Genomic DNA, 144,179 nt, shown 5'->3' on the forward strand with positions numbered 1-144,179 from the left:
GGCGGGGCAAGGCTTTATAAGCCTTGCCCCGCCCTGCGGAGCTCAGTCTGCGCGGAGCCCTCCATGGGTGAAGATGGATTATTTTTTTGTGCGCTCGGGTTTTTTCTTTTTCGTCGGGTTTTTTTTTTTTGCGCTCGGGTTTTTTATTTTATTTTTAGTTCGACGGCTATGATGGTTTTTTATTTGGCCTTTTTTGGGGCTGAAAAATGAAGATTTTAGAAAAAAGAAGACGTCGAATGGTAAGTTTAATTTTACTTTACAGGTTAGCAATTTTATTCCCCCCTCACTATTTTTTAGGGTGAGGGGGGTAGGTAGGGGCATTTTTTATTTGGGTGGGGGGTGGGTGACTAGGGGCTTGGGCACCCCTAGTCACCTTGATGGGGGGGGGGGATTTACTTAGTGCCCCCACCCGCCGCCCAGGGGTGGGGGCCGGGGGGGGGAGGACAGTAGGTCCTCCCCCCCCCTATTACTATTATGGCCCCCACCCGCCGGCCAGGGGTGGGGGCCGGGGGGGAGGACAGTAGGTCCCCCCCCCTACTACTATTATGGCCCCCACCCGCCGCCCAGGGGTGGGGGCCGGGGGGGGGAGGACAGTAGGTCCCCCCCCCTCATTATCTTTATGGCCCCCACCCACCGCTCAGGGGTGGGGGCCGGGGGGGGGGGACAATAGGTCTCCCTCCCTTATTTTACTTAACGGCCCCCACCCGTCATTTAGGGGTGGGGGGCAATATTTTTTTTTTTTTTTCTACAGTGAGCAGCCACAGGCTGCTCACTGCTTACTAGACATGCCCCTACTCGCGGTATAGCGAGTAGGGGCATATTATTTACTAATACCAAGTCATTTTTACTTGGTGTTAGTAAATTTGGCTGAAAGACCAATTCAGGTCTTTCAGCCTTTTAGTAGATAGCTCCCTGATACCGTGGGAATTAGGGAGTTATCTACTAAGCGGCTGCAAGATGCAGCCACAGCAATGAATAGGATCGGAGTTTCATTCATTTGAATGAAATTCCGATCCGAACAAAGTACCGAATTGCATCCTAACACCAATGGAGAAACTCTTCTCATTCTGTTAGGATGCAATTCGGCAGTTTTGCCGGCGTTCTGTCTAAGTGACAGGACGTTCGGCAATACTGACAGGAAGCATTGTGGGAACTGGTAGGAAAGCTAGGGATCATGGGAAAATTGCTCTGACCAGCGGAAATGAAGCACACTTTGCTCCTCCGCTGGTCAGAGCTGGTCAAGCGGAGGAATCCTCCATAAGACAGAGTCCCTACTTTGTCTTATGGTTTTAAAGAAAACTAAAGAAGAATGGAAGAAAAGAATAACAGATCCCGAGAGAGGGTGAGAAGAGGAAGAGATTGAGGAAAGGTAAGTTCGGCATGACAGTGCCGCTTTAAAGAACTTCCAGCTCTATGTTGGCTGTAGTGGGGGCTTTAACCCCTTAAGGACCGGACTGTTTTTGCGATGTTGTACATTTGCGACCAGGCCTCTTTTTACACTTTTGTGGTGTTTGTGTTTAGCTGTAATTTTCCGCTCTCTTATTTACTGTTCCTATACAAATTATATGTTGTTTTTTTCAGGACAAAAAAGGCTTTCTTTACATACCATTATTTATATAATCTCATGTAATTTAATTTAAAAAAAATAACAAAATATGATGAAAAAAATACATGTTTTTTTACTTTTACTTGAAAAATCTTTTACTCATCTACAAAAGCGAATAAAAAAAACTGCTAACTAGATTCAAAATTTTGTCCTGAGTTTTAAAATATCCAGTGTTTACATGCTTTTTTCCTTTTTTTTGCAAGTTATAGGGCTATAGGTACAAGTAGGATATTGTGGTTTCAAAACATACATTTTTTCAAATTTATCAATAGTGACATTGTAACACTATTATCTGTCAAAATTCTCTGAATAACACCCCACATGTACATATTTTTTTTTTTAAAGTAGACAACCCAGGGTATTCAATATGGGGTATGTCTAGTCTTTTTTAGTAGCCACCTAGTCACAAACACTGGCCAAAGTTAGCGTTCATATTTGTTTGTGTGTGAAAAAGTAAAAAACTAAATTGAACGCTAATTTTGGCCAGTGTTTGTGACTAAGTGGCTACTAAAAAAGACTGGACATACCCCATTTGCAATACCTTGGGTTGTCTTCTTTTGCAAATGGTATGCCATCATGGGCGTAATTCTCATTCCTGGGCTACCATACGCTCTCAAAGGCAATGTAACCAACCTGGCCATTTTCAATGTAAAGATATTTGACCCAGATATTTGACCCTGAAACTTTCAAAAACGCTATAAAATCTGTACATGGGGGTACTGTTAAACTCGGGAGCAAATTAAATTCTCTGCAATTTCGGCCTGGGTTGGCAGGCAGGTCCCTCAAATTGCAATTAATAAAATTATAAACATAAAAATATTACATAAATACGCACGTAGAATTTAAATATATATGCACATTTATATATTTGAAGTCTACGTGTATATTTATATAATTATTTATGTAATTTTGTATTTAAACAAATGTATATTTCGTATTATTTTTTATTTATTTATATATACATAGATATATATACAATTTCATTCTAAGTGTATTTTGATATAAATGTATATATTTTAATATCAAAATACAGTTAGAATAAAATTTCATATAGATATATAAATTTTTTACATTTTTTATTATTTTAAAAAATGTAATTTAATTTTATTTACTTATTTGTATTTTATAATATATATATATATATATACAATATATATAGTTATATATATTATATATATATATATATATATACACGTGTAATTTAATTATAAGTGTATTTTTATATTAACATATGTACATATAGATATAATATATGTCAATATATCATATATATATATACACATATATAATTATAAAAATTTTTTTATTAACATTAACCTTTATTTTTTTTTTAATGATTTTACAGTTGCAGGGAGACTGCCTGTCAGCACAGACAGTCCTCCTGCAGGCAGACACATGGACACCTATTGTGACCATGTGGTCGCCCTGTTGAGCGATCACATGGCCACAGGGGTTCTAATTCGCCATGGGGAGACTGTCTGGGCTGCAGGCAGTCTCCCCACACCGGGACCAACGCCGATCGCCGCCGGGGGAACGACGGCGATCGGGTAAGTACATCTTAAAGTTAGGACGGTTCAGGACAGTCATCGGTCGGCAGCGCAAAAATGCCGTTGACGGTCCTGAACCGTCCTAAGTCCTTAAGGGGTTAAACAACAGATTGTTATGAAAGCATAGACTACTGGTCCTTATAGGGTTAAAATCCACTAACATGTCCCACATCACTGTACAATGGAAAGACACAACAGTGGCAAATGAAAACCCAAAATAGCACTACTCTTAAAATGTTGATTTTATCGTAATCAGTATCAACCCCTTTTCTCACCGTATCAATCCATCCTCTTCTATTTAGATCATATCAGCCCTCTGTCCTATATCCTCAACATTACTCGGGTTCTATCTACATATCAGCATACTATAAATATACACATGGCCTCTATCCTGCTTTCCTAACAAACATCCTTCTACATATGAGGTTACCTGATGATGAGGATGATATAAAACATTTTATCATACAACCTTTAAAGGGACACTATAGTCACCTGAACAACTTTAGCTAGAACATACCCCTGCAGCCTTACTGCTCAATCCTCTGCCATTTAGGAGTTAAATCCCTTTGTTTATGAACCCTAGTCACACCTCCCTGCATGTGACTTGCACAGCCTTCCATAAACACTTCCTGTAAAGAGAGCCCTATTTAGGCTTTCTTTATTGCAAGTTCTGTTTAATTAAGATTTTCTTATCCCCTGCTCTGTTAATAGCTTGCTAGACCCTGCAAGAGCCTCCTGTATGTGATTAAAGTTCAATTTAGAGATTGAGATACAATTATTTAAGGTAAATTACATCTGTTTGAAAGTGAAACCAGTTTTTTTTTTTCATGCAGGCTCTGTCAATCATAGCCAGGGGAGGTGCGGCTAGGGCTACATAAACAGAAACAAAGTGATTTAACTCCTAAATGACAGTGAATTGAGCAGTGAAATTGCAGGGGAATGATCTATACATGAAAACCGCTTTATTTAGCTAAAGTAATTTAGGTGACTATAGTGTTCCTTTAATATAGCTTTCAGCACTCATGGTTACCATCTGCCTAAGCGCCAGTATAGTCTCCCTTGCCATAGGTCTGGCATTGCTGCTTTAATCAATCCATAACTCTGTTCTTTATATATAGGACTTTATCATCTAGAAATCATAGCCTGGTGCCCAACAGCAATATTTAATGCCTTTATGTGGAGTTTTGTAAAATCCTGGACATTTTACAACATACACAGTGGTGTAACTGCAGATATAATGTAAAGTAAGTTATTAGTATTTTAACCCCTTAAGGACCAAACTTCTGGAATAAAAGGGAATCATGACATGTCACACACGTCATGTGTCCTTAAGGGGTTAATTCACAGAACAAAAAATCACAATGAAGAGGTCCTGGTGCCATGTGCCCCTCCTCCCCTTTTAACACTGTGGCTTCAAATACTGCCATACTGCAGGAAGAGCAATGCTTTGATTGCAGGATTAACCTGCCTCTAATAGCGGTCAGTATGTCTGCCACTAGCAGCACTTCCATGAAATTGAGTAAAACCCTATTTCAGTCAGGCACAGAGCGGCATTTTCCCCACACATGTGCACTAGCCTCACAATAAAAACTGCTCTTAAAGGAGCACTATAGTGCCAGGAAAACAAACATATTTCCCTGGCACTATAGGGATATTAGGTCCCCCCCTCCCGCTGGGCTTAAGAGGTTAAAACCCCTTCAGCCACTAACCTTCATCCAGCGCCGGGCTCCCTTGGCGCTGGTGACCTCTCCTCCCCCTGGCGATGTCAGCTCCCGAGTGGAGCAGAATTCGCATGTGCGACCTATGGGGATCTGAACTCACACTCAATGAGATTTTCACACTGAGAATCGCGGAAGCGGCCTTCAGGGAGACCGCCACTAGAGGCGGGATTAACCCTGCAATGTAAAAATAGCCGTTTCTCTGAAACGGCTATGTTTACAGCTGCAGGGTTTAAACTAGCTCATTGAGCTGAAGTGGTCTGGGTGCCTATAGTGGTCCTTTAATGGAAAGGATTAGATTGGCTGAGATCGTCAACATTGGTGATCTTAGCTAAAGAGATAGTCTTGTAAGAGAGCTTCACCGCAAAAGGTAAATAAAATCCTTTTTTTTTTTTTTTTTTTTTAAAACCTTTGGCAGTGCTGGCCCAGTCAATCTAAATAGTGACTATGGCACTATAGCGTTAGAAATACATATTTGTATTCCTTATGCTATAGTGTTCATTTAAGTTATTGTTATGGCATTTAGGTTTCCATATTTTAATCCCGGTTTCACTCTTTTATTCACGCTAGTTACCTCCAGGGATCTACAACAGCATTTAAATCATCTGAGCTTATCACTCTTTTGAAATGTTCCACCTATGCAATGAGGGATTCAATAACATAAACAGTCATATAAAATGTTTCCTAATTGATAAATAGATCAGAACACAAGATGGCTACTTACACAGCACCAATAACACAATGTTCTCACTGAATTCATTTGTATGTCTTGTAAACCCAGTGTACAGTGCCGCTTAAATAATCCTGATGCTGCCTCCCCCCACCCCTGGTTTAATGTCAAAATGTTTAGGAAAAAATTGACATGAGCAGCAGTCTTCCTAATCCCAGAACTCTCAATTACCACCATAAAGAAAAACAAATCAGTTACTGATGATATGGAAATGTTAATTTCACATAAACAATGTGGCGAATTTGGTGATGGCCTCTAGGTGCCATAGAGATCTCCAATTTATGTCAAACTATTTCTAAAAGATTTGACATTGAGAACTGGGGACAGCTCCCAGAGACTCTAAGCAAGCCGTAGAGTGGTTTAGTTGCATAGAGTACCCTTTCGGGATAGTTAATATTTGGGAAAATATATATATATATATAGACCTATATAAAATAAAAAGGTATTATCCAGATCAACTTTTTTGAAATTCCCTAGTCAGTTCTCCACAATTCACACAGGAACAAAATAACTAGTGTTAAATCATTTGAGATTCATCACATTGTCTCGAATTATTTAACTGTGTCACAAGATGTACAGAATCTTCAACACATACCCAGTTATACCAAAAAACAGAAACAAAAAAACCCTCTTGTTGAACATAAAATATTAGTGTTTATTAAAGCACAAGCAAGCTTGTAATACAATAAGCAAATGATCATACTAAGCGACATCCAGCAAAACTATTTCCGGATGTCGTCATACTTAAAGTTCTGAAAGTACTACACAACAAAACCATTTACATACAATGCAGATTTCTACATAAAATATATAAAAAAAAAAAAAATGTCTAACTTGTCACTGCTAAAAGCAAGATGTTTAACTTATGAAGCTAATTTTTGTTTTTTATATATATACTTATGGCTGATGAATAATGGTCATATGTCCAACAATATTACAGTGAAATGTTAATTGACAATATTTGTGTATGCTTGTGGAAAGTAGATTTTATTAAAATTTGAATATCAAGGAATTAGTATACTGTTGAAAACAGGAGTTTTAGTATAACCAATACCATGCTTTTAGTATAAAGAGAATCCACCACATAAGTAGTTACTTTTATACATTTTTCAGTGTAAGATTAGGTACTTCAGTGCTATAGGAAATAGATATCCTTTTCAAAAGTTTAATTGTGTTGGTTTCCCAGTCGGAAATAATTGTCAGTCAAATGTACGTACCTCCCCCTCTGTACAATCTATCCATCGAAAAACCACAAAGATGTAATGGACATGTAGGTTGTGTTACATTAACATCACGCTAAATATGGGTTAAAAAATAAATAAAAATAATCTATACATACATACATACATATACACACACACACACACACAAAAGATGATGGCTATCGAAAGGAAATGTATTTTCTAAATGTAAGAAAGGTAACCTTATCATTAGGGTGCCTCTATCATTTAACACATAACCTAGTGTTCAACTAAAACACACTTAAAATGTTAGAAAACTAAAACATCAAGGATTAAACAATACCTTTAAAAGTAGTTTAATCTAGTAATGGGCACACAAAGGGCAGCAAGGGTGATTATTAAATTAAGATACATTTTGAAAAAATAGCTCTAAATTTTCCTTTATTAGTATACTATCGAAAAAATAGCAATTTTAGAATTACGTGTCTCTGGGAAGGCACATTCAATAAGACATTTTACAGATTAAAAAATAAATGACAGTTCCCCTTTAAAGTAGAACTGATACTTCTTGAAAAGTGACGATTGGTAAATCTCTCATCCAAGTGTATGATGGCGAGGAATTTACTGGAGCGAGTAAAGCTCTGGAGGCAAGTAAAATTTACTCCACAGCAACGTCATCACACACAAGGGACATGCACACCTGCAGAGACATGCAGTACAGGTGATACTCGAAAAATTAGAATATCGTGCAAAGGTTAATTTATTTCAGTAATGCGACGTAAAAGAGGAAACCAATATAGGAGATAGGCGCATTACATGCAAAGCAATATAGTTTAAGCCATGATCTGTCATAAGTGCGATGATTATGGCTTACAGCTCATGAAAAACCCAAATCCACAATATCAGTAAATTAGAATATTGTGAAAAAGTGCAATATTCTAGGCTCACAGTGTCTAATCAGCTAAGTAAGCCATAACACCTGCAAATGGTTTCTGAGCCTTTAAATGGTCTCTCAGTCTGGTTCAGTAGGAATCACAATCATAGGGAAGACTGCTGACCTGACAGTTGTGCATAAAACCATCCTTGACACCCTCCATAAGAAGGGAAAGCCTCAAAAGGTAATTGCGAAGGAAGTTGGATGTTCCCAAAGTGCTGTATCAAAGCACATTCATAGAAAGTTATGTGGAAGGGAAAAGTGTGGAAGAAAAAGTTGCACAAGCAGCAGGGATGACCACAGCCTGGAGAGGATTGTCAGGAAAAGGCCATTCAAATGTGTTGGGGACTTTCACGAGGATTGGACTGAGGCTGGAGTCAGTGCATCAAGAGCCACCACACACAGACGGATCCTGGACATGGGCTTCAGATGTCGTATTCCTCTTGTCATTCCACTCCCGAACAACAAACAACGTCAGAAGCGTCTTACCTGGGCTAAAGAAAAACAGACCTGGTCTGTTGCTCAGTGGTCCAAAGTCCTCTTTTCCAATGAGAGCAACTTTTGCATCTCATTTGGAAACCAAGGACCCAGAGTCTGGAGGAAGAATGGAGAGGCACACACTGCAAGATGCTTGAAGTCCAGTGTGAAGATTCCACAGTCTGTATTGATTTGGGGAGCCATGTCATCTGTTGGTGTTGGTTCACTGTGCTTCATTAAGTCCAGGGTCAACGCAGCCGCCTGCCAGGAGATTTTGGAGCACTTCATGCTTCCTTCCGCAGACGAGCTTTATGGGGATGCTGACTTCATTTTCCAGCAGGACTTGGCACCTGCCCACACTGCCAAAAGCACCAAAGCCTGGTTCAATGACTGTGGGATTACTGTGCTTGATTGACCAGCAAACTCGCCTGACCTGAACCCCATAGAGAATCTATGGGGCATTGCCAAGAGAAAGAAGAGAGACATGAGACCGAACAATGCAGAAGAGAAGAAGGCCGCTATTGAAGCATCCTGGTCTTCCATAACACCTCAGCAGTGCCACAGGCTGATAGCTTCCATGCCATGCCGCATTGAGGCAGTAATTGCTGCAAAAGGGGCCCACAACAAGTACTGAGTCTATATGCATGCTTACACTTTTCAGAGGTCCGATATTGTTCTATGTACACTCCATGTTTTATTGATTGCAAATAATATTCAAATTTACTGAGATTGTGGATTTGGGGTTTTCATGAGCTGTAAGCCATAATCATCGCACTTATGACAAATCACGGCTTGAACTATCTTGCTTTGCATGTAATGCGTCTATCTCATATATTAGTTTCCCCATTTAGGTTGCATTACTGAAATAAATTAACTTTTGCACGATATTCAAATTTTTCGAGTATCACCTGTATGTGCTCATTTGAGTTCTGGGTGTTAAATCTGCTTATACATTATTCTCTGGATTATTCTCTGGATGTGTCAAGACATCCGGATATGGTTAATTACACATTGAAACCACTTTAGAGTATTTTTGTTTGTTTCTTTAAAAAAAAATGTGCAGCTATTGGGTTGTGCAAAAACTTGTATGCGACCGTAAGATATGCCTAAATTTTACCCAATGCCATGTTGGTATACCCAATACAGCCACTCCGCCACAGCCCGAGATCATCGCTGGCCAAAAAAAGAAAAGCACGGAGGGGGAGGGAGTGAGGGGAGCTAAGGGGGCGCCACTAGCGGCGTCCTTATGAACAAACGAAGCGTTTACATTGCTGCGACTGCAGGGAGAGTCTCTTTGCACCTTAAACTGTAGTGGTTATGGTGCTTAGGGTGTCCCCCTTTAAATGGGACACTTAAGCTATAGCAGTCTTGATTTTATTTTCCTAGTTATTTTAAGGAACACAGGCAACAACACAACTTGATTATTTATTGTTAACAGATTTTAGCTCCCTTTCTGTTCCTCTCTCCTAACCTACACTACTGCAATTAGAAAGCATAGCACAGGTTTCAGGGGCTGGTAATTAGTAGAAAAAAAAAAAAAAGTATAATAAAAAGAAAGCCAATCCCTCTATTGTAGGCACCTGAAACCCATGCTAATCAGCCTTAACACTTTCAACACTCGCAGTGCTGTGTTAAGTATGCCTAGCAGGCAGCATTCCATAGGTCAGAATGAAGAACTCCTAACTAGCAAAGATCAAGGCTGGTAGTGTAATGTGTGAGTTTGCACACAAACAATAAATCCTTTATTTTGCATTTTTGTATAGATTACATGTAAAGTATTAAAGGGACACTCCAGGCACCCAGACCACTTCTGCTCATTGGAGTGGTCTGGGTGCCAACTCCCACTACTCCTAACCCTGCAAGTGTAATTATTGCAGTTTTTTTTATAAACTGCAATAATTACCTTGCAGGGTTAACTCCACCTCTAGTGGCTGTCTACTAGACAGCCATTAGAGGTCACTTCCTGATTTATAGCAAGGATTTTTTGTGAGGACCTCCAGCGTCGCTCATTTCCCCATAGGAAAGCATTGAAAATCTTTTTCAATGCTTTCCTATGGGGAGACGTAATGCGCATGCGCGGCATTGCCGCGCATGCGCATTAGGCCTCCTCGGCCGGTGGGCGGGATCAGTCTCGCCCACTGGCCGACGGAATCACAGGGAGGAACGGCGCGGAGGAGGAGGCAGCGACGAGGGACATCGCCACTGCCTCAGGTAAGTGACTGAAGGGGTTTTCACCCCTTCAGTAACTGGGGGTTGGGGGGTGGGAGGGAGAGGGACCCTCCAGTGCCAGGAAAACAGGTTGTTTTCCTGGCACTGGAGTTTCCCTTTAAACAATTTTCTAATTGCATTATATGTGATCTACAAACTGTCCAGCATTTTACAAAGCACTGTGTGTTATATGAAAAGGTTTGAATACTGTATTATATATTAGAATACAAATCTAATGCAGTAGAAAAAGTATCCCTCAATGATTCCACTAAAGAGTAACTTAAAGGGCATATACGGTCTGTTAGACATATCAAAACCCAACTTAATAACAACAATTAAGACTATATCGATAACAAACATTGGATTGGGAATGGAATGAGGGGACCTCTGAACAGGCAAATCTCAAGTGCAGTTATGAGGGAGAGGCACAAAACATACGCTAAGATTCTGTGGATACTTTTCTGGTACTTAACAGTTAATTTGATGTAAAAAAAAAAAAGTCAATTCAAAAAGTGTAAGGAGAAAATTCTAATAAAATACTTGCTTTAATTATAAACATGGCAGTAAAAGCAAAACAAAAGAAAACAAAAATAAAACATGGACACAGACTTAAATGTGTATTTGATAACATATAATTTTAGAAATGTTTCCAGTTAGCCGTTATTTTACTTTCTGAAATATGCACAAAATTTCATTGTAAGCCGCTATTAAAGTATGTATGTATATATGTAGCCTATTGAGAGAATTATTTTATATTCGCTAAATGAGGAGACGTGTTTATGTGGTATTTTGTCAACAAAAATTCTTAACACAACAAACAAAAATAAGCACTGGCAAAACAAAACTCTACTGATCCTAGCACTTTATATACTGTAATACAAATACTTTAAGGCAAGTTTCTAAACCCAGGGGAGCCCTATGTACCTGGCATCTGCCAGTAGGGGGCAGTAACACAATTAAAAACAATATGTTCAAACACTAAACTATATAGGGAGAAAACATCGTATGCAACAAATAGCTTTTAATTATTACAGTAATGAGTTACAGTTGTAATTTCAGGTTATGCAACCATTAACGCGAAGGTAAGCAAAATGTAAGAACTGGTATAATAATTTATTCTAAGCATTATAATTCAAATTAAATATTAATGATGCAATTGCGTGCCTGTAATAGTTCATATTTTTGCATATTAGAATTTCTAGAATCTGCTTAGGGACTATAAACAATGGCTATACATTGCATTTACATCACTTATTAGCTGCTGTAGAAATTTGTTATTTTAACATTTAATTTGTACATAAACGTGGTAATTTGTCAGACTAAAAAAATCTCTTGTATACTAAACATAATACATCATCACTCATTCAGTGACTGATGATAATATGCCTCGCTGCTACTAAAAAAAATATGCAAAGGATTAAAATAGATCTTCACATGCCTAATTGGAAAATATATTTTGTTCTTATGTTTCCATGGAGCAAAAATCATATTTTAATTTTATCAAATGTATTATTATTATGGGGCGGAGCTAAGCGGCCATGCCGAGCGGTCGCACTGAATATGGGCTCCGTGCATAATCGCACTCGAACACCCAAAATCAGGGCAAAATTTACCAAAAGTGACGGTTGGGCGACCTGGAGAAAGGGGACCCGACAGGGTTGAACCAAGAGCCAAGCATCCCGACAGCAATCGGAGGCTCCTACCCGGGGATAGACCTGAGGCCTACCAGAGGCCTACCCAGACAACGCGAGGGACTGCAGCCACTCACCTGGAAGTCTCCCCAGTATACTTCCTCCCCCCCCCTGCCAGAGAGGGATATCCCGGCACCTAAAGCAACGACTGCAACACAGAGGTGACTGTCCTACTGAGCCAGCACGGCACCAATAATCACCGGGTCACAGGGAAGTTGCTAAGATGGCCGCCCAGCGAAGGCCCCACCAGCGAAGTACAGAGGCCCAATCAACCATGAACCCCCTGGGGGACTTCGATCGACTATGTGTAAGCTTCTGGTCTATGCTGAGAGACCGCGGAATGGCGTACCATCTGGCGGTGAAATTAGTGGCCACATGGATCCGTCCAGTAACCAGACGGCGCCATTACAGGCACCCACTACAAGCACCCAGAAAGGCAACCAGACCCCGCAAACACCATCAAGCCCAAGGGCGGGAAACAACGCCATACTGCATGGGCGACTACAATGGCCCCTACACCCGGGAGAACGAGACCGATAAGCTGGCTTCCCACATGAGCTACACACCAGCTACGAGTGCCAGTATCCAGCGTGGCTCGCACCCATCCCTTCACATCACAGCTGCGGACCGGAGAACAGCACAGGCGAACACCCTGCCGACAGCTGCTGGAGAAGAGCCCCAGTGCCGGGACACCTTCGGGGAGCCCACCGCTGAAAGCAGGAGACGAGCCCATGCGCTGGGCATTGGCTGAGGGACCTGCCTCTGTGCCTCCCGGGTGAATAGCCCACATATACTTCGGGAAGGCACAATCACAGCTGGCAACAGCCGTCGACATATAGACTGCCTACGTCATGTAAATATAAATGTCAATACAGAGACTGAGTGTTTTAAGTGAATGATGATGGCCATACACTAAGCCTATATTAACCTTATCTCAACTATACTTCTTTAACTGATGCCGCGCTGATAGAATGCACCCAGGGGTTCCCAAACCTTGATCTCTACCAATGTATTGCACTGTAAGCTAACCCCATGGCAGTCACTACCACTACTCTTTGCCTCCTCGTATCTTGATAACTAGCAGGTACAGCACCTACTCAGCCACAGCGCAGATAGCTTGCTACTCACTAATCTCATGAAGACATACCAGCTAGTCGAACGACCACTGGTTTATTAATCGTTTAGTGTAAACACGCGAACCACACCGGCAAGTTTCAAGCCACACACTAGCATACCCACTCGTATTAAGCAACTTTGTCAGATCAGTGACCCCTGCTTTACTTTAATTAAGAAGACTCCCGTGGCTAGCGTCTCGGATAATAGTCAGCTCTAATTAGCCTGTCCATGGTTTCCAGCCACCTATTACTATGTTGAAAGCATGTTTATTTTTTACTCTTGTTCTTTTGTCGCATATTCTGACTAGGCATACCTCATGCATCTAAACGAAATGACCCAACTAATGTACGACTTCATGTAAACCGACATACTCAACACCAGCATGTGAACCATTTAAAACTGAAAAATGCTTAGCCTAACTTGTTTATCTTATATATAAAATGTGCAGTCTTGTTTCAAACAGCCATGAAAATCTATAATGTATATTCTTGTTCGTGCTATCGTGGCACACCATGCATGATTGTAATTCCCTGCACGCTATAAATAAAGAATAAAAAAAAAAAAAAAAAAAAATGTATTATTATTATTATATATATTTGGGGTGCAGAGGTTATTTTGACAGGAAAACACACCAATATGGTAAATTGTTACATAATATGAAATAATTTAAAGTGGCACACAATACATTTAGACTGTGCTCTTAATATCATATAATAGTAATTGAAGTATCTAGTGTCAGAATGGTTTTATTCAACAGACTAATAGTGTTTCAAACTCTGAACATTAGTTAACTCATCCTTTATTTCAGCGGCAACATTGTCAGTGGTGTTGCATTCCCGTAGTTTACCCAATCTTGTTCTGACAATAGGAAATAAAGTGTCCAATGCTTCACAAGGTGCTGTATAATCTTTATGAAATGCTCATTTATTGACCGTGGCGGGATTTCACTGAAATTTCAACCCAGTCAAGAGATTTACTGAGACACAGTAATTTCCACTGTTTGACTTTCTCAGACTCTGAGCGAAACTACAGTGCCAATCCCGACAGCCATCACCAGTGACGGCTGCAGGGAATTGGCTCTGTCTATGATGCAAGACTGTACAGCACTGATGTCGGGTCCTGGCGATTACATTTCTACATTTATCTGCTTCCCCCCTTAGCCCCCAGCGGCCATGCCACCATCGAATGTCTGCTAATTCTGTAAAATCTCCAGATGGTGACATCGCTGTTTTAAAAAAAATATATATTTATATATATTTTGACTTCCACACGGGTGGTTTTGATCTTGAAAAAGCATATTTCATACGAAAGGTGAATTTTCTCGATTGTGGAATTTTTATGGAGCTATTGAGAGTCTGTTTTTTTTTTTTTTTTTAAATTGAAGTATGCTTTTAAGTTGAAATAAATGATTTGCTTTTTAAAAAACAGCAATTGTGAAGCATTGGACACTTTCTTGTAACTGTGTATTGCTATGTAGTGCAGTGAAGTGCCATCCATTAACGGGTTACATCTCAATTTGCAGTAAAACCTGCAAAAATGTAAAAATAGGGTTTACTTACCTGGAGTCCAGGTAAAGCGGAGGAAGGTGGGAGGGAATGAAGAGTGGGTGGAAGGGGAGAGCTAGCTCTGACCGCAAGGGAAAATGTTCACACCTTTCCTCAACGTGCAGTACGCGCTAATGACAGGTGTATTTTATGTGCAGAATTAACAATGCCAGCTCAGAAAAGAGCAACTAGCCCCCAGCACAATTAACAATATCTCTGAAATCATTGAAGTGGTCATAAAGGTTGGAAAACTAAGTCCTGCAGGAGACATTGTTTCAACTACGCTGTTCGTGTGAATGTCACAGCCTTGCAAGAATATTAGAGGTAAAATCTGCATTAAACAGGCTGCTTTATTTTTTGTCCATTTAATCTCTTCCTGTTGGTGCACACTCAGTGCCTGCAGATACAGTCTATGAAGTACTCGAAGTGTCTACTAAGACAATGATAGTTCTCTTTTCTCTAATCATTAATCACATTTACTGAAGCAAAATATATGTAACATTTAAGCTTACTTATTTTATTATTTATGATCCAAGCATTTTTAAAAAGCATGGTTAAAAGGATTCCAAAAGATCAGCTTTTTGCAAGCATGGATGTACTGTTACTTCTTTACAACAATATTTTGAGGATTATTTTTTTTTATTAATTTTTTTTTGTACAAGAGCAATAGCATTCTTTACCATATAATAGCCACTTTATTCTAAAAGGCATTAGCATTGTCAATGTAGCCTCAAATATATATATATATATAATGTGAAAGGTAAAAATGATTGTGTTTCTGTTAGTAGGAAATATAATTGGGGAACTAGACACATGTGATCACTAATCACATTCATATTTGTAGCTGACTGTTTAATCTAGATAATGAAAAACTAAGGTATATTAAATTATTTTAAATAACCTGCAGTATAAGGCATTGTGAGCAGATTTGCTTTTGTCGAGGAAGCTTTGAAATCCCAAGCTTGCTTTTTCCAGTACAATTTACTTATGCAAGGCTAAAATTCAAAGCATAAAGTTTATGTTAGTGTTATCAAAAAATAGAAATACAGCATTTGTACATTAAACCTGAATACTCAAACCTCACAGCAAGTATTTGCTTGTAGATGGTTTGGCACAGATATCTATATAATAGTGAAGAAAAGAAAAAAAAAATCTTACTGGTATCAGCAAGGCAAACTATAATCCGAGATTTGAATTGTTTTGTTATTTTACTCAAATGTTGCTATAGTAATTTATTGTATTTAGCATTTACTTATTTTGTAGCGTAGACTACTATGTCTCTTTAACAACAATAAAAATATTAATTGACAAACAAATTCTTTGCTATGAGGTAACTGGGCTTTACAGCAGTTAGCTAGAACACAAAGCTTTCCGACCGAGAACTTAATCTAGTTATTTGTACTGGAGCGGTATATGACAAGAAAGAAAATTGTTTTGTAAATACTAATGCCACTCTTCTCTAACAATTAATAAAACATTGCTATATTGTATAAGCTGCATGCAGCCTGGGAATGGTACTATGGTCTAAGGCCTGCCTAAGACCATATCATTGTATTCTTTTCAATCCCTAATGGATAATACTATATTGAAAGCCTAAACAAAACAAAGCCCACTCAAAAACATACAGAAACCTAAAATAGCACTGAACTAGAGTCATTTCTCATTTTGAATATTGTTGGCATATTCAGCAAAAATGCATTGTTGTAGGATATGAGGAGATGGAGGGGAGAATGCAAGTTAACATGAGAGAAGATATATTCATGACAAAATGAAAACGCTATGATTTGATGATAACAAATTTACAAGTGGCGTCTCTGTTGCCATTTATAATATTTGCACTTCTTCCTTGGTGATTTCAACAAGTAAACCAAACCCCCCCTCTTTCCCCCCCCCAAAAAGTAGTGTTGAAAAGGAAAGGAAGGAGAATTCACTGGGGACCAGCTCAGGATGTGACATGTTTACATTCACTGTCAATATTATAGAATGCAGTTATCTCATGAAATATCAAGTTAGCTTCTTTTTTTCTCTCTTTGGGACTCAACATCTCAGTTTCGTTATATGAAGGTTTTCTCTCTCCTAACAAGACATACTGTATCTGAAAATGAATAAAAGAAATTCCATTACTCGTTTTTATAAGGATTCCAGAAGCTAACGCAATGATAATCAACTCCAGTCCGCAGGGCATGCAAAAAAAGTTCTTGATTTATAATTAGGCCTGCTTGAGCAGAGATAGATTAAGTAACAATACTGAACAACTCTTTAATCTGAGCCCGGTTAATTTGTTTGCAGAGATTGGTTTAAAGGGAACACTTCTTATTTACAAAAAATCAAACAGAATTTAAACATTTGACATTTTCAAATCACCAAAATAAGGCATTCGGTAGGCTACCTTTCCTCAGCTATCAAGAAAAATATCATAATGAAAGGGATACCGCCCCAACTAAACAACACTTTCCAAGCAATTTCAGAAGACTAAGGCAGTGGATTTTTGCTTGAAAATAAATAACTGCACGCACACTATAATCTCACAAACATTATTTTGGTGATAGCTTTAAAAGGGATTATTCAGAATGTGAGATGGCACATTTCTCCAAGGTAAACCCGAGGCATTCTTGTCGCTTTTGTTTTACTCAAATCACAGTCACAGAATGTGCCCCAATTACAGTAACAGTTTGGAAAGCTATATACAGAAAAGCAACATAATATATTAAACAATTTTTGAGTCTAGTACAATAAAATTCTTCGTTCTATGGCCTTCCGACAAATGGGGCATTCACTCATTCGATCTCCACAAAGCTGACATGTTCCATGGCCGCACATGAAGATCATGTTCTTCAGACGATCCAAACAAACAGGACACATAGTCTGTAAGAAAAAGAATAGTTACACCAATTATTGATTAATTTAATACAAAGCATGGCATGAAACAAAGTGAATAATTGTTTGAATCTGAGTGAGATGAAAAACTATGGTGTTGACAGGCTTACTTATAATACTAGATTTTTGTTTTTAATAAATTAAAATTGTCTCTAAAATTAGCTTTGCTTTCAGTTTGGTTAAAATTCACTTTGAAATTACCTTGAATTCTCACTTTAATTTAAGAGTTATTGGGGGCGGGCCTGACCAGCATGGAAGACAGACGTGCTACTGCAGAACTCCCCAGACAACAAGGCAAATAAAGCTATTCCTGGTCCTAAATAACTCAAAATTGGCAACCCAAACAGACCTACCTGACCCACAAAAGGGCACAAAAACAACACTGGGGGCTGCGACTCGTCTGGGGCCAGCTGGCCAACCAACTTGTGACATGAGGCCTGGGGCCCGTCGAGCGGGAGAGGCGGCCGATCTCCCGGTCCGGCGCCACGGGATGCCGACATCACAAGCGGGAGCCCCGTTACTCCCCCCCCCTTGGACCGTCGGGGGTGATCGTGGTCCATAACAGGGAGGCGAACCTGGTACAAAGAGAGTGCAAGGGGGAACAGTGCCGACATGCATGCTACACGACGCGACACCCAACATGGCGGATGCCTCATGTCTCCCCGAGCCTACAGACCCACAACAAGGGGTCCTACAGAGGCTGGAAGCAATCTTTGCCAACTTCTGGCGCAAAACTGGAGGCCAGAACGCAACCGCTCATCTCCACACAGGCAAGCAGCCTCCCTGCGAAGACACTGCCTCCAACCAGAAAGAAGGCTCAGAAGGGCATAATTGCAGGACAGTCCTCACTAACACGGCAGGCAAAGCTACAACGACCCCAGCGCAAGAGGGCTAAAACAGACAGGAGACACCACGACAGACGCAGGGCACCGCGGAGAGTCAAAACCCGCCAGGCCCGTTCAACCTGCCCGACAACGCCGAGGTACAGATCACTGCAGAATTCAGCCCCAAGGCAGACACGAGCCCGAGAAGCAAACAGGTCACCTCATCTGACACTCGGGCACAGAAGCCCACACCGCCCCGCCGAGACGCAGAAAAGCAGGATACTCAGGAGAGCTCTCAAGGACTGCGTCTGGCACCCAGAGGGGATTGGATAAGCACGGGCAGCGGAATAGGGTCTGCCGAGGATAGCTCGTTACAGCCGGACCTCCCCACCGTGTCTCTTTACACATCCTGCTAACCTACTAAACTTAAAGTACCAATCTTTGAGCTAATACCATGTCACCCCTTGCTAAACCTTTAACGTGATTGCCTGCATGTATTTACCTAAACCGCAATGTGTTGCTAGCTAACCCTATCTAAATCTAAGCCCAACTAGCACTGTTTTATGCATATACAGCCTAGCATGATTTATTAGGAGCAGGGATACTAACGGCTACCTGCGAACTGACTTACCTACTCGCTCATCCCAGTCAGTAATTTGCATGTCTAAAATATATTGCCTGTAAACCTACAGCATTGCTTTGCCTCACCACAGCATTGCTTTACCACAAATGCAATGCTTTCCCGCTGTGTCTCTCCTCTGAGTTTTCCTACCTGTCAGGCTCATGTTGATTCTTAACTAAAACAAGAATTTACGCAGTTATAATTCTGGCATAAGTATACATGTTTGACAGTCTCAGAAATGCAATGCCATATATTTAACATAATTTTTAAACGTAACAAAACTAATCATAAGCCTGTCTAGCTTAGCAAGTTTAAAACAATCTGCTGATGTTATACAGCCAGATGCCTTCATGTTTTTTGTTTTTTTTCTAAAAATGTGCTGTTTAACCTACCACACACTACTCTTACTCGTCTTTAACCTTTAAAAAAAAAAAGTGCACAGTCTCTCATGCCATGCAACTGTAATTCTATGTGTCTGAAAACTATGGTAATCGCTGTTGTGGCATTACTAGACTAAATGTTAACTATATCTATGCACGAAAAATAAAGAATTTAAAAAAAATAATAATTCAAGAGTTATTTACTAAACTGCCTGTGTTTTTATTCTTTTCTTTTATCGGCTTTGTTAAAATCTTTTTGAAGAAGCCTTTTAAATGATTTGATATTTATTCTATTATACATTTTTAAAATGTGTTTTTTCCCCTTCAAATTATTAGATTTCAAAAATATATTGCTATATCACAAAACATCAAAATACTAAATAATTTTTATTCAAAAATAGAGGCCATAATTAATGATTTAATGCATGTTTACCTGTTCTTTTATATCCTGTAGCTGCTGCTGCAACTTCTGCACATCGGCGTTGACATTAGTATTGTCCTTGTCCTTTTGTAAAGCTGGAATGTTCCCACCTGCTAATGAACAGAACTTTGGGGTTAAGACTTGTTTAAATAGGACTTTCAAGACAATTCAAGAGCAGCTTGAGGAATCAGTTATACGGACAGAAAGCACTATTAAACCACATGATTTTAAATCTTAGCATAGGATAGTTTTGGTTTTTTTTTTGGCTCACTCAGTCGGTTTGAAACTCAAGAGTTCAAAATGGAGCCCTAACAAAAGATACTTGTTTCTCCCAAGAGTGAATAGCCTTCCCAGAGGAAGGTATGGTTGTAGGTCTTTTTTTATTTTTTTTAAACGCAGTGCATAAAAAATGTACAATATTTGACAGTATTGCCAACTTAGTGGATGTTGATTTTACAGACCCATGCAACAATAACATTTGCTAAAGGAAATACTTAATGCTTGTAATACTTTTAGGGTAGGGGAATCTGTACAGCGCTCGGTTCCCTAATAGGCCAACATCTATAGACTCAATTTAAGATAATCTAGATATAAAATAGGGTAAAACACCACACACATCGACTGGGAATACACGCATAAATAGAGCAAAATCTTCAATTACACTCCTCTATCAACATGTGTGAGATACAGAGAATTTAACCTACTCTAACATGGAAAAAGTGGCAGGCCCCAATTGCGAACTTTAAAGGTAAACCATGATCAAGAACGACCCATCTTTTATAATGTAAGAATATACCAAAATTCAAAGATCCCAAAATGTCAGAGCTTACTAATACTTTAGGTAGCCCCTCCTTCACCAGAAATAATTTCTATCAGTTAGGAGACTTTTTCCTTGTGGTCTCTGGAGTCTGATGTTATCCCATACATTTCTGTCCAGTAGGAGTTTATCAGATAAATAATTTATCCCAAAACAGCACTTCCACTTATCTCACAGGATGACGGGAACTACTCTGTAAACTGACAGAAGCCATAACGCGCCTGCTATCAGTTTAAACACAGCTTGTGTCTCAGTTTTCCGAGCCGCGTTTATGTACAGCAATTGGCAGGTCTGTAGAGAGTTTGTGAAGAGCGATCACTCCACATGCGCAACTTGGGCAAAACAGGCACAGGCAGCAGAGAAGATAATATTCTGACTGCCTGATAGGTTAGATTATTTAAAAGTGTGTGCAGGGTAGTCTCAGGACTAAAGTTTTCAACACAAGCTTTCCTAATATTAATTAAAAAGAAAAACAAACTATTTTAATGTAATGGTATCTGACACACGTAAAGCTATAGGCAATGTCTGACATTCTCTTCAACACCTGCTTTTATAGGCTCCATACCAACCCACTTATACAGATATTTTTTTGAAACACCTTGTACAACAGATACAGACAAATGAGTTCAGCTATAGTATAAATATATATTTTATTAGTAACATTTACCTAAAAAGTTTGAAATGAACAATAAAAACAATGACCTTGAAGAAGGCTTCTATATCTTTAAAGGTCATAAGTAATGTAACATACCAATATCATCTGTGACATCTTCTGTTCCCTTTCCAGTACAGCACATGACGAAAGGCACTCTGCGCTCAACCACAGCACGACACTGAACACATTTCTTCATCAGACTTGCACAATCTGCAAACCAAATCAAAATGTTTACCAAAATTTTCACAGCAAGACTATATAAAACATGCAATTAGTCACCAGGAAAAGAAAATTATTGTGAAAATGTGTGCAGCATTGGTATTAAAAAGATGGATAACACTGGTGGAATAGATTTTCTAGACAGGTGCAGACAGAAAGAATTGCGATCATTGTTACCTACAAATAACACTATAAAGCATGTGGCTCAAGGCTCTGTGAACTCCCATCACAGGAATTTCAAAACAAACAGAGGACCTGTCATCCCACAAACATGATTACTTAATAGAAGAAAGAAGTTGTACCTATATATTGTGCAAGCCACATAAGGAGGGAAAATGTTTCACACAGGTAGAAGACTAATGAGCAACTCATCGAAAAGTATATTAATAGATAATCATGATTGCCAGCCCAAACGTGGGAAAGGAAAAATTCCTCAGTTGGTATGAATATAATTAAAATCAGAAGCGATGGAAGCTTATGGGTTTTGCGTTGTTAAGGCACTTGCTCATAGTTTCTTTTTCTCAGAGGATGTGCCTGTATGTTAGGAAAAGTGCATTAGGAGTATTTACAAAAGTGAAAATTCTAAGTGACCACAGTATCCTAACAAAGCATCGCTGACAGAGAATTTCTCCAGTTGGCCAATTTTGATTTAGGTTTGAAATTCACTTTGAACTCTCACTAATTCAAGGGGTTTTCCTTCCTACACGGGGGCTGACTATTGTGATTATCCATTGCTTTACAGGTGGAGAACCTGGTATTGCCTTTCAGACATATCTGGAGACCCAGAGCATTGCTGCTACTCCAAATCTATAGAGTACGGCAAAATAAGATGTCTGAATCTTATTGTACAAAGTATATTAATATTTCATCAGCTGGTACAATGTTATTCATTATAGGATTCAAAATCTTTAAGTGTTTCATGGCGGCCATTGTGCAAGGACCCTGTATGTGCAGCGTTTGAATGTGAAACACTGCATATAGAGAGATATTTATTGTTGCTGCCATGGGTGTTTTCATTAGCCAGTTCAAAGCTAGGCTAAAACATGTTCATTATGTGTATATTCTATGTACAGGTGTTCATTCATTGGATGAGAGAAATCAGCTGGAGCTCTCAGCCAATGAATGCACAGCAGTATCGACAACTAGCTACTCCAGCTCAGCAAAAAACGGATACAGCTCAGCTGCCATTCTTGGAGGCTCTGCACCCAGAGGGACCAAACAAAATTGGCAAACAGTTGCAAAATCCTTTAATGAAAATATTGATCACACTTGCTCCGAGGAGTGATTAATCAGAAGCACGCTGACACACAAAAACAGGGAAACATGGCTCAAAGTTTCTAGCAAAAAAAGTCAATAAGGTTTTGTAATAAAATATTTTGCGTTAGTGTGTGCCGATTTCGGAGATAGACAGATTCTATATTTTACTTGCAGTCCCACGCACAAACATGCAATATACCCTTTCATATTTCTAAAATGGTTAATTAAAATGTTGATAGACGAATCAGATCACAGAATCATGTTATTCTGTAACGGATTGTTAACTAGGCTTATTGTTGGCCTGACACTCACAAAAATACCAAGTGCAGCATCTTAAGAATGTTACAGCGCAAATAAAAGGACTTACTTTCACAAGCACACATGTGGCCACACGGCTGAAAAAGAACAGCAGCTTTCTTGTCTGAGCAGACAACACATTCCTCAATCTGTATTGTAATAAAATAATAAAAATCAAAGATACTGTAACAGAGAATATTTGTTTAGAATTGAAAAAAATGTTCATTATAAACGTAAACAGGACAAGTAGACAAATGCAAATTCTTGGGATATTTAGAAAGAGCACTGATTGCCTAGCGCAACATGCTTTAAATCTCTCACATGTGAATGGACACACATGGCGAATTAACCATCAGTAACACATTTATGTAATTCATTTTAAAAAAAGCTTTTAGCTTCTCACTGACATTCCCTGTGTTACTAGTTTCCCAGTAATCTGCACTGCATTATTCTTCATCTTTACACATGAACTAGCTCTGTTACTCCAGCCCATTCATTGTTCATCCCTGATGTTTGAGGATTTGTAAGAATGTGTGTGTATAACATTACACGCTCACCAAGTTTTACCCAAAGGCAACAATGAAACAAAACATGCACTCTGACAACAGACCTACAGTGTATTTTCTATTTAATTGATACCATGGATTAACTAACACACAAATGTCACACCAATACTTCATTCATAAAGAGTGACTTTAGACACAACAGCAGGCCTATCTGGCCTGTGCACATTACTCCATAGCTTTATTAACCCAAAGCACTTGTTTTCTGGAAAATCATACAACTATTTGAATACTTTCTAGCTTGTCTCTCTTTATTATGGTAGAAGGAGCCAGGAAGGGCATTTTTGTGCTGCAAATATTTTCTGTAGGTTGTACCATAGATATGCGATCATGATAAAACACAAAAAAATATACAAAAAAAGTAAAAAAAAATAGAGTGCTTGCTTAAATAAACAAACAAAAAATTACGCATGCAATTCACAAATATATAAATACACAGCAGAAAAAAACAAATAGACTTACACCTAGCTACATTTTAGAAAATTACCTACATCACAAATTTACTATTGTGAAAAACAAAATATACTGGAGATAAAATAATGAATAATTACCTTGGTCCTAGACTGTACTTGCTCTTTACATACGAGACATTTTTTCACACGTGGAGAACACAGAGAACAGGTTGCAACATGTCCACATGGACCAAAGAGAGTATCTCTCTTCAAATCAGAACAGACCATGCACTCTTCCAGAGTCTCAGAATCATTGTTGATCATTGATGGACTATGGGATCCCACTTGACCGCTGAAATAGAATCAAATTGGGGGGGGGGGGAGAGTTACACATCCAGTGTGATTAGCATATGCCCCTACAGTGGAAAAAGTATGATATTTACAAAAAAAGGGTAAAAGATGTAAAGCAGCTCTGTCATTTTGTATTAGTCTTGTTTGATATGTGACCCGTGGCAGTCATTAAAAAAATTAAATAAAATTCTGATAACTTTTTTTTAAAGATTATACATAAACAGGAAATACTTTTCCTTATGTATAACCTGCAGTTTGACAAAATGTTGAGCTTCATTTAAACTCCACGTCCTTTGTCATTGATTGTTAACTTTATACTCACCTCCTTCCAGCGTAGATTGACTTCCAGGAGCGTTGCGTCATCAGTTCTGTGTGTGGAGTCAACAAAGGTCCTCCTTGCACTTCTCAGCTATTACATGCTAATATGGCAGTGCCATAACTGAAGACATGGCAGGACTAGCCATATATCATTGAGGAGCCATTTGAAGGCTGGGAGATTAGTAGACAATTTAGTGACACTGCAACATTAAGCTACCTGGCATGAATTCTCATTTTCTGCAGTAAAAAAATAATGTGCAGTGTCATTGGCATGGTAAAATAAGAAAGGGAAGAAAACAAAACAACAAATTGAAGATATTAAAAAAGAAACAAACAAACAAAAAAAAACAGATGAAAGATAAATATTGGGCATGCTGGGAATGGAAATGTAAGATTCCCCTTACAGGTGCAATCCTAACAGGATAGAAGCTCATTATTTCTGCAATTATGACAAAAGACATAATATTTGCACAAAATTAGCATTAAACAGCAGAGCTGTCCAAGTCATGTGTGCTGGGTTTACAACTAGCATGGCATAAAACTGAAAATATCGCTAGATGTGCAGTTTTGCAAGCAGAGATGCAGAAGTGATTACGGAAGTTAATCTCTTTGGATGCTGCATGCTGTTACTTTACCACTTACATGCGACTCCTTAAAATAAAAATGGATCAATAGATCAGATCTGTACAGAGTGCAGAATTGCTTGGCCTTTTATCGCCACTTCTAAGATCCTCAGCAGCATTTTATACCTTCAGGCCACAGACCAAATATTATTTGCGAATACATGTTTTGCAAATAAGATTTTAAAATAAATCTAATTTTTTTACATGTAAAAATACAACTCACCTTGGGGGCAAAATTAATGAGAAACAATGTACTAAAAATTATCATCATATATGCAGGATGCTGAACAGGATACAATGTGAATGTGATGAAATATTATATGTACAGGTTTGTGCTACGGAACATTTTTACAGTCTTTAGAGCAAAATGTTAGGTAAAAATAAAATCCTTTCAAGATTCCATTATATGGAATGAATACACTTAAATAACCTCTGCTCTATATTCTTAATAATGATGACATATACCACTGAAGTCATGCATAATATATACCTTGATTTTTCCTTATGGCACTTAGACAATGCTTTGCACAGGCTGGGGTCAGGGCAGAGATCCAGTGGAGACTGTCCTTTTTTGTTACGAATAGTGAGATCGGCTCCATTTGCAGCAAGGAAGCAGGCTATGGAAGCCGCACTTTTCTTCTCTGCTCCCTGGGTTCCAAGACCCATAATCAACTGTAAAATATAAACCGCAATAGTCATTGGGTGGTTAGTTAAATTCTCAGATAACACCACACATATTTTAATAGGTCGTTTGTTCTTTGCTTTTTTTTTTTCTAATCACTGGCCAAGATATCTCCATCTGGAGAACACAGGTCCTTGAAAGGAAATTACGTCTTTGTAGTGTTTATAGTGCTCCTAGGTTGCAGTGGCCAATCCCTTGGTTCTGGGTCAAACCGTTTCCAGGCTGAGAAACTATATATTATATATATATATATATATATATATATATATATATATATATATATATATATATATATATATTTTTTTTTTTTTTTTTTTCTCCTTTCTTCAAAACATCAAATTAAGTATGGTGCATTTAAAAAAAATTGCTGTGATCAAATAGCACTGAACCCAACAGCATGGCATCATGACACTGAACATCAAGATGTTCGAAAATTTATGTTTTTAAGGACAGTCTGTCTGACAGTTAGGAAAAAAGTATACAATGCCTTTCCCATAAATGCCTGTGTTTTACATTGAGAGCATCTATGCACCATAACAACAAATACATGTAGTGGTTTTGCTGCTTATATTGAGCCTTTAAAGGGACACTCCAGTCACGTATAGGGGTTAATAGCCTCAGTTTCTTTGAACTGCAATTCAGAGCAGAAGTCAGTGTGGCTCAGGCAATGCTTGGGTTCTCTATCCATCTATATACATACATATGTATCTATATAGACAAAATGACAGCACTCGAAGGGCCTTAACACAAAAAAATAAATAAATGTAAGTCTTAAGACTGTGGTTGTTCTTCCTATATTCACACAGCGTGGGTAAGCACCAAGGCTGATTTTTGTGATATTAAGTGAAGAGTTCTGGAGACTATTATCAATCACAGAGATAGCATTGATAAGAGAAGACTTGGAAACAGATCTCCAATCCAAAGCTTCCCAAAGAGAAAGAGATGGGTGCTTTTATCTAGGTGTCATTTGGATTCACATAAAAAAAATAAAAAAATATGTATACATATATTTTTTTAATATGAATCCATAAATCTAAATAAAACCACCCATCTCTTGCTCTTTGGGAAGCTTTGGACTGGATATCTGAAATCTGTCCTCAATGCTATCTCTATGATAGATAGAAGAAGCATTTTACTGGAGAATGTACAGCACAAAGTAAGTGCTATACAATATTTGGGAGGATTGTCATTAGCTAAAGAGGTCAATTCCAGAGTTCAATTTGAGGGCTTGGGGAATGTATTTTTTTTTGCAACAATTACATATATGCATTCAGATAATACATGTATTTTGGACACATCGTTTCTCTTTAATAAAAAAAGAAAATGGAGTACAAAAGTGCAACAATTAAAAAACATACTTTAAAATGGTTTGTGGGCTTCCAAAACCATGTTACCATGCTAAAACTGTGCAAGCCATTTGCTTTGTTGTTAATAAACAAGATACACTTTACTATGCTATGTATGTATTAAACAAAGGGAAGATATAATGGAAATTCCAATGCTCACAGTGTTCTTTGACGGCTCCCAATTGGTGTCTACCTTCCCAACGTCCTGCATATCCTGGAGCTGGCGCAGTTGGGATAATGTATGATGTCTAAGGGCTTCATGTAGAGGAGTGTCACCATCTTTATCTTGGATATCCAATTTAGCTTCTGCTCGTACTAGCAGCTGAAAAAACAAATGTAGCATTGAGAGTTATTTGTCTACAGCAGCTGACACCAGAATGCAGAATATGACACTTCCCAAAATCAAGTGGAAGAACACGTGGGTGGAGATCTCAACAGTCGTCAAGGTAAGCCAAAGTCAGGAACTAAAGAAACCTGTCAAATGTTCATGCAAAGGCAGGATACACCACAGGTACATCCATTTATCGATTACATTAAGGCATTGAGGATATTAATCTAACACCGTTTACAGATATTCTGAAAGATCCAGACATGATCCCAATCTGTAAAATCTCAAGAGAAGGGTTCTCTCCTTCCAGTTTCAGGATACATTTTAAAGGTATTCACTTGGGAAAAGCATATCATTGATGATTACTTCAAATGAAATATTAGGGTTCATAATAAATCACGATACCCTGCTGAAATGGTTATGTTCACGCAGCTTTGGCCATTAATGTGACTGGAATGATTCTACCACATAAGAAAGCATACCATATAATGTTTTTTTTTCTTAAAGGGAAACTAAAGTGCCAGGAAAACAAAGTAGTTTTTTTTTTTTAATGGCACTATAGCTTCCTATAGTGTCCACCCCTTCTGTCACTTACCTGGGTCCCCTTCCTCTCCTCCCCTGCTGACGTCAGCTGTCAGGGGAGATTTAATGTGCATGTGCGACAATGGCTGCACTCGTATTAGGGTTTCTCTATAGGAAAGCATCATACAATGCTTTCCTATGGGGATTCTGGTGAAGCCTAACAGCCTGGAAGTCCCTCTAGTGGCTGTCTGGTACAGAGCCACTAAGGGTGGAGTTACTCGAGAAAGCCAATTATTGCCGTTTAGAAAAAAACTGCAGTAATTAGCTTTGCAGGGATAACCTAGACCACTTCAATGAGCTGATGTGGTCTGGGTGCCTATAGAGTCCCTTTAAAAAAAATTGAGAAAAACTGATAACTTGTGCTTGCAGTTTCCATCATATGGTCAAATTGTCTACATCTCTTTAGGAAATGTAAAGTAGTTGGATGGTATAAAATATCTGCATATATAAGATTAAACATATTCTTGCAAAACAGAAAACCAGCTTCCCTACATAGGGGTGTAACAAGGTCCCGAAGTGCCTGAGGGCAAGACCTTTATCTGCTTCCCCTAACAGTAGATCCTATAATGAACCATGCAAGTATGATGTATAGTCATATTGGAGGGAAAAAAAAAATCTTTTAAAATTAAGAATTCTCCAACATGGATAAGAAAACACAGAAAACTTCAGGCTATAGAAAAATAACAGCTTTATTTGAAAAACATTTGAGCAACAGGATAGAGTATATATTACAGGCCCATTACGATTGACTGTATACTGTTCCACAACTGCATTAAATAAAGAAGTTATTTTGTTTAGCTTGATATATCAGTGTATCAGGGTATGGTAGGGCAATAAAGAATGCAAAGTATTTATGGGAATGTTTTTGGTAAGGGGTAAGTCCCGTCGGGCACTGAGTCTCCGATAAGGCCAGCTGAATGGCATCTGGCTTCAACAGAGCTACAGAATTCAGGTGCCAAACCTGCCATTCATTCATTAATTTGCAGTCAGACGAGTGCTCTCAGCCAATGAATGAACATCTGTGCATGGGATATATTTACAATTAACATTAGCCATCAATGCTTGTTCCAGGCTGGCTATTGTAAGCTGCCGTTGCCACAGTTAGAACTATGGCACCAACATGAACTATTTAAATATGTCCAGCATTTCATACTATAACACTGCACATACAGGGTCCTTACACCATGACCGCTTCTAAATACTAAAGTAGTCATGGTGCTTGGAGTAACTTATATTTAATGAGGCAGGTACTCATAAGACTATTATAGGGCTAGAGTAAATAGAAGGAATTGAAGGTAATTAATTATGTCCTAAATCTTGTATACAAAGGTCTAGAATGCTAAATGTTGGCTAAAATAACCACGGCGTGGATTTAGTTGACATTGAAGATTTTTCCTAATCAGCCATTTTGGTCTAAATAATGTCTTTTGAATTTTCATTTGCTTCAATTTGGTGCTCAATGAATAACCATTTGTGGAGTATGAAGCTCATGCAACAGGCATGTGTATTATAGAAATGTTTGTGTACATACTATAAACATAATGATATATAGAAAGCGATGCTTGTAATACATACACATATAATTATTAATACAAATACAACGCATGCAACATATTCATTTGAATACTACTCTAAGAAATCCTATTTATTTTGAATAAGTAAATAGAAATATATTTTTGTGATAAAGTCATATTATAAAAACACTTCAAGCATCATAACCGCTACCTAAGCAGGACGTTCTGTTTGCTCTCTGTCGCTAAGCCCTGCAGTGCAGTGGTGCAGCTCAGACAGAAAGCTTCTGAATAAGTGGAGGTGGGGAGTGGAACTCGGTAGACAGCAGGTAAGAATTTAAACCATTCTAAAACTGTTTGACTACTTACAATCGAGGGGTGCCTGGTAATTCTGTGCTGTAGTGGTTATGGTGCTAAGAGTATTTCTTTGTGAGTAGTTTGAGTAGCCAGTTTGTTATATTAACCACTGATCCATGATAATGCATCATGTTGGACTGATGGCAATTAAAATGCCTTCTTACCCGGACAATTTGTGTATGCTGACGTTCAACAGCCAAGTGAAGTGCCGTCTGCTGGTTTACATTCTGAATGTCCAAGTTTGCACTTCCCTGAACAGAAGAGTTGAAACACAATTTAATACAGTACGATTCTGTAACCTGCCTAAGACTTGTAATTATTTTATGATCACACTAATTATGCAACATTAATACACTTGTAGTCATTTGTAAAACCTTACTTTGTGTTAAACTTTTTTTTTTTTTTTTTTACTGTGAAAAACAGTGTCTTTCTGTATTACAAAGGAATTGGCATAACTGCTCAATAGGCCATTTTGATTTTATATAAAGGAGAAAGAAATACCAGTATCTTTATATACATTTAAACCACATTACTATATTGTCACACATGACATTAAGATTTAAAAAGTTCCCATTAAGAATTCATTGATGTGTTTATGAATAAGCACTATATTTGTTATGTACCAACAAAGTATGTGTTTCTGTGTGGGTTGAAATAAAATGTGCAAACAAAACAGCAGGATTTGCCTTACAAATAGCACTGCAAGCATAGGGATTCTAAATAATTAAAATAAAAAATCAGCTGGAAGGAGATGACATTTAGGCAGAAGAAGAAGAAAAAATAAAAAGTCTAATGTTTTGCTATTACAAAAGGTGTTGCCCAAGCCTGATATAAAGGAATGACTCTGTAAGGTGTAAGCTGAGCTTAATGTAAAAGAAAGACACTTTAATATCAACAATTTGGTCTCAATGGTTTCTGAAGTCTCTTGTTAAAGTCAGCACTATCTTACCATTTCCCCTTGGTTTTAAAATATTTCTTTTTTTTTTTTATTCAACATTTGTTGTGTTTTATTTATCCATAAGAAAAAGTAGGAACTACTTTTCCTATAGGGGATGTAATTTTTGGAATGGGCAGAACTTGAGCAGAGATTCATTTCAGTTGCTAAACTAATTTACCCACAATCCATCAGTCAAAAAAATCCCACAGAGGAACACAAAATGGCTCCATTCAGATATTGGATCCAGTGCAAAGGAAGAAAAGATAATAAATACAAACAAAAGGCATGCGGTATGATGTATGTTTGCAACAAAAACAGAGACTAGGAGAACTCTGAGAATGGGAAAAGCTTAGAGAAACCCAGTAGACTGCCCATCAGTTAGTTCCTGCTCAGGTTTAAAAAAAAAAATCAAAGAGAACCTATACCATTTGCATGTCAGACTGATCTACCCACGAGGGCAGTCCAGAACCAAAATACTGTCAAGGTCTCTGTCTGCACGTGAAATAAAGCAACCTGGACGATCGACTCGGCCTTCTTCGGCCCTTGTCAGCAAGGTGAGGCATGTTTATCAGTGGTAGCACACCCCACTGTGTCGCCCATTTCTTCCCCTCAGTGTGCCCTCTCTGACATCCAAGGAAGAGGGACATCAGAGGAGGAGGATTGGGCTGATATACAACTTGGCCTCACAAAGATTGGTGGTGAGTTTAAGCTCCCTCCCCTGTTTTTTTTAGGGAAGGAACCAGGATAGCAAGGGTTACTTTAACAAAAAAACATTGGTTTATGGTTGAAGTAGCCCTTTAAAGTAAATAAAAGCATGTCTTTTTAAACTGCACTTTCGTACTAAATGACATGGTGGAATTTTATATATACAGACAATATAATTCCAACCATCATTCTATTAGCAAGTAAACAGATAGAAAAAAATGTTGTTTCATACTAAGGATTCTAGCCAATACTTAATTTTTTGGCAGTATGAAATTATAACAATCATGACAATCTGCAAGATGTGAAAGAGGTGCAGATTTCAACATTTCATTTTATTTTTCATATTCCATAAAAAGAGGTCCTACCTGGTGAACCAGCAATTCAGCTACTTCAACGTGATTATTGAGAGCTGCCAAGTGCAAGGCGGTGTATCCATCATCTTTCTTCTCATCTACAATCCACGGTCGAGGCAGCTTGGAGAGCAGGACACGCATGGCACTGGAAATATGTTAAATATAATATGAGAAGGTTTACAATATCAGGTCCAGGGTGAACATTCTGAAAATTATCTCCAGTAAATTTCACTCTTCAATAAAATGCCAAATGGTATCCACTGACCAATTCATACAATGGAATCAAGCTCCGACATTACAGCATACTCAGTTGGTCGAAGAGAGGTACATATAATGCTGGGACATTTATCAGTAAATAAAAATTAATACATAGAATAAATAGTGTACACAATCTAAAAAGTGAAATACAAAGCAAAATTATCTCAAGTGATATAGAAACCTAGCTTTCCACATGGGATTTTCCTCCAAAATAAACTCTAGACAGGTTTGGAAATGTCTGCATGTCAAGCTAAAAAAAATATATGTACCATAAAGTTATAAACCACAGGTAGTCACAGAGACCACACACAATGGTATAACTGTAATACATAAATCGGACTATAAATGATACTCAGCATTGACTGATCTAGGAATATGCACCAACTGAACCCAGGAATATAATTTAGCAGCTAGGAAACTGTGAGCCGTTATGTGCAGCTGGATGTTGCTGCAAAACGGAAGAGATAGATCCAATTCTGATTCGACAGAGATCAAGGCTGAAAGCACATGGTTCTTGTGACAAACTCCCCTTTTCAAGTGAGATTGCCACGAGTTCCTGGAGGAGCCTGCTTGCCAGCCTCCTGCTTACATACTATGGACCCTGTAAACTGTAATATAAAAGTCTCCATTCGTGTAATTAGACTATATGGTTCGGGAACCGAACAGCCGCACGAACCGGAGACTATCCTGGAGCTTGTTAAGCCTAATTGCTACTTTGTAGCAATTTCCACCAAAGTGTTCTAAGTGTTGGTCTGGGTGGCCGCAATTCCTACGGACGACCACGAGGTGGCGGCCATCTTGTTCGCATGAACGCAGGCAGAGGTGAATGGTCGTCGAGTTCATGGAACTATTTTCGGATACTGAAACTCACGAACACCGCTGGACTTCCATGATCGCCTGTGTTCGGTTTTATAACACCGAGGAAATCATTTGTCTGAATAAGGTGAACAAGCTCCAGGGTAGAACTATGAATTCCGTTCGGTAGTTTATTCATTTTTTAACTACCGAACTAGATCGACCACAAGCTCTGATTCTATGGAACTGTTTTGGGCATGGGACCATTCATGCGGTTGGTCAAATAAATGACTTCCATGAAATTCCTGAACCCCTGAACTGACCTGTGTGATTTTTGGATGTTGGTCACCCAGATCAGGGCTATCAGGGAATGTAACTTTTGTGGGGGTTTTATGTATTTTTAGGGTACTTTTGGGTTAGATTAGTACAGTTCCTGATCCAATTATCTCCCAGGCACAGAGGAGGGATTATCTGATTTTGTATGGGAGTGTCCTGGACCTGAGAGCCAATTGTGTAATTGTGTATTTGTTTTTACTGTGGCTTACTCTCAGGTCCAGGGGGGAGTGCCCCTTGCATGGGGACATGCATATAAGGCCAGTTGTGGCTGCCATTAAAGTATTCCAGCTTGTACTCCCAGAACAGTGTCGTCTGGCTACTGGGAGGGGAAAGGGCTACCCTTTAATCACTGTTCCAGTGTGGAGGATTCAAAGGGGGAAAGTCCTTGTAAGGACTAGAACTCCCAGGACTGAGTGTCGTCCTGTGCCTGGGGGTGTCTAGACCGAATTCCCCATTTGACTCCAGGAGGTAGCGGATCCAGGACCCCAGTCAAGCCACAGTGACTGAGGGCAGAAGTGCTGCGGTTTGTCCCCTGTTCCAGCTAGGAAGCGGTCCTTGGCGGAGGTACCCAGCCAGGGTACAGGGAGTTCTGCTACAGTTCTCAAGCAAGATTGGCATTAATTTAGTAAATAAATGAGTCTTCCATAGGATGAAAGAAATCAGAAACATCTAATGCGGATGCGGACATCACACGTCTTTCATATAGCTTGCCATTTACTATGGCTATTCATACATGCTGGAACTTGATTTCCGAGATATTTAGAAAGTAAATTTCTGGAGGACATTCTTATAAATATCCAAAATGATAATTTACATGTCCTTAATTTACTGTCTGGGACTCCAGACAAAGGTAGCTCCACCATTTATCAAGTGTAGAAACAAATATGACAAAATAGTCACTGCTCTGTCGTACAGCATTTGAATTTTATGAATATTCAAACACAGCCAATGTGAGTATTTAATTCATATATTTTTTATAAAATACTCACTTGGGGGAAGGGTGACAATGGCACTTCAAGATAAAGTGTTCTTATTAAAGGACCACTAAAAGGCACACAAACTACTTCAACTTAATAGAGTGGTCTGGGTGCAGCAGACCTGTAGTTTTAACCCTGGAATGTTAAACATTGAAATGTTACACACCTGTATTGTGTCGATGCATGCGCATAAGTCCCCAATGCTCCTCTATGAGGAACATTGGATTGGACCTTTGGCTAAAGAGCTCGTTGATGTTGCAAGATAGCATTAGGTATACAGATTTGCATTCCTGACGCTACACTGCTCCTTTAAGTTTAAAGGAACACTATAATATCCCAGACCACTTAATCTCCTTGATGTAGTCTGGGTGAAAACGTCCTGTCACTTTAACCGTGCAATGTAAAACATAGTTTTGCTTTGTTTATTTTAAAGAGAACTGCAATGTTTATATTGCAGGGTTAAATTCACCTCTAATGGCTGTCTCCCTAAAGAAACTAGAGGGGCTTCCTCCTGCAGACTGGGTAAAGCTTGGTCTGGGAATCAAATGCTGCTGATAGCATTTGATTGTAGGAGTGCTGCATTTGGCTAGGCATGCACATCTCCAATCCCTAGCTTTTCTATGAGACGCAGTTGATTGGAGGGATTCGTAGTGGGTGATGTCCGATAGGATGATGACATCACCGGAGGCGGAGCTGGAGGCTGCAGCAGAGGAGTCCTGGTACTGGGAAGGAGGCGAGTAATCACTAATGGACAGTAGAAAACCCACAGTCCCAAAATAATGATTGGTTTATTTGGTACAGTAACTTCTTTTAATCCCTATTTCTGTCAGTCAACATTGGTTTCCCAACTAAGTACAGTTGTCCAGGCTTTTTAACTCTCAAATGTCCCAAGCCTCTCTGATCCCCTTTTCTATTACCTTATGGTGCCAGAAGATCAGTGCAGTCCAGGTTTTATCAAACCGTTACCTACTGACAAAAAAAAGCAGATGTCTCATTGGCACCCAAGGTCCACCAGCACTGCAGTATCCATCCACACCAAATCTTTAAATACTTCAACATCACCAAGTTTCCGTTGACACAGGCCTACACTATTTTATTTTATTTTTAAGCATATTTGGCAATAAGAAATCACCATTTTGTGAATAAGCCCTCTTAATAATATAGAGTACAGTGAGGCCATCTATAGTCTTTGCTGGACGAGCTCCAGTGAATAGCAGTCTTAGCACAGATCACATTCAGAATGTGATTTCATAGATGACTGGCTAGCAAGCAATGCAAATTTAAGGTGTAAGCAGAAATCAAATATCTTGTTCCAGCAATAATGAAGGACAATGCAGATCTTAAAGGGAGGATTGTGATGACTCAGTATTGAATGGTAATTTAGCTATGGACAGTCACGTAGAGGTTTTCAAAGACATAGCTCTGGAATAACTCCACTCCGGCCACCATTGGAAGGATCTGTTCACATTATCCATCTTGTAACTGTATACCCAATTCTATGAGACACACTACCAGCAGAAAGCATAGAAAATGACAGATGCACAGAAGGATAACTAGTAATAGCCTTCTAGACTGTGCACGGTTAGTGTCGTGAAAAATAGGTGCTGTATGTGCTTTCTATTTATAGAATACGGTCACCAGCAGCCCAGCATGAACAAAGCTCTCATATGACACTGGGCACGGAGAGGAGAACATAAGCCATGTAAATAGGCGTATTTTAACCTATTCACGCTCAAAAGCAATCAGTGCATTAAAACTCAGTATTACGTGTGTAAACAAAAATTAATTTTAAACAAAGAAGAAAAAATAAAAAGAAATAAAGTACTACTGGCCATGCAGCAGCTTTTAATATCCTTATCTGGTGGGCAAAACTCTGTTAGCAAGCCAATGCATGCATCAAATCTGATTTAATTTTTTTTAACAGACTATCAATAACATCACACACCGACTTGAATTTCGTATATCACTGGAAACAAAATGTCACACTGGTTTTAATTGCTATGTGCAACTTGGTAAACCATGTGCAGAAAGAGTGAGAATTAAAAAGCATTTCATCGTGTTTACCCGCTAAACAGTTAACCACAATGTTCTTTTTTTATTATTATTATTATTTTAACCGTTACATTTAAATATAAAAAAAAAAAAAAAAAAAAAAAGTTTAAACTTTAAATTTTCACCATGTGCCAATGTGGTGTCATTTTTGGAATGCTCTTTAATTCATGACAATTGTTTACCAACTAAATCTCCTGGTGCCTGTGAAACAGCAAATGCCAGTTTAACAGCCAGTGTACTTTTGGTTGGTACATGCTTTAGCAAGTTAGATTCAAAGGTTGCCAGGTGTGTCTGTTAACCAGGAATACTTGCAAACAAAAAAGTAAACTATTAATGCAGAACTCTTTTTTAAAAAAAATCAAAAATAAAACAATTTTTAAAAAAACGACGTTCTGAATGATACACTTTTTAAGACTATGTATACAATTATATGGGGTAGTCTAGTGACAATAAATATCCAATGTACTAATAAAATAAACAAGTTCCTGCAAAGCGTTCCTCAGCTGCTTGTTGAGACGGAAACGCTCCAATCAGGAGAGTGTCATTCAGGTCTGTGTGGACTTAAACTATAAACTCCTGTACAGCTGGGATTTATTTGATGAATAGTTCCCATCATCAGATAGGATGATTGCCAATGTATTATAAACTGATAGCAGCCATATTGCAACTGGTAACAGTTTATAAAGATTCCATGTCCCTTACTAGGGTCCACCAAACATTGGAAAAAGGTACAGCACGAGTTTACCAGGCATGCATGGCAGGCTGACAGACACCCTGTGTGGCTAGTCCCGTTTCAGAGCAGCCCAAGCATAGAGAGCAGTCACAGTGTTCTGAGTTTACATCTAACGACACACTCGCATTGCACTGGTTGAGGACATTTCTGTGATGTCTCAGATGTAGGGAAGCCATGTTAAACCTATAACATTTGGGGTGTATATGGATTAGTAAAGCGTGCTATTTTTTTTTTTTTTTTGGTGAATAAAAGTTATATTGGATTTTATAGCAATGTTATGCAGGAAAAAAAAGTGTGCTATGTGTTTGCTGTTGGCAAATCGTGTGCCACACATGCAACTGTGCTATCTTCCATGATGTGCGTTCTGTCTGCCTAATTGTCAGTCCAGGGTGCCAAGTGATTATAGTGCTTATACTGTCTCCCCCCCCCCCCCCCCAAGGAGGAATCACGTCACACTACTTTACAATAGGTTTGCGCAAATGGGTCATGTCTCTAAATATGGCATCTTTCTACCAACTCTGCAAAAAAAATAAAAAAATCTGAATCTGTAGATAAACAAAAAAGAAATTGTAAGGACGCTGAGAACAAGAAAAAACTAAGCAGCTTGCCCTTTAGTTCGTCTTCTCTCGTGTCTAATGTTTCAGCTCACTTGAGCCCTTTAAGAAGAAACCTATACCATTTTAATATCAGACTAATCCCACCACCGGCACATTGCAAAACCAAAATGTCGGCAGGATCCCTATGCATAAGTTATAAAACAACCTCAGATGACCTTTCCGGCTTTCATTTAGCCCCATCAGCGAGGTGCAGCCAATACCTCTATAGGCACATTGAGCCAAGAGGTCCACGTCTAAATGACCCATTTGATTTAAGGAGACCACAGTGCACACTGATACCACATCCTAGAAACCACAGTTTATAAGTGATGCACTGACTACGATACCAGTTGTAACCTCAGTGGTTCAAGTTTCCTGCCTGGTAGGGTTAACACAGCCTTCTATGCTTCCAAGGTCAAATGAAAGTGAACAATTGTGTGTCAGATAACAAAAATATTAACGCTGATTTAGTTCAAACCACAAATAATTCACTAAAGCTCTTTTGTGATTTCCCTTGAGGAGGAAAGTGTGGATGTATGTAGGTATGTATGTCAAAACCAAATACAATTCCCCTCATTAACAATGCTAATGTTAATGAGGGGAAATCTGAGTACGACTTCAATGAGCTAAATGTGGGATTGTTCAACAGAAAGACTAACAGGTGGCCCTAAAGAATCCCCAACTACCAATACCCACAGCCTCTCAGTTATTCACCAACGTTTCAATTGGAAGACAATCAAAGTGAATTTCACATTTTAAGATAAAACGAAGAAAAAGAAGAAATGTATTTAAAATCAGTTTTGTTTTCAGTTCAGCCATTCAGGTCTAAAATTTGAAATTCACTTTGAACGCCTAACAAATCAAACTTTGATGAAAAACCATGTCGGTCAACAGGAGGTTTAAGAAATCAGAGAAGGTAAATGTTAAAAATGAGTACATTCATAGTGGGATACATTGCCTATTTACCAAAAACATGTCTCACTATGTACCCACTCCAAATTTATGTTTAAAGGGTTATTTAAACCACCATGACCACTTCAGTAATTTGAAGTGGACATGGTGGTAGGAGGCTGGATGTGCAGCATTTCTGCTTGAAACGCTGGACATCCAGAGTTATAATCATTTTTGTGCCGGTGGCTAGTTACACCACCAGCACGCGTGACTTTGGCTGCAACAAATATCAATGCTGTGCAAAAACTGATGATGACAGTGTGCAGGTGAAGCTTGCTCTCCCCTCCCTCCCACGTCCCTCTATAGCTTACATTTTTTTTTTTTTTTTTTTATCCCTTCCTCCCCGTGCTGGTTCAGGGCAGGCACGTGCTTTGAGCCAGCAAAACGAATCAATCAAATGCTTTTTTTATGAGAAGCATTTGATTGGACCATGCAAGCCCCACAGTGACATAAAAAGAGGTGCACAGAGCAGCACAGGGAGCTGCACTCAGTGCTGGACTTTCATGGATTTTTTCCCCTCTGATTTTAAAGGGAAAGTTGTGCTGACTGCTGTGGCTGACATTACGATTAGCAATCTGCAATCCTCTGTTAACTCCTCAAAAATAATCCATGATCCATCTAGAAAGGTTTCAATTGATAATTACTGGAAAGATGGCTGACCTTGTCGTTCCAGATGTCTATAAAAATACATTTCCCAGCCTAAAAGCTATGAGCTATGAGCTATGCAAACACAATATGGAATTCTCCAACATCATGCTATGTGTATGAGTAAACTGCCATAAGTCTGCAATACAATATGTGATCAATATTTTCCTCCCCTCCTCTACATACTCACACACAAACACAACTTTTCCCCTTCACACAGCCCTGGTTCGTTTTGAGAACTGTCCCTCTAAATATCATATGAACACAATCACGTTTAATTTCTTCCATGCGCCATTGGACTTTCTTTTTAAATAAATGCTTGTGCGTTCTCATCTTAGGTTACGCTACATTTTTAAAGAGACAGCTGTTTCAGTCTGATGAGCTGCATTCCTCGTGGACTGTGATGTAACACAGAGAGGGTCTCTTGAGGATATGATAATAAAGCGGCTGCCAAACAGGCTTACCACGGAGTGACCTAGGACTAAGGCCTATAGGTCAAGAAAACGGCACATCATTTCTTTAAATTGTATAAGTTAAATATGACACCAGAACTTGCCACAGCATATTGTGATCACTGAAATGAAGAAGGAAAAAAAAAAAAAAGAACAATTTCTCCACTGTTATTCTACCCTCCCCCTCAATTGCTACCTTGAAAGTGGATTCCATTTTAAAGGTAAAGTTAATGATTAAATAGCTATATAAGAAAATGCTTCATTTTCCATCATCTACGAAATAGTTATATAGCTGGTCAGTTCCACATAAATCTGACAAAGTGTACACATGCCAAATATTGCAGATTCAAATCCTATAAAAAGGCTAAATGAGATATTAGTAATAATAATGAAAAACCTAAAGCAATGGGAAGAATAGAACATGACTGACTCCAGTGCAGACAAATAGGATTGCAGATATAATGCATTACTATTCAAAGCACTCTTCGCTTCTGTCGGATCAAGTAATCAGCCTGTACAATTTGTTGTGGAAGCACAGACTTATTTGTTTCGTATCTGTACAGACGCAGACTTTCTCTGCACTGTTCTAACTATAGTGACGGTCACATCAGGATTTGGTTGTAAGAGCGCACGCTCTGTGAAAATAGGGGTAATAGAAGTGCAAACATCAGAGACCGCTTTATTTGGCAGTGCTAAAAATAGCTGTACAAATGGCAGAGCGGAGTTGGGGCTCGGCAGGATGAACAATCAATAAGCAGAAAGCATGATAAGAGCTCTCAGAGCTCTTGGATCGACAATCGACAGCTGAGAGACTATTTTTTGCTATGGTTGACTAAATATGGTCAGGGAAGAGAGAGGCTCTAGGGGGAACGTTTGCCTGGGATTGCATGTTTCAAATGCTTAGCTGCCTATAAAGCTGAAACAGTTTAGCTTGTGCCCTTTGAGTGGGGGATTTGCCTGTCTGTACAGTGTGCATGTGGGAGTCTTGACCTCGCAAGCAGGCTTCAATGACCTCTGAGGAAAAAAGTCGTAGCTTAAACACAGATGTGTGCCTACAGTTCAATCTGGAAACTTCAACAAAAGGAAAACCCTGTAACAAAAGAATGCATTGTTACACAAGGAGGCTTTTTAATCCAACTTTCTACTCCCTAGTGCACTGCTTTTACAATTTGTGTTACATTGTTCTCCTCAACCTGAGCATGGAATAGGTTCACTAAAGAAACTTTCTGGGTCATGGTGAAGCACTTACGGCTGGACCCAGAGAATGCTAACAGCACTCAAGCAGGTGCAGCGAATGTCTCAGCTCAGACAAATACTTGCATGCTAAGCTGGTGAAGGACAGAAGGTGAGTGTCACTGTGTGTTTGCCCTTACTGCTCCCCCCCTACTTCTGTCCTCTTCAATGCAATGTGGTAATGAAGCAGCATAGAGACAATGCCTAGCGTCAGACAACTTTTCACACGTGCCTCTACTAAAACGCATTAAAAAAAAAGCTCAGACACTAACAATAGACAGACTAAAATGCCAGAAGCTATGTTTTCTGATTAACCGTTAACGTGCCAGGAAGGCCAGACGACAAAAAAACAAGACAATGTAGGCCTATGTGGCAATGGCAGGGTTACCAACGAGACAGCCACACTGTATGCCTAATTATTAACATCTATAGTACAGACATGCAGATCTGCAAGAGCTTAATTAATATAACATCATTCTAAATAAAACTATTTAATTTGCAAACCGGACATTCTGAGCAATGTTTTTCTTCCCTTTCCCCTGCCTCCAATTAACAAAAAAATATTAATAATAATAATATGTTAACATTCATTTTGAGAAATATTGCTGCACCACGAATGCCTGCGAATTGTTATATGATTATGCAAGTTCTTTGTGTGTGTGTGTGTGTGTGTGCAGGCTGTCAGCAGCGTAGTGTAGCATGGCTGTGTAGTTTGCTAACTATTTAAATCCTGACAGTGTATGCCGTAATAGTAATGCTGCAATGCTGTTTTTCCTTGTATTACTGTGCTATATCACCAGCTACTCTCTGATTTGCTCCCTATCAGCTGCATGCACTAGCTTTGTCAGGCGCTGCAGGAATCTTACTTTGGCTCATGTATCCTTTTTTGTCGGGACACCTGACCGATAGTACGTTTAACTACGAGAGCTCGCTAGAATGATCTCTGCCTTTCAAAAGCCCACATTGTATGAAATACAGATGGAGTTAGAGGCTCACCAGCAGCGTGACATCATTCCAGTTATTTCAGTGTCTGGGAGAGATTACAAGAGGCAAGCAGGAGACTAGGTAAGCATGGCAAAATACAAAACAATTGCAGTCATCGATTTAAAGGGCAGCAGGGGGTGTTGTAAAGAATGCTGACTAGTATAAGAGAGCAGGTGGAGGTAAGTCACAAGGCTACTATATATATATTTATATATAAATAAAACTTTTATATATAAATTGACACTGCATATTCGCATGTGATGCTTTGGCCTGCTAATAGAGAACATTTTTTATTGCCGTCACACATGGTGTAATTAGGAATACATTTGCACGAGTTTGCTGAAAAAAACGCCACAGCGGGGTGAGGTGGGGTCACATAATGAAATTAGAAATAAAGGGGGGTTAAAACAGGTTCTTGTTTTTACTGCTGGTCTGTTTAAACCTTTGAGTGCCAAAGGGATAAATTACGGAGTGCTTTACACTGACATAACTATGTTCCGGCACGCAAAGGATTAAAATATAAAATTGATCATTTTCAACTCTGATATATGGAATATGGTTTTACTTGTTTTTTTTTTGTTGTTGTTTTTTTTTGTTTGTTTATTATCTATCTTTTGGGAAACGCAAACTTTCAAATTCCCAATTAGTGCAATTCATAGAATTGGAAAGCCTGCCATTACATTGTGATGCAGGCCTCTCCTTAGTGGGGCTCTCACAGCAATGCAGTCTTGTCTGGCAAACTGTTAAAATAGCAAATATAAGGTTTATGTGGGTTTTTTAAAAATAATAATTATATGTGACACTATGACGTTTTCTTTGCAGCATCGTCTTGCTTACAGTGTATAACGTGCCTGCATAGAGTACATACTTCTTTATGTACCCATATGAACATAACAATGCTATGGAATGTAAAGAAGTATGTATTTTTGTCAGGTGTGGACCACCGCTCACAGAACAACTGCTCGAAGACAGCATTGCTTACTGCTGGTATTAAGTTTGACTGTGTTCTCTCTCCTACCACTTTCCCTGATTGACTTTGCATTGTATCTAATTTACAAAGGAAAGTATAAGCTTTTTTTTTTTTTTTTTTGGCTACAAGCTCTCACCTAGTAAGTGACTTTTGTGATATGTATCGATAGGCTAGAATGATATTTTATAATATACATGTAATTATTTAACACAATATCCATAGTGAATACCGAGACATTATTCTGCTGATTTAATAGTATATGGATACAGATAAACCTGCCACTTAAAATATATGTTTAACAAACAAAGCCCACAGAGGTTACCAATAAAAAGTGGTAAGATTTTTTTTTAAAACATTTTTTTTTTTAAAGTTTTAATGTTGTTTTTGTCAGTATGTGTGCAGTCCAATTATTGATATATTAACAGAACGGAAACATACAGTCTCACTGCATTGTGTTAGATCAAACTGAAAGTTCTGTTCACTGATTCTCCCAAGGTCAGGCTTTCAGTTGAACATGCCCCTCCGGCAAGCAAACAGTTAAGAATACCAAACATCAGTATTATAAAACTATAAATGGACATTATGTACCTTTGATGAAATGCAGATGGGTACATCTGACAATGAATTATTCAGCTGAGCTTGCAGGGAAACGAATTAAACTCAAGTTTACCTTAAAAGGGTGGGAATATGGCATTTTCAAATTCCTAGAGCTGATTTGCATGGAAAATTGTAATGGGTAAAAATGTATAATTACATATTGCCTCCTTTAAAGATACACAGGTTTAATCCAGGTGCTTCCATTAAAATAATGGAAAAACGCACTAGATTTAGCAGGTTTGCCAAGCTGTAATTTCCACCCATTTATAAAGATGATGAAGCCTTGTTAGTAGAGTGCATTTTTCTCCTTGAAGTATTAGGATACACATAATGCATGCAATACGTACACAAGCACTTATTGCATCATTAGTAACCACACTAACCAAGGCCTATGCCATCATCTTGAAACATTATATTGCAAAATGGAATGTCCAACTCATTTAATATCGGCAGGACGGCTCACAGCCTCCGATTGTAAAGAAGCGAGATGTTCCATACTGCCATAAGATGTTTGGGGACAAGATTGCAGAGGACACGCAGCAAATCATTGGTCTTTAAGGGGTTAATATTAACAAGGTTCATCTCTTGACATGTAGTAGGTTATTGAGATTCTGACATACTTTTTTTGCCACCCAAGAATATGTTAGGATACCAATTTCATAAGCTATATCCAAAACATTTTTTTACGACTGTTTCCGTTTAATGTTTGAACCATTTCAGTATTAGAATTGTTGCTGTAAATTATTCTGCATCGCATTGGGTCATGGGGGGGGGGGAGGGGCAGTGTTTAATTGAAACACAACAGAGTTAGAATTGATTGGGAGATGCTTTAAAAGCCAACTGCATATCTGTCATTTAATAAATGCGTAAATTTAATGGGCGTTACAGTGTTGCATCTATAATTATAAACTGCATAGATCTAGGTTTATAGCAAGATTTATATAAACACAAACAGTTGGAAGTCAGGCTCTCTAGCCGTAATCATCACTGAGTCACTCTAAATGTCATTTCCATCACGGGATCAGCAGCCCCCCCTTTTAAACCTAGTACAGGCTGAACTCTGAGCATGTGCTGACATGGTCGTAACTCAAACATTTCCAATGCCTGACTGGCATGGGGAACAGATGCTGACATTATCAAATGGTGCAGTGCTTTTTTTCCATGGCCTTTTCTTGCCCTGATATGGCAAATGCACGAAAGTGAATTGCCATCCAAGAGCACACTTGAGCAGCTGGATCTGCAGAACTGTTCACATATAACTTATAAATAGCAACTTGGTTTAATGGCAGCCTTTATCGCTCGATTCAGAAACACAGAGCACCTGCTGTGCTGCTATTGGGGCAATGCATAGTGTAAATAATACATTTACAGTAAAAAGGGGCCTGGGTTGCAAGCTTAGCAAAAGACAAATGTATGTTGGCTGTAGTAGGAAATGCTTTAACCACGAACAGAAAAACAAAAAAAGAAACCGCAGTAAATTAAATCTATTCAGATTTGAGGTTTATCTTGTGCAGGCAGTAAACGATTATTTACAGTACCAAGGTCTCTATCTCCAGACAAATGCATGCATTTTATAAATGAAACGAACAGTGCAATAATGGAAAGTGCATCCATAATCAATAATATTAAAAGCACTTTCTACGCTACTACGGCTGACAAGGCAGAGCTTCCTATGGGTTAACCCTCATAGTCAAATTATAAAGCAGGAGCCCATAGAAGCAACATTTAAAATCACAGACTATGCAATAATTTAAAAACAATATAGACGGATTGTTTAAAAATAAATAGATAAAAAAATCTTAAATTTTTTTGCAATTCCAACACCAATACCATAGCACACAGTAGTTGTTTATTATGTTTCTGAACCAATTTTTCACTATTAAAAAAAATCCTTTTTTTATGGAGGAAGTCTAGTTTGTTATATTTAAGTTTTCCCTGTGTGTTTTATCCACTGAATGCAATCTTGTTTTCTGTATGACTGTTACACACAACGTGTCTTTTTGGCCCTAATGTATATATTGAAATATGCTTCCGTGCTCAGTTTTGACAACTGCTGCAGAAATACACACTCTGCAGCATCCGCGGTCGAGAGAAAACACTTATCTTCAAAGACAAGCTGAGATTTCCGGCTGACTGGCTTCCTCTGGCGCTGCAATGCTTTGCTAAAGCTGGTAAAATGGAACCAAATCACCTCTTCAATGGATTTGGTCCCCTTCAACCAGCTGTAGGATTGCATTGAGGTCGACATCACACAGAGCATCATTGCAACTTCGTAACCGTGAAACGAGATCGAGTTTCTGCAGCAAATAACTCAAAGTGTAATTATATGGGGATGTTCTTTACTTCTCGACTGTAAACCAAACGAGCAATAAACATCGATTTCTGATTTATTGTGACTATTTTATCATTTACTAGTAAGCACAAATAAACAAGGCATGTTCCCTACATTTACACTTACAGAACACCAAGGGGTCTGATAAGAAAACGAGAGAAATCGCAATATATCTTTCCTGGTAAAATATTTTTCTAAATAAACAAATAAATAATAAAATAACCTATAGGTAAAGAGTATTTGTCTTCATTCCATTACAGCAGCACGAATTGATGATATTATACAAACAATTAAAAAGTCTAGAAAGTGGCTATGTTGCACAGTGATACTTTTTGCTAGTGTATGTATAGGGGAAAATTGTGCAGCCATTGCCATGGAAAATGTTGTGCTTGATGAACAGGTTAATTCAATATTAAAATAAATGTTTTTATAGGACTTACTTTTCAAATATGTTGCCATTTATATTGTTATTTCATACAAAATATAACAGAACAAAAAAAGAGTTTTCTTCCTTCTACATATAATTTTATAAACATAATAAGTAAACATAACCAAAATGTCAGGGGTCTGTGGGGAAATTATTTATCCAACTAATTAAAACACTGTAATCTTATGTCATGACTTTTTGGGACAAACTTATCAAATGAACTGTTCTCATGTGAAAGGTGATCATCAAAACAAATACATAGAATTTTTTTTTTTTTTTTTTTTTTTTTTTTAAATACACACACTTTGTGCATTAGGAAAATCTATAATGCTCACTCTTCACCGGTGGGTATTGATCTCTGGATCATGTCTCAAATGGTAAGAACAGTTACTTAATATTCATAAGACCCCATGTAACTGCACATAGTAAACCAGGTCCCTCTTTCACCCTGGCATAAGTACAATAAAGATGTTTTTCCAGAAAGTATTTATTATATACTGCATTGCACCTGAGGCATGCTTTACTGTGTCAGTTGTACATATGAATTGAGAGTTGCAGTGATAATGTCATCACACATTATTTGGGACACTAACAAATGGTTAAGAACCATAGCTTTACACTTTTGCAGGAATTATCTCCTTCACTGGAACGTAAAAAAAATGCATTATACCAGTGTTTATAATATCGAGAATTACAAACTACTGCTCTCACAAGGCCAAAGCACTTGTAATCCAATAATCTCCTCTAAAACAAAATCTAAAATTGTAGCATCACATTAAACGGTCACGCTTTAAAAAGATATAAAGAAACACTTCCCATTTTATTCAGCCCCGATAACTGTCCTACTACAAATAAAGGAGAGGTGAAAGCATGGATAACCAAACCATGCCAGATGATGCAACAGAGAATCTCCATTGATGCACTGACGCTTTACACCTGAAAGGCATCAAAGCAAATGTAGTCAACAGTATCGGGAATTATCCAGCAAAGAGATAGGGCCCATTTTCAGGAGGGGTTGGGAGGGCAGCTGAGAAATAAACCTTTAGAACAATAAGGGTGTCAAATGCTTACAGAGTTAAATAGGCAGCACTGAAGTATACAATCGGGCACTCAATTATTACATGTGATGGAAATATGGGGTGAATGGGAGAACTTGGCCGCTGAAGAGCTATAAAATATCACAATAAAATTGGAATTGTAGATTTAAAGTTACTATTTCTTCTAACGTATGCACTTTAGCAACAAATAAAATGTGTTTATCCCTGAAGTATAAATATAAATAGATAGATAGATAGATAGATACAGATATATAACACCATCCACTTTAGAAGCCAAACCAAAGTAAGTAATTTGCCATCAAAATGAGGACCAGTCGTAAGAGGCCAGACTATTCTCACAGTAAATATCAGCTGAATGAATACATAATGCAGAGTGATAAAACCCTGACTTATCTTTATTGCCCCCGTTTGATATTAATCACCAATGGAGTTTACAGAACAACAGCTTTAAAACTCCAACACGATAAAGAGCTGTTTGGCACACAAATCCAATAAAATGTAACCGAGCTTTAAAACGAAATATGTCAATAGTACACAGAAGCATTCAAAGACAGCATGGAAAGTCATCAAGGAATGAGTCTGCTTTATTCAGACCGTACAAACAGTCTCTCAACAACAGTCACAAACTTTATAACGGTGTATTTACGTTCCTGACACACAGCGGATCCAAACATCATCATATTCTCAACCAGTACAGATATAACTGTATCATATGTGCAGATTAAACAACTAGCTGCAAAATTATTTTGCGAAGCAAAAATAGGGTAGAGTGGGCTAATGTTATAGCAAGTGGGGGGGGGGGGGGGGGGGGGGGAATAAATACATGTAGACATCATTACGATAATAAAATTGTGCTTCAGTCCCCTCCCAACACAATAATGCTATAATTTGGAAAAAGGCAGACACTTAGCGCATGTGCTAAATTCAGTTTCACTAGTGAGATCCATGGACACCGCCCCTTCCTTCCTGAAAATAATTTATCGAGGAAGGGGCTGTATTATCATTTTAAATTTAAAATTTAAGATAAAGCACACTAGTAACACATTTTAACATGCAACACATTTTAATTATACAACCCTGGGCTGCTTCTCATTTCTCTTTAGAATTATTTTAAATGAAGCTATGGACAGGAAGGTCTGTCTGACACAGGCAAGCATTTTAGGAACAATGTCCTACTTGCACCCCTCAACACTATTAAGCTCCAAACTGTATAGCTTTGTGTTATCTATCTAATTTTGCTGTGACTAGAGCAGTTTTGGAGAATTCATCTAAATCAGCTATTTTTGCCTAGATTTTGCCATCCACAACTTAATTCAGAGATTGGTGAATAAACCCTAAATATACCACTATATGACATAGCTGATTTAATAGACCTCATCCTATTCTGTGTGATCCATAGTTAGCAAAGGTTATCATTATATATATTCTTCCTTAGTGCCAGATTTTGTACGTTAATCAGAAGATGAGGGGAGAGGGTATAAACTTGTCTTGGCTAGCACTGTCTTCCTGTCTCAGTACAGCAACCCAGCACCTGGGGAATTACATTGTGACTAAGAATATTTCCTTGCTAGTAAGATCTTAGCATTACACATCAATTCCAAAAAGCCAACTGTTTCACAGAAAAGATGCAATGCATGCACCAGCATACTGCAAGAGATTCAAAGACCCCAGCATTCACTTACTTATTTTAACTACGATAGAGGATATTAAATGTGAGCATTACCTGGGGTTTCCCCGCAATGCAGCATGATGGAGAGCATTAAATCCATTGTTATTTGTGAAAGTAACGTCCGCTCCAGCCTCTAGCAGTACAGCCAATATATCATCTCGTTTTTTGCTTATTGCATCATGAAGAGGAGTATCGCCTTCGGAATCCTACAAAGGGAAAAGGACAATGCTTGTCATATTTCACCCTGAGTATTAGATAATGCCAATCAGTCACTGGCATCATGTTACATGCCTTATCATAGCTTATTAATAAAGAATGTATGCATAGTGCAAAGTAGGAATTGTTTATTAAGTGTCTTTATATTTCACATATTTTAGCAGTATACCAATCACTGTGTCTAAATTATGACAACAACTGCACTTTTTATTTTTTTTTAAACCAGAGACATTATAATAGCATGCCATAACTACTTTTGCATATGTCATACATAGTAGAAAAAATACTAAAGATCACAAACTTTCAGAGTTGCTTTTTTATTATGTGGAAATGATGCCATTGAGGGGTTCTGGAGGCATTATAAACCACATGGCCAAAAGACAAGATTGACATGGATGTCTCCAGAACCCAGAGATGGAATTTTCTCCTTAACAAGTTTCAATGTTCTGTATCTTGTATGTCAGTTGCTTTTTTTTTTTGTTATTACAAGGGTTTTTTTTAAATTTATTTTTTTAATTCTTTATTTTTGCGTGCATGTGACGTTTTGTCAATGCCCCAACAGTAGTGACAAACATACGATTATACAAAGCGTAACATTTAGAGGCATTCGATTATAAAGCACATTTTTAAGTATGATGCGATTAATTGTCGAGGTTATATTTAGGTTATTCTGGTGACAGTATATGTAGTGTAGGCATAGTATACTTGTCAGTTAAACAGGTTAGTGTGGTTTGGCTAATTAGCTATAGTGTCAGTAAGGTACACATTCATCTATCTTATACTCTTGTGTCTAAGTGGTTAATTAGACTTTTATGGCTTTTTTGTTAGACTTTTCAGACAAGTGACATCAGACTACAATTTGCAAGGCAGGTGTGTCTGTGAATAGACTAGCTTCTTAAACATCGAGTCCTGCATGCATTGAGAACATAGAGATCATACAGCTGTAGTCTAAAGGATTAGCCCATGTTCAGTGTGTGAGATAGAGATAACATCCGAGAGTCCTATGTAGTATTAAACAGTTAAGTGTAGAATGGAGCTGCAGTAAGTCTAAACCTATGTCAGGGAGAGACAGTGTGATATATGAGAAGAGTGACAGCAGGTCATGGAAAGTAAAGGCACACAGATTTTGCTGGAGAGATGCTATTATTTACGCTGAATGTTTAAGATTAATTGTCTGCTGGGTCATCGCTCTGTGTCTGTCCGTTGCTCGTAAGCGTTAATCTCCTCACCCCTGCATCTGTTGTGCGGGCTGTGTATTAATTGTCCAGCTGGGTGTGTAGCTGACTGAGAGTAAGCCAGGAAGGCACAGTCCATAGCTGAAACGATGATAGCATGCTCGTGTGTATATGTCAGCATGCAGTGAGTGAAGCATGTGTGATGATTCTGTGTGGGGTCGTTCCCATGGCAGCTGCTGTCCTCTAGCCGCTGTAGTTCCACTGGTATGTGGTGCCGTGAGGGTGCTGTGAGATGGGGCGATGTTGTGTGCGCGGCTCCATATTCCTTCATCGCTCTCCATCTCCCTCTCTAACCAAAATCAGCTGTGAGTTTGCAGATTGTTGCTTCTCCTCTAGCTTCCGCCAGAATGCCTCCTCGGTTGCCTGAGGCGGTAAGATTCAGGCTGCAGCGTGTGCTTGTGCGGGGCTTCAGGCTCTGCATCTGCGCACATGGCCTCCGCCATCTTGGATCTAGGCCTGGGGTGTGCACGGTGGTGTCTCCGAGTGCAGCTTTAGGGTGAGGACCGGGATCACCGGGGGGGGGGGGGGAAATCGGGACCGGGTCTGCAGATGGTATCTGTGCTCGTCGGGCTCCAGTGGGCAGGATAGTGGTGCAGCGGCCGTCCATTCCACTCACCGCCAGGTAAGGTCTCGCCTGTTGCCGCAGGGACCTCTCCCCTGAGGGACTAAAACTCCAAGAGCAAGCCTCTCCTCAGCTCTGGTAGCCCGTAGACATCTGGGGTCGCAGTTGTGTGCTATTCACTCCCTCCAAAAGCACGGTTTACAGGCTTAAAAGGTCATATTTAGCAGGAGCTGATCTGTCCTGCGACCGCTCAGCTCGGTGGCCCGGCCCCGCCCCCCATTACAAGGGTATTTTAAGCACTGTTAGTAGTTACTCGCGCGCTGCAGCTGTTGTGATGCCAGAAATTCCCTTGTACTATCACACTGTTTAGAGTAAACCATTTTAAACTGGTCACTAAACCAAATATTATTATTATTTTCTTATTTATATAGTGCCAGCAAATTCCGTAGTGCTGTACAATGGGTGGACAAACAGACATGTAATTGTAACCAGACAAATGAATGCACAGGAACAGAGGGGTTGAGGGCCCTGCTCAATGAACTTACATGCTAGAGGGAGTGGGTTATAGTGACACAAAGGGTATAAGTAGGGGTAATGAAATAGGTTGCTAGAAAAGTATTTACTGAGAACTTTGGTTATTTTTGACAGTTGCAGGAGAGGAGACATGGGGGGGAGGGGGGAGAGGAGACATGGGGGGAGGGGGGGGAGGAAAACCTTCTAACAGTTTAAATTCGTCTAAGGCAAAGGAAAGGCTTTTTTACTGTAAGAACAATCAGGATGTGGAATTCTCTGCCTGAAGAAGTGGTTTTATCAGAGTCCATACAGATGTTCAAACAGCTACTAGATGCATACTTGCAAAAACAGAATATTCAAGGATATAATCTTTCAATGTAGGGTAATAACTGCTTGATCCAAGGATAAATCTGACTGCCATTCTGGGGTCAAGAAGGAATTTTTTTCCTAGCTTGTTGCAAAATAGGAAGTGCTTCAAACTGGGTTTTTTTGCCTTCTTTTGGATCAACAGCAAAAAACATGTGAGGAAGGCTGAACTTGATGGACGCAAGTCTCTTTTCAGCTATGTAACTATGTAAAATTATATGCTTTCCTGAAAAAGTGTGTTTTCAAGGATTTTTTGAAGGAGTGGAGACTGGGAGAAAGTCTAACGGAGAAGGGAAGGGCATCAGATGTGGGAGTACAGACAGAGGATAGCCATAGGTCTTCGGCAGAACGCAGGGGCCTCGACAGGACACACTTGTGTATTGGGGAGGATAGGTAGGTTGGAGCAGCATTATGTAGGGACTCGTAAGCAAGCACCAGAGTCTTAAATTGAGACCTATATCTAACTGGAAGCCAATGTAGGGACTGACAGAGGGGGAGGCGTGGGCAGACAGGAAAATGAGCCTTGCCGCCGCATTCATTATAGATTGCAGCGGTGCAATCTGGAAACACGTAAGACCACTGAGAAGGGGATTGCAGCAGTCAAGGCAAGAAAGAACAATGGCATGGACCAGCACCTTAGCCGTGTCTGGTGTTAAATAGGGGTGAATGCGAGCTATGTTTTTGAGATGGAAGCGGCAGGATTTGGCAATCGACTGGACATAAGGGGTGAAGGAGAGGTCGGAGTCAACGAAAACACCTAGGCAGCTAGCCTGCGAGGTAGAGGTGATGGTGGCGCCGTTGACTTGGAGGGAGACAGACATGGGAGTAACAACACCTGAGGGAGGAAAGTAGGGATGCACCAAAATTTTGGCTGCCAAATTTTTTTTTTTGTAGTGCATAGTTTAACAGACATGCTTGCATTAACAATTCAAATTATTATATATCACAGTGAAAGATAGTAATGATAACATGAAAAGTCAAGAATACTGCACTTGGGACAGGGGAGGGGGGGGAGAACACTATGGGACGGGGGGGGAGAGAACACTATGGGACCGGGGGGGGAGAGAACACTATGGGACCGGGGGGGGGGGGGAGAGAACACTATGGGACGGGGGGGAGAACACTATGGGACGGGGGGAGAACACTATGGGACAGGAGAGGGGGGGGGAAGAACACTATGGGACAGGAGAGGGGGGGGGAAGAACACTATGGGACAGGAGAGGGGGGGGAAAGAACACTATGGGACAGGGGAGGGGGGAAAGAACACTATGGGACAGGGGAAAGAACACTATGGGACAGGGGAAAGAACACTATGGGACAGGGGAGGGGGGGAAAGAACACTATGGGACAGGGGAGGGGGGGAAAGAACACTATGGGACAGGGGAGGGGGGGAAAGAACACTATGGGACAGGGGAGGGGGGAAAGAACACTATGGGACAGGGGAGGGGGGAAAGAACACTATGGGACAGGGGAGGGGGGAAAGAACACTATGGGACAGGGGAGGGGGGAAAGAACACTATGGGACAGGGGAGGGGGGAAAGAACACTATGGGACAGGGGAGGGGGGAAAGAACACTTTGGGACAGGGGAGGGGGGAAAGAACACTTTGGGACAGGGGAGGGGGGAAAGAACACTATGGGACAGGGGAGGGGGGAAAGAACACTATGGGACAGGGGAGGGGGGAAAGAACACTATGGGACAGGGGAGGGGGGAAAGAACACTATGGGACAGGGGAGGGGGGAAAGAACACTATGGGACAGGGGAGGCGGGAAAGAACACTATGGGACAGGGGAGGGGGGAAAGAACACTATGGGACTGGGAAGGGGGGGAAAGAACACTATGGACTGGGAAGGGGGGAAGAACACTATGGTACAGGTGAGACGGGAAAGAACAATATGGGACAGGGGAGGGGGGAAAGAACACTATGTGACAGGGGAGGGGGGGAAAGAACACTATGTGACAGGGGGAGGGGGGAAAGAACACTATGTGACAGGGGGAGGGGGGAAAGAACACTATGTGACAGGGGGAGGGGGGAAAGAACACTATGTGACAGGGGGAGGGGGGAAAGAACACTATGTGACAGGGGGAGGGGGGAAAGAACACTATGTGACAGGGGGAGGGGGGAAAGAACACTATGGGAGAGGGGAGGGGGGAAAGAACACTATGGGACAGGGGAGGCGGGAAAGAACACTATGAGACAGGGGAGGGGGGAAGAGAAAAACACTATGGGACTGGGGAGGAGGGGGTAAAGAACACAAAAAAGAGGGAGGGATGAGGAACATTAAGCAGGGGAGGACCACTAAAAGAGAAGGGAGAAGGGAAGTTTTTCATATTAGATTAATTCAATTCATCAAAAAGTCTAATATTAATAAAATTTTAGTAAAACACTTTTTAAAAAATCATTTGAAGAAAAAAAAGCCAATTTCGGTTTCGCTTTTCGGCCAAGGGCATCCTGAATTTTCGGTTTCGGCCCAGAATTTTCATTTCGGTGCATCCCTAGAGGAAAGACCAGAAGTTCTGTTTTGGACAGGTTGAGTTTAACCCCTTAAAGACCAAACTTCTGGAATAAAAGGGAATCATGACATGTCACACGTCATGTGTCCTTAAGGGGTTAAGGAAGTGAGCAGCCATCCAGTTGGAAATCGTGGATAGGCAGTCAGAGACACAAGTCAAGATGGGCGGAGGGAGATCAGGAGAGGACAGGTAGATTTGTGTGTGATCTGCATACAAATGATATTGGAAGCCAAAGGAGCTGATGAGTTTACCAAGGGAGGCAGTATAGATGGAGAACGGTAGGGCACCAAGGACAGAAACTTGGGGAACACCAACAGAGAGAGTTTGGGGAGAAGAGGCAGAGCCAGAGAAAGAAACACTGAAAAAGCGCTGGGAAAGGTAGAAGGAGCACCAGGAGAGAACTGTATCTCGTAGACTGAGATTACGGAGAATAAGAAGAAGCTGTTTATGATCAACAGTGTCAATGGCAGCAGAAAGATCAAGGAGAATTAAGATAGAGTAATGGCCACGAGATTTAGCAGCGATTAAATTGTTGGATACTTTGGTCACAGCTGTTTCAACAGAGTGACGAGCACGGATCCAGACTGAACCGGGTCAAGCAGAGAGTTGGATTCGAGGAAGTCTGTCAATTTCGCATACACAATTCTCTCAAGGATTTTGGAGGCAAACGGCCGTAGCAATATAGAGGGGGAGTTTGATGGGGAGTTGGGGGTCAACGTTGGGCTTTTTCAGAATCGACGTTATAGTTGCATACTTGAAGGGTGAAGGAAATGTGCTGGAGGAAAGGAAAGTATATCTATCGTTGAGTGGAATTCATTGGTTGACAGAAAAACCTGATGTTACCTGATGTAACAGAAGGGAAACTCCTTCTTTAGTGATAGCTTTGAAGAGAGGCCAGACGACAGGCATGCAGGTGAACCCAGGTAAGCATTAAACTATTTGAAAATAATTAGATTTCTAACAGTAACTCCAGGCTTCATAACCACTAAAGAGTGCTGTTGTGGTCATGGTGCTTAAAGGGATTCTCCAGTGCCAGGAAAACATATTTGTTTTCCTGGCACCTCAGGACCCTCTAGTTCCCCCTCTACCTCCCACACCCCATCCCAAGTTGCTGAAGGGGTTAAAACCCCTTTAGTGACTTACCGGAGTCCAGCGCCAATGTCCCTCGGCGCTGGTTCAGGCTCCGCACCCACCAACATCAGCCGGCGGGGGAGAACTAATGCGCATGCGCGGCAATGGCCGCGCACGCGCATTAGACCTCCCCATAGGAAAGCATTATACAATGCTTTCCCATGGGGAGTTCGACGACGCTAGAAGTCCTCACATAGTGTGAGGACGTCCAGCGTCGTTTTAAAACACTTTTCAGCTTCTATGAACACGGAAGTCCCTCTAGTGGCTGTCTGATAGACAGCCACTAGAGGAGGAGTTAACCCTGCAAGGTAAATATTGCAGTTTATGAAAACTGCAATAATTACACATGCAGGGTTAAGGGTAGTTGGAGTTGGCACCAGACCAATCCAATGGGCAGAAGTGGTCTGGGTGCCTGGAGTCTCCCTTTAAAAGTTGTTTAAGTTTTGTTTTGTTTTTTTCAAAGCAGTTTAAACACCATACTACAAAACAAAGTTTTTGCTTTTGATGCACTGGTTTCCTATTGTCTAAAATATTTCCAGGTAAAGGATACTAAGTGTATTAAGATTGCACAATACTAGGCAGCTGGCTTTAATGTTCTGGCTGATCAGTATAGAAATACACATCTCTTTTTCCTGAACTGGGTGCCTCCATCTTAGGTTCTTTGTCATTGTTATAAACATAGAGAATGCATACAAGAGAAGAGGAAAAATGACAATGTTTCTGCATATCCTCTCTATTTAAGAAATTTAAATAATTAGAAAATAATAATTACAGTAAATAAAAAAAAATAAAAAATACCTCTCACACAAGCATCTCATTAAAAATGTTTAAAAGCTTCATGGTGATTTTTTAAGGTTTTACTTTGTGTTTTGTTATTATTATTATTATTATTATTATTAATATTAATAATAAAATTGCCACTTATATAGTGCCAACAGATTTCGTAGCGCTTTACAATATTATGAGATTTAACTATAAATACGACAATTACTATAAATAGAACAATTACAAGAAAACTTACAGGAACAATAGGTTGAAGAGGACCCTGCTCAAACGAGCTTACATTCTATAAGAGGTGGGGTATAAAACACATTAGGACAGGAAATGTCAATCAAATAAGGTGGGAGTGAAGCAGAGCTGGCGGAGAGAGTAAAGTGCTGCTCTTTGGGAGAGAGCAAGAGACAGGTATGTAGGGTAGAGGTTACTCTGGGAGGCCATAAGCTTTTCTTCTTAAACGATTGAAGACTAGGGGAGAGTCTGATGGCGGTAGGCAGGCTATTCCATAGGAAGGGAGCCGCCTGCGAGAAGTCCTGCAAGCGTGAGTTGGTCATAAGGTCACGGGCCGAGCGGAGAGACCGAGAAGGGGCATACCTATGGATCTGTGAAGAGATATAAAAGGGGCTAGGATTGTTCAGTGCTTTATAGGTATTGGTTAGCACTTTTAATTGACTTCTATAGGATACAGGAAGCCAATGCAAGGATTGACAGAGGGGTGAGGTGTGAGAGGAGCGACTACAGAGGAAAATCAGTCTGGCGGCAGCATTCATTACAGACTGTAGCAGGGCAATACGGTTTTTGTTATCTGCTGCTGCCCTGAAATTCTGGGTGACATACTCCTCGTGTGTGGCCAGTGAGATACATACATTTTGTAGTCCATTATGCATTGAAATAATTACCTGTGAACCAAGATTCATAGCACATGCTGTGATCCCTTGTATCGCAGGGATTCAACATGCTCATGAATATGGATTTTACGTATGTAAAATGCCCAGTTTATCAATGCATGTGAGGATCTTATATGTGGCCACAAAGTGAGGTCAGGAGCATAAAACCAGAAACACAAATTCAAACTTCATATTTAAGCTCAGCAAAAGTTTCCGCTCCAGGCACAAAAAGTCACTAATCCAGTACAATGCTTTTATTCATAAGATTGAAAGCACCATAACCACTACAGTGTGCTATAGTGGTTTTGTTGCTTTTATCAGAGAAAAGGCAGTGTTTATATTGCTGCCTATGGACAGCTCCAGTGGCAGTCACTTAGATGGCAACTAGAGGTGGTTCCTGGGTCAGTGCTGCATGTTTTTCAGTGTCTCCACGCTCTGCATGGAGACGCTAAACTTGGCTCATAGAGATGCATTCACTCAATGCATCTCTAGGAGGAGATGTTCAATGGCCATCGCAGTGTTTGGCTCCACCCTCCCACCCTGCCTCCTTAGCTGAGATCATCAGAATTGACAATCTCAGCCAATGTAATGTTTTCCCATAGATAGTCAATTCTGATGATCTCGGCCAAGAAGGCAGATCGGGATAGAGCGGACGCTGGTGGACCCACGCAGCAATGGAATAAAGGTACGTTTATTACCTTTTTAAGGGGGGCAAAGATGGACCAGCCACCTAAATGATGTTTGTAACACTGTAGTGTCAGAAATATACGTCTGGCTTGGTGAGACATCCCTGCAGAAGCTGTACAGCCTGGAAATATGCAGCAAATGCAGGAACTTATCTTATTTTTTGTTACTATTTTACATACTATTGAGAAGGATTAAAAACAGATGAGTCAACTCCAGCTTGGATTATGTCTTTAACCCCTTAAGGACCAAACTTAAATAAAAGGGAATCATGACATGTCACACGTGTCATGTGTCCTTACGGGGTTAAGGAAGAAAATATTTGGAGAATATTTTTTGACAAAAGCCAAAAATGCCCCCAGGCCATTTGTGTTAATTTAGCTTATTGCTGTGGTGCCAAGAGACTTTAGCTGTAGTGCTCCAGTTTTTGTCAATTTGCAAGTGGTCTGACAAAAGCAGCAGCAAATATATACCTCCACCGCCAGCATTCACAGCCGGTCATTGTGGAAGTTACAGTATCCTTTGATGATGGATAATTATTTAAATATATTTTAAGGAACCAGGTCACAAGGACACGCATGTACTATTAATGAAATGGGGGATGAAGTTAGAGCTTGGAAAGATTTGGGAAGAAAACTGGTGCAGGAATTAAGGATGTGGTTTTTTTTTGGAGAACTTGAATGACTCTCCAATGTCAACAACATTGACCCTATGGTACTGTTGAAAGCTGTTCACAACGGTAATACAATTTGTGGGATACTATACTGCACAAAATGAGGCTCAGCTCAGCTCAGCATATCAGTCTGTCAAAATTCCAATTAGGACAGCTAAACGTTAGAGCCTAAAATAGTCAGGCCTTAAAAGTTACTTGCTACTGCAAGTCTGAAGGTTCCATCAGACAATTGCCAGAGGTGAATTCCTAGTAGCCAGAAATACATTTTCACTGGTTATGGGCAAAGTAAAATGTTGAGCCCTGCTTAAATCACAAAAAAAAAACACACAAAAAAAAAAAAAAACACAACAACCTGACAAATCTGCACAGCAAGGGCATAAACAAATGAAAGATGAGAGAAAAATAAAAGTTACTAGGGTTCGTTCTAGGTAATGGTCACCATTTATTTACATAGCATATATCGCTATATCTCTAGATAGATACACACTCATATTGGAAAACCCAAAAACAAATTTTACAAATCCACGATCCGGTTAGGGTTAAACTGAATCCTCATAATTGGACACAGCCTTAAAATGAAATAATAAAACTATTTACTGTGGCTTTTAACATCAGGTGGCTGTTGGCAAACTACATCAAACAGCCAGCCTGGAAGCAATATATTTGCTCTGTTTCAGTTTCAATAATCACAGTTCTTGTGTAAAATATTCTGGCAAATGATAAAGAGCAGAAGAATCCTGCACATCTGCACTGTCTTGTCTCTGTGATGTGTAGTTTTACACCATTATTATACAAGCCAGATTTCATAAATGTCGACAGTAAACTGCTGTGTTCCATCAGCCTCTGTGTCCATGTGGCTGTGTAGTCAAACAGTATCTTACAAAAACTTCGCAATTAATCTCTCTGAAAACGCAGATCATTACATAGTAGAAAACAAATGGAAGGGGAAAAAAACCTCACATACTAGCTTAACCACGTATAGAGTTGTTCAAAGATTTTACCAAACAATACTGCTATTCATCATGTATATGTAATAAAAAGTTCAGACATCCAGCCTGCCGACAATCTGACTATGAGGTTCAATCTATCTGAAATGCCACTCTTGGTACAAATTAGTAACAGCAAACTGTAGGCCACACACGCTAGATCACGTATAGGTGTGTGTTATACAAACAATTCACAGAATAATTAAGAGTCAAGTAAGAGACAAAGATTGCTACAGGAGGGTAAATTACTGGGTAAACAAATGTCCTTCATTAAAAGAAAGGGGTTCACATGGCTTTTGTAAATGACTAAACCAGTGAGCGTTCACACAGTTAACATAGAGAACACCTGTTCACAGTACTCAAAGTACGTAAAGTGGGCATTCAACTTTTACTTAACAAGTGAATAGAAATGTCTTGAGTTTCAAAAGTGCAATGCTGAGACTCGGTATATCACATTCTGCTTGCTCAAACATTTCACTTACATTATATGATGGGTGTAGCAAGATTTCTTGATGGATGTTCAATACTGTTGCTTTTGAGTTCTATACTGAACCAGATATTGAAGCTATACAGAAAACTCAATTAATCAAAGGTTTACCCGTAACACCTTTGTCGAGCCAAATCCTGGCTCAGCATCAGTGGACCACAAAACAACAGGTAAATTGGCGGGGAAAAAGAATACAGTTACTCCTAAGCAAACAGAAAACAAAAAAAAAAAAAAAGAGTGCCAGAAACCAGTCCATGAATTAATACACAGAACAAAATTATAAACGCAACATTTTTTGGTTTTGCCCCCATTTTTTCATGAGCTGAACTCAAAGAGCTAAGACTTTTTTTTATGTACACAAAGGCCTATTTCTCTCAAATATTGGTCACAAATCTGTCTAAATCTGTGTTAGTGTGCACTTCTCCTCTGCCATAATCCATCCACCTCACAGGTGTGGCATATCAAGATGCTGATTAGATAGCATGATTATTGCACAGGTGTGCCTTAGGCTGGCCACAATAAAAGGCTACTCTAAAATGTGCAGTTTTATCACACAGCACAATGCCACAAGTTTTTGGCATGCTGACTGCAGGAATGTCCACCAGAGCTGTTGCCCGTGAATTGAATGTTCATTTCTTTACCATAAGCCATCTCCAAAGGCGTTTCAGAGAATTTGGTAGTACATCCAACCGGCCTCAAAACCGCAGACCACGTGTAACCACACAAGCCCAGGACCTCCCCATCCAGCATCTTCACCTCCAAGATCATCTGAGTCCAGCCACCCGGACAACTGCTGCAAAAATCGGTTTGCATAACCAAAGAATTTCTGCACCAACTGTCAGAAACCATCTCAGGGAAGGTCATCTGCATGCTTGTCGTCCTCATCGGGGTCTCGACTTGACTGCAGTTCGTCATCGTAACCGACTTGAGTGGGCAAATGCTCACATTCGATGGCATCTGGCACTTTGGAGAGATGTTCTCTTCACGGATGAATCCCGGTTTTCACTGCACAGGGCAGACTGCGTGTATGGCGTCGTGTGGGTGAGCGGTTTGCTAATGTCAACGTTGTGGATTGAGTGGCCCATGGTGGCGGTGGGGTTATAGTATAGGCAGGTGTATGTTATGGACAACGAACACAGGTGCATTTTATTGATGGCATTTTGAATGCGCAGAGATACCGTGACAAGATCCTGAGGCCCATTGTTGTGCCATTCATCCACGACCATCACCTCATATTGCAGTATGATAATGCATGGCCCCATGTTGCAAGGATCTGTACACAATTCCTGGAAGCTGAAAACATTCCAGTTCTTGCATGGCCAGCATACTCACCGGACATGTCACCCATTGAGCATGTTTGGGATGCTCTGGATTGGCGTAAACGACAGCATTTTCCAGGTCCTGCTAATATCCAGCAACGTCGCACAGCCATTGAAGAGGAGTGGACCAACATTCCACAGGCCACAATCAACAACCTGATCAACTCTATGCAAAAGAGATGTGTTGCCCTGAGTGAGGCAAATGGTTGTCAGATACTCGCTGGTTGACGTGTTTACTCCTGAAATAGTGTAGAAGTTCCTCAAAAGCTCATGAGGAAGTCCTGCAGTATTTCAGGAGCCAAATGCGTTGTGCTAATCTAGCCTGAATCACTCCAGATCTTGGAGCCACCCAGTCAGCAAGCAACAGCCCATGTAGAATCACGGCCACTGAATCTGCCGGTATTTCTTGAAGATATAGTAGGTGGAACACTCTGGTCAACATAAGCATCCATGCTCCTTTTGCATTATTAATTCATATTATGGTTTATTTTGCCCTATGGCATTATTTATTTATTTTTGTATTGAGCATCTACTGGAAGAATGAAATCTAGAGATAGGCACATTGCTGAATAGGGTATGTGCTTACAGAGAACGGACATGCAGATCCGTATAGACAATAGAGAATTCTAAATCATATAACTAGCAGTACACCATCTCCCATTAAATAACCGGTAGAAAATACACAAAACCAGTACATCATAGGGTTACCAGTTAATGTACTTAAAATACTTTTAAAAAATGCTGTATATCTTTTGGAAGAAAGCGTTTAGTTAATTTTCACTTTATTACATTAGATAAACAAGTAGTGTTTACCTGCAGACTAGGATGACAGCCAAAATCCAATAATGTTTTTACAACTTGCAGGTGGCCTTTGTTCACAGCGATGTGGAGTGGGGTCTGCCTACGTTTGTTGCGAGCATTTAAGTCTGCCCCACCTCTGTGTAAAACTTCAATAACAGAACCCTCATCACCGAAGGCTGCGTGATGTACAGCCCGGTCTCCATCTTTATCCTGTAGGAAGAACAACACACTTTACCACACACAAAACCACATGCGACAGTCTTTATTTTATGACTTTTCCACAGGAATCTAAGTATTTCATTAAAAATTATTTCAAAAATAAAAAAAATGCCAGCAGTTAACGGGACATGCTAAACAACAAAAAAACTTTAGCTTAATAAAGTGGTTTTCATGCATAGATCATGACCTTGCAGTCTCGCTGCTCAATTCTCTACTATTTTGGAGTTAAAGCACATTGTTCATGAGCTCTCGGTCTGATCAGTCGCATGCTTGCTGCTCTCCGAGGTTTGGAGCCCTAACCAGCAAAAAATATCCTGGCTCCCCTATTATCACCTACCCCCCCCCTACTAAACTGCCATTTCATACTTTACTTATCATCAGGGAGCTCGTAGCTACTCCGCACTAGGTCCCATCTCAGTAAACTCAGTACAACTTTATAACTTACAGTAGCCTCAGCTATGTGTTAGACCCCACCTACTATACCAACTCACAAGCACCCAAATGACCTTTCAATTCAGTTTTTGTTTTCTATCTCCACACTCCTGGCATATCGGCCATACCTCCTATGGGACACTCTACTCATTTGGTATTAATCTCTGTGGTATGCGAATGCATTTCATACCTCTACCTGAATAAATGCAATAGTTTTAATATACTTATGCCAATGCTAGTTATGCTGTCAGAACAGCAATCATGTTCCTCATGCTTTACAAATCTGATGTTATAGCCTGATCCGTACTCTTTTAAAAATTGTGCTGTCACTCTATATGCCATGCTGATGTTCTATATTGTTCTTATTGGGCTTGTTATAGCCGTCGTGGCTTTACAAGCATGTTGCTATTCCTCGCACAACAAAAATAAAGAATTGTAAAAAAAAAAAAATATTTTTTGAAACTCACATTGTCATAACTCATGTAACTGAGACTATCAAAGTCTCCATTCCTGAAAAAGAGCCTAAATCTTGTACATTCTGCAGAGCTGGCATATAAATATAACAGAAATTGCATGCATAGAGTGATTTGCAAACAAACGTAAAAATTGGTAAACCAATTTATCTTTCACTTCTTAGTTGAGTCTTTAGAAAACAATATTTGGGAAATAAATTGCTTTAGACAGTAGACATTGTCGTTGATGGAGGTGTGACAAAAATAGAAAAATAAAATGGACAGATATCTTTCTTATAGGTATTTGTATGGACCCTGAACAGATTTAACATAAGGCATCCAAAAGGGATTTATTTTATTGGGTGAGTGTATTTTTCCACTGGATGCTAGTCTGTGCAAAAATGGAATCAACACAGTAAAGGAGGAGACTATATTTAAAAGAAGAAAAACTACCACAACAAGAGGACAATCTTAAATTAGAGGGACAAAGGTTTAAAAATTATACCAGGAAGTATTACTTTACTGAGAGGGTAGTGGATGCATGTAATAGCCTTCCAGCTGAAGTGGTAGAGGTGAACACAGTAAAGGTGTTTAAGCATGCGTGGGATAGGCATTAGGCTATCCTAGCTATAAGATAAGGCCAGGGACTAATGAAAGTATTTAGAAAATTGGGCAGACTAGATGGGCCAAATGGTTCTTATCTGCCGTCACATTCTATGTTTCTATGGCTAAAGGCATCCACTGTTTGTAATGCTCCAGGGAGGTTTTAGCCATGTACAATAAATGTGGTTTAGATAGAAAAATAAAGTAAACATTCTCATTAACAAACTTGCTTTATGCAGTTAAATATATAAATATATTGGCAATATTGACATAATAGTTACCTCCGCTTCAACATCAACATTTTGTTTCAAAAGCAATTTCAAGATGTCTACGTGTCCATTCTGACTTGCTGCTTGCATTGCTGTATGTCCAGCACACTGACCATTTACCTAGAAAAGAATAGACAAACAGAAATATAAATACAAAAACAGGACTCTCTAAGCACCATAAACAGTACTCAACAGAGTGTCAGGAGTCCCCTAGCGTCGTCCCTCTGTAAAAAGTGATTCTTACTATATACTAAGTGAAACACACACTGCACTGCACAGTGATTCTTACAATATACTGAGTGAAACACACACTGCACTGCACAGTGATTCCCGCTATATACGGAGTGAAACACACACTGCACTGCACAGCACAGTGATTCTTATGATATACTGAGTGAAACACACACTGCTCTGCACAGTGATTCTTACTATATACTGAGTGAAACACACTGCACTGCACAGTGATTCTTACAATATACTGAGTGAAACACACACTGCTCTGCACAGTGATTCCCACTATATACGGAGTGAAACACACACTGCACTGCACAGTGATTCCCGCTATATACGGAGTGAAACACACACTGCTCTGCACAGTGATTCCCACTATATACGGAGTGAAACACACACTGCACTGCACAGTGATTCCCGCTATATACGGAGTGAAACACACACTGAACTGCGATTCTTACACTATACGGAGTGACACACACACTGCTCTCCACATTGAACCCTTCTATGCACTGAGTGGCAAACAGCAGCACTTAAACAGTGAGATAGAGTGCTCCTTTATTAGGTTAGCAAATAAACTGTATAACCACATGTTTAACACTAGTTATATAACTAACACACAACGCACAAACATCTTTAGATGGAAATTTAACAGTGAAGAATCTCACATCCACATCTTGTCTCTTGAGTAAATCTTCCACTTTGGCCACATCTCCGTTAGCAGCAGCTTTCACCAGTTCTTCATTAAGATCTCCCGATTCTTGCGTTTCAAACAGTTTCTTCAAAAGCTGAGACAATCTCTCTGTGGAATAAAACACAAAGCTTGGCAACATTCAAAATAACTAGTTATCACTTGCAAACACTGTGGGTTTCTTGTATGTTCTTCATTGCTTATCCATAATATAGACTTCAGAACTAGCATTTTAAGCTTACTCAACCCAGTGACAATGTAGGTCACTTATATGAAGCTGAATCTAAAATGATGACCCTGACTGACTGTCACATAACTGTTCTAAGCATCACTCCACCCATTCCTATGACCACAGGCAAAGGAAAATGTAAACTAGTGTGCAAATTCATGAATTAAACACAGGGAATATGAACATGACACTTAGAAAGCATAATAAAACCAAAAAACCCACCACCGGTTGCATTGCTTATCGCCGATCCCACAGAAGCTACTTTGGAAACAGCAGCTGGATTGTACGTCCAAGATGTTCCACAAACTTCTACCTTCAGATCGCTGTCGGAATAAATCTGTTGTACACGGCCAACTTTACCCAAGGTCTAAACATTAAAGGGGAAAAAAAATCAACTTTATAGTTTGTTCAATGTTTTAGTAGAAATGCATAGATGCATAGTATGCAACAATACAGGAGTATGTGAACAGTTAACTAAAAAAATAAAAAAATAATAAAAAAATAAGATCTATGCTTTAGCATTTAACTCATCAGAAGCAGTTTGCTCCCCCCAAAGTGTAAAACCTATACATAGAGGAGTAAAACAAACAAACACTCTCTAAAACTATGCAAGACATAAATACAAACAAATACAGACAAAGTCAATTAAAGTCTTGAGTATAAAGTATTTTTTGAATTTGCAATGTTATGTTTAGGTACAGACCAGTAGCTAATACAGCTTTTAATGTAGTGGTTTTGGTGCATAGATGCTCCCCCTTTTCTTGGACAATGTAAAACATTGCCAATTCTAAGAAATAAGAATGTTCACATTTTGCCACAAACGCACCTCTAGCGGATGTCAGAGAGTCCTTCACTAGAGTCACCTCCTCCTTAAAGTGCCTCTGTCACCTTCTGGTATCTTTGCATATTTTGCAAAGACTCCCAAGTAGATATTTCGCTGACATCTCTACTTGGTGTGCAGTGGCCCTGGGGTTGAAGCTTAGGGGAGTTATACTTACCACATGCTGTACTCCATCTTCTTTCTTCAGCCCCTGGCGCTTCCACTGCCAGGAGCCCCCATCTGTGCTGTAACATTATAGCATTCCTTTAAAATGTCACTGTCCGTGCCCTAAGTACATGCATGTCCATACGTGAAATCACAGGAAAGTCATATACACAGCACATGCTCGTGCAATGCATCAGAGAAAAATGGCAGCATTGATTATCAATCACACGTGCAACTAATTACTTTTGTTTCTACTTGTCTCCACTACACATCTGATCCCAGATATAGGCGTCAAAATAGGTGACAAGTCCCTCTTGAAAGCAAAAACGAACTATTCTAGATCACACAAAAATATCATCAATTACATTTTATTACTATGTCATTATGTAGAAATGACATTAACCATAAGGAAATATGTGATGTTGTAACATATAAGGAAAAATATGCCCGTTAATCCTACAGGGATGCAAACTTTGTCATATTTAAACAGCGATGTAGAGAATTTTTAGTTGTAAAGTTTGGCAAATATAACTTTGGGAATGTATATTACATGACTAAGGACTCAGGAGATTATGAAATAAGGAAACAAATTCACAGCACGGGTAAATTCAGTTGAAGGCACACTCCAGGCACCTTTAGTCAACAAGTCCCATACACACACAACTAAATAAACAATATGCAAGTTTACCAAGAGATTCACTTCAAGATGTTTGCAAATAAGCATCTTCTTAAATTAATGAGTACGTACGAAGGTGTAAAAAAGATTTTTTTAAATCTACTTGTCTAAAGGAATAAATCAGTAGCCCAATTCACCTCTCCACCATGATAAATCACTTATCCAGACACAAAAAAATGATTGCAGGTCACTACAACAACACTGTACATTGACAGGGTTATTCACAAAATGTTATATTTTGAGAACCAACTTGGAAAAACAGACAAAAAAACATGATCTGGAAAGACTACCGGTAACTCACAACCTTTTGTCTCTGTTTTTCCATTCAGATTTAATTTGTGAAAACTCAGAGTTTATTGAATAACTCTGACTATGCTCCCCATAGAGTGAGAGTGTGTGTGTGTGTGTGCGTGCGTGCGTGCAAGCAGTGTGTAATGTGTGTATGCATGCCAGTTGTGTGGGGTCTGCGTTGGCTGTGTGTAATGTGTTTAATGTTAATGGCTGTGCAATGCATGCGCATGGTTTGCTGGTTGGGTCTAATGTGTACGTGTGCTTTGTTTGCTCAAACCCGCTTAGCTTTCTAAAGGGAAGGGGCTAGAATCCCTTGTGGTCCAGTGGAGGTTAAAATTCCTTGGTGGTAAGGGGCGTGGCTTGGACGCCGAGGCTAATGGCGGCGTAAACCGGGAGCTCCCCAAAGGCTCAGCACAAATCCTCGCCCGACAAGCGATAACGACCGCATAAATGGGAAGAAACCATCGGACATCGCAGGCCAGTCAGCCCTCCAGCACCCCGAAGGGGGCACAACAACCAGCCATGAGGCAATTTCTCGTGCCGCCGGCCGAGCCGCCAGCCCAGGCCTCAAATGACTCCGAGGCCTCAGGCCTCTCCCGCCCGACCTCACCACATGTCGAGCACCCAGGGGGAAACAGCACTCATCACCCCCAGCCTGAATGGATCGAGATGATCCGAAACCTACCCACTAAAGCCGACCTGAAAGAGGCCAACGCCGCCCTACACAAGTCCCTCTCAGAGGAACTGCGCACCATGCGGGAAGACATTCAGGGCACCCAACAGAAGGTGGCCCAATTGGAAGCCGACTGCGACCACATGGCAGCGGCGCAATCCGCAACCACCTGCAAACTCCAACAGCAGGGGGCCCAACTACGGCAAATGGCGCAGCACATTGAAGACCTTGATAACCGTGGGCGGCGGCAAAACATACGGATCAGAGGTATGCCAGAGGACTTAGACCAAACCACCCCTATCAGGGACACGTTGTCAGAGCTCTTTAACAACCTCCTCGGCCGACCGCCAACCACCCACATAGAATTTATTAGGGCACATCGGGCCCTCAGGCCGAGAGGACCCCCTGACGCCCCTCCTAGAGACATCATTTGCTGCCTTGCCCACTTCCAGACAAAGGAAGACATCCTACACAAAGCCAGAGACACCAAACAAGTGATCTCCAATGGGGTAGAGGTACAACTGTTCCCCGACCTATCACCAGCGACACTTGCCTACAGGAGAGCGATGCGCCCTCTCACACGGGCACTGCAGACCAACAAGGTCCGCTACAGATGGAACTTCCCTACGGGCCTACAAGCAACCACACAGAACGGTCCTTTCACTGTGAGAAGCGAAGAGGACATGGAAGACCTCCTGAGGGAGCTACACCTCACGCCGGTCCAAATGACCTGGCCAGACCCTCTGAACTTTTACTCCTTTCCACAGGGGCCGAACCCCCCAGCCCCAAGCCAACAGCAACGAGTGAGGAGGCCCCGACAGCAAGCTACGAGACCGTCTGGCGCACCTCACTAACGGCCCGAAGTGGATATTACCCGAGACTGGACATTGTGAAAGACTTGGCCTAACCCTGCACGGCCCTCCTGAACACCCCCGACCACATGCCTTCCCGAGACACTGCCTGAACTGTTTACCACACGGAACCAACACAGCAATGTGGAACTGTTACCGCAAGCGACCCCCCTGACGGGCCGAGCCACCACACCAGCGGAACCACCGAGAACTGAGATGGACTAACGCTGGTGGACTAATACTAACACTGCCAGACCTGGCATACAGAACTGCTCTGAGCCCTGGCTACTACTAATACTGCCAGACCGGGCATACAGAACTGCTGAGAGCACATGCTCGCAAGTACCCCAGGGCCGTTAAGGAGGGGGGAGGAGGGGGGGAGGGGGGGGACCTGACTCCCTGGCTGGGGCCTGTCGCCGCCACCCACCCGGCCAGTAACGACCCTCGGCGAGCTGACCGGGAGGGGGGGTGCCGGCGGGCCACACCTGGGGAGGGGGTTCCGGGGTGGCCCGGAGATACTGGAACCCGGGGTAGCCAGATCGCAGACTTGACAAACATTGATGGAGTGACGACAGGGACCCACGGGGCCAACGCACACAGAGGGGCGACGACACCGGGGGTGACCTCAAGCCCACTCACTAAGCACACCCCGGAGCCTAGACGAAGCGGACAGACCACTGACAGACAGGGAGCGCACAACACACACTACCCGCTGAAATAGAGACCAAATGGACGGGGGGGATTGAACGGGAGGGGGAGGCGAGGGAGGGATCCGGGTCATGACATAGAGTAATAGGCCTCTACAGGCAAGCCTCACGATGTCCACAGCTAGTTGGCCAAAACTTTGTTATCGTTTTGATAGACTCGTTGTCTAATGTATGCAATGTTAATGTTAATGTTTTAATGATGTTCTCGATGATATTGCTAAATTTCGTTGACTTTACTCCCACACAGGCCACGAGGCCACACAACCTCGGGCGAGGATTACGACACCAGCCACATACGAGACGCGCATTGGAGCCACAGGGGATCGACACGGGTCTGTGACGGCAGTAGGTGACCAAGGAGAGATCCGACGGTTACGGACCGGACTCAGACGTGCCCGCTAGGTGAGCCCTGACCTCCTTTCACTACCCCACGGGACGAGGCGTCAATCCAAGGTGGGCTGCCCACACGGGTCTCAAGTGGAACCGTGCGCCGCAGCTCCCCGACGCCTACACCCAGACGCCACCGTAAGGTGACGAGACCTATACACTCCCCTACCCCTGACACCTCCCCCTACACCACGCCCCTATACCCCCTCCCTCACCCCGCACCCCCCCCCACTACTGACGGAGAGACCCCACTAGGCAAAACATGGCACTGACCCCCGCCCCCCTCACTATCATGACTGTCAACGCCAGGGGACTCAACCAGCCCGAAAAACGGACTGGAGCCCTGAGGGACTTCCATGCCCGCAGGGCCTCAGTGGTCATGATCCAGGAGACACACTTCAGGAAAGGTGACAGACCGAAACTGACGGACCACCACTACCCGCACGGATACTTTAGCGACTTCCAGGGAGGCAAATCTAGAGGGACTGCCATCCTCATTAACAAACGAGTGCCGTTCCAGGAGGGGGGGTGCCTCACCGACGACGAAGGTAGATACCTTTTCCTCAAGGGCAAGATAGCCGAGCAGACTTACACATTTGCAACCATCTACGCCCCTAACAGACGTCAGTGCCGCTTCCTACTCCAGACACTACGCAAACTCCACACGTTCGCTGAGGGGACACTGGTACTAGGGGGGGACTTTAACATCACACTGGACCCAACCTGGGACTGCTCCTCCGGCACGTCCCATACCCCACCACAACAGCTACACTCCCTCAAGTCACTCCTTAGATCACACCGGCTGGTAGACTGCTGGAGAGCTCATCATCCCGACGAAAAAGACTACACACACTTCTCCCACCCCCACCAGACATACTCCAGAATAGATCACTTCTACACCACACAACACGCGCTACCTCTAGTGGAAGACGCGACGATTGGTGTGGCGACGTGGTCGGACCACGCACCCGTCACCCTACGCTTAAAATCCCCGCTCTACCGCCCCTCCATCACTAAATGGAGACTCAATGAGTATCTCCTGACCAGAACAGACCTCACAAACCACATCGGAGGAAAAATCAAGGACTATTTCCTAGACAACCCCCCAACAGAGACGTCCCCGACGCTTAGATGGGAAGCCCACAAATGCGTGATTCGGGGACACTTTATACAACAAGGGGCCCTACTCAAGAAACGCTCCGAGGCCCGCCTGACCCAGATCCTGACGGACATCCAACACGAGGAAGACCTAAACAAACACTCACAACACTCCACACACCAAACGAAACTCCTACAGCTGAGACGCGAGTTAACCTCGCTGCTCCACTCTAAATTCCACAGGGACGCGATAAGACACAAAGCGTTCTTTTCCATACACGGGAACAAGAGCGGAAAACTTTTGGCCAAGATGCTTACCAAAAAGAGACAGCTCACATACATCGACAAAATCAGAGATAAAAGCGGTAAACTCCATCGCCTCCCGACCGACATACTGACCACTATAAGGACGTACTACGCGGACCTTTACTCCCTGCAACAACCACACACAGAGACGGCGAAAACACGACTACGAGACAAAATACGCACATATCTCACCACCCACACATTCCCGACTATAGATGACACAACTGCAGCAATGCTAGACGAACCTATCACTCTGTCAGAGCTGGCACAGGCGATCAAACAAACCAAACCGGGCAAGAGCCCAGGCCCTGACGGCCTCCCATTAAAATACTACAAGACCTTCTCGGACAGTTTATACCAGCCACTAGTAGACTCCTTTAACGCGGTGAGAGAGGGCCAACACATCCCCAAACAAGCCCTGACAGCCCACATCACCATAATCCCCAAGGAGGGCAAGGATGGGGAACACTGCGGGAATTACAGGCCAATCTCCCTCATCAATTGCGATGTCAAACTCCTTGCAAAGATCCTGGCGTCGCGGCTACAATCGCACATCCCCAGGCTGGTCCACCCAGACCAGGTCGGGTTTGTGGGAGGTCGTGAGGCCAGGGACAACACCATTCGCACACTCACCCTCATGCACGGCAGGGGGGCGGGAGCCGGGGGCCTTCTCCTGCTATCCACAGACGCGGAGAAGGCCTTCGACAGAGTCGGTTGGACATACCTTTTCGACACCCTGACACACGCGGGCCTGGGAACCCACATGATGCGCTGGATCACCGCCCTATACCATGAGCCGACGGCACACGTCCTGGTTAACGGCGCGCTGACCCCCGAACTCACAATACACAACGGCACCAGACAGGGCTGCCCCTTATCCCCACTTTTGTTTGTCCTTGCCTTAGAACCATTCCTGACACATATCAGAAGCAACATTGACATTACTGGCATCACGACGGGCGACGTCCACCATAAAGTGGCCGCCTTCGCAGACGACCTGTTATTCTTTATCACCAACCCAGAAATAACCTTGCCCAACATCCAACAGGCCTTTAAGGAATTCGGAGAGATCTCCAACTTAAAAATCAACTATGCTAAATCCCACATCCTGAACGTCAATATCCCCAAAAGACGCGCTGACCCCCTACGCCAGAGCTTCCCATTCCAATGGGCAGACCAAAAAATCAGGTACCTAGGAACCTGGCTGACTAGGGACAGCAAAGACCTCTTCCAAGCCAACTTCGCCACCACACTCACCACCTTCCAGAAAGACATGAAAGAATGGGCACACCCACACATATCCTGGCTCGGGAGAGTCCAGGTCATCAAAATGAATTTCCTCCCACGCCTACTATACCTCTTTCAAACCATCCCAATTAAACTCCCCAGGGCGTTTTTTGCCACACTAAACACAGCCATGATCAAATACATCTGGGACGGTAGACGTCCCAGGATGAAAACCACCACCCTAATGAAACCAAAAAACATGGGGGGCCTAGCACTGCCGGACTTCCGCTCATACCACACGGCCACACATCTCCAGAGGGTGATGGAATGGACGAAAAGCGGAGTCCATAAAATGTGGAAAATAGCGGAGGAATCGGAAGCGAGCATGCCGCTCGCAACCATACCCTGGGGCAGGAAGGACCCAGACACCCGAGCCATGTCCCCGTACATTAAATCCACTCTGGACATCTGGCGCAAAACGGCGAAAACACATAGCTTGGCACCCTACCCATCCCCCCTGACACCTCTGGTACATAACGCAGACTTCCAACCGGGCTTCGACCCGAAAGCCTTTCAAAACACCCCCCAGACCCCGATTCCGAGACTGCACCACGTCATCACCAACGGCAAATGCACACCACTAACATCCATGCTAGGGGGTGAGACACCCACCTTCACACAATGCTTCAAACACGCTCAACTTACCGCCTTCATACGCACCCTACCGCAAGGCACCGCACTCACCAGGACCCGGACAGCGTTCGAGACACTATGCGATAGCCCAGACCCAACGACACACGGGGTCTCCCTCTTATACACATTATTACTAACAGGGACACCTACTGCTAAACCTTTATTCATGGGGAAATGGGAAGCGGCGCTGAACACGACATTCACAGACGCAGAATGGGAGCAGATATGCTACCTCACCCACCACTGCTCGACACACAGCAAGACCCAGGAGACAGCATTCAAACTCCTGACAAACTGGTACCGCACCCCACACCTCCTCCACAACATAGACCCAGAACACACCAATCTCTGCTGGAGGTGCGAGAAGGAAACAGGGACCGCAATCCACGTATGGTGGGAATGCGAAATAATTAGACCATACTGGGAAGACATACACAAAATTGTAAAGATGTTCTCGGACGCCCCCCCCCCCCTGGAACCGGCAGCAATGCTCCTTCACCACACCACAGTATCTAAATCCAAATACAAGAGGTCTATGACGGTTAGGATCCTAAACGCAGCTAAACAGATAGTCCCCCTCTACTGGAAACAAAAGACCGCACCCCCGCTGAGGGTATGGTTTGCCAAGATGGAAGAACTTAGGGCCATAGAAAACCTGCTCATGTCAGCCTCAGACAAACCCCAGACATACGCTGAGACCTGGACATTGTGGCTCCTTGAAACCGCCAAGGACACCTTCCTGGACAAGCTCAAAGACAGAGACACGACTGGACCCCGACCCCCCCTTCCCCCCCCCACCACGGCTTAGACTGAACGCGACTCGAGACTGGAACCCAGGACCGACCCACCCTGGAGCTCCAATGCGCACCTCCATTCTACTACAATAAAGACACGTTCACTCTGCGCTGCTACCTACACAGCAGCACTCAACATATCACGCTTTCAGACACAGGTTTAAGTATACCACAGCGGTCACACGCAACGCCCCGCTGTGGCACACATAGCTAACAGATCCCGAACGGGAAGGAGACCCAATACCAAGTACTGCAACACTCCTCCCAGAAGGTGCATACTACCATGAGCCTCGAACACACACTAGGGATGCAAATAATCCAAGCACACGAAACTTGACTAACATAACGCTGCATGCCCACATGTTATACGGGACCTGTGAGCCAGACATTACAAGGGGCCTGCGAGCCCAACTGAACATGCAACAGTACTGCCCTCAACAAGGGACAGGGCACACATTATGCTCTTGCTCAAACACCTGTGACACTGTATCAACCTGTTTCCTTACCCATGAGGGCCTGCGAGCCCGAGATCTTTTTGATACTGATCGTTAAACCTGTCTGCATATTCTAACTTGACTAGAGACCTGCGAGTCTCCAAACTTTGAACGTAAACAAAACAAAAATAAAAATTATATTTACAAAAAAAAAAAAATTCCTTGGTGGTTCTATGGGGGAGCATGCAGCCTGCACCTTCAAGGGCTGCAGACCACAGTATTCGCTCCTTCCTGATTTAGTGCTCACTGAGTCACAGTACAGTCTAGGAATCCTGGCCGCTGCGCTCTTCTTAATGAGCATCGGACTGCAAGGGAGCTTTTACTGTGATCTGCAACCGCTAAAGGTGCAGACCCCGTGCTTCCTATATAGCAGTGTCCTCCACCATATCTTCCCATATCAACCCAGCCACTTTCCAATGTAGCCACTTTCTAAAGGTAGAAAACAATCTGCCTGTCCAGTGCCCTGAACTGGATGTCCCAGACATAGGAAAATAGGAATTCCGCGCCCGTGATATCTCTCCCATTATCAAACAGATGATCAGCTACGTGTCCCAATTCTTTCACTGGGAGCAGAGTACTTACAGATCATCTGCTGCAATACAGATGTTCACAGGATATGCCTAGCAGGAACACTAAGCAGAATTGCTTATTCGCACACTTCACCCACTTAGTTGCTTCTTAAGGGTTAGGTGCCTACATCTATATCTATCCATTACAAACCTGTACAAAAGTATAGTTAATAGAACACTCCACGAAGCATAGCAACATGTGCACCCTTCACAGCTTATGGCTCAAAGACTGGTACAAAAGGTGTTTAGGTCAGTCTATCAAAATCCTTTTCATCCCCACCTGGAAGTCTTCCTTTCAGGATTTACAAGTGAAGTCTGATTTAATGTCATTCGTGTGTGGATTAAAAGGAATTGGATTCAGACAAATTTTTGCTCTGTGAACAAACTGGAGTCATTGTCACACACACGTTTGGCTCAACTCTTGAAAACTATGAAGTGAGTGTCAGCTATGAGCTTACTCATAAGTCTCATAGTTTTTATCATGGATAGTTCTACTTCCTTGTGTTAGATTGTTCCTTTTAAGAGGTATTATTTCAAGAACCATAACCACCACAACCTGATATGTTCATTACTACAATAATAAATAATGGTATAGGTATAATTGTCTAACATGTAAAAGTGACGTCTAGTGCAGGGAGCGCACTCTGCATGAAGCTAGTTGTAAATCCACAACAACAAAATGTTTTAATTTTTTTAAGACTGTATTTTTAATGCATTATTTACCAATAGAATACACAAGTCTACTACAGCCTAGAGTGTGCCTATAATTCCATCTATCCACAACATATAATTATAACGAAACATTTATTATTAATAATAATTATTATTAACTATACTAACCGGAAGCATAGCTTCAGCCCACTCGCCATGGCCTCGTTGAAGCAGTTTTATTCGTTCTAAGTCATAACATATCTGTACAAGGTCTCCCACTTGAAACTGAGATGTTCCTCCTTCGGCGCCTTGCGCAGCATCCCCACTCCGAACAACGTTTGCCTTGGTGAGAACAGCTGGATTAAATGTCCACCTACAAGTTTATAAATGTTTGCAACATTACAAATTATACACAAGCTTTTCTGAAGATTGTATTGCGAAGAAAACTATACATAACAGAAAAATAAATGAAAAAATGATTTCCTTTTGAAACTATACATTTTCTGCTACAAAATTTACAGTTTCTCCCTCCCTATTAATTTGAAGAAAAAAAATTCTTACCTGCCAATAAATTTACATAATAGTAGCAGTGTTTAAGTAGGAAAGGTACATTTCGATTTCTCTGGTTTCCAAGTACGTCCTGCGGATGTAAGTTTTGCCAGACATGCAGCGGATGTTTATTACCCAATTTAATTGAGTAAAATTTTATTTTATCTACCACGGAAGGATGAAGGGCTGAGTCAACCCCGTCAGGAATTGAACCTGCAAACCCCAAGATTCTAATAGTGAAGCATTAGCTCACTGAAGTATCTCACTGGAGTAACATCTAAGTACAAAGATATACAGTTTATGGACATATGATAACAAAGTGTACTTATTATGATGTCTCCAGCAGATGTGGTGGGTCTCTCCGAAATCTCTCATATACAGTTTAACAAAAACCAGAGGGACAGCCCATAGTGCCTCCAAGTACTATAGCCACTGGTAAGTTAATGTTCTTATAAAGCTTCAAAGTATTCCTGCTAGTTATAGTACAGAAACTCCAGCCAGCTAAAAAATAATCAAACAAATGTAGTTTTCTAAATGTAACTGCAAGTTAAAGTGATTATGTCAATACAGGTTTAACCCCTTAAGGACACATGACATGTGTGATATGGTCCTTAAGGGGTTAACAGATCTCAGAACGATAGCAGCTGTCAAAGGGACACTATAGTCACCAGAACAACTACAGCTTATTGAATTTGTTCTGGTGAGTAGAATCACTACCTTCAGGGTTTTTGCTGTAAACACTGTCTTTTCAGAGAAAATGAAGTGTTTACATTACAGCCTAGTGATAACTTCACTGGCCACTCCTCAGATGGCTGTTAGAGATCCTTCCTGGGTTATGGCTGCCTAAAATGCATCCGAACATTCAGTATCTCCTCCCTCTGCATGCAGACACTGAACTTTCCTCATAAAGATTCATTGATTCAATTCATCTCTATGAGGAGATGCCGATTGGCCAGGGCTGTGTTTGAATCATGCTGGCTCTGCCCCTGATCTGCCTCCAGTCTCAGCCAATTCTATGGGGAAGCATTGTGATTAGATCAGGCCACCACTTCTAATGATGTCAGCAGACTGCTTGTTTTTCTGATTCTAACAGCATGCAGAGTTACCGCTTCAGGCTTGAATACAGTAAGATTTTTACTATATTTATGGAGGCATGAGGGGCTGCGTGGTGGTTTTAATACTATAGGGTCAGGAATACATGTTTGTGTTCCTGACCCTATAGTGATCCTTTAAAGCAATTGTAACATAATTGTGAGAAATTACATTGAATTTCTTTACGAGGTTTTAAGGTAATGCTAACCGCCTAACATGTACTCCCAAAAATCCATTGATCAGGGATGTGCATAGTACACTAATCTAAAACCTAGCACCAAGTCCATTCAACATTCCTACTATCCCAAAACAATTATCCCTGCATGAGAATGCTTCAAGCAAGCAGGGCAATAGTCCTGTTAAAAGTCCAAACGTGTCCAGACCATTTCATCTCAATGAAGTTATCTGGGTGCAGTGGCCCTGTAGTTTTAACCCTGCAATGTAAAACACTTCAATTTTTTTTTACAGTTTCACATTGGAGTTAAACTACTACTACTACTACTACTACAACAGAGCATTTGATTATCACAGTGCAGTGTTTTGCTGCCAATGCAAACTAGCCTCCCAATGTATCCCTATGTAAACATCCTAGTGTGCACAGGGTTAAATCCCTGTACATACCACTAACCCCAGATATCAGCTTGTTCCTAGCTGAATGGAACTGGTGCTGAGCTTTGCCAGCTGCCCAGCATTGATCCCTATATATGGGACCAGAGCTCTATTTAGAATTACAGTAAGTGTAATTCTGAAAACGGCCAGTAGATGGTGGCAACATACCACCATCTACTGTGTTAAAAGGATTCTAGAGTGCCAGGAAAATAAAGCAGTTGATGTCCCTCGGCACTGGGTCAGGCTGTGCCCACGCTCCTACCCCGTGACCTAGTGCGCATAAGCGGCAATGGCTGCGCTCGCATTAGGATTTCCATATAGGAGAGCATTATTCAATGCTTTCCTATGGGGAAAAATCTGACGCTGGAAGTCCTCATGCAAGGCGTGAGGACTTCCAGCGTCAGATAATGGGCCAAAGGTCAGTTTCAATTCAGAAAATCCCTCTAGTGGCTGTCTGGTAGACAGCCACTAGAGGTGGAGTTAACCCTCAGAGGTAATTATTGCAGTTTCTCAGAAACTGCAATAATTATCACTGTAGGGTTAAGGGACATAGCACCCAGACCACTACAATGAGCTGAAGTGGTCTGGGTGCCTACAGTGTCCCTTTAAATACAGCAAAACCCATTTCTAACAGAATTAATATTGGCAGTGGGTTACCTTAGGGTTGGGGTTGGGGTTAAACTTAGGCGTCAGTGTAGGGTAGGGTTACACTTAGTGTTGGGGTAGGGTTAGCTAAAGGGTTAGGTATGGGTTAATGCATTTAAAGACAGTGTAGGGTTAAGGGTTAGATTAGAGAAGGAAGAGAAACAAAGAAAGAGTCACTTAGACTAGGGTAGGTATACCATTAGAGTTCGTGTCATCTTTTGGTAAGGGTTAGTATAGTGTTAGAGTGGTGGTTGGAATAAGGGTAGAGTTAACTATCAAAATGTTATTTAGATCCAAAGAATATACAAAAACAGATAACAAAACACATTTCAAACTACTTTTGAAACAGTTTAATATACTGGCACAGATTTTTAAACCACCCAAAAATAAATCTTTCGGAATATTTTGATAACGCTCTCTGACAGGGGATCAAGGCAACACTGATAAATCACCTGCAGATGTAAAATGTACCTGTTCATTCTTTTTCACTTCCCAATGTAAAATGGATATTGGGAATTTTTCCATCTTTACAGAAAATTTGTATTCTCAATTTTCACTTGCTGCCTGAAAGAGCTCTTTAAATTATCACAGAGCCGAGTGAGGCTATAAAACCATTCTGAGCTTCTATTACTATGAACGTCTTCAGAATATCACTAGTTTGGTTTTTACAGTTTGGTTGAGGATAATGAAATTTTAACTTAAAATTCTGACATGCTTGCCAGCATATAATGGAACATGTACAATGTAAAGGCACTTGTAACTTAACACACCTATTTCCACTGGGGTACTGCACCACAATATCATGGTCTTCATCAATGCCACAAACTGTGCCAGTGGTCGTCAGTGTTTCAAACATGCCATCGGTCCATCCTCCATGACCATGCTGCAATGACTGCACAATCTCCAACTCCAGGTCAATATTAACTAGGTCGCCAATTGAAAGACCACCTGGGTTACGATTACCATTTTGTTCCCCTATGAAAAAAAAAAAAAAAAAATCATGGTACGGAAAAAAATAAATATTTAGTATTCTAAACTAAACATTACTTAAAATAAATGTACTTCCTTTACCTTACTTTGGTGCTCAAGGGATTGTCATTATACTGTACTACAATGTTATCCTACTTGTTTTAAAAAATTAAAACCCACTCAGCATGGGACAGTGATCCAACTACTAATTACATATGTATTGTTAAATGTGACCTTTTAGGGCGATAGCCCACATATTGTAACGTATTGCCTTATTAACATGCGGAGTGATCAAAAATAAAGAATTAAAAAAAAAAAATGTACCGTATATACTCGAGTATAAGCCGACCCGAATATAAGCCGAGGCCCCTAATTTTATCCCAAAAAACTGGGAAAACTTATTGACTCGAGTATAAGACTAGGGTGGGAAATGCAGCAGCTACTGGTAAATTTCTAAATAAAATTAGATCCTAAAAAAAATATATTAATTGAATATTTATTTACAGTGTGTGTATAATGAATGCAGTGTGTGCGTATGTGTGTGTGTATGAGTGCAGCGTGTGTGTATGAGTGCAGTGTGTGTGTGGATGAATGCAGTGTGTGTGTGCATGAATGCAGTGTGTGTGTGCATGAATGCAGTGTGTGTGTGCATGAATGCAGTGTGTGTGTGCATGAATGCAGTGTGTGTGTGCATGAATGCAGTGTGTGTGTGCATGAATGCAGTGTGTGTGTGCATGAATGCAGTGTGTGTGTGTGCATGAATGCAGTGTGTGTGTATGAATGCAGTGTGTGAATGCAGTGTGTGCAGGGCCGGTGCAAGGATATTTGCCGCCGTAGGCAAAAAAATTTTTGCCGCCCCCTCCCCCCCCCCCCATATGTCCTGACTTCCCCCCCTCCTCCCTCAGTGGTCCTTACCTCCCCACCCCCGTGTTCCTTCACCCCCCCCCCAGTGGTCCTGACTCACCCCTCCCCTAGTGGTCCTTACCCTCCCCTCCCCTAGTGGTCCTTACTTCCCCCTCCCCTCCCATAGTGGTCCTTATCCCACCCCCTCCCTCTCATAGTGGTCCTTATCCCCCTTCTCCCTCCCATAGTGTTCCTTATCCCCCCCCATCCCTCCCATAGTGGTCCATATACCCCCCCCCCCTCCCTCCCATAGTGGTCCATATACCCCCCCTCCCTCCCATAGTGGTCCTTATACCCCCCCTCTCTCCCATAGTGGTCCTTATCCCACCCCCTCCCATAGTGGTCCTTATCCCACCCCCTCCCATAGTGGTCCTTATACCCCCCCTCCCTCCCATAGTGGTCCTTATACCCCCCCTCCCCCCCATAGTGGTCCTTATACCCCCCCTCCCCCCCATAGTGGTCCTTATACCCCCCCTCCCCCCCATAGTGGTCCTTATACCCCCCTCCCTCCAATAGTGGTCCTTATCCCCCCCCCTCCCTCCCATAGTGGTCCTTATCCCCCCCCCTCCCTCCCATAGTGGTCCTTATCCCCCCCCCTCCCTCCCATAGTGGTCCTTATCCCCCCCCCCCTCCCTCCCATAGTGGTCCTTATCCCCCCCCCCTCCCTCCCATAGTGGTCCTTATCCCCCCCTCCCTCCCATAGTGGTCCTTATCCCCCCCCTCCCTCCCATAGTGGTCCTTATACCCCCCCCTCCCATAGTGGTCCTTATACCCCCTTTTTTGGTATTATTAATTTTTTTTTATTATTATTATTATTATGTTTTTATTATTATTTCTTATTTTATTTATATTTATTTTTTTTTTCGTTCCCCCCTCCCTGCTTGATATATGGCAGGGAGGGGGGCTCTCCTTCCCTGGTGGTCCAGTGGCGGGGAGAGGGGGGCTGACGGAGCTGTAACTTACCTTTCCTGCAGCTCCTGTCAGCTCTCTCCTCCTCTGCGCCGTCCGTTCTGCTCTTCTGTCAGCTTACACTGCAAGTCTCGCGAGAGCCGCGGCTCTCGCGAGATTTACACTGGGAGCTGACCGAGGTGCTGACCGGACGGCGCAGAGGAGGAGAGAGCTGACAGGAGCTGCAGAACAGGTAAGTTACAGCTCTGCCAGCCCCCCTCTCCCCCCCAGTCTGTATTATGGCAATGCAAATTGCCATAATACAGACCTTGACTCGAGTATAAGCCGAGTTGTGGATTTTCAGCCCAAAAAATGGGCTGAAAAACTCGGCTTATACTCGAGTATATACGGTACTTCAAAAATTCAACCTGTCATGCAAATGATATAGACGACAAAGAAAGCTTCACATCGATACAAAAATGAAATTAAAATATACACACTTACCAGTGGAGCCTAAAAGGTAGGTTCTCAGCTGTTGCAGAACTACAACACTTATGATGCTCTAGCAACAGCTAAGGGATCTACTTTAGGGCACCTCTTACTCCATGTATGGAATATCTAAAACTTAAAAAGACACTGTATCTGTGTGAATTGGTTATAGTGCCTGTCCCTCCATTCAGTGATAAACCATATTTAAGAAGTTTTACACTAAATAAAGGTTCCCGGCCAAAAGCAGAAATTACACACTTCCTTGTTGCCATACCCATTCATACCGACAATGGGCACTCTGATAAGCTATAAGCAGTCAGCTGACACTCTCAGCCAATCACAGCTGCTCATTGTTGCTTTGGCTAATTCTTACAGTAGCTCAATCATGGCATAGGGGATGAGCTGCTGGGGACTCATTAAAACATAAATCCATTAAAACCAGTTTAATGCTGACTGAAAAAACAGCACCAGGGGATTGAAGACACTATAACAAAGTTCAATGAGATACAAACAGATACAGTGCCCACAGTGTCTCTTGGAACACAAAACTTAAATTTGAACTGTGCAAATCACCCCTGTGAACTACTAATAAAACAAATGTCTGAAATCACAAAAACAGGGAAATAAATGTGATCATTAGAAGGTCGCTTGCCAAGGGTTGTAGATGAAGAAACACATTGCTTTTGGGAGGAAAAAAAATCCAGAACAAATAAACACTCGCAAAAATAATCATGCCAACAACTGCCTTTAGTTAAATCACACTTGTGAAAAGTGCATGAAACTCAAAAATTGGAGCCAAGATGTCATGGCCAATTTATTTTTCCTGCCACTGGTATATGGCATCCTGTAACAATTTTTTTAGATTCACATTTATTGCTTTGGCAACATGGAATTTTTTTGTAATTATGTATTACAGGGAGTCTGCGTGCAAACCCAGTGCAGCTTTTCTTGTTATGGTGCTAATAGGCTACGTTGTCTCAAACAAAGAGGGTCGGTTAAGGGTGTGCCGACAAATCCTAACATTTTTGTCAAACCATTTATAAAAATGGATTGAGAAGAACTTGAGAGGCTACATGCATTGTATCTTTCAAAATAACCGCCATAATAAGCTTTTTCTTTTTTTTTTTTTTTAAAGGACCACTATAGGCACCCAGACCACTTCAGCTCAATGAAGTGGTCTGGGTGCCAGATCCAGCTAGGATTAACCCTTTTTTCTATAAACATAGTTTCAGAGAAACTGCTATGTTTATAGATGGGTTAATACAGCCTCTAGTGGCTGTCTCATTGACAACTGCTAGAGGGCTTCCGCGCTTCTCACTGTGAGAAGACGCCAGCGTCCATAGAAAAAGCATTGTAAATGCTTTCCTATGAGACTGGCTGAATGCGCGCGTGGCTCTTGCCGCGCATGCGCATTCAGCCGAAGAGGAGGAGAGGAGGCGGAGAGGAGGAGGAGAGGAGGAGGAGAACTCCACGCCCGGCGCGGGAATAAGAGGTAAGTTTAACCCCTTCCTCTCCATCCAGTTTTCCTGGCACTATAGTGGTCCTTTAAGGTGTCTCGTAAATTGCAAATTATATTAAGTATACTTTGCTTAAGTGCCTTAAATGCAGAGTGCAGCATTAAAGGGAAATTCAGACCCCTAAAGCACTTTAGCTTGCTGAAAAGCTTTGTGTGTGCAGAGTTGTTATTTTTATTTTAAAAAAATAAATAAAAAATTGTGCAGATTTCAATAGAAATGTACACTTTTATAAATTAACCTGATTACCCCTGGGTTTTAATAAGACAACAAGTCATTTTACTTCCTCTCCTAATTAGCTCAGTGGAGCTAAACTCAAGAAACAGCAATTGCCCAGAGCACCTGCCTTGCAAAGATTTCTCATTGAGCTGCACTGGGAAGTTAGTGATTGGACAGCCACAGAAAGAATGGGTGGAGTTGGAAGGTTTGCAAAGGCAATAAACAAGAGGAATGCAGAGTTTGAAATCAGTTTTTTATTTATTCCTCAATCTATTAAACAGTGAATTTTATTTGTATTTGGGCAGTTGAGTGTCCCTTTAACATAAGTCTCACCATACAGTTTCTCAGACTTTTGTAAGTTTACCCACACCGGGCAGTTTTGCGTTGACTAGGAGATACTGCTGTGCCATGTTTGGTGAGACTTATGTTAAAGGGACACTGAACTGCCCAAATAACTGTAAGCATAGGCACAATAACCATAACTACTTAGGTCAAACTGTATAAGCATCAACTGACCAGCTCAGTCAATGAACAGCTTTAGAATATCCCTGAAACAGACATGACTAAGGCCAGGGGTCCTCAAACTCTGCCCCCCCAGATGTTGCTGAACTACAACTCCCATAAATCTTTGAATTACATAGATAGCCAGAGAATCATGGGAGTTGTAGTTCAGCAACATCTGGGGGGCCGGAGTTTGAGGACCCCTGACTAAGGCAGTAAAATAACTCTGCCTTAGCAAGAGAAGTACAGGGGGCTGGGCAATTAAACCGTGATTTTTATTCACTTGAAAATGTATAGACCAAGAATCGAAGAACAGCACATGCAGCCTAACCCCCTATCCAATAAGCACCTCTTTTTGTTTTTTTGCAAACACTATTCTATCACCAGATATTGTAGTTGTCAGCATAACCACTACATGCCAATGTAATATAGAGGTTGGTTGTACTTGATAGATTTAAAAAAAAAAAAAAATTGTATTGAAGGTGCTTATTGGATAAAATAATAGTTTCATGTGCACTTAAAATTTAGCAATTATAGTAAGATATTTGTAAAGTTATGAAATATGCACTTTAAGAAGAAGCTTTCAGGACAGCAGGTATAATGTTAATACATTTAGTGATATAAATAATTTCTGGTCTACATCTATATTCCTGTGCCCTTTCAACTGAGAGACACAACAGAGCTATGAAAGCATCCGCACTGAAAACGTCTGGGCAGAACAATGAAGTAATTAATTTAGCACATCCAAACAGTCTTCTGTGAAGATCCAAGTTAACACAAAAAAATACATTTATAGACTTGCCGCTAGCTCTGTACACACACTTTTAAATCAATGTTTGTTGGAAAATAAAAACCAAAACAACAATACACAACTTACCTAAAACAGGGCAATGATCTCGGTAAAATGACCCTCCTTTAGCATCTTGCACACATTTAAGGTCAGACTGCAAAACACACATTACATGTGGTAAATGGATTAAAAATGGAACATTGAGAGCTGGGTGAAAACTTCATGTTTTGTGGTTTGTTTGATTTATTTATTTTAAATCAGACTCATGTTGTCACATCTACTTTTAAGCTTTATACTTCTAACAAGACATAAAAAAGAAAGAAAGGAGAGTTAAGCACTGATCAAGAGAGTCAGTAGAATTCATAAATTACATAGAACGGAGTGAAACTACAGGAGTGATTTCTTACTCTACCAGTGGATTTTGTACTAGGAAACAGAATACTCGGCAATGCCAGCAAAAAATCCTAGCCTGTTTCCTGATGCTACTTTATAAAGACACGAACAGGAAGTATTCAAAACCACTAGATATGAATTTTCTGAGTTGTTTTCTGAAGAGTATTATAAAAATAACTTTATGTTTAAATAACTTTAAAATTACATCCCAGTTTGATACAGAATTAAAAAAAATAAAACAAAATTCTTGCTTGCATTGGTTATCTTTTGTATTCAGGCATCCTCTAAGCATTTGGTGCAGTAATCATTTTGGGAACTTTAAAATTAGTATGCACTGGCTCCCAGGGGTCTGGGGTTGGGATAGCAAATTGTTTTGGTTCAGTAATTAATATAATTGATTGTTTCAATGTATTGTGTGGCTGTGTTAATAAATGAAAAGCTCTGCTTGCCGATTACGATGGCTTGCTGGTTCAGATTTTACACAAAGGTAATACACCCTTTTATTGATAATTAGATTCAATAATAGTGGGGATAGATAGATAGATAGATATTGATTTATTTTGCAGACATTGTCTCAGGTTTACAGGAGATATATGGTGGAAAAGTTTGAAACTTGTATATAAAATTTTTTGTAATGAAAATGTTTAAATGGCAATAGGTCAGAATAAGAATTTGGTTGAGATACCTAGACTTAAATTACTATCACGTCTTGAGACTGACATACGAAGAGATTAAACTGTGTGCTGTAGACTTGTGTTATTTTCTGCTATGTTGTTAAATAATAAGCTGTACCATGAAACTGTACAACTGCAAATTATCTTTGATGCACATATTTGCCTCAACTACTGTAAGACGTACTATGCCTCTGCATAGGCAACAGCGCAGTCGTTCACCAAACTAATTTTATGTCTGCTAATGTTTTGCATACGAAATAAAAAAAAAAAAAGAATAAGAATTTGATAAGAGAACACAGATGTATAAGATTCTTGAAGCATTATGGTGTACCTAAGAAAATTACAGACTGAAGAAAAAGTGAACATTCAGCATGACAACAATATCCACCTTGTTGAGGTGTCCCATCTTTAGACTTCTGCTTTAAGTCAGACATAAATGTGTTTGTGGAGTGTGATTATCATGCCAAAAAAAAGAAAAAAGATAGAGCGTCTTCCTACCAGATCAAGAATTCTACGGAAGCGGCTTCAAAATGAGTAAAGGGGTTTCTATATTTCTCACTGACAAAGATTAGCTGTATTACATTGCCTACTTTATTCAGCATCTAGTAACTTGAACTACAGAGACAGGTAACCTCAGAAAGCAGACTTCAACATAAATAAGCAATCATATCACTTGGTTGCACAGATCGAAGGACAAAAGCACCTAATGTAATGTTGACAGACTGAAAAAAAATATATTAAAGGACTACAAAATTCCTTCAGTTTTGCATCCTAAAGAAGGGCACATGAGATTATGGCTCAATTTAAAAATACTATGTTTTTGTTTTTATTGTATTAATGTTTCTTTGTGTTTCCATTAAGTTCAAATCATAATACTGCAATTTCCTAGAATGTTTACAGTGATATATATGTATATAATTTTTTTTGTCTGCAACAAACCATACATTTAAAAGATAGCAGGTGATTTAAACCGCAGCAAAAACAAGAACAATGTAACTGGACCATTTGAAATTCAATATGTGGATTCAGCCAATCAAAAAAGAGAGCTGGAATTCAAATCACAGGTCACTGACAATAAAGAGCACAGATGGCAACAGATGAAAGGCAGCCTCGTGTCTGCAACAAAAAGCACACTTCTTGTTGCATAAAGAGAAAACAAAAGAATGTGCCTCAGAGTTTATATTTAGCATTCTTTTAATGTGCTGTTTTATTTTAACTGGAATTAAGATGGAGAATTACAAAACCAAAAATTAAATAAATAATAAAAAAAATAGCAAATAGAGAATTGCATCCCTATTTACCTAAAATTCACCTATAACAAAACCATTTCCACAACAGCTCAAAATGCTTGAAAAAAACCTTAACATTAGGTTCCATGATGTGTTTTCATTCTAATTTAACATCCATTAAGTTAAATGAGATGCAAATACACAGATTTCACAGTAATGCACACGCACAGTTGCCTCTGATCTATCCACAAAAGGGATCTCCTCTAACCGTCAATGCCAGCAGGCAGACAGCACAAAGGCACGGACAGAAAGAAATATCAAAAGAAAGCACTCATTTGGACCTTCCCGCCTTCACAGTTGGTAGCCCCCATTGTCATCCAGAGCTGCTTACCATGCCTTCAAATCCAACTCGATAAAGATTCTTTGCTCCATTGTCCCATAGAACATACGCAGCGCTGTGTGGACTTGATGCACTCCAATCTTGGATCTCCGTTACCTAATTGTAATTAAAAAGGAAACAAACATTCTAATTTTAATAATTTACCTTTTTTTTTGCATTGACTAAGATGAAATAATAATTACATAATAAAAAATGTCCTAAAGAGTTAAAAGCAACAATGTAATTGCTAAAGATCCCCTCAATATTTCAGTCAAAGTGTTTTACCTAAATATATTCTACATTTTCTTAATTCTGTATACTTAAAGGGCCACTATAGGCACCCAGACCACTTCAGCTCAATGAAGTGGTCTGGGTGCCAAGTCCCCCTAGTTTCACCCTGCAGCTGAAAACAAAGCAGTTTCAGAGAAACTGCTATGTTTACACTGCAGAGTTAATCCAGCGCCTAGTGGCTGTCTCCCTGACAGCAACTAGAGGCCGCTTCCACGATTTACACGGAGTAAATCGCACTTATTTGACGCTGGACATTTTCATGGAATCCAATGTCAAAAAAGAACCCCATAGGAAAGCATTGAGTAATGCTTTCCTACGGGGGGGTTTAAATACGTGCTCGCCTTTGGCCGCGCATGCGGCTCCACTCGGAAGCTGACGTCGATGGAGGAGAGGTCACCAGTGCCGAGGGATCCCGGCAGTGGATTAAGGTAGGCAAATAAATGGTTAATCAACCATTTATTCGCTGCGGAACGGGGCCCTGGTTATCTAAACGGTGACTAGGGCTCTATAGCATTAGGAATACATATTTGTATTCCTAACGCTACACTGTTCCTTTAAAGGATTCAATCCAAGGTTTTGTTTACAAGACACACATTTAATATATTATTGTTTTATTACCAACTGCAGAGGTAACACATGCTTTCATAAATACTCAGAAACAGAGGCAAACACATTTCCTGACAGTTTCATGTGGTTAGGTGGTTCTTCCAAAAAGTCTCTGGTTCTTGTTAGTGATATTAAGAGCATGTACAGTAGCTTGGCAAAGAGAGGCTGCACAATACATTGCCTTCTATCCACATGTAGAAGAAACACACATTTGATTTTGGGTCAAATGTGAAAAATATTTATCATCGTGTTTTGTTTACACAGCAAAGCCATACAATAGTTTAGTTTAACAGTTTGAGATGAAAAGAAAGAGAAAAAGGAAATGCAATAATCTGCAAAGTTTTTTTTATATAAAACTAGCTTTTTGCAAACTGTTTTTAGATATAAATTTTAAAAAAATGCATAATTAAATTAATAGCATGAATGTTTTCATTAGGGGTAAATCAACAAAATAGTTATTTTTGATAGATTTATGTTTTATTTTATTTTTAAAGTGGCAGTTTAGGAACCATAAAAAAATAATCTAAATTGAATTGTTAATGGTGCTTTATGGTGCCAGAAGGTCCCCGGGCACACTCTTATCTCAATAGGGGTTAATCCGTTCTCAAACAGTTTAACCACGAAGTTGCCTCCAGCACAGATCTCAACTTCTCCCAGGCGGCATCCAGCTTCTGAAATTTCTGTTTCGGGAAGCGCTGAGTGCCGCCAGGCAGAACGGTCAGATGACGCTTTCAGCCATCTGACCCCCCCCCCCCACGTCACAAAACTGGCTTGGAAAGAAACTTACTTTTTCAAAGTCAGTTTGTGAAAAAGAAGTCAAAAAGTAGTTATGGTGCCTAGAGTGTCCCTTTTAAGGACCAATGCTGTTCTATTATTACTATCATAACAATAGGGATAGGCAACCTACGGCATGTTGTGGACTACATCCATAATAATGCTGGCAAAGAATCATGGGAGGTGTAGTCCAAAACATCTGGAGTGCAGATGGTTGCCTATGCCTGCCTAGAGGCTTGCTTAAAGGGTTACTCCAGACGCCTAAACAACTTTAGCGTGCTGGAAAGCTTTGTGTGTTAAGAGTGTGTCCTCTTTTTCTTTTATTTTGCAGATTTCAATAGAAATTACACTTTTTTAAAATAAATTATCCTGTTTACCCCCCTCTTTGCTTTTAAGCAGATAACAGGTAATGTTACATCTTGGTTTTGTTCGCTCAATGCAGTTGACCTCAAGAGGCAGCAAGTGACCAGAGCACTTGCCTTACAAAGACTTCTCATTGAGCTGCATTGGGAAGTCTGTGATTGGACAGCCAAAGAAGGTCTGGGCAAGGTTAGAAAGGGAGGGCTTGCAAAGGCAGCAGAAGAGAACTGCAGGTTTTGCAAGCTGTTTAATATATATATATATATATATACTCCCATTGAAAAAATACATAATTAAATGCATGCATGTGTTCATACAGTGAATTTTATTTATTTTGTATTTGGGCAGTGTAGTGTCCCTTTAATCAAGTAATGTAAACAAAAATAAAACATTTTAATTTTTAAATAAAACTGCAATGTTTTATTTTACAGGGTTAAACGGACAGGACCACTTTAGTGCTCTTTAAAAATGAGCTGTGTAAAGGTGAGGTGGACGGTCTACCTGTAATAGCAGTTTCATGTGTGATGTGTTCAGCATGGCACAGCATCAAGTTTAATTGGTACTGCATGTGTGTGAGATGGACTGTGTGTTTGATAGGAAATGTATGAGTGTGGTAAGGACTAAAAGTTATTTCCTGTCCTGTGTTACAAAGATTACAGGAATTGTGAACTGGTAATGGAAAATAAATGTCTGTACGTGTCTTTTGTGCCATGTGTGGTTTATTAACCCCTTAAGGACCAAACTTCTGGAATAAAAGGGAATCATGACATGTCACACATGTCATGTGTCCTTAAGGGGTTAAAGGTGAGGCACTCCAACACAGCCAATCTCTAAAACAACACTGTTCTATGTACAGTTTAGCTAGTCTGAGCTCCAGCTGCTTTCTTTTATCTGAAATCGTGAAAAACTAAATAAAGAGGCAGGATTCAAGAAGAGTTAAGTTGTAACGAGACAAAATAGCAGGAGCCAGAGACTGGCCAATCCACCAATACCATTGGCATTTCCTCTCTGTTACTGGGATGAATATTTTCATCACAATCCTCGTTCAGGCAGGAAACCAGAAACAAGAGGTTTAAAGCATTGTTTAATCCTAACAGTCTTACAATTCAAGGGATAACAGTTTACCTAGCAGTTAAAGAACACACTGAAAATAGTGTAATCCACAACAGTTTTCTTTTTGCACAGTCTGAGATTAAAGCACAGCATACTACAGTGTGGGCAGAAAACAACTACAATGTAAACAAGTATTAAAAAAAAAAAAAAATACAACCAGATCCTACCTTTCCTCTTCTGCCATTACCACCATCTTGGTCTTCCCATTGCCAATCTACTCCACGGACCACTCGAGCACCTGCAAAGATTCCTCTGGCAGTAATCTTTTTTGATTTGCGACGAGACTCCAAGAGAACCCTTAAAGAGACAGTGATTCTTTAAAATAAGGTCAAATATAAAATAACCCTTTTAAAAGTTCAAACGGTATACTTCACTAGGAAATTTGATTTTTAAATTAGACAGGCTGCCATTAGTTTATTTTCACATGCATACTTTCTGTTTAAAGATAATGATTTGAATTTGAACCCCAAATTGGCCCAAAATTCTAACTAGGAAATTAGATTTGGTTTTAAATAGTTCATCTATTTTTAATCGCTTGTTTATCTTCAAAGTTGTTCATCTGTCCTATAAAATATATTACAGGATCACCCTTCCCTTTTTCTTTCTGTACCCCACCTCAACCAGTAGACTACTGAACTACCATGCAGAATAAAAAAGGAAGCACTTGGTAAACAAACAAATAATGCAAAAACCTAGAAAGAACGATGTAACCAAATGTACTGAAGAATTGTACGACATGATAAGCAAATGCAAATGCTGTATGAACTAAATCGCAACTGTCTACCCCCTGTTTCTCTTCTGTATCCTCACCCCAAAAAATATATATATATATTAATTACAGGATCTCCTGAAGCTAAAATAGCTTTGGGGTGGCAGATAGGAAAGGTTACACTGACCAAAATCATGTCTTCATTTAACACTGTTTCTCGTTTGTAGTAGCACTTTAAACACTTTATGCAATAAGGGAAGCTAAAGAATTTAAACTATTTTCCAGGAAGTGTGCAGGGAGTATGTGTGAATTACAGCCAGGGAAGGTGTGGCTAGGTCTGCATAAACAAAGTGATATAACTCCTAAATGGCAGTGAATTGAGCAGTGAGACTGCAGGGGCAGGATCTATAAATTAAAACCACTTATTCAGCGTAGGTGCAAATAGCATTCCTCCCCCATCCACACTCATAACAGAGTTTTACTCTATGTGGCGTTTGACATTATCACGAATTGCATGAGGAAGTCGAATGTCATCTAATGCAGCTCATATGGAATCTTGTGCATATTGTCCCCAAGGCTTCTCTATGAGTCTGCAGTAAGAAATAGCAGGATGAGGGGTTACTGGCAGCACCAAGTGAGTTTCGATGGAGGAAAAAAAATATAAAAGGCAAGTTAAAACTTGTTTTATTTGTTTACATATGGGGAGAGTGGGGTGTATCTAAATAAAGACTAGGACAATATAGTGTTCCTTTAAAAACCAATCTTGTAGCATCATAACAATAACTTCAACAAGACTATTTTAACAAAAGCCTGTTATCATAATAGCAACAGAATAACAAAAACCAAACATTTTTGGAGTGCAAAATTCAGGACAGATTGACATTTGGTACGTTTCCACTAAAGAACAAGCACAAGAATCAGGCTGTAGTACGCTAATCCGCTAATATACTTATGAAAACAGTTATCCATTTCCAAACAAAATTAAGCCGCTCATGGGTCTGGCCAACAGTTGCCATTCTCCAAAAGATTGTACACAAATGCTTGTATTCTTGTGTATAGGCTTAAGGGTTCTAGAATGGAAAAAACTTAATAGCATATTTGCCTATTTAGAAATGATCAAAGCCAATGCAGAAAATTCTCTCACCGTTCACTTCCTGGCGTTGTGATTCTGTAAAAGCGATGTCTTAAATGGTGTTTGTCTCCATGATAGCATACAGTGCACAGGTCATAATTTGTACATTCTGCACATTTCCAGCGTATTCCAATAATCGGTTGCTGGCGGCAGGTGTCACACATTGTTCCGTCATGTTTGATACCTGGGAAAGTTATTCATTATTTTTAGTGAACGGATGCATTTATTAATAGGCATAATAAACAAAAACAAACAAAACTGTTTTAACCCCTTAAGGACCAAACTTCTGGAATAAAAGGGAATCATGATATGTCACACATGTCATGTGTCCTTAAGGGGTTAAAACACAGTAGATTTCAAAAACCTGGTTTGGAAGCTTACAATCTACAAGTAAGCTGGCTGATCTGAACAGCTAAGGATGGTGTTTTTGGTGGAATGATTTGTACAGCCTTTCACCTTTTGCAATGTGGCGGTTCACAAACTTAACCACGAGCATTTAGGGAATTTTTGCTCTATGTGTTAAACCGAAAAAACTCAAAACTTGTTATGGCCAATACGGCTTGGTGTCTCACATTTCTCTGTTTAGTGAATCGTTCTTGGGTTAATGCATTATTTACATTTACAATTGAATATACATAGGACCCTGTGTGAACAGACATAAATGAATATAAATAGTTTGGTTGTATATACAGACCAATCACCAAGGAAACCAATGGAATATTACTGAATTTACAAAAACCAGAGTGGAGCATTCACAATGGAATCCATGGCCCTACTAAATGTTCTACTTTTAGAACATTTTCATTCTACATATCTTAAAGTGCTGATAGTATCAGGGAAACGTGTGAAATGTAACAACTGATAGTTCCATCTTTAGAACGTTTAAAATATCTCATATTGTATAAATGGTTTAATTACACAATGGAAGAAAATACATTATACACACATATATACAGTGCATTCTTTTCTCTATGACCTGTAGTGAAGTGTGTGGTTTTGAAAAGTGGTCTAAACATGGGGCAGTCACCATGGAAACCCTTTTCCAAATCTATTGCATTTTTCAAAACGCCTTTTATACAGAACACCCATTATGCACATCTAAAAGGAATAACAGAAATAATAGTAGAAATATTGTGCATCTAGTGTTTTAGCACAGGAGGAGGCATAGATGTTACTCTGGAATTGCCAAAATAGACAAACTGAGGAAAAATTTGCAACTCCGCTATTTTTTGTAGCTTTGCTATTTTTAACACAAAAAAAAAAAGAAGTTTCCTTGGCAATTTCCCACAAATCATGGTTTAGTGGAAAACCCTGACTGCAGATTTAGGCTTACATGGCTATCAACAATAGTGCATTTAGAACTGAATTACAGAATTATAAATGTAAAACACAGAACACCCAGAATTCCATGATATATCTAGGGTTGTATCGAAGAGGCGTGATAATAAACTGACCATATACAATCGCAGTACAGACCAATGTATATGCATAAAATACATCTAGAGCTGCATCACACGGGCTGGATATTAATATTGTGCATGTAGAGCTGGATATTAATACCGTGCATGTAGAGCTGGATATCAGTACCGTGCATGTAGAGCTGGATATTAATACCGTGCATGTAGAGCTGGATATTAATACTGTGCATGTAGAGCTGGATATTAATACTGTGCATGTAGAGCTGGATATTAATACTGTGCATGTAGAGCTGGATATTAATACTGTGCATGTAGAGCTGGATATTAATACTGTGCATGTAGAGCTGGATATTAATATCGTGCATGTAGAGCTGGATATTAATATCGTGCATGTAGAGCTGGATATTAATACCGTGCATGTAGAGTTGGATATTAATACCGTGCATGTAGAGTTGGATATTAATACCGTGCATGTAGAGTTGGATATTAATACTGTGCATGTAGAGCTGGATATTAATATCGTGCATGTAGAGCTGGATATTAATATCGTGCATGTAGAGCTGGATATTAATACTGTGCATGTAGAGCTGGATATTAATACCGTGCATGTAGAGCTGGATATTAATACCGTGCATGTAGAGCTGGATATTAATACCGTGCATGTAGAGCTGGATATTAATACCGTGCATGTAGAGCTGGATATTAATATCGTGCATGTAGAGCTGGATATTAATACTGTGCATGTAGAGCTGGATATTAATATCGTGCATGTAGAGCTGGATATTAATACCATGCATGTAGAGCTGGATATTAATACTGTGCATGTAGAGCTGGATATTAATATTGTGCATGTAGAGCTGGATATTAATACCGTGCATGTAGAGCTGGATATTAGTACTGTGCATGTAGAGCTGGATATTAGTACAGTGCATGTAGAGCTGGATATTAATACCGTGCATGTAGAGCTGGATATTAATATCGTGCATGTAGAGCTGGATATTAATATCGTGCATGTAGAGCTGGATATTAATATCGTGCATGTAGAGCTGGATATTAATATCGTGCATGTAGAGCTGGATATTAATATCGTGCATGTAGAGCTGGATATTAATATCGTGCATGTAGAGCTGGATATTAGTACTGTGCATGTCGAGCTGGATATTAGTACTGTGCATGTAGAGCTGGATATTAACCCCTTAAGGACACAACTTCCGGAATAAAAGGGAATCCTTAAGGGGTTAATATTCTGCATGCAGAGCTGTATCAGACAGGGCTGGATATAAGAACTATGCATGTAGAGCTGTATCAGAGATTGATAAATATAAACATACACAAAGTGATAGACAGGGGTGTTCCCATTGTGTGTGTGTATAAATACATTCTATGTGGAATCTCTCCCCAGATGTATATAAAAACATTCTATATGTGGAATCTCTCCCCAGATGTTCTGTCTCCCCTTACCGGTAGGCGCGCTGTCCAGCACACGGAGGTCGTAGGCCCCGGAGCAGCGGTAGTTGGCGGCCGTACCGTTGTCCCAGACCACTACAACCTCCTCGGGGCTCTCGAAGCTCCGTACGGTGCCCACATGTCCCTCTCCGCCATCCTGCTTCCCCCACTTCCAGTCCGGGCCCCTAGACACCCGGGCCCCCACCCCTTCTACCATCACCCGGTTATTGCGGGAGCCGCTCATCCTCAGAGGGGGGGGATTCCGGGTCCGCACTGCCTGCCGCCCTGTCACCGACCGTACGGAGCGCGAGCGGGGCCTAAGTTACGGCCAATCGGAGGGGGACGGGATCTCTCTGTCGGGACCCACGGCCTGAGTGTAAGGAGGAGAGGCCGAGATTCCAGCCGGGAGTCTGCGCCGAGGAAACCGCCGGGAGCGCGCACTGTACTGGGAGGCCTGGCTGAGGGAATGCGCACAGAGTGAGAAAGTCTGTTCGCGGGGGCGCGCACGGTGCGGGGAATGTTTAGGTGCGGGAGCGCGCTGTGCCAGGAGTCCATTCATTGTGTGAGACTGTCAGTGAAAATTACAATAAATTCTCGTTTTGTGAGGCAGCCCTGAACATCTGCTGGGTATGGGTAAACTGCACAATTTGCAGGAAAAAAACTGCATAAACACTTTTTTTTCAAGGAGCAATGTCAGTTTTCTTACTCCAGTGAGTAAAACTTTGTAAATCACCTATAACTTGTGTTAACCTATATTCATGGCATGCTACATGTAATGATTACTTTTAAATGTATATTACAGTTTTAGCAAGTAACATCTCAGTTCAGGCATAACCAGGGCACACATTACCTTGGAGGTGGAGAAAAAGAAACATTCAGGATTTTATCTAGAAATTTTGCACTTTTGCGTTCATATTTGCACCAGTGTTGTGCGCTATGCGCCATTTTCTCATGTATAAAATCCTTTATATATTGGTGCCTTCTTTCTATTGTTTTTTTAATGTGCCAAAATAATCTGTCTTTTGTAATGCTTGAGTGTTGAATAGTCACTTTAGGTTATTGCCCCACTTCCCTAAATAAAAAGCTACTCGCCTCGAATCCAGTGGCGAGACAGTCTACCGCAGCTGCGTGCACATCCTTGGAGATAATCAGTACTTATGATATCCTGGCCAATCCAAAGCTTCTCATAGAACTGGAACCTCTGCTTTAGCGATATCTGTGAAGGGGACTGGGAGACTCCGGTAATTGTTAAAATGTTAGAAAATGACAGTATTCACAACTGGAGACTCCTGGCACCATAAACACAACAGTACACCGTAAGGCTTATGTGACGGTAGTCACCATCACCTGGACCATCAGCAGGGACGCCATCAGAAATTTTGGGGCCCCTAACACAGCTCAAGGTCTGGGCCCCCCTTCAAGCCTGCCAACAGGGCCCGCCTCCAAATCCTGCCCACAGGAATACACACACACTAACATATACAAATACTGAAACAGACATACACACATGCATAGGGAGATACTGACACACACATATACATGCAGACATACATACTGACAAACATACATATACATACGGCATACTGATATATACATACATACATACAGTGGCATACACACACTGGCATACATACATCCATACACTGGCATACACACAAACATACACTGGCATACATACACTGGCACACTGGCACACTGGCATACATAAATACACTGGCATACATACACTGGAACACTGGCAAACATACATACACTGGCATGCATACACTGGCATACATACACTGGCACACATACATATATACACTGGCATACATACATACATACACTGGCATACATACATACACTGGCATACATACACTGGCATACATACATACACTGGCGTACATACACTGGCATACATACATACACTGGCACACTTGCATACATACATACACTGGCATACATACATACACTGGCTTACATTGGCACCCTGGCATACATACACTGGCACACATACACTGGCACACTGGCATACATACACTGGCATACATACACTGGCACACATAAATATACTGGCACACTGGCATACATACACTGGCATACATACATTGGCATACTGGCATGCATACATACACTGGCATGCATACACTGGCATACATACATACACTGGCACACTGGCATACATACATACATTGGCATACATACATACACTGGCACACTGGCATACATACATACACTGGCATACATACACTGGCACACATACATACACTGGCACACTGGCATACATACACACACCTCATTTTCAGCCACCCTCCTCTCTTCCTTACCATTTCGTCGCAGGAGGATGGCTGGGGATGATGTGCGTCGGCTGCCTCTCCTCGCGGCCTTTCTCTCCTCCTTCCCCCGCGGAGTAAACAGGGAGGAAGTGACCAGACGTCACTCCCTCCCAGCAGCACTTGCTTTCCGGCTGCATTATTATTATTTTTTTAAAGGGGCCCGGTCGCACTATTACAGCGCTGACCGGGCCCCTGAAGATAATAGGGCCCATTGGGTGGCCCTAAATGCTTGGGCCACCTGATGGGCCCCATCAGCGTGTGGGCCCCGGTGCAGATGCACCGGCGGCAGTTAAGCTGATACACGTGGGGCCCCCAGGGCCTGACTGGCCCACCGGGATACCGGGAAATTTCCCGGTGGGCCGCGGCACCTGGGGGGCTGGAGGGAGAGAGGGAGCCCTGCTCCCTATATTTTAATAATATTGCGGCCACCGGCCGCATTGTCGGTGCCGCCGAGTGGCCGGTCCGGCGGCACACTCTGAGGGTTTATACTTACCTTGCAGCTGGCGGCCCCATCTCCTGTGCTGACAGCTGTACCTGCTGTCAGTATCAGTGAGTGAGCCGGGCGGCCGCCTAAGCAATCCGGCGGCACACTCACTGATACTGACAGCAGCATAGCTGTCAGCACAGGAGGACTGAGGGAGGGGCGGAGCTAACGACCATGCTCCCTCGCGGTTCCCATAATTCCCAGCATGGACACATCATAGAGTAATCACTACTCTATGATGTGTAGATGCTGGGAATTATGGGAACCGTGAGGGAGCATGGTCGTTAGCTCCGCCCCCTCCCTCAGTCCTCCTGTGACACGTTAAGCAGGCACACAGAAGGGGAAGGGGGGGCAAATAGAGGGGAAGACAAATAGAGGGGAAAGGGAGGGCAAATAGAGGAGAAGGGGGAGACAAATAGAGGGGAAGGGGGGCAAATAGAGGGGGAGAGACAAATAGAGGGGAAGGGGGGTAAATAGAGGAGAAGGGGTAGACAAATAGAGGGGAAGGGGAGAGGCAAATAGAGGGGAAGGGGGGTAGACAAATAGAGGGGAAGGGGGAGACAAATAGAGGGGAAGGGGGGCAAATAGAGGGGAGGGGGGGAGACAAATAGAGGGGAAGGGGGGTAAATAGAGGGGAAGGGGGCAAATAGAGGGGAAGGGGGGTAAATAGAGGAGAAGGGGGAGACAAATAGAGGGGAAGGGGAGAGGCAAATAGAGGGGAAGGGGAGTAGACAAATAGAGGGGAAGGGGGGCAAATAGAGGGGAAGGGGGAGACTAATAGAGGGGAAGGGGAGAGGCAAATAGAGGAGATGGGGTAGGCAAATAGAGGGGAAGGGGGGGAGACAAATAGAGGAATAATAGAAACACAGGGAGAGGGGGGACACAGAGACTGAGGGGTAATAGAAAGACACCAGGTTGGGGGGGGGGGGTAAAGAGACAGAGGGGTAATAGAGAGACATAGGGCAAGGGGGGACAAAGAGACAGAGGGGTAATAGAGAAACAGGGGATGGGGGGGACAAAGAGAGGGGTAATAGCAGTGGCAGATCCAGAGCCTGATCTCGGGAGGGGCACTTGTAGATTATTTAAAGAAATAATCCAGACACAATAACCACTACAGCTCAGTGTAGTGGTTATGGTGTCAATAGTGGCAGGACCCCCTCCCAGAGTAAGTAGTCAAACCGTTTAAGAACAGTTTGACAACTTACCTGAGGTCTGCTGGGAACTGGGGCTGTAGTAGGGCGTAGGAGCAGTGGTGTGTGTGAGTGGTGCAATGTGTAAGGGGTGCAGTGTGTGTGTGAGGGGGACAGTGTGTGAGCAGTGTGTGTGTGTGAAGGTTGTAGTGTGTGAGTGAGGGCGGCAGTGTATGTGTGGTGCAGTGTGTGTGTGTGTGAGTATTGCAGTGTATGTGTGAGTGTGGGCAATGTGTGTGTACGGGGCGGCAGTGTATGGGGAGCAGTGTGTGTGTATGGGGGTAGTGTATGTATGTAGTGTGTGTGTGTATGGGGGAGCAGTATGTGTGTATGGGGGCAATATGTGTGTATGGGGGCAGTGTGTGTGTATGGGGGGCAGTGTGTGTGTGTATGGGGGGCAGTATGTGTGTATGGGGGGCAGTATGTGTGTATGGGGGGCAGTGTGTGTATATGGGGGCAGTATGGCGGCAATGTGTTTATGGGGCAGTATGGGGGCAATGTGTGTGTATGGGGGCAGTGTAGAGTGTGTGTGTTTGTGTGTGTGATAAGGGAAGGGGGGCTTTTCTTTTTTAATAATATATATATATTTTTTTTTTATTTAATTTAAATAAATATTGATGTCCCCCCTCACTTCTTACCTTTACCGGGAGGAGGGGGGACAGTTCTTGATCCCTGGTGGTCAGATGGTGATTCCCTGGTGGCCCAGTGGGGAGAGTGAACTCTAGCCCATAGCTCCCGGGCTAGAGTTCACTCTCGCGAGATTTGGAGAGTTGCCGTGGTTACCGCGGCAACGCTCCAAGGTCGCGAGATGAGGACCCGGAGGAGCTGCAGGCAGAGCTCCCGGGTCCTCTCTCCTCCCTCTCCCTCCCCTGCCGGCTGTCAGCATAGTGCCTGTGGACCGGGGAGGGAGATCTCTGATCTCCCTCCCCGGTCCACAGGCACATTGCAGGGCTGGCACCTGCATGTGCTGGCAGGGGAGAGGGAGACCGTCAATTTTCTCGGGGGGGGGGGCAATTGCCCCGTTGCCCCCCCCTCTGGATCCGCCACTGGGTAATAGAGAGAGACACAGGAGAAGGGGGACACAGAGACAGATGGGGTAATAGAGAGACACAGGGGATGGGGGTACAAAGAGACAGAGGGGTAAGAGAGAGACACAGGGAGGAGATGGGGAAGAGAGACACACAGAAGGTTTGTTGGGGTGACAAAGAGACATACAGTAGGGAAGGTGGACAAAGTGACACAAGATTTGTGGGAGGCAACGCTGGGCTGGGGAAAAAGAGACAGAGAGTGGCTGGGAGAAGATAAAGAGGCACACAGAGTCTGGAGTTAGAAAGAGACACACAGATGAGATTTGGAAGGGGAGAAAAAGACAAAGTGTCTGGGGCTAAGAACAACACAAAAGGGGCTGGGGGAAAGAGAAATACAGAGGCTGGAGAAGGGTAAAAAGAAACACACATGGACTGTGATGAAGTAAAAGATGCACAAGGATCGCTGTAAGAGAAAAAAAAGGAGACAATTGGAGACAAGATACACTAAACAAGGTAAAGGTAATAGATGTAAATTGATGTGATCCTGACAGTAATACACAATATGCATGTATATTGATGTGTGTATTAGTAACATATGACTATGCCCATAATATTTACACATATAGTAATATACATTTATATATGCATAATACACACATAAATGTCATTAATATATGTGTGTGTGTGTGTGTGTGTGTGCTTGCGTGCGTGTGTGTGATGAGCACGTATTGGCCCTGTCTTGTTGCTAGTTGCATACTCATGCACAATAACATATTCAAAGTGAAGAGCGCACCCATAGAACTTCAAAATTAACCAGATCACTTCATTTTTTTAGTTGTGCAACTGCAGACATTCAGCATTTCAGTACCATTACTAAAATGTCCTTAATAGGCCAAAGTTGTTGTGCTGAAACATTGATTACATGCAAATGTACGTCTACTTAAAATAAAGGCGCTCTTTTGATTATTTTGAAGCCCTATATGCGTTCCCTCGTTGGAGTAAGAGTTTTCAATTTAAAGGTTTTTTTTCACCCTCTATATCAGCACACTATGCTGTCGCGACGCGTTATTGGGCTGGTATAGAATTTTTTTCCAGGGCTGATTTTAGTTCCCAGTCCGGCCCTGCCCAGGGCCGCCGGGCCCGTGACAATTGTAACGGTTGTCATGCCCTGATGGCGGCCCTGACCATCAGACAGACTATTTATGTAGGTTGCTGGACTTTTTTTTATCTTTTAGTCACCCTGTACCCATTATATGTGCAGGGTGTGTGTAATGTCATTGTTAATCATGTGTGTGTATACTGTTAAATGTTTTGCCTGCTCTCCTGTACTGCTGAGAATTTGTAGATTATGTTAACGTAGTGTACGTATAATCTTAATTTTAATAATGACAGGAGGCGAGTATTTTGCATAACTTTCTTTACTTATGCCTCCAGCAGCACAAGTCAATCAATCAAAAACTTTTAACCAATCCTAGGCCAACATAGCCTGTATATAAGTCTTTGGTGGGCGTGTCTATTCCTCTTTCTTTGATGTGTGAAATCCTGTAACGTCAGGTTGTGGAGTGTCCTTTAAACTGGAACTCTGTAACTTTAAACGAATGTAGCTTGGAGTGAAGCTTGAGAGGAGTTGTCGCCCGGTATGCGAATCATCTTATGCTGGAAAAAACAGAAATAGGTGAAAGGTGTGGAAATGGACTATTGTCCGCATGCAATACCTATATATCCAATTTAGTTAATTAATATATCTAAAGTCTGAGAATTACATTAACAAGTCTATTGAGTTGTTAGCTACAGTTATATCTATGCTGAAACTGTGTATGTGAGATTTCATACAGTATGAAGATATCGGTCTGTAAGGTCGTCATAACTGTCTGTTAAATGCTGAATGGCGAGTATTGGGTGGGAATAAAACCAATGTCTACGGGGGGTAAAATACTCGCCTCCTGTCATTATTAAAATTAAGATTATACGTACACTACGTTAACATAATCTACAAATTTTATTACATGACAGGAGGCTTCCTATTTTGCATTTTTAACGCTGTGGTAACAACGAAAAAGATGCGTGAGATGTCTGTCGAAAGTAGAAAACTCTGAAGGTGTTTTCTCTAGTCCAGTCTGCCGAGCGCAAGATGTCCGTAAGAGATGCTCCCGCCGAATATGCACGCGAAGCCGCCGCCCCGCGTACCGAGTGGGCCCCGAAGTTCGGTTCTACACCTGCCAGGGATAAGAGCCATCGAACCCATCTAGCCAACGTAGTGGTAGTTACGGGTTTGTACGGTTTAGTGTAAGATACCAGTAGTTGACCCGATCGGTGAAAACGGAGCGTTTCGGTAACCTCTACGTACCGCAGTAGGGTGTTCACGACGCATAGCCGCGGAACCGTCGGAAAAAAAGGGTAAGATACGGATGTGGAGTCCGTCTTAGTCCTGCGAGACACCGTGAAGGTAACCCCTTCTGGTGTTACAGTGAAACCGTTTACGTCAAAAGCCCTAACGTCCGCGACTCTGCGAAAAGAAACTAAACATAGAAGGAGAGTCAATTTGGCTGATAGTTGTCTCAGAGACAGGGCCTCGTTGTCCGGCCAGTTCCTCAGGAATTGGATAACTACATCTACATCCCAGAGAGTGTTATATTTCGGGGCCGGAGGTCTGGCTAGTCTGATGCCCCTAAGCAGACGGCATATTAGGGTGTTTTGACCCACTGGTGTACCATCTATTGGGGTGTGGGCCGCCGAAATGGCGGATCTGGTGATATTAATTGAGCGGTATGCTCGTCCTTCTGAGAAAAGGTTTGACAGGAAATTTAGAATGTAGGGAATAGGTGCTGTAAAGGGATCGAGGTCCCTTTCCATGCACCAGCGATTCCACGTGTTCCATGCGGATAGGTAGCTGCGTCTAGTGCCAGGTGCCCAGGAGTCCCATAATAGGTTTCTAGTCGTTTGCGATAGGCCTGAGACATTCCAGGATCCCCGGAAAGATTCCAGGCCACCAGTTCCAATCGGTCTTGTGTAATCAATGGATGAGGTTCCCCGTCCGGGTTCACTAGGAGGAATGGGAACACTGGTAGGAGTAGCGGATGGTCTTGAGACAGAGCTAGAAGGTCCGGGAACCATGCTTGGCTCTTCCACAATGGTGTGATCAAGATTAGAGAAGTCCTTGCTCTGCGTAGGTGGTGGAGGACTCTCGCCAACATTGAAAACGGTGGGAACGCGTAAGCTCCCGTTTGTGGCCATTGTTGGAGGAATGCGTCGACTGCTTCGCTTTGAGGGTCCGGAAGCCAGCTGTAATACCTCGGTAGCTGAGTGTTCGTCCGTGATGCGAAGAGGTCTATGTGTAGCGGACCTCTTACTTGTCTTATCCTGTGAAAGGTAGTGGTGTCCAGGCGCCAATCGCTGCTGTCTCTCCAATGTCGGGAGAACCAGTCCGCCGTGAGGTTGTTGACTCCCGGTAGGTATTCTGCCTTGATCGTGATGTTGCGGGGTAGGCAGAAACGATAGATGTCCCTCGTCGCTTCTGTCAAGGCCCGTGATCTGGCTCCGCCCAGGTGGTTTATGTACCGGACTGCCGAAAAATTGTCCATGCGCAAGAGAATGCAGCAGTTGGACATGTTCTTGGCCAGGCTCCGGATTGCGAAGGAGCCCGCTATCAACTCCAGGCAGTTGATGTGTAGGAGTTTCTCTTCCTCCGACCATGGTCCTCCGGTGGATGCCTGTGCACAGTGGGCTCCCCAGCCCCATAGGCTGGCGTCCGACTCCAGGACGAAGTCCGGGTTCGGACCGAATATGGCTCTGCCGTTCCAGGCCTCCATGTGGAGGAGCCACCATCGGAGTTCTGTCCGAATTTCTGTTGACACTGGGATCCAGTGGTCGTAGGTCTGTCCTTGCCTCAGGTGATGGGCCTTTGCCCGTTGCATGGCCCGGTAGTGTAGCGGTCCTGGGAAGATCGCTTGTATGGAAGATGACAAAAGGCCTCTGATTCTGGCCAGGAGGCGAAGCGGAATTGAGTCTCTTCGAAGCACCCTGCGTATCTCTTTCCGTATTGTTGCAATCTTTGAAGTGGGTAACCGGAGAGTACACGTTCTCGAATCTATTTCGAATCCCAGGAATTGAACCACCTTGGCTGGTTGGAGTGAAGATTTTTCTCTGTTGATGATGAAACCCAAAGACTCTAGCAAGAGCACTATGGATCTCGTTTGAGATTGAAGCCTGGGTGCTGATTCGCAGAATATCAAAATATCGTCCAGGTATATTAGGCAGCGGATGCCCTTCTCTCTTAGGTAAGCCATTACCGGCTTCATTAGTTTCGTAAAGCACCATGGTGCTGAGCTGAGGCCGAATGGGAGACAGGTGAATTGGTAGGAGAGATGTTTCCATGTGAAGTGAAGGAAAGGACGGCTGACGCGAGCTATTGATACCGATAGGTAGGCGTCCTTTAGGTCTAGTCGGGTGAACCAGTCGTGTTGCGACAATAGGTCTCTTAGAAGGTGGATTCCTTCCATTTTGAAATGTCTGTAGGTGACAAAAACGTTCAGTTGCCGTAGGTTGATGACCGGTCTGTAGTCTCCGGTTTTCTTTTGGACTACGAAGATGTTGCTGAAGAAACCCGTATCGTCTGGGGCGGGTTCCACCGCCCCCTTGTCGAACAGGGTTTGGATCTCCGTATCTATGATTTCGGTGTGTAAGGCCGACGCTCTTATTGGTGGTGGGCGTCGGTCCTGTACCGGGGTGTCTGAGAATTCGATCTCGTAACCGGCTACTGTATTGAGGATCCAGCTGTCCGAGGATATCTTTTCCCATTCCTGTGAAAAAAGAGACAGTCTGCCTGCAGTCATGTGCGAATATAGAAAAGGTATGTCGGGAATGCTCACCTGCATTGAAGCGTCCGCGTCCACGGGTGCGGGTGCCTCTTGAACGGAAGGATCCTCGCTGGAAGTTGGATCTCGAGGTTGGGAAGAATGCTTGAGATGATTGGTGTCTGGGGCCTGTAGGCCAGAATCGGCTGGTGGCTCGGCCCCTTTGGCGACCAGCCCTGGCAAAAACTCCCCTGCGTGGTGCGGTGTTACGAAATACTTGTTTGATGGAGGTCTGAGCCTTATTCAGAGTGGTGAAGATGCTCACATGTTTCTTGAGCTCAGTTATGAATGAGTCACCAAATAGCTGACCGTTCGCTAGCGGTCCCATCTCTTTCTTGCCCAGCTCCATCAGTTTCGGGTCCATTTTCAATAATGCAGTTCTGCGGCGTTCTGCGCACATTGCTGCATTGGTGTTGCCCAGCATACAAATAGCCCGTTGTGCCCATTCGCGTATAGTGTGGGCGTCCAGTGTAGTGCCTTGGGAAAGGGCTAGGTCAGCCAGGTATAGCATTTTCGCTAGAGGACCCAGGATGTCAAGGAGCTTGTCTTGGGATTCCCTAAGGCCTTTTTCTATTCCTTTCCGCGGGTCTCGGCCCGCGCGGGACATGAACAGGGATACAGTAGAATCAAATTCTGGGGTCACTGCGATTTTGTCTGGTAGAGTTGGTCTTGGGCATTCTGCCCGAAGCCTTGCCCTGACTTCCTTGTCCATTGGCTTCCTCAGCCAGAAGTGGATGAACTGAGCCAGGTGATCTGGCAACCCCCATTCTGTCGATCTTGGGTGTCGGATCGTGCGGGGATCGAACATGGCCGTCCCCTGGGGGTCTATGAAGGTGCCCTCTTCTTGATCAAGGTATGTGTCTTGATCGCATTCCTTGTCTTCTCCTTGGACATCTAGCCAGTCTTCATCTTCCGAGTGTGAAGCCCCCGCCTTCCATTCGTCCATGATGTCGAGCGATGGAGGGGGACTGCGATCGTCGTCCTCTGAGGACGGAGAGTATGGAGGGGAAGGTTCTCTCCTCGCTGCCTGGCGGCTCTTTTTCACTGGAGCTTTGCCTCTTTGTCTCTGGGTGTCCGATACGGTGCCCTTCCGTTGCCGTTTTATGGCGTGGAGGTCTCCGGGGAGGACATCTTCCATTACTTCCGTGGGTAGATCAGCAGCTGTATCGGGTTTTGGGTTCTGCATGAGCAGTCTGCCAATAGCTTTCTCCACGGAGGCGGCTACCGCTGAGTTAATAATTGTTTGCCAATCTGATGGTGGTAACTGTGGTGAGTCACTCATCTTGTGTTGTATGTTGGGTCTGTCTGTGGAAGACAGAAGAGTGTTAGGTTCCGAAATATGTGAAAAGCCGTAAGATACAGCTTTCACTATTAATGTGGTGTCATATATAGAGTCACATATATAATGGTATAGCAGGGGATGAGCCTGCTAGTATTGAGTCACTTAGTTTTAAAAACAGGGGTAAGACTGTTTGTACTAAGACACTTGATTTATAGCAGGGGATGAGCCTGCTAGCAGTGAGTCACTTGCATACATACAACACTTATGTATTTAGCAGGGAAGAAACCTGCTGGCACTGTATCATTTGATTTGAAACAGGGTATGAGCCTGCTGGCACTGGCACTTGTATTATAGCAGAGGATGAGTCTGCTAGTATAGTGACTCTTTGTGTGTAGCAGGGGATGAGCCTGCTTGCACTAGTGACTCTAGATGGAAAGCAAGGGATGAGCCTGCTTGTATTGTGACTTTGATAAGTACAGTAGGGGATGAGCCTAACTGTACTGTGCCTTTAAGATGTACAGCAGGGGGTGAGCCTGACAGTACTGTGCCTTTAAGATGTACAGCAGGGGGTGAGCCTGCGTGAACTGTGCCTTTAAGAAGTTCAGCAGGGGATGAGCCTGCATGAACTGTGCCTTTAAATATGTGCAGCAGGGGATGAGCCTGCAGGCACTGTGCCCTTAATAGGATTGTATGTGACAAAGGTATATATACACAGTATGGAAAAAACGAGTATTAGAAACTATGAGGATGGGTCGTTTGAATAACGACCGTAGGAAACGCTAATGGCCGTCGTGGGTCTCGCGAGCGCGAGATCCAAGATGGCCGCCGTTCGCGCCAAAACGCTAATGCGGTCCGCGATATGATCGCGGTCCGCCGTCCGTTACAAAGGTCGCCCTGAACGGAATAGTCCCTCCAACCCCACACCCTTCTCCTGAAAAGTCTCTGTGTTACCTCCCTAACACAAAAAAACGAACGCGGTCGCGTAAAAACGCCGCGGAAAGATGACAGGGAGAAAGGGAGACAGTGGTGAGGAGAGGTAGGGCAAGAGGGAACAGTACAGAAATAAATAATGAACTATATTACTGACAGTATTAAATAGAAGAAACCAATGAATTTCTAACAGTATAAAAGTCAATAAAAGTCAATAAATAATTTCAGAAGTAGTACTCTGACCTGTGCCTTCCGGAAGCAGCAAAGAAAGAGGAATAGACACGCCCACCAAAGACTTATATACAGGCTATGTTGGCCTAGGATTGGTTAAAAGTTTTTGATTGATTGACTTGTGCTGCTGGAGGCATAAGTAAAGAAAGTTATGCAAAATAGGAAGCCTCCTGTCATGTAATAAAATTGCTACCAACTAAGTGGATTTTGCAACTAGCCTGAATGGTGCCCTCTGTTGGTAGCAATAGCAATATTCACTATCTGAATAGCAAGGCTGGCCAATTTGCCAATTCAGGTAGATTTGCATATTGCTATTTCTGCAGGTAGGGGAGATGTTTTATGTTAATTGTTGTCTTTCCCACCCGTTTATAAATAAGTAATTATGCTATTATAAGTTCCTGTATGTTGTCTAATGTGATTTGACTGTATTTTTATTGAGGTGTCACAGCAATCTAGCTGTAATAATCATATGTGCTAGTCCCAAGAAAAGTAAAGTTTTGAATGTCAATTCTTATAAGAGCTTATGTTATGTGAGGATTTGTTACGATTCCAGAAACCAGTTGAGTTAGGTTTGAGATCTGCTGTTGCCTATGCAAAGGCAATATCTTTAATTACTGTAAGTAAATCTGCAGCAGAATGTGATCAGGGTACGATACCTGCCTGTAAGGAGAGCCTTGAACACTTTAATTATTGTAAGTAAAGCTGCAGCAGAATGGGATGAGGGTACAATACCTGCCTGTAAGGAGAGCCTTGAACACTGGAAGCAGGACCCTAGTCCAGGGTGGGAAGCAACGGCGAGACCCCGGCCAATCTGTAGGGGTTGAACTGCTGATGGTGTCCCGGCGATAGCTAGGAAGCATGTTTGGGGGAGGTACCAGGTGGTCCGCCACACCTTAGATTGCGCTTTGTCAAAAATCTTTCACAAACAGATATTTCTTATATATGTGATATAATAATAAATCTGACATTTTAAAGTAACAAAATAAAATGTAACATAATTAACCACAAGGCAATTTGCAACAGCTCATAGGCACCAGGGTTTAAAGGACCACTATAGTCACCCAGACCACTTCAGCTCAATGTCTATAGTCACCCAGACCACTTCAGCTCAGATGTAAACATAGCATTTTCAGAGAAACTGCTATGTTTACATTGCAGGGTTAATCCAGCCTCTAGTGGCCGTCTTCCTGACATCCGCTAGAGGCGCTTCTGCGACGCTGAATGCGAAAATCGCATTCAGCGTGCAGAACGTCCATAGGAAAGTATTGAGAAATGCTTTCCTATTGGGTGTTTTTAATGCGTGCGCGGCTCTGGCTGCTCATGCACATTCCGCTCCACTTGGGAGCTGACGTCAGAGTGGGAGGAGAGGTCCCCAACGCTGGATTTAAGTAAGTAGCTGAAGGGATTTTAACCCCTTCAGCCCAGCAGGAGGGGGGACCTAAGGGTTCTATAGTCTCAGGAAAACGAGTTTGTTTTCCTGACACCATAGTGATCCTTTAAACAAGAGCCCAGTCTTCCAGGCACCCACATTCATTTCCTCTGTTGACTGACAGTGACTTGACACAGTTACAGACTGGCCTTCCCCCTGCATAAACAACTTCCAAGAAACAGGGAAGGAAGCAAGTATTATTTTTTTTTATGGTGTGTTTATGTCTGTTACTGTGTCTATTTTTCTGAGGCTACGGGAACAGGTTTATGAAAAGATCATCAAAATATTTTGGGCTCAAGCACCAGATGTTTTTTGACCCTAGAAGCACTCCTTCGTGGCTGAGGGTGATAGGGCTGGTTAGTGGTTATTTTAATTAGAGTGCCTCTTTGAGCGTACATCCCAACTGTGGCCCAAACGTAAAGCGACACTCCAGACTGGACATACCCCATTTAACAAAAAAAAAAAGGCTGGACATACCCTCGGTTGTCTACTTTTGCAAATGGTATGCCATGATTGGAGTAATTTTCATTCCTGGGCTGCCATACGGTCTCATAGGCAACATAGCACAGCAAACCAACATGGCAAATGCTAGTGTGTAAAAACTTAAATTGCCAAGTTTCACAATTGACCCTGTAACTTTCCAAAACACCATGAAACCTGAACATGATACATTACAGCCTACAAATATGTTTTTGTTTTGTTTTTTGCAGTGAAAGCTAACAGTATTATGACATTCACAGTTAAAATGCCATGTAGAACGTGGAAAATAGCATTTCTTAATTTCTTAGGTTTCATTCATATTAAATTCTGTTTCATATATTAGGGATGCACTAAAATTTCGGCAGCCAACATTTTTTAGGCTGAAAATGGCCTATCCCATTTCGGCCAAAAAAGGGTCATATCGGCCGAAAATTACATCCCCCTCTTATGAGAGGGCACAATGCTCGGTTAGTAGCCAGCACTATGAGAAGGCACAATTCCCTGCAGCCGGTTACAGCTTACATTCAGGGTGCCGAGGTCAGACAGCTGAATTATTTCTGCCGGCAGCTCCTCCAGCTCGTTCCCGGACAGATCCAACACCCGTAGGGCCTTCAGCTTCCCGAGAGCTGGGGGGATGCTCTGCAGCTTCTTGCGGCACAGCACCAGGCTCTGTACGTGGGAGAGGAGGCCCAGACCGTCTGACAGCTCCCGCAGCTCCAAGCACCCGCTCCCCTCAAGGTAGTTGAGGAGGGAGAGGGTGAAGAGAGCCAGGGGGAACTGGCCACCACACGCCCGCAGCTTGTTATCCACAGATAGAAGATAGGAGTGGGCAATACTAGCCTGTAATGTGTGTCTGTCTGTGATTGTACAGCATAGCCGGTAATGTGTGTCTGTGATTGTATAACATGGCCTGTAATGTGTGTCTGTCTGTGATTGCACAGCATAGCCTGTAATGTGTGTCTGTGATTGCACGACATAGCCTGTAATGTGTGTCTGTGATTGTATAACATGGCCTGTAATGTGTGTCAGTCTGTGATTGTACAACATAGCCTGTAATGTGTGTCAGTCTGTGATTGTACAACATAGCCTGTAATGTGTGTCAGTCTGTGATTGTACAACATAGCCTGTAATGTGTGTCTGTCTGTGATTGTACAGCATAGCCTTTATTGTGTGTCTGTGATAGACATGTGCAATTCGTTTAGTTCTGAATGTCAATTTGGACGTAATTCAGTCATTCAGCTATTTCCGAATGTCCGAATAGCTAGATTGCCAAAGTTCCAAAGCACAGTATTGCCGAATTACTAATATACCTACCCAGTGGAAGAATGAAGAATGTTTATACAAGTTTAAATAAAAAGTAAACAAACATAGCCAGGATTCAGCTGTAAGCATTTGCAACACTTACAACAATCAAGTAACACACATTCATATAAAATGTAAGTTACTTAGCCAGTCAATGGATTGACAGTAATGAATAAGTATATAACTCCCCCCCTCCCCAGGTGACTAGGGTTCCCAAAACCCATAGTCACACCCCTCCCAAAAATATTAATAAACCCCTACCTACCCCCTCACCCTAAAAATAGTGAGGGGGACCAATAACTAGGTAACTGTAAAAAAAATAAAAAAAAACATTTGATGTCTTCTTTTTTCTAAAATCTTCTTTTTCCAGCCCCCAAAAGACCAAATAAAATACATAATAACCGTTGCACTTCACCCATGGAGGGCACCACACAGACGGAACTCCGCAGGGTGGGGAAGCCTAGCCCTGCAATTAGGCTCAGAGCACTCTGGTTGGTTGGTTGGTTTAAGCAATCCAATCAGAGTGCTCTGACAGGTAAATGAAGGGACTGACAGGTAAGTCTCTACATTTACCTGTCACAGCACTTTGATTGGTTAGCTTGAAACCCGGCCAATCAGAGTGCTCTGTGTCATTTTACACAGCGTGGAAAAGTTCTTTGGAATTTTCCCACGCTGTGTAATTTGACTCATAACAACACTCTGATTGGTTGATTGAAAGTAACCAATCAGAGTGTTGTTATGAGCCAAATTACACAGTGGGAATTAGGGAGTTATCTACTAAGTTGCTGCAAGAGAAGTTCTGAAGTGCCGAAGTCCCGAAATTCCGAAGTTGCAGAAGTTCCGAAGTGTCGAAGTTCCAAATTGCTGAAATCCTGAATTTTAGAATGCCGAACCGAACTGTGATTGTACAACATAGCCTGTATTGTAGGAATGCACCGAAATTTCAGCTGCCGAAATTTTTCGGCTGAAAATGTGCCTATCCCATCAAAATAATTTGGGGGGAAAAGTCATTTTTGGTTTTCGGCCACGGACATCCTGAATTTTCGGTTTCGGACCAGAATTTTAATTTCGGTGCATCCCTATCATATATAAATGTATGATGAGAAATGAAAGACGTATTTCTCCTGAACAAAATGATATATAAGTGTGGGTGCACTTAGTATTAAAGAGGTCAATTATGGTTAAACAGGGATGTAGCTCAAATTCTAGGCTTTCTTTTGGTTCAGAACTCCACCAAAGCCCTTTAGGTTGAACCATAGGGTAGAATAAGGAAACAGCCTCAGCTAGCTAAAGCGGTTAGCATAATCAGTGAGACAAGTGTGACAAATCCCATATCTAAGATATTCTCCTCTTATGTTCAATACTCGGTTACCGAACCCCATTCATGATTTCCCCGTTCAGGAAATACCATCTCCCGAACACTGACCACCCCTAGCTCATTAAACATCAAAGAAAACCACAGAACTAAGTGCTCTCTCTGTGTGTCCGCCGTTCGCATAACTGACGGCAGCCATCTTGTCGCACGAACGCAGGCAGCGGGACCTGGTCGTTGAGTGTCTGAAACTACAAGTCAGACACACAACCACCAGTGAAAGTATACGAATGCCTGCTTCTTCCCGCGACAAGCCAGGAGAGCGCTGTTCGGTAGGTTTGTTCACACGAACAAAGTGAACAAACGCTACCTATGAGCTAGGGGAACCGTTTGAATTTTTGTGCATTTTGGAACTCCCGAAATTAACCGACTACTACCACTGAAACCCTGGAACTGATTTGGGCAGACACCTCATGTGCGGTCGGTCAAAACTTTTCGTCTGTATTCGTGGGATCTGAGCGCTATTTGGACAACTTGGGCACTCAGATCAAGGCTATCCGAGGATATCATTTTGTGGGGATTCCTATATGTTATCTATGTATTTTTTATGTTTTTATGCCTAGTCACTCTGACACAGAAATGTTTAGCTATTTTGTGGGAGTGCTCTGAGCGTGTTTTACTATATCCCTGTTTATATAAGTGGCCCACTTGGCCATAATAAAACACATTAGTTTCTACCCTTCATCAAGTCTAGGCTGATGTTTGGGGAACTTGGAGCTATTATCACTATTTCGCTTGGGACACGGGAAGTTTATAACGGATAAACTCAGTCAGAGCATAGGGGATCCGTTACACTGGTGGCAAATGGCAGGATTCCTCTCGTACCAAAAGAAAAAATGAAAACGAACGACTTTAAAGGAATTACTGAAAGCTCGAGGGATAGTGGCAAGCAACAAACCGAAAGCCGCAATAATTGCCAAACTTGCGGAGAGCGATCGAACCAGTAACGCTGAAATGGACAACACAGAGGAAACAGAATTCCAAAAGGATGTAAGATGGAGTCTCAGCATTGTGGGGCCCAATCCATTGCAGGACATCATAGTACAGATCATGGCTCAAGCGACAGGCACAGAAAGCTCGTGTGTCAAGAGCAGGATTGCTGCAAGGAGATATAATATCCCTACAAGGATCTACAAATGGGCAGCCACGGAAAGTAAATTATGCCGCATTCAAAGCATTCACAGATGGTGAGATGGGCATTGACAGTTATTTACAAGACTTTGAACGTCAGTGTGCTTTGGAGGGTCTGGAAAAGGTTAACTGGGCTGCCATACTTAGCAGCAAACTATCAGGCAGAGCAGCCTAAGCGTACAGGGCAGTGCCGGATGAGGATATCCAGGACTATGAAAGGGTCAAAGAGGCATTGCTAGTGAGGTATGCAGTAACACCGGAGGCATACAGAAGAACATTTTGTGGACTCAGGAACGGGGGAGGGATTCCTATGCGGAATGGGCATTTTGCATGCACTGCGCTGCCTGCAACTGAATGCAAGGATGCCAGGCGACTACCTTAGCGGATGCATTACAATTGGTATTGTTAGAACAATTTATTGACCATGCCCCACCAGAAGCCTGAGATTGGGTATGAGACTGCAAGCCAATGACAGTAGAAGAAGCTGCTACATTGGCGGATGAGTAGTATAACGACCACAGAAGGGCAGAAAGCAACAGGGCACCACCCGGGTATCGACCTAACACCTATACTCCAACATCCACGCTACCGAACCAGTCACAACTACCCAAACACCTGCCCACAGCAAACCGGAAACCAGGACCAACCAAGCTGGGCACATTAAAAATAACTGCCAACAATGCAACCAGGAAAGATGGGAACGTCCACTGGCACCACCGATGCTAGCAGCAGCCCACTGCGTTCAAGGAGAACCCATGAGGGATCACCAGGGGACCAACACTTACACCCCACTTCCCAGCGCAGAAGAACATTGGTCTATCCTTGACAAGGTGAACCCAGTACAAGCGGCAGGAGACAACAGAGCCCATCACAGACAACTGGTACATCTGAATGGGCAAGAAGCCAAGGGGTTAAGAGACATCGGTGCTACCCTAACCCTGGTACAGTAATGCAGGGTGGATCTGTACCGTTGCAGTTAGGGTGGCAGGAAAGGCCATCTACAAGTTGCCTACAGCCCGGGTCCATATTGACTGGGGTACTGGAGCTAAATCTCTGGATGTGGGGATTATGAGAGACTTACCAGCAGAAATACCACTCGGGAATGATTTGGGGTGTGTAACATCCCAGTTTTTTCTATCAACCCTGGAGGGAGCACTACCCGTAACCACCCGGCTGCAGACTCAAGCAATAGACTACTTGCACTCTCAGGAATCCCAGGTAGGAATAGATTGTACCGGGTGATGGGAGGAACTGGGGTAGGAGCGGGTCAAGTACCCAATAGGTAGTTAGTAGTACCCCATAAATACCCCGTAAATACCGCGCTGAATTACTAATAAGCATGCGCATCTCGAATGTATTCCATGTTTCCCTCTTGAAACCCTTGGTGTGTAATCGCTACACCACCTCAGTGCCACATCCACGTCCTGTTCTGGTTGATAATCATGAGGAATATGAAATTTGCAGCATCATTGATTCACGAGTGTTCAGATGACAGATCCAATACTTGGTTCACTGGAAAGGGTACGGTCCAGAGGAACGCTCCTGGGTTCCAGCCTTTGATGTCCATGCCCCATCCCTCCTTTTTTCCTTTCATGCCCATTTTCCCATGAAGCCTGGATTCACCAGCAGATATGGGAGGGTTCGTTGAGGGGGAGGTACTGTCAGGGTTTCTTTGCTGTTTTAAACAGCAACCCTTCCTTTCCTGTGTCTGAGCTTTCAGCTGATTTTAACGGTCAGCTCCTTCATTAATGTTGCCACGATTACTCACCTGATTGTAGTAATCAGCCCTGCTGCTAATCAGTGCAGCCTATTTAACAGCAAATCCCAGAACCTCCTTGCCCTTGCGTGGTTTCCTGATTCCCAGAAGACTCCCTATTTCCTGTGTGTTCCTGGTTCCTGACTCCGCTGCTCTCCGTTCTCCTGATCCTGGCTCGTCTGCCTACCCGCTCTGGTGCCTAATCCCTGCTTGCCTCCTGGACTTTGCTTTTGGTTATTTCTTTATTTGCTATTTATAATAAAGGTGTTTTGCATCTAAGTTCTGTCTCTGTCTGGTTCCTGGTCCCTAACACGGGGGGCGAGAGATCGCATAAAAAGGTTTTAGTCCTGAGACCCACTAAAACAAATAAGATCCAAATAGCCTGGCAGGGCCCCTTCCGGATAGTAGAAAGAATAGTGGCACCAACTATATAGTGGTGAAGTGATCAGATGAGAGGATCAGAAGGTCCTTTCATGTGAACATGCTCAAGCCTTATCTAGAAAGGACAGAAGAGGTAGCAGCAGTTTGCTCCCCTGCCTTTGAGGACAGTGAAGGTCTCCCCTTACCCTTTATGCTCCCCACCATCCCAGTTGGGGTAGAGCAAGTCAGTCTAGGGACTAACTTAAGCCCCTCCGAGAGACAGCAAGCCTCCCAATTGCTAGGGGAATTTTGTGAAAAGTTTTCTGCCATACCATGGTACATGACACTGGCGGTAGACCAAGTAGAAACTCCAGGTCAGGAACCTCTCCGGCAGCAACAGTATCGCATCCCCGAATACGTTAGGGAGAGCATGCGCAAGAAAATTCAAGACATGCTTGAATTAGGAGTAATGGAACCTTCCCAAAGTCCTTGGGATTCCCCGGTGATTTTGGTGTCAAAGCGGGAAGGTACGACACACTTCTGCATTGACTATCACAAGTTCAACGACAGGTCTGTTACAAAGCCTACCCTATGCCCAGAGTAGATGAACTATTAGACCGTATGGCAGGAGGGAATTACTTGACCACTATAGACTTGTGCAAAGGGTATTGGCAGATCCCCTTGGAGCCTGACGCTATTCCTAAGTCGGCATTTGTCACCCCATTTGGCCTATATCAGGTCAAGGTTATGCCATTTGGGATGAAAAAGGGCCCCTCCACTTATGGCTGATCAGCTCTTAGAGGGATTTTAGGATTTTGCATATGCCTATCTGGATGATATTGCTACCTTCAGCCGCACATCTCTGTAGTGCTCAACAGAATTCAAAGCGCCGGTCTAACTGTTAAACCCGACAAATGCCATTTATGGATTGCGGAGGTCCAGTACCTTTGGCACAGAGTGGGCTCTGGTAAGCAGCGACCCGAGCCCGCTAAAATTGAGGCAGTAGCCCAATGGCCCCAACCCCGTACCAAAACTCAGGTAATGGCTTTTCTAGGAACGGCCAGATATTACCGGATATGTGTCCCTGACTACAGCGCCATAGCTAAGCCCCTTACTGACCTCACCAAAAAGTCCTAACCCAGGCAGATCTTATGGTCCCCAGAGTGTGAGGACTCCTTCCAGAAGCTGAAAACTGCACTGACTCACCTGTATTAGCTGCACCTGACCACACTAAAAGATTTCTCGTTCATACAGATGCCTCAATGTTTGGACTGGGAGCAGTATTAAGCAAGGTCAGGGAAGATGGCATGGAGCACCCAGAGGCCTATCTGAATAGAAAAACTGTTACCCCAAGAAGTCAGCTATGCCACCGTAGAGAAATTACAGCCTTACTTGTATGGACGCTCCTTCACCAATATGACTGACCACAACCCCCTAATTTGGCTCAACCGAGTGGCGACAACCCCAGACTGTTAAGATGGAGTCTGGCACTGTAACCATACAACTTTACAATAAAACACCATCTGGGAAATAACTATTACCTGCCCGGACATCCCCAAGCCAACCCGTTAGGGTCTAGGCAGGTATGCCGTTCAATTTAACTGGGGGGTGGGAGCGATGAGACAAAACCCACTATATTGCCTATATCTAAGATATTCTCCTCCTGTGTTCAATACTCGGTTACCGAACCCCATTCATGATTTACCCATTCGGGAAATACCATCTCCTGAACACAAACCACCCCTGGCCCATTAAACATCAAAGAAAAACACAGTATTAAGTCCTTTCTCTGTGTGCAAAAAACGGCATCCATCTTGTTGCACGAACACAGGCAGTGGGACCTGGTCGTCGAGTGTCTGGAACTACAAGTCGGACACTTGACCGCACAAACACCAGTGAAAGTATACGAATGCCTGTTTCTTTCTGCAACAGCCAGGAGAGCGCTGTTTGGTAGATTTGTTCGCACAAACAAGGCAAACAAACACTACCTATGAGCCAGGGGGACCATTCGTATTTTTGTGCGTTTTGGAACTCCCGAAATTGATCGACCACTACCACTGAAACCCTGGAACTGATTTGGGCAGACACCTAATGTGCAGTCGGTGAAAACTTTACCCCGGTGGCGATTCAGCTGTATTCGTGGAATCTGAGCGCTATTTGGACAACTTCGACATTCAGACCCAGGCTATCCGTGGATATAATATTTGTGGGGGTTCCTATATGTTATTTATATATTTTTTTATGTATTTTGATATTTTATGCCTAGTCACTCTGACACAGAAATTTGTAGCCATTTTGTGGGAGTGTTCTGGGTGTGTTTTACTGTATCCCTGTTTATATAAGTGGCCCACTTGGCCATAATAAAACACATTAGTTTCTACCCTTCATCAAGTCTAGGCTGATGTTTGGGGAACTTGGAGCTATAATCACTATTTCGCTTGGGACCCGGGAGATTTATAACGGATATACTCAGCCAGAGTATAGGGGATCAGTTATAGTAAGGACTTAACATAGTATGATTGCGGGTTTGCGTTCAGTTAAATTACCATAATTGGCTGTGTTTAAAGCAGTTAGTTGCGACCGCTCGACATGGTGGCCAAGCCCCGCTCAATATTGATCACAGTGTATTTAACACATGTAAGACAATATATCATATAATGTCTGTGAGGGTGTACTGTGTTCAGGGGTGTGTAGAGAGTGGGATAGGGAAGAGCTTTACAATTTTTACTTTAATAATTGTAAAAAAAAATAAAATAAAAAGAATATTCCCCTTTCCCTGATCTTACCTTGCAGTTAGGGGTGGGACAAGCAGATCCATGGTGGTTGAGAAGGCTGCCTATCCATCGGGTACGGGGGAGGTCACGAGATTAAAGGTATCTCTCTTGGAGCTCAAGCACTTACACAAACTGACCCATACAAACCCACAGACCGACCCATACACATACACATACTGACCCATACACACACACAGACCCATACACACACAGACTGCTTCCCACACACAGACTGACCCATACACACACACCGACTGACCCATTGTCATGCCTCAACTACCGGTAATTCCTTGTCTCTTCCGGGTTGACGGAGTTTAGCCACACCCCTTCTCTGACGCGGTCTCCCCACGCTACATAATGCGACCGCGCCAGATACAAGACGCTGGATTATTGAACAGCGTTACCGCAATATCAAACCGGCTAAAAGTTTCTCTGCTACCTTTACTTGTGTACCGAACCGGACTGGAATTCTACTTACCCTCCTTCTCCTCTCCTCGACCACGGCTAGTATCTGGACTTTCCTCATCCTGCCTGAGAAACAACCCTCCCCGGAGGAGAACTCCGGGAACCTGATTTTTCACCCTTTGGAAGCTAAGTCAATTGTTATATTTGTGATACGAGCTTACCTTCTCTCAAAACCGCTAAGCATTCCTGCCATAGTCTGCTCTCAAGTTTGCCAAGCATTTCTGCTACAGCCTGCTCTCAAGTCCGTTAAGCATTCAGGCTACAGCTGCTCCCAGGCCTGCAATCTCTAACTCCAAAACGAATCACTCCTGTTACAACTTCATTTTTGCTTCCTCCATTTCCTTAAAACTTGCAGCCACCAATGTGCTAGATTGCATGTATATCGGAAGCTGCTTACTCCAATTAAACCAACAGCGAAGTAATTAAAGATACAGTACCTGTATTTTCCATTATTGAATACACAGTTCCTATTCTATTCCCTAAGTATCCTAATAAACAATCTAAGTCCTAAGAAATCTGCAGTTGTGCTCCATATCAACCTATGTAAACGTTACACCCATACATATACACATATACACACAGACTGCCCCCCACACACAGACTGACCCATACACACACACAGACCGACCCATACACATACACAAACTGACCCATACACACACACAGACCCATACACAGACTGACCCATACACACATAGACTGAACCTCCCCACCCCCACACAGAGACTGAAATTCCTGCTGGACTTACGAGAAGGTGGATCTGGAGGAAATGAGCGGCCTGACTTGGCACATTGGCAAGACTGAATCACGAGAAGGGGTCAGAGAGAACCGTGTGACTGATAATCGATCGCAGTTGGACATACTCTCACAGCGAGTTCAACACCTCTCTCACACAGTCACCTTGTTGGAAACGAGACATCAGTATAAGAATATAAGATTGTGCAGAGCACCAGAAACAGTAGGCCCAGTAAGACTGCTGGACTTTGCAAATCAGGTGGCTGGAGCACTGGGGGTCAAGGGAGGCGATTGTACACCATCAATACTGTTAGTGTTTGAGTTTGCAAATCGCCCACTGCCCCTGCAGATGCACCCAGAGACATTATAGCTGTCACAAGGGACATTGCCATTAAAGCTGCCCTACTGGCCTGGGCTAGAAATACTCCAATGGTAAATGTTGAAGATGGTGCGATTCGATTATTTGATGACTTGCCATTTGCCATCCTAGCGGAGCGGAGAAGATTTATGCCAGTCACAAGGCGGCTGAGAGAGCTTGGCGTTCAATACCATTGGGGAGCAACTGGGACACTGGTGATACCCTACAAAGATACGGTTTTGACCCTATCTGCCGACGAAGACCTGGTGACAGTCTTACACACACTACAGCTGCCTCCTTTGACAAGCTGCCATCGAGGGCACTGGTGGCTCAGGCTACCACTGGTGCAGGACCCAGAGAAGTCCCCCGGAGCGGAACCTTAGACCCTCCATAGACTGCTGTGCCATGTGGAGTGACTCACCTTACCAGGCTACATTGGAGCCTAGTCAGACACCCATAGGACAGCCGCCTAAACACTAGTGATGTGCATGGGCAAAAAATTAGGTTCGGTTCGGAAATTTGGGTAAGTAAAACATTTGTCTGCTTCGGCAATTCGGACCAATGGCATTCAGTTTGGCTCTTCCAAACTACCGAACTTCTGCAATTTGGAACTTCGGGAATGCGGAACTTCGGTAATTCAGAACCTCGGACATTTGTAAGCATCCGAATGTCCAAATTGCATGAAACAAATTGCACATGTCTAGTAAGTGGCAGTCCGGGCACTGGGAGCCCTATAGATGTGTAGGTGGTTGTGGTGAAAGTCCAGGCACTGGGAGCCCTATAGATGTGTAAGTGGTTGTGGTGGCAATCCTGGCACTGGCTGCTCTACAGATGTGTAAGTGGCTGTGGTGGGAATCCTGGCACTGGGAGCCCTACAGATGTGTAAGTGGTTTTGGTGGCAGTCCGGGCACTGGGAGCCTTCCAAACTACCGAACTTCGGACATTCGTAAGCATCCGAATGTCCGAAATGCGTGAAATTCATCCGAATGTACATTCGGAATAAAACGAATTGCACACGTCTACTAAACACGATCTGCTAATGTTTTAAAGCGGGACTGTCATGGCCCAATCCAGTTTGTTTTTTTAACCCTCCTCCTGACTCCACTACATCTAATTGTCCCCCTAGTAACTCCCAAATGCCCCTAAACCTAGGTCCTGGGCGCTGCCATTTTTGTGTGGGTAGATGAAGTCCCTGTGGGACACGTCATCTGCACACACTAGATAGCGCTGTGAAATTCCCCCGCATGCCCAATTAAACACTTGGGCATTCGCTACGGGAATTTAGTCTATTCATTCATTTGTCAGAAAGATGAAGGGATGAATAGAAATTTTAGAAGAATAAGCAAACACCGAATATCTGTGTTTGTTCGTTCATTCAGTTTATTACAAGGAGGGAGCTACTGGCGCGCAGCTCCCTCCTTGTAAAATGTAAAATAGAAGCAGCAGGGAGCAGTGCTCCCCATCACTCCCCCCCCCCCCAATGTCCTCCCACACACTATGGGGGTCAATATGACCCCATATTAGCCTGTGGCTGCTCACTGTTGTAAAAAAAAAAATAAGGCATCTATTAACTAGCAGGGGGGGACATAGTGTCCCCCTCAGCCCCCACCTGTGCCCCGCAAGTGGGGGGCTATGAAAATAGACAGGGAACATAGGGTCCCCCCGGCCCCAACCCATGAGCAGCGGGTGGGGGCCGTAAATAAAAAGGGGGGGATGGAACTATTGTCCTCCCCCTGGGCCCCAACCCATGAGTGGCGGGTGGGGGCCCTTCCCCCGCCCCCACCCATGGGTGACGGGTGGGGCCCTAAATGAAAATGGGGGGACCTACTGTCCTCCCCCCTGCCCCCACTCATGGACAACGGCTGGGGGCCCTAAATGAATATGGGGACACATTGTCCACCCTCTGGCCCCCACCCATGAGCAGCAGGTGGGGGCCCTAAATGACAATGGAGAGGACCTATAGTCCTCTCCCCCCCCCCCCCCCATGGGGGCTAAGTGTAAAAATAGCCCCCCCAGGTGACTAGGGGTACTCAATACCCTAGTCACCCCGCCACCCAAATAAAATTAAATAAAGCCCTACCTACCCCCCTCACCCTGAAAATTGTGAGGGGGGAGACAATAAGACTAAATACCTAAAATAAAAAAATACTTACCATTTGATGTCTCCTTTTTTTCTAAAACCTTATTTTTTCAGCCCCAAAAAAGGCCAAATACAAAACCATAATACCAATTGAACTTATAAAATAAAAAAAACCTGAGCACAAAAAAAAAAATATTCCATCTTCACCCAGCGAGGGCACAGCGCAGACTTATAAAACCTTCCCACGCCCTGCAATTTGACTTGGAGTGTTCTGATTGGTTGGTTTAAGCCAACCAATCAAAGTGCTCTGACAGGTAAATGAAGAGACTGGCAGGTATATGAGGATATGTTTATTTATGTATTGTACACTGATACATTGTTATTGTTTTTAATTGTGGTCCCTGAGGAAGTTCTTATAAAACGAAACGCGTAGGACAACTTTTTTGTTACTTATATCCTATGCTGAAATGGTGACTACACTTTTTATTTGAATACATTTTTTATTACTGAACCCTGACCTGTGGATGTCTTTTGGTGAAACAAGGATCCAGAGGTGATAAGAAATACCAGCTAGCCCCCCATTACATCGGGGAAGGCACCCTAAGAGCGCTTATATCGTCTACATCATGTGAGTGCAAAAGATTGCTGCGCAAAATATTGTATTTTATAACAATATCACACAATGTTTTGTTTTATGTTTTTTCTCTGTAGATTTATATAGCCATATCCCGAATCTTCTCTTTTTGGTTTACACTTATATGATATAGGTTGCTTGTTTGGGTAGCGACATAGGGAGGCTGTTACACATCTTTATAAGCTAAGTACCATTGCTTTTTATATTATTAATTTTCTGTATATTGTTTGAGATATATTTGTAAGCTATTGGAATCCAACCAATCTGATTGCTCTGAGTCAATTTACACAGCGTTAATTTATTTCAATAATTATTGTTTAGAACATGAGAAAGAACAATTGACATTCATCAATTATTGCACATATTCACTTTAATATATTCACTGTCACTTTAAAGAATTAATCTTTGAATGATGTAAAAAAAAACAACTAGAGATATAATTAATAAAAGAAAAAAATATTATTTATGCTATGCAATAATCACATGATATAAGTTATTTCCTTGCACTTTAATTCATGTTGAGGGTTCTGATTAATTATCATAAATGGTATTAACAACAGTCCTTCTCTTTAGCACATCAAATACTTGCTGTTTCGTTTTACCAATACCATTGTTAAATCTTGCAATATCTTTGGCGAACACTAGAGGTCGCACACTACATCTGTGAACTCTATGGGACATATACAGCCGACTTGATCTCTGTGGCTCACATCACTCAGCGAATGGTTTTTGGCAGATGTCTAATTACCAGCCAAGACATGGGAGATAATTATTTGAAGATCTTCAGGTGATCCAGTGCAAGAAGAAGGGAGCCAGTAGGTCCACGGAGGAGAAACAACACCATCTGAACCACCAATGAACTTAGGGATTAGCCCTATTTAAAGCGACTCTGGGGTAGGAATTGTTAGGCTGTTATCTTTGTATAACCATCTGTAATTTACTTTGATTTTATGGTCTCTGAGGAAGTTCCAAATGTGGGACGAAACATGTAAGACCACAACTACTGCTGTTTTACCAATTTTATTTGATTTATAATAAAAGCCGCTATTTTATACTACCATCCGGAGTCCTGATTTCCTGCTATCCTGCAGACAGTGGAGAGGGATCCATAGCTCTCCAATTACATCAGGGGAGGCACCCTTTGAGTGCATAATACGTCTACATCTTGTGAGTGCATTTTTGTACAGCGCACATTATTTGTTCAAATTGTATTACACTATGTTATTTTTAGATTCCACAGCCATATCCCATATGTGTTTTGCTTGTATTCTGGTCTAAAGATCACTACCTGGAAACTGATCCTTGGGAGGCTGTCCACTTGATTTACCTGATGAGTATATTTCATACTTATTTTACACTATTCACACGTGATTGTGGTGATTGTATTGTTTTGTTTTCTAAAGTCTCTACATTTACCTGTCATAGCACTCTGATTGGTTAGCTTGGAATCCAACCAATCATAGTGCCCTGAGTAATTTTACACAGCGTGGGAAAGTTATTTGGAATTTTCCCACGCTGTGTCATTTGACTCATAACCCTCTGATTGGTTGAAAGCCAAATTCCCCACTTATTGTAATTTAGTGCCCCCACGTGCCAATCATGGGTGGGGGCTGGGTGGAGGACAATAGGTTCTTCCCCATTGTCTTTGAGGGCCCCCACCCACTGCACATGGGTGGTGATGGGGGGGAGTACAATAGTTCCCCCCATTGTTATTTAGGGCCCCCATCCGCCGCTCATGTGTGTGTTTGTGCCTGGTAGTGAGTGAACTTGTGTGTGTGTGTGTGTGCCTGCTAGTGAGAGAGCTTGTGCGTGTGTCATTGGTTATAGCTCTACTAATCGGTGCATACTGCTCATGAATTCTATCAGATCGAACAGTTTGATAAAACCTGGGGGTCTCCACTGCATATATAACCAGATCCCTCTAAAGCAAGGTTTTAGAAGCATATCATCATATCTGTTCCATTGTAGGTGTGGCATTGTGCCAATGACTCGTTTGCAGGGAAAAGTAAAGTGTGGCCACAGAATATCTAGACCATGTTTATTACAAACTGGTCAGAATCACAAGATGCTAGTGAGTGAGCTTGTGTGTGTGTGTGCCTGCTAGTGAGTGAGCTTGTGTGTGTGCATGCTAGTGAGCTTGTGTGTGCGTGCTAGTGAGTGTGCTTGTATGTGCGTGCTAGTGAGTGTGCTTGTGTGTGTGTGTGTATGCGTGTCTGCTAGTGAGTGAGCTTATGTGTGTGTGTTGTCTGCTAGTGAGTGAGCTTGTGTGTGTGTTTTTGTGCCTGCTAGTGAGTGAGCTTGTGTGTGTGTGCCTGCTAGAGAGAGCTTGTGTGTGTGTGTGTGTGTGTGTGTGTGTGTAACGAGTATATACCCCTACACGCAGGATCCAGCCAAACAGAAGACAGCACAGAGGAGAGATACGTCTACCGGACCTTAGAGTGGCCGGACTCGACGTAATAGGAGAAGTACAGAGTCAGGAACGATCCGAGGTCAAGGGCACAAAGAGACAGCGTAAACGAGAACTAGCCGGGGTCTGGTACACAGGAATCAGCAAGCCGGCAAATAGTACAGACAAGGATAAAGCGAAAACGAAGTCAGAATACAAAGCCAAGGTCAAATACGGAGAAACACAACTGAACACAACAAGCACTAAAGGGAACTGTAGCAGAAACCACGATAGGGCAAGGAACTAAGGGAAAAGGGTAAGTATAAATAGGTTCAAAACTAATGTGATTGGCTCCTGTCACTTCCACACCCCCAAAAGGTAAGTGTATGGGGTGTGTGGGATGACAGGGGCCAATGGGAGCCTTTTGGCAATTTAGGCTCCCACTGTCTCTTTAAGAGCGCGCCCGAGACTCGCGGCGCGCTCTTAGATTCAGGCGGGACATGTGACCGCATCTCGCGGTCACTGCCCGCCTTCCTGCCTGAAGCGTCGGATGAGCCGCGCGCGGCTCGTGCAGCCGCAGGACCGCGCGCGGCTTGAAGAGAGGACCGCGGCCGGCCCCTGGGAAAGGTGAGTAACGCTACAGTACCCCCCCTGAGGACACGCCCTCCGGGCGGGCAGGACTAGGTCGGGCAGGAAAACGTGAATGGAAAGAACGCACAAGGCGGGGAGCATGAACAGCATCAGCAGAAATCCAACTGCGCTCCTCAGGCCCATAACCCTTCCAATGTACCAAGTACTGAAGCCGACCCCTAAGGAAACAAGAGTCAATAACAGCAGACACTTCGAACTCCTCATGACCCTCCACAGAGACAGGAGGGGGAGGGGGAGTATGCCGGGTATAGCGGTTGCGCACGTAAGGCTTCAACAACGAGGTGTGAAAAACATTAGGTATGCGCAAATTCTTAGGCAGACCCAAGGCATAAGAAACGGGATTAACCTTATGTATAATACGATAAGGACCAATGAAGCGGGGAGCCAATTTCATAGAAGGCACCCGGAGACGAATATTCCGCGTGGAAAGCAAAACTCTGTCCCCCACAACATAGGAAGGAGCCGCTCTGCGATGCTTGTCAGCCTGAGCCTTCTGGCGAGCAGCAGAGTCAACCAAAGAATGCTGAACCTGCTCCCAAGTATTACGCAAACCAGCCAAATGTTCATCCAGAACTGGCATGCCCTGTGAGGAGAATGCAGCAGGAAGAACAACGGGATGCTGGCCATAGACGACGCAAAAAGGGCTTTGGCCGGAAGAATCATGAGTGGCGTTATTCCGAGCAAATTCAGCCCAAGGAAGCAGGTCAGACCAATTGTCCTGATGGTGAGACACAAAACAACGGAGGTACTGCTCCAGAGACTGGTTGGCACGTTCAGCAGCTCCATTAGACTGGGGATGGTAAGCGGAAGAAAACGAGAGAGAAATACCCATTTCTGTACAAAAGGCCTTCCAGAACCTGGAAATAAATTGGCTACCCCTATCGGACACAATAGATAAGGGAATGCCATGTAACCGAAATACTTCTCTAGCGAAGATAAGGGCCAGTTCCTTGGATGTGGGCAACTTGCGAAGAGACACAAAGTGAGCCATTTTGGAAAACCGGTCAACTATCATCAGGATGACTGTGTTACCATTCGAAGGGGGTAATTCAACAATAAAATCCATAGATAGGTTAGACCAAGGTCTCTCGGGAACGGGTAACGGATGCAACAGCCCACAAGGAACTCTACGAGAGGATTTCATACATGCACAAGTAGTACAAGCACTTATATAGTCAGTAACGTCCTTACGTAAGGTATCCCACCAGAAATACCGAGAAACGGCTGACACCGTTTTGGAAATACCAGGATGTCCAGCAGTCTTAGTATCATGATACAGTGACAGAATATCCCATCTCTCGGGAACGTCAACGAACAATTTATCATTAGGCCTCTCGCTAGGTGCCATGCTTTGTTTCGCTTGTATGGCCTGCAAGAGGGACGAGGAAATAGACAATATAGTAGTTGCTATTATCCTGTCTGGGGGAATGACAGGAGTGACATCAATCTCCTGTTTATCAATAGTCTCGAACTGTCTGGACAGAGCGTCCGCTTTAGTGTTCCGATCACCTGGCCTATAGGTGATTATATAATTAAAATGAGACAAGAACAGTGACCACCTAGCCTGCCTTGAAGACAATCTTTTAGCTTCGCTAAGGTAGGATAGGTTCTTATGATCCGTAAATATGAGGATAGGATACTTAGTGCCCTCTAACAAATGTCTCCATTCTTTGAGTGCTAAAATGATAGCAAGGAGTTCGCGATTACCCACATCATAATTCCTTTCTGCTTTGGACATTTGTTTAGAAAAGAAGCCACAAGGATGCAATGGCTTGTCAGGAGACTCTCTTTGGGATAAGACAGCACCTACTCCTATATCGGAAGCATCAACCTCAAGTATATATGGCAATGAGGGGACAGGATGCTGTAAAATGGGTGCAGAGGCGAACGTAGTCTTAAGGAAGTCAAAAGCTTGAAGTGCCTCGGTAGACCAGACACGAGTATTGCCATCCTTTTTTGTCATACGAGTAATAGGTGCTACAATAGACGAAAAACCTTTGATAAAACGTCTATAATAATTAGAGAAACCCAGAAAACGCTGGATGGCTTTTAGACCTTGCGGCAGAGGCCATTCTATGACAGCAGCGAGCTTCCGGGGATCCATACGAAAACCCTTAGCGGAAATCACATACCCCAAAAACTGGACTTCGGATTGGTCGAATAGACATTTTTCTAATTTACAATAAAGACCATTAGCAAGAAGGGTCTTCAGAACGGTCGTAACATGTCTGTGATGAGTGTGTAAGTCTGTAGAATATATTAAAATGTCGTCTAAGTACACAATAACGAATGAGTGAATAAAGTCTCTCAAGACATCATTAATAAACTCTTGGAATACTGCTGGGGCATTGCAAAGCCCAAATGGCATGACGGTATACTCATAATGACCTGACCTAGTGTTAAAGGCTGTCTTCCATTCGTGGTCCTTTTTTATACGTATCAATTTGTATGCTCCTCTAAGATCTAATTTGGTGAATACCGTAGCATGTTTGAGCCTGTCAAACAATTCTGTTATTAATGGTATAGGGGAAGCATTTTTGATGGTGATTTTATTAAGACCTCTATAATCAATGCAAGGTCTTAAATCACCTTCTTTCTTTGATACAAAGAAGAACCCCACTCCAGCCGGAGAAGAGGATCTCCTAATAAATCCCTTGTCTAATGATTCTTTAATGTACTCCTCCATGACACGGTTTTCTTGAACCGATAGAGGGTACACCCTGCCCTTGGGAGGTATAGTGCCAGGCAACAAGTCAATAGCACAATCGTAGGGTCTGTGAGGCGGTAATTTGTCAGCCTCTCTTTTATCAAAGACAGTCTTTAAAGATAAATATTGAGAGGGTATAGCCGTAGACAAAGGAGGAACAGTAGGAACGTTAATAGAATTCACAGGCGTGACTTCAATAGTACATGACTCATGGCAGGCTTCACTCCATGATTTTATCTGCCCTGTCTCCCAGTCAAAAATGGGATTGTGGGCACGTAACCATGGATACCCTAACACCAACTGTGAAGAGGGAGAGGTGATGACCTGGAACCGAATGGTTTCATAGTGTAGAACCCCTGTGTACATGTGTAGCGGTGCAGTCTCGTGAGTAACAACTGGAGATATCAATGGTCTACCATCTATGGCCTCAACGGCCAAGGGTATCTCCTTCTCCCTGATGGGAATATTGTTTTTCTTTACAAAACCAGAGTCTATAAAATTCTCAGCTGCCCCAGAGTCAACCAGGGCGTATATATTTTCAACTATACAACTCTCTCCCATATGTAAAGAAACAGGGAGAAGCAGTCGGTTAGGAGGCAATGTAGGAGACTTAGAAATCACACCCAAGGCCAGTCCCCTATAAGGTCTTAGGTGCGAGAGTTTTCCGGGAGCAAAGGACACTTCATTTAGATAATTCCAGTCAGAGGCGTGCTATAATTTATTAACGGTATATACGGTAGCCTTCTGATATGTCTATCCAGCGTTCAGATTTTTTTTCTCTCTATTTATTCCCCAGCCTATTATTGCTGTTTGACGAGATAGACTGTGGAATTGACTATATAGCTCGTAGATCAGGGCTCCTTTTTCTAGTCCGCTATATTACCGACAGTTATCTAGCTTTTCATATCGGAGGGCTAAACGTTCTGTATCTGAATTAGATCGGTGCTCCTTTTTCTAGTCCGTTATATCACTGACAGTTATCTAGCTGTTCATATTGGAGGGCTAGACGTTCTGTATTTGTATTTTGAGATCTATATAGTAGACATTTTTAACTCACAATTTTGGGTATTTATATCACAACACACGTTGATTTTGTTTAATAAAACTTTATTATTTTTCCTGTTCATCTGAATAAGTAGTGGTTTACCTAGCCTACATTAAGTCCATTGGCCATTTCGATATTCAATTTATGTTAATCTCTGGCATTATACATTAGATACATCACTTCTTGATTCTCTCATTTTCTACTTTGGGGTTATCCCCCACCTTTGTATGTATCTCATGCGGCTCTACCAGTTCGCTGTGTGTGTCAATGAGCATTTGTGTGTCAGTAAGCTTTTCTGTGGGGAACATGTGTGTCAACAAGCTTTTCTGTAGGGTGCATTTGTGTGTCAGTGAGATTGTCTCTGTGAGCTTGTGTTTCTATGTCAATGAACTTATGTATATCAGTGAGATCGTTTGTCTATGAGGCTGCGTAACAATGAGCTTTTGTGTGTCAGTGAGATTGTCTGTGTCTGCATGTGAGTATGCTTACTGTACAATTAAATGTTTTACTCTGAAAAACTCTTGGAGCCACCCAATGGCAATGTAATTCCTGGGGCCCGGTCAGTGCCGTCACTTCCTCCCAGCTAACAGAGTCCCGCAGGAGGAGAGCACCGGCAAAGGAGAGGAGGGATTCAGAGTGGGAGTTCTGACTCCCATCAGCCTGAGGCAGCCATGGGACCCCAGGGAAATCATCCTCCTGCACCTAAAGGGTCTGTATGTGTATATGTTTGTCTGCATATGTGTCAATATGTGTATCTGTCTGTATTTGTGTCTGTGTATCCGCATATGTGTCAGTGTATCTGAATGTGTGTCATTCTGTTTGTCTGTGTTGCCAGCGTGTGTTAAATTGTGTGTATCTGCATGTATGTCCATGTGTTTTTCTGTTTATCTGAATATGTGTCCGTGTATGCACCTTTGGGTCTGTGTATCTGTCATCCCCATATACACGCACTCACTGTCACCCCTCCACACACACTGGCACCCCCTTCGCACTGCCACGCTCAAATAACTCCCCCAATCCTGTCACTCACTCTTTTCAGACCCTGGGCACCACAAATGCTATGGATGGACTTCGCAACTCTAAATATAACAGTTGGGCCCATGTTATGTGAGCTCATTTTATATTTTGAGACAAACAATGTAGTTCTAGCTTGATCATTTATCTTGCATTTCAATATTGTATTGTTTGTTATCATATACGGTACTATTAATGTCTGTTACAGCCAATAGAAATTTGCAAGTGTTCAGTGTTATTGCTGAATGTTTCTGGCAGGGGTCGCCAGATATTCAGAATGAATTCAATAACAGCATGTTTATCTATGGAAACAGTCAGGCTTTTAACAGTTTGTTAATTAATGGCATGATTTTATGCTACAAGACTTGCCAAAAAGCAGACAAAAACCCAAAGAACAGCCTGCATAGGATTTTGTTTCCATTGATATTTGAAGAACTATGAGGCTGATTTCCAAGGTGGATTTTGTGAATAGCAGATACACATTTATTCCTTTAAGTGTCAATTCCAATTTTACCATCTGACCCTCAAGGACTCTGCTAGGATTGGGACAGATGTGCTTGCCTCTATATTTCTATCGAGCTAAATACTGTTTCTCTTAAAGGGATTGGTTCAACGATGTCTGTCCTACTTTACCACCTCCGTCAGATCTTCTTCGCCTTTCAAATAACTTACTTGACATTTTTAAAGTTTGAACACTCTCATTAAAAGAAGACACGTTCTTAACTACCTCAAACAGTTCCAATTCCAAGTGTCCCTATTTATGAAGAGTTGAGGGCAAATCCCATGGTTCCTCTTTTATATCCTAATGCCCGTCTTTTGTTGGAGCTCCACATTATTGGTGTGTCTGAGTGCATCTGAGCTTCACAGAACTAATACTCACAGTACTATGTAAATTAGATACATTGTTCTTGTTCTAGATTACATTTTAGTGCAACACATTATTATTAGTAAGTCACCTAAAAAATTTTTAGAACAGCCCCGCCCCTGGTAACACCCCAATTTACAACCCAATAATCCCTCTTTGTCCATATCAAGTGATGAGAGGTATTGCAATACCACATCATCCTTTTACAGGAAACTCATTGTCCAAACACTCTCACCTCTACCATACATGTAGCTTGTACCCTATATACACATAACCCCATATTTATTCAAAGCAAAAGGTGTACTTTACACAGATCCCTACAATACACTCTTTATCTTATGGTGTCACAGCACTCAGCACCACTCACCTGCTCGTTGTCACCTGTGGTGTCCTAGAGGTGGTACAGGGACAATGATCAAACAAAGATGAGTCCCTGAACTGTTTATATAGTTCCTGAGTGCTCCACCTACAGGTGCGAGGTGGCTGGTCAAGTGACTCTGTTAGCCTATTTACTCCCTCGCACCTCCTAATCATTGCTTGGTTGTTCTAAGCTCCCTGTTCCTGATTACTGATGCCTTGTGATTTTTCTGTTTCCTGACATGCCTCACCATTGGAGGGTATGCCCGCCAGAAGCTCAAGGAAGTAAGGTGAAGAGTCAGTGTAGGACCCGCTTAGGGTGGTCTGCTTTAACATTGGCAGGCGGGCATTCCGTCCAATGGCCATTGGAGTAACTAAATGACCTCCATTTGTCTAAATATACATAGGAATTAAGGAGAGAGTGCAGGTAACTATTTTTTCCTTTGGTTTTTACTATATATTGGGGCTGATGTGTACTGTGGTCGTTGCTGCCGCCCAGGAGTGATGGGAGTAAGCGCAAGACTTATCTTTTTGTATTTGTATTCACTTTTTGTATCACACAGCTTTGTTACAATGCTGCCGCCCATCCCATGTGTTCCCTATTAAGGGTTAATAAGTATATAGGCGTGTATAAAAAAAAATACCCCTCTCTGTCTCATTGGAGATATCTTTGCCAGAAGCTCAAGGAAGCAAGGTGAAGGGTCAGTGTAGGACCCGCTTAGGGGGGTCTGCCTTGACGTTGGCAGGCGGGCATTCCCTCCAATGGCCCTTGGAGTAACTAAATGACCTCCATTTGTCTAAATATACATAGGGATTAAGGAGAGAGCACAGGTAACTTTTTTTCCTTTGGTTTTTACTATACATACATACACATACACACAAACACACATACACACACACAGAAAAATATATACAAACACACACATACATACACAGACAGACACAAACACATACACACACACACAGACAGACTCACAAACAGACACACATACAGAAAAACATTCATACAGACACACACACATACATACAAACAAACACACACACATACAAAATAGTTTAGTCACCCTCCTGTTTCCAACCTTTTAGATGCATGAGGGTGACTTCCCTGGGGTCCAGTGGTGGCTGAACCTGATGGGAATCAGAGTTCACACTCTGACTCCCTCTTGTCTTCATCCCGCGCGACTCACGTTGTAAGCTGGGAGGAGTGATGGGAAGTGACGGGGCAGCGCTGACCAGGCTCCCTGGAAATCCATAGCATCAGATGGCCCTAACAGCATCGGCCACCCAATGGACCCCTTAACGTGCGGCTCCGGCGGTTATACGGTGCGGGCCATGGCGGCAGGCACCTGGTCGCAGGGGTCTGCAGGGCTGTCAGACCCCTTGGAGTGACGGGCCTGATCGCAGTTGCGACCCCTGTGACCGCAGTATGTATGCAACTGGTTGACACATATGGTTTCAGATGATAAAGGAAGATATATTCTTAAAGATATCAATATACATAACCAACAATATTGTCTTGTGAACATTTTTCAATCAAATTCATTCTTTATTAGGATTACGGAACATTTAATTATACTTTATTATCAGCCATCAGTTTTTGAAGGGGACTTTAACATGGTTATTGGGCTCACCTTGGACAGGTCTGCATCCTTCTCAACCAGACCCAGGTGTTCATTGCCTCTACATGCAGCTTGCTTGATGTTTGTTGTATCCGAGGCTACAGAGAATGTACTTCTCCCATAATGATCATTTTCATCACTGTAAGGTGGGATATTGGGCAAAATTTGTCAATTACAATATATATGACCTATTGCTTTTTGGGAAAACCTCAAGAGCAATCATTTGAGGTCATGTCATGTCCTACAATGATGTATAACTAGAAGGGAGCGACATTTACCACAGTCACAACAAACAGGAGATAATCTCTGACAGAGCAGACCTAGGGACATTCGATGATCAACTATTAACACAGAAACCTTTCAACATGCCGTTTTTTCAGAACAGGATCAGGACAGCGGCAGAGAATCAGGAGAAGCAAAATTAAATCTTATGTCCAGACCACCACCAATAAGAGACAAAATAGGGTGAAATTTGGTACTTCTGAAGTATGGCCTGTAAATGCAACATGGAGGTGGGTCTTCCTTATTTGATGAAGTCAGTCCAGCTTTTGTTGGTTAGGAAACACTTTATGTGTGTTTTTTTGTTTGTTTGTTTTTTAATAGTAAGCTTTGCTCTTCTTTCTTTCCACTGAGTAACATTCTCAAAAATTACATATGCAAGCAAGAAAAGGATAGCAATTATGGCTTAGAAATGAATTGCAGGACATAATCAAATGGATTTGTTTAGCCCATTTGGCTATTATACAAATGTTTTGCAGTTGAATTCAAAATTCTGAGTTTTTAGTCCTTTTAAAGTATATATGATCTCTTTGTGCCTGTAAGTGTTAAAGAGACACTGTCACAACCCCCCCTCCCCTCTACCCCAAAAAATATAATATTTTATAAAGATAGAACTTTATAAAATACTCATTTAGACCATGTCAGAATTTATCTGAAAATTAAAATTCTGCAAAAGTTGCCCGACGGTGATGGTGCAGCTTGAATGGCCTCTAGATGTAATGATCAAAATAGCATCAAAGTTCATTATTGGCTCTATCTTGTCTCACAGAACATTTGCAGTCAGCCATTCTATTTTCAGATTATACTTAGTGCTGTAGATATAAATATGGACATCTTTTTTCTTATCAGAATTCATTAATATTTTTCAGAAACAAATTCCATGAGATAAAAAAAAAAATTCAACTCCTGCCTCTGATTGCAATGCAGACATTCAACACGGGGAACTTTTAGTACTGACTGCTAAATTAATTGGCAATAAAGACAGTTTGCTACTGCGTTGCACTGTGACGTGTGTAACTCTGAAAATGTTTATTGCTTTTATCACTTTAAGAGATTTTCCCTGTACTATGTACTCTACTGACAGGCGTTAGAACACACGTTACACCTCATTATCTTAACATGAACCTGTCACCTAAAAGAACCTTTACATTAATCTATAGAGAGTTAAATGCGTCCATATATACAGTGTAGTGTTCATATTCTGTAACGTGGCTCTGAAGATTTAAAGATATACCAAACTACCCCTATCTTCTGCGAAATGAGTGGATCAGGTGACACGGTGCGCTCAAGCTTAGTATTAATTATTAAAATGTAATCAGTATACTGTCAGGGTTATTAGTGCCGAAGGTTGCCTACCCCTGCTCTAAAGTGTAAATTCTAAAGAATTCAATGCAAATTTAATATGAATGCACAAAAATGGCTAGTGGATAATTGCCAATACCCTGTCCATGGTGAAAAGCCAAATGGTAAAGATTAAAGGAACAGACTAAGCACCATAACCATTATAGCTTTCCTGCTAATACTTCTTAACCCCTTAACGCCGTTACGGCGTGCTATGCCGTCACGGGTTAAGTGGGCTTTAACGCCGTTATGACGGCATAGCACGCCGTAACGGCTTGCAGCCCCAGGAGGTAAGTTATACTTACCTCCGACGCAATCCGCTTCGGGAGGACTGCCTCACAGCCCAGGCAGCCCTCCCACGGCAAATGAGGCCCCCGGGGGCCATGTGATCGCTCTCAAAGAGCGATCACATGGCCCTCTATAGCTGGCTGTGGATATGCCAGCAGGGGGACTGTTTGAAATATCAGACAGTCCCCCTGCTGGTGGGAAGAATTAAAAAAAAATAATTAGACATGTGTAAAAATAAAATAAATGCATTTTTATATATATATAATATGTATATATATTATATATATAATATATATACATATTATATATATGTAACGTCATACAAAGTGTATTTTAATATTAATATAAGTATATATATTAATATTAAAATACACTTAGAATGACATTACATATATATAATATGTATATATATTATATATATAATAGATGTACATATATATATTATATATAAATACGTATAATTAAAATAATAAATAAATTAAATAATAAAATAAATAAATAAAATATTGAAACAAAATTTAATATCAATTATATATGCATATGTAATTTCATTCTAACTGTATTTTGTTATTAATATATATATATCGGTAACAAAATACACTTAGAATGACATTCTATATATATCTATCTATATATAAAATGCAAATAACCGCAAATATATATATATAGATAAATACATATAATTACATAAAAGATTACATCAGTATACACGTAGAATTTAAATACCTATAAATGCATGTATATTAAAATTCTACATGTATATTTAAATAATCTTTTAACGTAATTATGTGATTTGATTAATTAAAATTTGATTGACATGCATGACAACACAGGGAGAAAGTGCAGAGAAATTAATTTGCAAGCACTATATTTGACCCTGTAACTCTCCAAGACACCATAAAACCTGTACATAGGGGGTACTGTTTTACCCGGGAGACTTCGCTGAACTCAAATATTCGTGTTTCAAACTGGTAAATTGTATTACAACGATGATATTTTAAGTAAAAGTGACGTTTTTTGCATTTTTTACAAGCGAACTGCACTTTTATGGTCTATATTATTGTTGTAATATGTTTTACTGTTTTAAAACACTAATATTTGTGTTTAGTGAAGTCTCCCGAGAATAACAGTACCCCCCATGTACAGGTTTTATGGTGTTTTGGAACGTTAGAGAGTCACATATAAGGCTTGCATTTCATTTTTTTCACATTGAAATTTGCCAGATTGGTTATGTTGCCTTTGAGAGCGTATGGTAGCCCAGGAATGAGAATTACCCCCATGATGGCATACCATTTGCAAAAGTAGACAACCCGAGGTATTGCAAGTGGGGTATGTCCAGTCTTTCTTAGTAGCCACTTAGTCACAAACACTGGCCAAATATTCTTTTTTTGCTTTTTTCACACAAAAACAAATATGAACGCTAACTTTGGCCAGTGTTTGTGACTAAGTGGCTACTAAAAAAGACTAAACATACCCCACTTTCAATACCTTGGCTTGTCTACTTTTTCAAATGGTATGCCATTATGGGGGTAATTCTCATTCCTGGGCTACCACACCGTCTCAAAGGTAACATTACCAATCTGGCAAATTTCAATTTGAAAATGTAATGTTCTATATTTGACCCTGTAACTTTCCAAAACAACATAAAACCTGTTAATGGGGGGTACTGTTGTACTCGTGAGACATCGCTGATTACAAATATGTGCATTTTTTTTGCAGTAAAACCTAACAGTATTATGACATTCACAGTTAAAATGTCAGACGGAAATGCAAATTTAAAAAAAAATCTTATTTTCTCACATTTTTTTTACTTTTATTCATAATAAATGATGTTCCATATATGAATAGTTAATGATAGATTAAAGCCCTGTTTCTCCTGAACAAAATGATATATAATAAGTGTGGGTGCATATAATTTGAAAGAGGGGAACTACGGGTGAACAGACATATAGCGCAAATTCCAGTTTTTGTTTACGTTTTGTTTTGATCAGAACGTGCACTATTGACTCCGTCCTGAAGGGGTTAATGAGCTGTACTACTCACCAACATGTAGTGGTTTTGGTGTTTAGATTGTCTGTTTACGCAGGCTTGGCAACTGACACAGGGAAAACCTATTCATTATAAAGACATGCGTTTTCAAGAGTACCATTTTTCCATACATGATCATGGTCGTTATTCTGTTGCAATTATCATGAATGACTCTGTGTGTGTGAAAGTGTGCATGTGTGGCAGTGTGTGTGAGAGTGGCTTTGTGTGTTTATGTGTGGCTGTTGTATATGAGAGTAGCTGTCTGAGGTGGATACCTGCCTGGAAGAAGGGCTGCAGCGGAATAGGCTGAGGGTACGTTACCTGCCTGGAAGGAGAGCTGCAGTGGAATAGGCTGAGGGGATGTTACCTGCCTGGAAGAAGGGCTGAGGCGGAATAGGCTGAGGGGATGTTACCTGCCTGGAAGAAGGGCTGAGGCGGAATAGGCTGAGGGGATGTTACCTGCCTGGTAAAAGGGCTGCAGCGGAATAGGCTGAGGGGACAATACCTGCCTGGAAGGAGAGCTGCAGCCTGGTCGGGTAGAAAAGCTCCAGAAGGACCCCAGTCAAGCCACGGTGACTGGGGCAGAAGAGCGCCAGTTTTCCCCAGTTCCAGCTAGAAAGCGATCCTGGGCAAAGATATACATCAGGGGTACAGGGAGCTTCGCTACAGTGGCAATGCAGTGAAAGAAGGATTTGAGGCACTTTTCCCGCTTATCTTCCTTTTCCATATTTTATATAGTACATGGGTACCCAACCACCACATCTACAAAGAAACATATGCAGTGCTGAATTAATTGATAATCTGATATTGGGACATGGTTTGAGTGCATGTGTGCATGTTGCTTTCTACCGCTTTGATTGAGCAATTCATTTCACTTCAGCAGTATATGGTGTCAACCAAAGGCTGCCTCACAAATTATTTCTCTTTCTTCAGCCCAGGGGTTAAAAACTCTTGCTACCAGTACGTTTTATAGTTCTTTGAACAGTTTAATAACCATGTCGCAGAGCCTTGCAAAGAGGCTCACTGACTAGCCCAGAAACTAAGGGCCCCCTGCGATGGAAGATCATTCTCCGGCTCTCTGGCTCTAAAGGAGTTGGCCAGCAAAGGACAGGTGAGACTCATGAAAGGACTCATGAAAGGATAAGATGAACAATGTGAAATATAAACTGGGCATTGGGACTTTAACCCCTTAAGGACACATGACATGTGTGACACGTCATGATTCCCTTTTATTCCAGAAGTTTGGTCCTTAAGGGGTTAAAGGTTCATTTATATTGTAAAGAATCTACGGAATCTTTTGGCGCTATATAAATGGCAATAATAATAATAATAATAATAATCCTTATGGGCAACTGAAGGGTTAACCTTGTGTGGAAAGAACACATTTTCGAAGTGGTATTGTGGGTTTTTTGGGGGGCAGAGTGAAATGAATGATATGTGCACATTTTAAAGTTTAATATGCCAGTCCCCATCGCACTGTTCTCTGACTGGGAAATCCTGGGCAGTGTGACTAACACTGAGTACACCTTTCTCTGCAGGCCCAATACACTTCTCATAGCTTTATCAATGTGCTGCAGATAGCGCTATCCTGGCCTCAGCAGTCAGACATTAGCATCACAAGTGCATGTCACGCTCACTCTGCCCGTCAGGTACACTTCAAATACTGATATTGCTGCGTCAATACACACTAACTAAATCACTAGTGATAAAACCATAATGACAAAAAAGTGCCAAACACTAGTGTTAGAGTTTCACGTCAAAATACTAAGACACAGACTTTTAGTCTTCGTACTGGGGAATACTCCAGTCAGAGGCTTCTCACTGAGAAGCCTCCAAGCTGGAGCCATTCATGCTGTCACATATGATCAGCAGGGCCGTCTGTGGCAAACCTAGCCACTTCTGGACTATAGTTATTTTTGGTTGTCCATAGGCTGAACGCATGATGTGTGTCTTTTACTGTATATGTGCTGTATTATGGCCGCTCGCATGCTGGCAGCCGTACGCTGCCAGCATACCAAACATTCGTTCGACGAAACACGGCTATTCCGGCCGTTCGCCATACGAATGCGGGCTCCCCAGGTAGACCACACATTCACAAGTCGTGTGGCACCAATTAACCGATTGCAACATTGTTGCAATCGGTAATTAAGGGCTCTCCTAGGTGGCCGCCGTTCGGCTACCGACCATGCGGCGGTCGGCCATCTTGGATCCTTTGTCTCTGCAGCGGTGTTCGGTCGTCGAGAGCCTGGAACTGAAAACGGCTACTCAATGATCCGAACACCGCTGGACTTACAGAGCGTTCGGGAGTTCCGCGTTCGGTACATTATGTTCCCCATACTTGTTCGGTACTTTTAAACCGACCTCAATGTTTGAATGTATTCTGTGCGGCGTTCGGTCAATTCAGCTGGGATCAGAGCGGTATTCCCACGAAGTGTGCGCTTCGACCCCAGCTATCTACCGAACGTTCGGTCATCTCAAAGTACCGAATATTGTGGAAAATATGTATTTTAAAGTGAATTGTCAGTTTTGCTGCACGAGGGGATAATCCACTTAATCGTCCATTTTAGTGGGAGTATCCTTCTCGTGCAGCAATGCCTGTTGGGAAAGTAACAATGCTTGTTGGGAGAAATCCCCTGGATTATCTGTAAGGAAACCCCTTGCATGGGGAACTGCTTAAATATGCCAGCTTGCGAATAAACTGAGTTAGTTGACTCCCAAACTGTGTTTCGTCCGGTTATTGGGAGGATGGGGAATATTGCCGTGCTTTCTATTCTGACTGTGGATTTCCTGAGGATACCAACGGATATCGTGTACTAATATACTGTATTCCGTTACAATTGGTGGCAAGCGACGGGATCCGAACCTTACAGCCAAAAACAGAATTCGTGTAACTGGAACTACCGAACAAGGAAAGCAAGGGCAATTCGTATGGAGATTGATTATACCATACTGAAACGACAGACTTTAAAAGAACTACTGGAAGCCAGAGGGAAAGTAGCCAGCAGCAAAACCAAAGCGGTACTAATTGCCGAGCTGATGGAGGGAGACCAAGCCCGCAGCGCTACACCCCCAGTAGTTATGGAAGAAACGCTCTATGAAAGAGAGATGAGGACCAGGCTAGCATTTTTGCCGCAGCCTATATCGGAGGCCATGTTGAATATGGTAATGGAAAATGTGCAGGAATATGTTATGGCACACAGCCCACAGCACACCTTGACCCGAACCGAGTCCAACCCAGGGTCTCTTTACAACCCGGTAAAGCCCAAGATCCCGTATCAGGCCTTCAGAGCCTTTTGCGAGGAAAAGGACGAGATCGATGGGTACTTGCAGGACTTTGAAAGACTGTGTGATCTACATGAGCTAGAACGGTCAGTTTGGGTGCAACTGCTAGCAAGCAAACTAGCAAGTCGGGCAGCTGAAGCTTACCGTGCTGTGCCCAGTGAGGACAGCAAAGATTACGAAAAAGTAAAGCGCGCAATCTTGGAGAGGTATGCCATTACCCCAGAGGCATACCGGCGCAAGTTCAGACACTTACGCAAACCAGAGCGGGATTCGCACGCAGAGTGGGCACATAAACTGGATCAAGCCTCCCAAGGGTGGATACAGGCCAGCAACGCCAACACCATGGAGGAATTGCGTCAGATGATGTTGCTGGAGCAATTATTTAATGGATTATCCCCGGAGACTCAAGAATGGGTGCGGGACAGGAAACCCCTCACCCTAACTGAAGCAGCTAGATTGGCCGATCAACACTTTGATGCACGGAGGCACCAGGGACCTGTAGCCAAAAGCTACTCCCGACCCACAGGACTACCTAGCGCTACACCACCTCTAGCGCCCACAGCCGCCCCGTTCCGTCCCTCGCAAGGACATGTACCGCCACCTTCCAGGTACAACGGGCGGGCCAACATCCAGTGCCACTCCTGTAAACAATGGGGGCATATGGCCCGAGAATGCACCCAGAATCGTGGCAGGCCCACCTGGAATCAGGGGCGTCCAAGCCCCGTACCCAGGGCGGCTGCTCACCATTACCAGAGGGAACCAGCCACTCAGGATTTGTGGAGTGTTCATGCAGAGGAACCCCTGGGTATCTTACACGAGGTAATGTCGGTCCGAGCAACCGATAACCGGCAGCATCACCGGCAGCTGGTAACGCTTGAGGGGAACGAGGTTCAGGGACTGCGGGATTCGGGAGCTACCTTAACCCTGATAGCACCCCATTTGGTATCGGAGGGCACGCATACTGGCGGATCTGTGGCCGTCCGGGTAGCCGGGGGAGCTGTATAGCGACTACCCACGGCGAAAGTACATTTGAACTGGGGTGCGGGAGAGGGGACAGTAGAAGTGGGACTAATGCAGAACTTACCCGCAGATGTTGTGCTAGGGAATGATTTGGGCCAGATGACCTCTGCCTTTGTTCCACAGGCTCCCTACCAGGAAGCCCATCCAGTAACCACACGGCAGCAGGCTCGCACCACGGCTACACCGATACACTCTGAGGCTCAGGTAAGAGACCATGACCCCCACCCGACTCCCATGTCCTGGGATACCCCGACTACCTTTGTCACTGAAGTACAGACCGATCCCACTTTACAAGTCTATAGGGACCGGGCACAAGCTGACCAGACAGGGCTAGAGGGGGAGCATTACACGTGGGAGAAAGGGTTATTGTACCGTGTCACGGCCAAGGACGTGGGGGGGTCTGTCACCTTGACTAACAAACAGTGGTACCACAGAAGTATAGGCAGGAGCTGCTTAGAATTGCTCATGATATCCCCTTGTCAGGACACCTAGGGATGACCCGCACCCGATACCGCCTGACGCATGCGTTTTTCTGGCCCGGAATCTCTCAGGATGTGCGACAGTATTGCACCTCCTGCGACGTTTGCCAGCGAGTAGGGAAACGAGGGGATCGCCACAAGGCCAAGTTATGCCCCCTACCCATTATTGCCGAACCCTTCAGCAGGGTAGCGGTAGACATAGTAGGGCCCCTGCCAAAACCCAGCCCCTCTGGCAAAAAGTATATTTTAACTGTGGTGGACTACGCCACCAGGTCCCCCGAAGCCGTGGCCCTCACTAACATTCATGCTGAAACCGTAGCTGAAGCATCAATGAAAGTGTTTTCCAGGGTAGGGTTCCCCCAAGAAATCATATCCGACCGGGGCACCCAATTTACTGCCGAGGTCACCCAGCATATGTGGAAGGTATGTGGCATTAAGCCAATAGTCAATTCCGCCTACCACCCCCAGTCCAATGGACTATGTGAGAGATTCAATGGGACGCTGAAGCAGATGCTTCGGACGTTCGGGGAAACCCACAAAGACTGGGAGAGGTTCCTGCCTCACCTGCTCTTTGCGTATAGAGAGGTTCCCCAAGAATCGACCGGATTCTCCCCATTCGAACTATTGTTCGGGAGAAGGGTACGGGGACCCTTAAACTTGATTAGGGAACACTGGGAGGGGGAAAGTACGACTAGCGAAACCCCTATCGTATCATATGTACTGGAGTTCAGAGACCGTCTGGAGGCGCTAACTCAGGCTGTGCACACCAACCTCCAGGCGGCGCAGCAACGTCAGCGACGCTGGTACGATAGAGGAGCCAGGGACCGCAGCTTTCAAGTGGGACAGAAGGTTTTGATTTTAAAACCTGTCCGCACGGACAAGCTGCAGGCCATCTGGCAAGGCCCATACCAGGTAGTAGAGCAGCAATGCGACACTACCTATGTGATCGGCCCCTGCTCAGGGGTAGGGAAGAGACTCATGCTCCATGTAAACATGCTCAAACCCTACCATGAGAGGATAGAGGATGTGACGGCAATCTGTGCCTCTGCCTTAGAAGATCAGGAGAATTTGCCCCTACCTGATCTACTAGAACCGGAAGAACCGATAGAGCCCTCCCGGGGAGTTCAGCTGGGGGAGCGGCTAAGCCCTCTCGAGCGTGCCCAGGTACAGGCGCTGATCGTAGCTAAAGGGGCTACCTTCTCCAATTTACCTGGGTACACTCCGCTAGCCACCCACCGAGTCGAAACCCCGGGACAGCTACCTATGCGACAGGCTCCATATAGGGTGCCGGAATCAGTCCGGACCCATATGAAGGCCGAGTTGGATGAAATGTTGCAGCTAGGGGTTATCGAACCCTCGGATAGCCCCTGGGCATCGCCGGTAGTCCTGGTGCCTAAAAAGGACGGCACTACCCGATTCTGCGTTGACTACCGGAGGCTGAATGACAAGACAGTGTCTGATGCCTACCCGATGCCTCGGATAGACGAGCTGCTAGATAAGATGGCACGGGGTCAGTATCTCACTACCATTGACTTGTGTAAGGGATACTGGCAAATTCCTCTAGCCGATGATGCCATCCCCAAGTCGGCGTTTGTCACTCCGTTTGGCCTGTACCAGTTTAAGGTCATGCCCTTCGGAATGAAAAACGCTCCGGCTACTTTTCAGCGGATGGTAGATCGGCTACTGGACGGCTTCCAGGAGTATGCCTGTGCCTATTTGGATGATATAGCCATCTTCAGCCAGACCTGGGAAGATCACCTACACCATATAGGAGCGATCTTAGACCGTATTGGGGAAGCCGGGTTAACTTTAAAACCTAGTAAGTGCCACGTAGGTATGGCCGAGGTGCAGTATCTGGGACACCGAGTAGGGTGTGGGCAGCAGAGACCCGAGCCAGCCAAGATTGAGGCCGTAGCTAAGTGGCCTACCCCACGGACCAAAACCCAGGTGCTAGCTTTTCTAGGGACTGCAGGGTATTATAGGAAATTTGTACCCGACTACAGTACCCTGGCCAAACCCCTGACG

At 42.4% G+C, this 144,179-nt stretch overlaps 1 protein-coding gene across 3 annotated transcripts; it reads right to left on the minus strand.

Moving 5' to 3' along the window:
• Positions 1-16,781: 16,781 nt before the first annotated feature.
• Positions 16,782-96,047, minus strand: MIB1 (MIB E3 ubiquitin protein ligase 1). Of its 3 annotated transcripts, none has more exons than XM_063451486.1 (22): positions 95,620-96,047; positions 92,753-92,924; positions 91,067-91,196; positions 87,768-87,872; positions 85,168-85,234; positions 79,578-79,782; positions 76,102-76,285; positions 65,733-65,877; positions 65,259-65,392; positions 64,372-64,479; positions 62,397-62,594; positions 49,289-49,440; positions 32,182-32,314; positions 30,339-30,425; positions 27,557-27,718; positions 25,859-26,040; positions 24,236-24,428; positions 23,192-23,270; positions 21,445-21,558; positions 19,889-19,986; positions 17,484-17,617; positions 16,782-16,847 (listed from the first exon to the last, which is right to left on the minus strand). In XM_063451486.1, exons 1-22 carry the CDS (start codon positions 95,846-95,848, stop codon positions 16,829-16,831), a joined length of 3,030 nt encoding a protein of 1,009 aa, XP_063307556.1. In that variant the 5' UTR covers positions 95,849-96,047; the 3' UTR covers positions 16,782-16,828. The 3 variants fall into 3 exon arrangements, with proteins under 3 accessions (XP_063307556.1, XP_063307555.1, XP_063307557.1); XM_063451485.1 differs by having other exon boundaries at positions 19,889-19,989; XM_063451487.1 differs by having other exon boundaries at positions 16,782-17,617; positions 19,889-19,989.
• Positions 96,048-144,179: the final 48,132 nt, after the last annotated feature.

The sequence above is a fragment of the Pelobates fuscus genome, chromosome 4, assembly GCF_036172605.1.
Source record: "Pelobates fuscus isolate aPelFus1 chromosome 4, aPelFus1.pri, whole genome shotgun sequence".
Taxonomy (NCBI): domain Eukaryota; kingdom Metazoa; phylum Chordata; class Amphibia; order Anura; family Pelobatidae; genus Pelobates; species Pelobates fuscus.

Coding starts and splice junctions, on each gene's coding strand:
- MIB1 (XM_063451485.1), bottom strand. CDS start 95,848: ATGAGCGGCTCCCGCAATAACCGGGTGATGGTAGAAGGGGTGGGGGCC. Junction 64,480..65,258: donor TCAAGAGACAAGATGTGGAT/GTGAGATTCTTC, acceptor ATTCTTTTCTAG/GTAAATGGTCAGTGTGCTGG. Junction 19,990..21,444: donor AGATGTCACAGATGATATTG/GTATGTTACATT, acceptor TCTGTTCATTAG/CAGGTGGGAACATTCCAGCT.